The 144,179-nt window shown below is 35.1% G+C and overlaps 5 protein-coding genes and 1 long non-coding RNA gene across 16 annotated transcripts; 3 read left to right on the forward strand and 3 right to left on the reverse strand.

Moving 5' to 3' along the window:
- Window positions 1–9,052: 9,052 nt before the first annotated feature.
- Window positions 9,053–20,956, reverse strand: LOC127845216 (zinc finger protein 888-like). 8 transcript variants are annotated; one of them, XM_052376014.1, is made up of 2 exons: window positions 20,829–20,956; window positions 9,053–11,908 (listed from the first exon to the last, which is right to left on the reverse strand). In XM_052376014.1, the coding sequence occupies exon 2, from the start codon at window positions 11,703–11,705 to the stop codon at window positions 10,710–10,712; it is 996 nt and encodes a 331-aa protein (XP_052231974.1). In that variant the 5' UTR covers window positions 11,706–11,908; window positions 20,829–20,956; the 3' UTR covers window positions 9,053–10,709. The 8 variants fall into 8 exon arrangements, with proteins under 8 accessions (XP_052231974.1, XP_052231970.1, XP_052231975.1 ...); XM_052376010.1 differs by lacking the exon at window positions 20,829–20,956 and adding an exon at window positions 20,059–20,129; XM_052376015.1 differs by lacking the exon at window positions 20,829–20,956 and adding an exon at window positions 20,029–20,129.
- A 6,778-nt stretch (window positions 20,957–27,734) lies between these two features.
- On the forward strand, window positions 27,735–43,269 carry LOC127844057 (probable RNA polymerase II nuclear localization protein SLC7A6OS). Of its 4 annotated transcripts, none has more exons than XM_052374026.1 (7): window positions 27,735–27,944; window positions 34,946–35,071; window positions 35,757–36,191; window positions 36,679–37,009; window positions 38,652–38,729; window positions 41,146–41,227; window positions 41,503–41,625. In XM_052374026.1, exons 1-6 carry the CDS (start codon window positions 27,783–27,785, stop codon window positions 41,205–41,207), a joined length of 1,194 nt encoding a protein of 397 aa, XP_052229986.1. In that variant the 5' UTR covers window positions 27,735–27,782; the 3' UTR covers window positions 41,208–41,227; window positions 41,503–41,625. The 4 variants fall into 4 exon arrangements, with proteins under 4 accessions (XP_052229986.1, XP_052229987.1, XP_052229988.1 ...); XM_052374027.1 differs by lacking the exon at window positions 41,146–41,227 and adding an exon at window positions 41,054–41,090 and having other exon boundaries at window positions 27,736–27,944; window positions 41,503–41,584; XM_052374028.1 differs by lacking the exons at window positions 41,146–41,227; window positions 41,503–41,625 and adding an exon at window positions 39,044–41,047 and having other exon boundaries at window positions 27,736–27,944.
- LOC127844061 (uncharacterized) lies at window positions 29,355–31,158 on the forward strand. Its single transcript, XR_008032533.1, has 3 exons — window positions 29,355–29,905; window positions 30,125–30,290; window positions 31,063–31,158. It is a non-coding gene; the product is annotated as an uncharacterized LOC127844061 (long non-coding RNA).
- A 3,697-nt stretch (window positions 43,270–46,966) lies between the features above and the next one.
- Window positions 46,967–59,363, reverse strand: LOC127844060 (uncharacterized). The gene is made up of 7 exons (XM_052374030.1): window positions 59,344–59,363; window positions 53,412–53,546; window positions 52,972–53,098; window positions 51,818–52,031; window positions 51,078–51,191; window positions 48,934–49,047; window positions 46,967–47,518 (listed from the first exon to the last, which is right to left on the reverse strand). Exons 2-7 carry the CDS (start codon window positions 53,515–53,517, stop codon window positions 47,240–47,242), a joined length of 954 nt encoding a protein of 317 aa, XP_052229990.1. The 5' UTR covers window positions 53,518–53,546; window positions 59,344–59,363; the 3' UTR covers window positions 46,967–47,239.
- Window positions 59,364–63,417: 4,054 nt separating this feature from the next.
- LOC127844058 (probable 3-hydroxyisobutyrate dehydrogenase, mitochondrial) lies at window positions 63,418–79,267 on the forward strand. Its single transcript, XM_052374029.1, has 9 exons — window positions 63,418–63,527; window positions 66,633–66,646; window positions 67,242–67,371; window positions 68,434–68,551; window positions 70,494–70,615; window positions 71,728–71,861; window positions 75,321–75,397; window positions 76,939–77,095; window positions 78,262–79,267. The coding sequence occupies exons 1-9, from the start codon at window positions 63,443–63,445 to the stop codon at window positions 78,424–78,426; spliced, it is 1,002 nt and encodes a 333-aa protein (XP_052229989.1). The 5' UTR covers window positions 63,418–63,442; the 3' UTR covers window positions 78,427–79,267.
- A 2,491-nt stretch (window positions 79,268–81,758) lies between these two features.
- LOC127844056 (centrosomal protein of 72 kDa-like) lies at window positions 81,759–103,117 on the reverse strand. Its single transcript, XM_052374023.1, has 14 exons — window positions 102,982–103,117; window positions 101,440–101,567; window positions 99,983–100,020; window positions 99,177–99,331; window positions 98,320–98,478; window positions 97,815–97,940; window positions 94,080–94,126; window positions 92,901–93,120; window positions 91,016–91,191; window positions 90,098–90,314; window positions 88,778–88,992; window positions 88,106–88,220; window positions 86,366–86,480; window positions 81,759–84,837 (listed from the first exon to the last, which is right to left on the reverse strand). Exons 1-14 carry the CDS (start codon window positions 103,082–103,084, stop codon window positions 84,606–84,608), a joined length of 2,046 nt encoding a protein of 681 aa, XP_052229983.1. The 5' UTR covers window positions 103,085–103,117; the 3' UTR covers window positions 81,759–84,605.
- Between the last annotated feature and the right edge of the window lie 41,062 nt (window positions 103,118–144,179).

The following is a 144,179-nucleotide window of genomic DNA, read 5'->3' on the forward strand; positions in this document are numbered from 1 at the left end:
GCATGAGTCTTAATGCAACATGAGATCAACTAAATTATTTGAATGATAACAAAAAGGTATATCACATATATAATCCCTCATGTCTGTACCCATTTCCCTTTTCCTTCATATATACCATTCTGTTACATATCATATCAAATTTTTAGAAAAATAATGTGAGTTAATAAAATGTAAATCAGATAAAACACAGATACCAAGTTATACCCGGTATTGTCCATAAAGACCGGTATCCGGACAATCGCTCCTAGGGACAATCGCTCCTACAATAAATTTGACGGGGCGGACAGTCGCGCCTAGGATGTTTTGACAGGGCAGACAGTCGCTCCTACGTTGTTTTGACAGGGCGGACAGTCGCTCCTACATTATTTTGCCAACCTGGACAATTGCTCCTATATTATTTTGTCAACCCGGAAGTCGCTCCTACATTATTTTGACTCCACGGCAAATCATAGTATACGCCGATCAAAGGTTAACACCTTTAATTAACCGACAATTAAATTTGCCAACTTGTTAAGCCGATTCAACATGAGCCGATCAATGTGATTTTAATTAATTAATTTACTTATTAACAAACTATGTTACAGTTTGTCTATTCTTTAAATGTAATTTCGAAAACTGTGAAAACAATATGTATTTAGTGTCGATATGTATATAGTGTAACGTCCCACACCTTTAAATTCACTTCCAACATGGAACTTCTAAAAAACAAACGCGGTCAGTCTGTGCTATGCTTAGAGGGTCACTTGTGTTCAAAGAAGCACACGTCTTAGTCTACAATATGATGGATATGCAGTAAAAGTTGTTCCAATTCCTGCAAGGGCTCGCTGATAATAGATCTCGATGTAAGTCGACATATTAAAATAATTGTAATGTCAAAATAATGTAGGAGCGATTGTCCAGGTGGGCAAAATAATGTAGGAGCGACTGTCCGTCCTGTCAAAACATCGTAGGAGCGACTGTCCGCCCTGTCAGAACATCGTAGGAGCGACTGTCCGCCCTGTCAAATTTAGCGTAGGAGTGATTGTCCGTAAGAGCGATTGTCCGGGATTCATAAAGACCATTTAATTGAATTTCATTTATGTAAAAATAAGAAAGTATTATTAGGATTCCAAACTTTCCACATGATGTAGTTGGTTAAAATGTAACAAATAGTTTCTAATTATTAATAATTAATGGATATGTTTTTATAGAGACTAATAATTATATAAGTTATATAATAGTGTAATATCTTTATTTCCCAGTAAAGCCCATCCAAACCATCCAAAACAAACACAAAATGAATTGCACTTTTTTTGCAGAAAAAAGTAATTATTAATATGCATCCACATGAAGTAGAAGTAAACAGTGTAAATAATAGAATAGAATTGCTAAACTTAATAGTTATATTCTGTTATGTACTAAATCATTTTTTATCATTATGCAAGTTGTGCTGTTATATAATTGTGTAATATCTTCGATACCCAAGTAATGCCCATCCAAACAGACAAAGTAAAAGAATTTCCGTTTTCATTAAAATGAGAAGGAATTATGAATATGTTTTCACATGAATTAGATGTTGACAATATAACTAATAGTTAAAAATTGTTAATAGATATGTTCTTTTAATATGTACAAACTCATTATTATTGTATAAGTTATACAATATTGCAATATGTTTGTTACCCAGTATTGCCCACTATTGCCCAGTAAAACCCGGGTTTTCCCAGTATTACCCACCCGGGCTGGTCAATACTATAAAACCCGGGTTTTATGCCAACCCTGTTTTTTGTCCCATCGTATTCTTGTTATTTTGGAAAAAAGGTAGACATCCATAAACTTTGAGGTCAACAGTCACAAGGGCTTGTAACATTCCATGTTGTATGCATAGACCACGTGATATTTGACCTATGATTCCCATAAAAGTATGCTGGTTATTCGGGAGGCACTCTTTTGGGAAAACTAGGCATAATGCATGTGCTTCTAGCATCCTCCCATATTAGCATGTGCAGTCTGCAAGGGATTATCAGGGAAGACACTTTCCAGCTAAACTGGATTTTACCTTAGAAGATACTTACTTGACATTAAAAATTTCCATAAAATGGGAAAGTTTTGTCAATGAATAGGTTGTGTAGACTGCACAGGCTAATCTGTGATGACACTTTAGGCACATGCATTACGCTCATTTTTCCCAAACAAAGCTCTTTGTATTTTCAATAAGTTAGAGGTGAGAACCTTTAACATTTTAACCAAGGATCATATCTTTTAGTTATGGAAAGAATGGAGGTAGCAATCATGTTGAACATGTTTTGTTTTTACTTTTCCAACATTTACCAAATATGATAAGGTTCTATTTGTCTTAACACGTTTGTTGGCAACCAATAAATTAAAATTTCCTACTGGTAATTTCATCCTGCCAAGTTATGGAGACATGATTAGAGAGAAATCAAATTGATTTGCACATCATCTGTTGTTTTTTTTTATGCCCCGGATCGATAAATCGGGGGTATTTTTTTTTTCGTCTGTCTCTCTGTCATTCTGTCCAAAACTTTAACTTTTGTTAAAGTTTGATAACTTTTGCAATATTGAACATACCAACTTGATATTTACCATGCATGTGTGTGTATCTCATGGAGCTGCTCATTTCGAGTGGTGAAAAGTCAAGGTCAAGGTCATCTTTCAAGGTCAAAGGTTAAATATCATTGTATTTTCCTTTCCTAAAACTTAAACCTTCGTTTCGTTAAAGTTTTATCATAACTTTTTTAATATTGAACACAGCACTTCATATTTGGCATGCATGTGTATCTCGTAGAGCTGCACATTTTGAGTGGTGAAAGGTCAAGGTTATCCTTCAAGGTCAAAGGTCAAAAATTTAAAAAAAATCATTTCTCCATTCAAATTCTTACTTACTTCTCGTGGAGCTGCACATTTTGAGTGGTGAAAGGTCAAGGTCAACCTTCAAGGTCAAAGGTCAAAATATAAAAAACATAAATTTTCATAACTTTTGCAATATTGAACATACCAACTTGATATTTACCATGCATGTGTTTCTCATGGAGCTGCTCATTTTGAGTGGTGAAAAGTCAAGGTCAAGGTCATCCTTCAAGGTCAAATGTTTAATATCATTGTATTTTTCTTTCCTAAAACTTTAACCTTTGTTAAGGTTTTATCATAACTTTTTTAATATTGAACACAGTACTTCATATTTGGCATGCATGTGTATCTCGTGGAGCGGCACATTTTGAGTGGTGAAAGGTCAAGGTTATCCTTCAAGGTCAAAGGTCAAAAATAAAAAAATAAAAATTCATTTCTCCATTCAATCTCTTACTAACTTCTCGTGGAGCTGCACATTTTGAGTGGTGAAAGGTCAAGGTCAACCTTCAAGGTCAAAGGTCAAAATATAAAAAACATAAATTTGCATAACTTTTTAAATATTGAACATATCAACTTAATATTTGGCATGCATGTGTATCTCGTGGAGCTGCACATTTTGAGTGGTGAAAGGTCAAGGTCATTCTTCAAGGTCAAAAAAAATAATTTTCATTTCTCCATTCAATTTCTTACTTACTTCTCGTGGAGCTTCACATTTTGAGTGTTGAAATGTCAAGGTCAATCTTCAAGGTCAAAGGTCAAAAAATAAAAAACAAATTTTCATAACTTTTTATGCCCTTAAATCGAATGATCGGGGCATATTGTTTTTGGCAAGTCTGTCTGTCATTCTGTCCCAAAACTTTAACCTTACAGTAAAGTTTTGCAATAACTTTTGAACTATTGAACATAGCAACTTGATATTTGGCATGCATGTGTATCTCATGGAGCTGCACATTTTGAGTGGTGAAAGGTCAAGGTCATCCTTTTAGGTCAAAGGTAAAAAAAGCAGTGCATTAGGGGGCATTGTGTTTCTGACAAACACATCTCTTGTTATTTAAGGTTATATGCAAAGCTGAGTTATTACAAACAAGAGGGCCATTATGGCCCTGAATCGCTCAGCTGACGGAAGTTTTGCTATGACTTTGACCAGATGACCTACTTTATGACCTTTGATGACCCATATACAATCCCAAGCCAGATTTAATAAATTAATACATTCTGACAAAATTTCATTAAGACATAATAAAAACTGTGACCTCTTTCATCTTCACAAGGTTTTACTAGTATTGGCCTGGTTACCTCATTTATGACCCCAGATGACCCATATACGATCCAAACTTAGATATTATCAAGATAAACATTCTGACCATATTTCATTAATATCAGATGAAAGCTATGACCTCTATTGTCTACACAAGGTTTTTTCTATTATTTGACCTAGTGATCTAGTTTCTGACCCAAGATGACCCAAATACAATCCAAATCCAGATTTCATCAAGATAAACATTCTGACAAAATTTCATAAAGATCTGATGGAAACTGTGACCTCTATTGTCTACACAAGGTTTTTCTATGATTTGACCTCATGACCTCAATTTAGACCCCAGATGACCCAAATACAATCCCAACCCAGATTTTATCAAGATTAACATTCTGGCCAAATTTTATTAAGATTGGATGAAAACTGTTACCTCTATTGTCTTCACAAGTTTTTTTTAACTTTAACCTACTGACCTAGTTTTTGACCCAAGGTGATCCAAATTCGATCCCAACCTAGATTTTAACAAGACAAACATTTTGATCATATTTTATTAAGATCTGATGAAAACTGTGACCTCTATTGTCTACACAAGATTTTTCTATGATTTGACCTAGTGACCTAGTTTCTGACCCCAGATGACCCAAACACAATCCCAATCCAGATTTCATCAAGATAAACATTCTGACCAATTTTCATAAAGATTGGATGAAAACTGTGACCTTTATTGTCTACACAAGGTTTTTCTATTATTATACCTAGTGACCTAGTTTTTGACCCCAGATGACCCAAATACAATCCCAACCCAGATTTCATCTGGCCAAATTTTATTAAGATTGGCTGAAAACTGTGACTTCTATTGTCAACACAATTTTTTTTTAACTTTGACCTAGTGACCTAGTTTTTGACCCTATATGACCCAAATACGATCCCAACCGAGATTTTAACAAGACAAACATTCTGACCATATTTCATTAAGATCTGATGAAAACTGTGATCTCTATTGTCTACACAAGGTTTTTCTATGATTTGACCTAGTGACCTAGTTTGTGACCCCAGATGACCCAAAATACAATCCCAATCCAGATTTCATCAAGATAAACATTCTGACCAATTTTCATAAAGAATGGATGAAAACTGTGACCTCTATTGTCTACACAAGGTTTTTCTATTATTTGACCTAATTTGTTTTTATCCCAGATGACCCAAATACAATCCCAACTCAGATTTCATCAAAATAAACATTCAGACCAAATTTCATAAAGATTTGATGAAAACTGTGACCTCTAAAAACAAATTGTTGACGGACGCACACACGCACGAACGCAAAATGGACATAACACAATCGAGTAAAGTCGATATAAAGAACAAATATTAATACGAAATTAACGCTAGTAACTCTCTTGCTGGTATGGCTGGAAAGTGAGCGGCATTTTGGAAAAAAATAATACGAGTAATCAAGGGTATAAAATATTTGTGTTTTTTTGTCTAAGAATGTTTTTTTTTCACTAAAAATGGTCTAAGAGAAATTCATTAAACATGGTCTTCGAAAAAAATCACTAAAATGTGCTTGACAAATTCTCCGAAAAATCTTCGAAAAAAAACGTTACTTTGTTAAAAATCGTAAGAATTAGACAATTCAATGTTAATTATCTTACCTATTTCGTCTTGGTTAATTGCCTCTATTAATTAGTGTAAAGGGTTATATGTTTACATTCCCAAGCTCTCTCTTAATGTTTATCAGAGACAATGTATCTCCTTGAAATAATACAAACACTAGATTCTTTGGATTAAATAAAATAAAATATGTTTTAGAAAGTGTGAGTTTGTGACGTACTTTAGGGGGTAGGTGGTGGGGGTAAAAATTTATATAAACAAGAGGGCCTGAAAGGCCCAAAGTCGCTCACCTGAGATAACAAGATATTATTGGGACAAATCTTCTGACCATGTTTCATGAAGATCGGAAAATAAATGTGGCCTCTAGTGTGTTAACAAGGTGTTACTATAGCCATATGCGGACAAATGCCCCGCCCCCTGGCAGCCATGTTTTTCAATCAACCGGCATCATTTTTTAACTCGTCCAAGATATTATAAGAATAAATCTTCTGACCAAGTTTCATGAAGATCGGACAGTAAATGTGGCAACTTGAGTGTTAACAAGATTTTACTATAGCCATATAAGGAAAAATGACCCGCCCCTGGAAGCCATGTTTTTCTAGCAAAAATAATTATTTTCAAACTCATCCAAGATATCATTGAGACCAATCTTCTGACAAATTTCATGAAGATTGGACAATAAATGTGGCCTCTAGAGTGATAACAAGGTTTAACTATAGCCATATAAGGAAAAATGCCCCGCCCTTGGTGGCCATGTTTTTAAAGCAACCAAAACCATTTTAGAACTCATCCAAGATATCACTGGGACAAATCTTCTGACCAAGTTTCATGATGATTGGAAAATAAATGTGACCTCTAGAGTGTTAACAAGGTTTTACTCTAGCCATATAAGGAAAAATGCCCCGCCCTCTGGTGGCCATATTTTTCAACCAACCGGCATCATTTTTGAACTCATCCAAGATATTATTGGGATGAATCTTCTGACAGAGTTTCATGAAGATCGGACAATAAATGTGGCCTCTAGATTGTTAACAAGATTGTACTATATCCTTATATAGCCATATAAGGAAAAATGCCCCGCCCCTTGGCGGCCATATTTTTCTATCACACGTAACCATTTTCGAACTCATCCAAGATATCAATAAGACAAATCTTCTAACAATATTTCATCAAGATTGAACAATAAATGTAGCATCTATAGTGTTAACAAGGTTTTACTCTAGCCATATAAGGAAAAATGCCCCGCCCCCTGGCGGCCATTGTTTTCAACCAACCAGCATCATTTTCGAACTCGTCCAAGATATTATTGGGATGAATCTTCTGACCAAGTTTCATGAAGATTAGACAATAAATGTGGCCTCTAGAGTGTTAACAAGATTTTACTATAGCCATATAGCCATATAAGGAAAAATGCCCCGCCCTTTGGCAGCCATGGTTTTCAAGCAATTGTAACCATTTTCGAACTCTAGACTCTAGAGTTAAAAAGAAAAATGTTGACGCCGCACAATGCACAACGGACAAAAGGCAATCACAAAAGCTCACCATGAGCACGTTGAGCTCAGGTGAGCTAAAAAAGCCTAATATACTTTATGGACGGCCCCGAGGGAATATCGCCGGACTTATAATTAAAGTTCTCACACATTTTTTAAGGCTACATTTTTCATATACCCTTTACAATTATGATTATATATGAAAAAAATATACTAAAAAAAGAAAGATTATTATAGAAACAAGCAAATTCCTTTAATTGATATTCCCACCTAATACATTTTTATGGGTGCAAAATTTGGAAAGAAGGCTATTTGAAGGGTTGCACCTTTCCCCTCTAATTTGTACTCGTGATGCGTTTGCAGCACACAATAGCACGAATATAATATTTTATTGCGTCAATATATCATCATTTCTCCTATAGTAAGCTTGTTTTGTTTTTGGGAGTAAAAAAGAAAGCTCTACAACTTTTAGTTAAATTAGAGCTTTGTCACAGACGTGACGTATACCCCAACCTGCCGAAATGACACAGACTATTTTGCAAGCTGTCTTCACAAAACAAGAGAAGCTAATTTATGGCGATTTTTAAGAATTATGCTATTATCATTTGTGGCCATTTTTGACCTTTGAACTCAAAGTATGACCTTGGCCTTGGAGATATTGACAAAATTGTTTTGTGCGACACACCGTCCAATGATGGTGAACAAATGATTTTAAAATCTCACAATGAACGACATAGTTATGGCCCGGATAAGCTCATTTATGGCCTTTTTTGACCTTTGAACTCAAAGTGTGACCTTGTCCTGGGAGATATCAATGTAATTCTTTCGCGCGACACACCATCCTATGATGGTGAACAAATGTGCAAAATGATTTTAAAGCTCACAATGAACGACATAGTTATGGCCCAGTGGCTCTTTTTTGACCTTTGAACTCAAAGTGTGACCTTGACCTTGGAGATATTGACACAATTCTTTCACGCAACACATCGTCCAATTATGGTGAACAAATAAGCCAAATGATTTTGAAATCTCACCATAAATGACAAAGTTATGGCCCAGACAAGCTCATGTATGGCCATTTTTGATCTTTGAACTCAAAGTGTGACCTTGACCTTTGAGATATCGACGTAATTCTTTTGCTCGACATACCTTCCAATGAAGGTGAACAAATGTGCCAAATTATTTTTAAAATCTCACAATGAACAACATAGTTATGGCCCAGACAAGCTTTCGGGACAGACCCACAGACAAAGTGACTCCTATATAGCCCCCATTACCATTTGTAATGGGGGTATAAAAAGTAAACTTTGCAGGGGCTTGTGACACTTTTTTATGCATAGACGATTTTTTTACGTGATATTTTGACCCATGAATCCCATTAAAGTATGCTGGTTATTCAGAAGGAAAGAAAAAAGAAGATCAACTACTGCCTATGTTTCCTTCTCTGTGAAAACCGGACTTAATGCATGTGCGTAAAGTGTAGTGCCAGCTTAACTTGTGCAGTCCGCACTGTCAAACGCTTACCAGGGACGACACTTTCGGCCTTTACTGCATTTGCGCTTAGAAGACACTTCCTTCAAATAAACAATTCCATTTACCGGTAAGCGAAAAAAGGCATTCCTGGATAGCCTTTGTAAACTGCAAAGGCCAATTAGGGAGGACTATTAAAGCACGTGCATTAAGCACACTTTTCCCACAAATCAACAAGTTAGAGGTGAAGATGTTAAGCTGTTTTCTTAATTCAATGAGATATTAAAAGCTGAGTTATAAAAAACATGCAAGACAAGTGGCATAATAACTTGTTTTATTTTATAACAAAATATCATTTAAATAAATATTCTTATACATATTTTATATACAAAGACTAAAACAAACATAATTTTTCTTTGAATCAAACAATCGATATTTAACTATAAAATATGCATACTGAAACATAAAACATGGGTTTGTAAATACAGTTACGAACAAAAGAAAACATATCAGTTCAAATGAAATACATGGAAATAATTAAATTATTATTTTACAAACAATCTGTACAGTTAGAGAAAATGTTGACCAGTCTCACTGAACCAGATATAATTATAAATTCCATTTGAGCTTTTCTAAATAAAACTGTTTTTGTCCGGAAGGATTTGATAAGTGTTATTGTGAAGACACTCAAACGTACAATCTTCCAACAAAACATACTTTTTTATCACTGAAGTCTTGATTAATATTAAATCAAATAGTGTTAATAAAATACGGTAGAAGTTTAAAACTATAATAAGAATTATGATTTTATGATAATAAAATTGTGGGAAACAAAAAATTAAGCAAATACTGGATAAAGGATACCTCTTTAGAAGAATGCAGTGCAGGTACCCTGTACATAAAAGTATAAAATATAATTTAACAGCTATACAACTTGTAACAAGAGGTTCGTGGTCCGATATATATGCACCCTCTCCCAAACAGGGCTTTGAACTAGTGACCCCAATTTCAATAGAGGTCATTAAATGTCCAATGGCAGGCCAAAAGGGGTCATCTACTGTCCAAGGCCAATGCGTATGGGAAGTATCAAGCCAATTGGTAAATTGGATGACAAGTTATTAATTAGAATAGATTTTCATACTTATTGAGACAGTGACCTTGACACATTTGACACATATCTGTGATAAAAGGCCCTTTAAGATGATATGCATCATTAATTTTTGGCTTAACCAAGAGTTTAGACCTTAGTCCAACTCAAAAAGTGGGTCAATATCAGGTCAAAATGAGGTCAGCTGATGTTGGTGTGTTTATAATGTCAAAAGACATCAGCCATGCATGTCTGAAAGCTTTGTAATATTAATGTTAGAAGAAACACTTTATTTTGGTTTTATATCATAGGCACTAATGGCCCATTCACTGTATACCTTAATTCGGCATCAGTAGGCTTAAAAAGTATGACGGTACAAAAAAATAACATCTATGTTACTTAAGTTTCAAAACTGTGTAGCAAGCTAATTTTATGTAACCCGCCTTTTAATATTAATATTATTAGGAGAAATGCATATAATATTGGGTTAACCAACAATTTAGACCCTAGTCTTAGTCCAAAATTAGGTCAATATCAGGTCAAAATGAGGCCAGCTGATGCTGGTGTGTATATAATGTCAAAAGACATCAGCCATGCATTAATGAGAGCTTTGTTATATTAATGTTAGAAGAAACACTTCATTTTTGGGTTAACCTTGAACAGATAGACGGCCTGAAAAACAAACAAACGGAGAGGCCAATTACAATATGCCTTTCAGCATCTTATTGTGTTCGTTTGTTGTATATTCATTAATTAATAAATGAACATAAAAATGACTATGTAGGTTATGACTTAATATAATAATGTAGGTTCTAGATATTCCTTTACCATGCATTATTCATGAAATAATACACGAAAAAATGACTACAGGTATGTAGGTTATGACTCACTATAATAATGTAGGTTTAAGATTTTTCTTCACCATGCATAATTCATATATTTATGCATCAATACACATTGCAGCCTCATCTTCAGTATCTGAATTGAAATCATTACTGTCCCAGCTATCATATGAAACTGATTCATCCTCTTCAGGACTTGAATATTCAGAATCTTTAACTGTTGATAAAGTATCTGCAACATTCTTACATTCATTACTAAAGTCAAGCACTGCCTTAAAAGTAACCTTCATAGCAGTTTTGGCAGCTGAATCTTGCTGTTTGTCAGCTTTTCTACTTTTTGTATGTTCAGTGTCAACTATACATTCTATTTTGTTTGTTTGGAGATCATTGTCAGTGTCACATTCTTCCTTCACTGTCACAGTATCATTGTGGTCCTCCTGCATGTTTGCCAGTTCCTTTTTAAGACGACGCCTATTCTTGTTCTCTTTCAAATGGGTTTTGATATGTTTTTTCAAGTCTGACTTGCAACCTTTCAAAGTTTTATTGCAAATGTTACATTTATTTGTTTGACCAACTGATTGGTGGGAATATTTTTTGTGCCTATTGAATGTAGAGTCATGCCTAAATGTCTTGTCACAGATATTGCATTTGAACACATATTCATTGAAATGTGAGCGAAGATGTCTGTCAAATGAACCTTTAGCAGAAAATGCTTTAGGGCAGATCTCACATTTAAATTTAAGAACCTCAGGCTGCTTTCCTTTTTGCACAGGTTCACCTAAGTGCACACGCCTTTGGTGTTCTTTCAGAGCAGATGACTTTCGGTAAGCTTTTTCACAACAAGAACACTTATAAGGCCGTTCATCTGTATGTGACCGAATGTGCTGCCTCATATTATTTTTGTGCTTATCAACTCTGTCACAGAATGGGCAATAATATGAACGCTGCCTTTTAATTGAACTTTTTTTGTTCTTTCTTTTTAATGATTTAATTCTTGTACTGGGTAAATCGGAAGTGGTCATATCATAATTTGGCATAATTTGAGATGTTTCTATTTCCATAATATGTTTAACATCAGCTGTTTCCAACTCCATTTTGGTTGTTACAAATATATCATAAGCTGATGTTTCCACTTTATATTTGGCTGTATCCAGTTTTCAAGTCTATAGCATCAGATGTTTGCATGTCTCCATAGACCGCTTTAATGAATATCAGATGTCATCATTAATCTATCTGCAATATTATCCAGCTGAGCATCATGTGGTCATCACTACTTAACAATTCTTCTTTCGGTTAACTGAAAAAAACAATACAAAATGAATGTTAGGCATGCAAATATTTCAAACATAACTAATTTATGGTAAACAACTTAATTTAAACAGCGAAAAGTTCAAACATTCCCATATCTAGTAAGCATAAGTGATAAGAAGCATACACATGTGCAGTTAAGCTGCTTTATTTTGAACCAGGCATTAACTTCCAGGTAGTTCCAAGTAAATAAAATAACTTCACTGCAATAAACTTAGCTCTAGGAATATTCTAAAATGTCAGTTATAGTCACTAATGCCATGTGTCAAAGTCATTAAGGATTGTTCAGCATTTGCAAATTTTGCTGGCATTTCACTTGTAATCACTTCAAAGCAAGAGTATACTTTAGTTTTTTTCCACATTTGTGTGAATACAATGATACTGAAATACATGTATCCAGTAATTCCGAATACAATGTGTTTAGATATGTTTATTAACAATCATCAAATCAACGCTTTTTGTGGCTACCACCAACAAATTATTTATTAATCGTATTTTTTTTTTAAATTATCAACTCTTATACTAAAAGGTTATAAACAAAAAAAATTATAGTACTGACAAGAGCGACCATGCATGGTAAAACAAGATGCCAAAGTGATGTACTTGTAGCAAAGCAAGATGCCAAAGTGATGTACTTGTAGCAAAACAAGATGCCAAAGTGATGTACTTGTAGCAAAAGGTTAAATCATAATATGTATAGTTAAAAAAATGCTTTAGAGACTCAATGATTTATGTAGTGGAAGTGGTAGGCAATTTTTTTACACTTAATTTAACAAGTTTATGATTATTAAATTCAAGATCTGATGACTTATAAGAGAAGAATAGACCTACAATGTAACATGTGTAGCCAGTATAGGTAGAAAGTGTAGCCAGTAAAGGTAGAAAAAGTACAAATCATAAACTAGTCTAATAAAGGAGATGTTTGACGCGAACTAAGTGAAACTCTATATATGGCACTAAATTTGCTGAAACATCTCACATTAGAAAGACCACTTTGTTGTCAAAACGAGACAGTTTTAATTTTAGTAAATGTTCATTTCTTGTATAAGAGCATGACATATAAAATGCATTTAATACCAATTTAAACTTCTGCATAATCTATTACATTCACAAAGAGGAAGCTGTTATTCTGCCTTGCTAACAACAAAAGGTGAGTGATATATATACATAGTGCCAGTTACGCGGTCATGGTAGTTTTCAGACTATACTTACAGGGTCAAAATAAAAAACGGGGTCTGTATACAACCCCGCATTTGAGACACCTTTAATTACTTTGTAGGGGGGGGGAGGGGATTTAATGCAATCAAATTGCACAATGAGGTCTTATATCGAAAATCACAATGGGGGGGGGGGGTAGGGGAGGTAATGCAATCAAATTGCACAAAAAGGTCTTATATCGTATATCACAATCAGGTCTTAAATTAAAATAGTATATACCACGCAATTATTTTCGCTATATATTTCCTTGTATAAGGCGTTAAATAAATGACATGTTTATATATAATAATATATGAGGTACCCTTATATACATTAATTCATGTTTATATCGGATAAAAAAAGGGTATGGAGATACATGTACAGTGATATTTTTGTAAATTTTCTCATCTGAGTCCTAGGACTCGATAACTTGCAAATCTATGAGTCCCTGAATTGAAAGAATCAGTCCAAATATTTAATGATATTATTTTTTGAGAAATTTTAATGCAATTTTGAGACTCACATTATTCGAAACTTTGCATCCCAAGAGGTTTTTGTGAGTCCAAGACGCAGGACTCACAGGTAAAAAAATCACTGCATGTATTTAAAGTGCAAACCCCATGACCTATTTCTAAATCAGAGACCCCGTAACTGGCCATATGTGTGAATATAGACCAGTTGAATATTATTGTTTACATTCATGATTTTCCGCGCATGCGGACTGACTGGTTGGCAAAAAACACTGGTTACAGTAACGTAAAACATGTATACATGTCTTTTGTTTAATCAATAAAAGGATACATAAATCCGAAATAAACATTAAAACTCTTAAATAATAGTGCAAAAATATAATATTAAGTACCAATAAATGTATTTTCATAAATATATTTCCTCTGTATAAAAATACAAATTATTTATTAACATCAGAGTAAACGTGGTCGGAAGACTAAACTGGCAATCCAACACAACAAAACTATAAATATTCTTTCCTATTCTTTGTGATTGTAAGATTTTGATTTCAAAGATATAAACACATACATTAATTTGATTATAATTATAAGTGGTGCAGATATTGTTATTGTTCATAAGCAAGCGAAAGTGTAAGAGGGGCATTTAATCAATTATAAAACGAGTTGTACTTTTCATACTTATTGAGACAGTGACCTTGACACATTTGACACATATCTGTGATAAAAGGCCCTTTAAGATGATATGCATCATTAATTTTTGGCTTAACCAAGAGTTTAGACCTTAGTCCAACTCAAAAAGTGGGTCAATATCAGGTCAAAATGAGGTCAGCTGATGTTGGTGTGTTTATAATGTCAAAAGACATCAGCCATGCATGTCTGAAAGCTTTGTAATATTAATGTTAGAAGAAACACTTTATTTTGGTTTTATATCATAGGCACTAATGGCCCATTCACTGTATACCTTAATTCGGCATCAGTAGGCTTAAAAAGTATGACGGTACAAAAAAATAACATCTATGTTACTTAAGTTTCAAAACTGTGTAGCAAGCTAATTTTATGTAACCCGCCTTTTAATATTAATATTATTAGGAGAAATGCATATAATATTGGGTTAACCAACAATTTAGACCCTAGTCTTAGTCCAAAATTAGGTCAATATCAGGTCAAAATGAGGCCAGCTGATGCTGGTGTGTATATAATGTCAAAAGACATCAGCCATGCATTAATGAGAGCTTTGTTATATTAATGTTAGAAGAAACACTTCATTTTTGGGTTAACCTTGAACAGATAGACGGCCTGAAAAACAAACAAACGGAGAGGCCAATTACAATATGCCTTTCAGCATCTTATTGTGTTCGTTTGTTGTATATTCATTAATTAATAAATGAACATAAAAATGACTATGTAGGTTATGACTTAATATAATAATGTAGGTTCTAGATATTCCTTTACCATGCATTATTCATGAAATAATACACGAAAAAATGACTACAGGTATGTAGGTTATGACTCACTATAATAATGTAGGTTTAAGATTTTTCTTCACCATGCATAATTCATATATTTATGCATCAATACACATTGCAGCCTCATCTTCAGTATCTGAATTGAAATCATTACTGTCCCAGCTATCATATGAAACTGATTCATCCTCTTCAGGACTTGAATATTCAGAATCTTTAACTGTTGATAAAGTATCTGCAACATTCTTACATTCATTACTAAAGTCAAGCACTGCCTTAAAAGTAACCTTCATAGCAGTTTTGGCAGCTGAATCTTGCTGTTTGTCAGCTTTTCTACTTTTTGTATGTTCAGTGTCAACTATACATTCTATTTTGTTTGTTTGGAGATCATTGTCAGTGTCACATTCTTCCTTCACTGTCACAGTATCATTGTGGTCCTCCTGCATGTTTGCCAGTTCCTTTTTAAGACGACGCCTATTCTTGTTCTCTTTCAAATGGGTTTTGATATGTTTTTTCAAGTCTGACTTGCAACCTTTCAAAGTTTTATTGCAAATGTTACATTTATTTGTTTGACCAACTGATTGGTGGGAATATTTTTTGTGCCTATTGAATGTAGAGTCATGCCTAAATGTCTTGTCACAGATATTGCATTTGAACACATATTCATTGAAATGTGAGCGAAGATGTCTGTCAAATGAACCTTTAGCAGAAAATGCTTTAGGGCAGATCTCACATTTAAATTTAAGAACCTCAGGCTGCTTTCCTTTTTGCACAGGTTCACCTAAGTGCACACGCCTTTGGTGTTCTTTCAGAGCAGATGACTTTCGGTAAGCTTTTTCACAACAAGAACACTTATAAGGCCGTTCATCTGTATGTGACCGAATGTGCTGCCTCATATTATTTTTGTGCTTATCAACTCTGTCACAGAATGGGCAATAATATGAACGCTGCCTTTTAATTGAACTTTTTTTGTTCTTTCTTTTTAATGATTTAATTCTTGTACTGGGTAAATCGGAAGTGGTCATATCATAATTTGGCATAATTTGAGATGTTTCTATTTCCATAATATGTTTAACATCAGCTGTTTCCAACTCCATTTTGGTTGTTACAAATATATCATAAGCTGATGTTTCCACTTTATATTTGGCTGTATCCAGTTTTCAAGTCTATAGCATCAGATGTTTGCATGTCTCCATAGACCGCTTTAATGAATATCAGATGTCATCATTAATCTATCTGCAATATTATCCAGCTGAGCATCATGTGGTCATCACTACTTAACAATTCTTCTTTCGGTTAACTGAAAAAAACAATACAAAATGAATGTTAGGCATGCAAATATTTCAAACATAACTAATTTATGGTAAACAACTTAATTTAAACAGCGAAAAGTTCAAACATTCCCATATCTAGTAAGCATAAGTGATAAGAAGCATACACATGTGCAGTTAAGCTGCTTTATTTTGAACCAGGCATTAACTTCCAGGTAGTTCCAAGTAAATAAAATAACTTCACTGCAATAAACTTAGCTCTAGGAATATTCTAAAATGTCAGTTATAGTCACTAATGCCATGTGTCAAAGTCATTAAGGATTGTTCAGCATTTGCAAATTTTGCTGGCATTTCACTTGTAATCACTTCAAAGCAAGAGTATACTTTAGTTTTTTTCCACATTTGTGTGAATACAATGATACTGAAATACATGTATCCAGTAATTCCGAATACAATGTGTTTAGATATGTTTATTAACAATCATCAAATCAACGCTTTTTGTGGCTACCACCAACAAATTATTTATTAATCGTATTTTTTTTTTAAATTATCAACTCTTATACTAAAAGGTTATAAACAAAAAAAATTATAGTACTGACAAGAGCGACCATGCATGGTAAAACAAGATGCCAAAGTGATGTACTTGTAGCAAAGCAAGATGCCAAAGTGATGTACTTGTAGCAAAACAAGATGCCAAAGTGATGTACTTGTAGCAAAAGGTTAAATCATAATATGTATAGTTAAAAAAATGCTTTAGAGACTCAATGATTTATGTAGTGGAAGTGGTAGGCAATTTTTTTACACTTAATTTAACAAGTTTATGATTATTAAATTCAAGATCTGATGACTTATAAGAGAAGAATAGACCTACAATGTAACATGTGTAGCCAGTATAGGTAGAAAGTGTAGCCAGTAAAGGTAGAAAAAGTACAAATCATAAACTAGTCTAATAAAGGAGATGTTTGACGCGAACTAAGTGAAACTCTATATATGGCACTAAATTTGCTGAAACATCTCACATTAGAAAGACCACTTTGTTGTCAAAACGAGACAGTTTTAATTTTAGTAAATGTTCATTTCTTGTATAAGAGCATGACATATAAAATGCATTTAATACCAATTTAAACTTCTGCATAATCTATTACATTCACAAAGAGGAAGCTGTTATTCTGCCTTGCTAACAACAAAAGGTGAGTGATATATATACATAGTGCCAGTTACGCGGTCATGGTAGTTTTCAGACTATACTTACAGGGTCAAAATAAAAAACGGGGTCTGTATACAACCCCGCATTTGAGACACCTTTAATTACTTTGTAGGGGGGGAGGGGATTTAATGCAATCAAATTGCACAATGAGGTCTTATATCGAAAATCACAATGGGGGGGGGGTAGGGGAGGTAATGCAATCAAATTGCACAAAAAGGTCTTATATCGTATATCACAATCAGGTCTTAAATTAAAATAGTATATACCACGCAATTATTTTCGCTATATATTTCCTTGTATAAGGCGTTAAATAAATGACATGTTTATATATAATAATATATGAGGTACCCTTATATACATTAATTCATGTTTATATCGGATAAAAAAAGGGTATGGAGATACATGTACAGTGATATTTTTGTAAATTTTCTCATCTGAGTCCTAGGACTCGATAACTTGCAAATCTATGAGTCCCTGAATTGAAAGAATCAGTCCAAATATTTAATGATATTATTTTTTGAGAAATTTTAATGCAATTTTGAGACTCACATTATTCGAAACTTTGCATCCCAAGAGGTTTTTGTGAGTCCAAGACGCAGGACTCACAGGTAAAAAAATCACTGCATGTATTTAAAGTGCAAACCCCATGACCTATTTCTAAATCAGAGACCCCGTAACTGGCCATATGTGTGAATATAGACCAGTTGAATATTATTGTTTACATTCATGATTTTCCGCGCATGCGGACTGACTGGTTGGCAAAAAACACTGGTTACAGTAACGTAAAACATGTATACATGTCTTTTGTTTAATCAATAAAAGGATACATAAATCCGAAATAAACATTAAAACTCTTAAATAATAGTGCAAAAATATAATATTAAGTACCAATAAATGTATTTTCATAAATATATTTCCTCTGTATAAAAATACAAATTATTTATTAACATCAGAGTAAACGTGGTCGGAAGACTAAACTGGCAATCCAACACAACAAAACTTTAAATATTCTTTCCTATTCTTTGTGATTGTAAGATTTTGATTTCAAAGATATAAACACATACATTAATTTGATTATAATTATAAGTGGTGCAGATATTGTTATTGTTCATAAGCAAGCGAAAGTGTAAGAGGGGCATTTAATCAATTATAAAACGAAGCCCTTAAAGCGGAATACATTACAATTTATAAACTTTTTAGTAATTTTCTTTTCCATTGAATGAATTACCGTTTCATTTCCATCGAATGACAATATCATAAAGTTTAGCATACATATAAAAAAAGTTAGAATTGCATATTATGCAAATTGAACTGTCTTTGCGTGCAATCTCTTTACTGGTGATAAGGAGTTATATATATAACAATCTAGCATTTAATGATAAATAAATCTATATATTAATTTTTTTACACAGGTATTTTTTACCCTTTTGTTGTTTGCTTGTTTTCATGAGGTCGTTTCGTACACTACAGAAACGTACAATCTTAACACGTAATAGCCGAGTTTACATTTGCCGGTACTCGTTAAATACGTTAATTGTGTAGCAGTGATATTGCACCTTTTTTTTATTTATAGTTATTAAACACTGTATTATTATGATTAAACAGGCTAATATATATATATATATATATATAATATATATATATATATATATATATATATATATATATATATATATATATATATATATATATATATATATATATATATATATATATATGTACACTAGTTCCTGTTAATCCATTTCGGACAAATATCTTCATATGTTATTTAAAGCAACTGTTTCGTATTATGGCTTTACAATTTTGTATAGATGATCGCTCAATATGCCAAGAGATGACATGGAGGTATCATAAATGGTGTTTAATGACCAGACACTTGTATGCGACGTGTGCTTTATGCAGGGACCCAAGAATAGGTCCCTGGATTTATGACACCATGTGTTCTTTGTAATTGTTTGGACAGTATCCGATCATAACGAGATAATCGTTTTATGATGAACAAAGGTGCAATAAAACACCAGGTTAAAAACGCTGAAACAAAGAGTGTCAAAATTGGTGCGAATAATTAAATAAAAACAATTACATTTATTAAAAAATTTTATTTAATGTGTAACAAGGCAAGTTTTTACAGGCATAAATGTTCAATTAAGTTACAATATGTTGCGTACATAAAGTCGATCTATTTGCTGTTTCTTTTCATCCTTATTTGTGTTCGTTCATTAAATTTGATTTATTCTGACAGAATTTCAATATCTGAAATTTTTATATCTAAAAAATGGTCGCGAAGATGTGCCAAGTAGAGATTTTTATGGTTACCACATACCCAGCTCGTATATTGTGTCCCAATCCCGAGTTCGTTTATAGTAAAAACAAATAATAACAACAATATAATCGTTCCAAAAATGCATTTTCTTGCACGATTATGTTTTATTCAGACATAGTTAGTAAAATTATATTTGATATAGAGCATGATTATCAATACAAACGATGATTATTTCAACCTTCTCTATATGCGCTTATATGAATTTCACCTCTTTGCCAACCAGTGGGCGGATTCTAATATTTGCAGGTGCGCGTGACTTCACTCGTCAACTGGTCTATAGTATGGTTGTTACTGGTTGAGTCGTGGGTTCTGTTTGATTCGTGGGTATAGAAATCGCCTGAAATCTCGCGATAGAATGTTCGCACATGATGCAGTTCGTTACGGAAAAATGTTTTGACACGGTCACCATTTTTTTCCGATCAAAAATTCGTCAAAAACAAGTAAATAGTGTAATTCATCATAACTTGATAGGTCGGTATGAAATATTTCCTCATTTATGTATTGTTCATATAGCGTTTCAAAGGAACACAAAATCGTTTATTTAGAAGTATTTACCATGCTACATCGTCTGTTGACATTTTTTCACAAGAAATTAACCTGTCCTGCAAGGTCAGTTTAAAGGCTATTTATAGTATGCAAATCTTGAAATTCTGGCAGCCAATCAGAACCCACGAATTAACCGAAAGCTTATTTTCATGATGGTAGTTTGACACTATCAACACAGTCGATTATTTTGATGATAAAAGACGATAAACATTTGGAAAAAAGCAACAAATCTTAAAGAAGAAAGGTTAATTATTACTTTCATAATGATTCATGGTCATATATTTTTAAAATATTTGAGATGCAACATCTTTATTAAAATTACCCACGACTTAACCGGCATATAGCATATATGGAGCTGATTTGACCTCTAATCTAGACTTGGGAGGTGAATTGAAATAGCTTCTGGAACAGATAATGGAAACTTTTTCTTACCAACCAATCTTATTAAAGGATGATTTCAAAAAAACTTGTTAAAGGCAGGTGAATACGTATTAAGCATGAATAAATACATATACGAAATAGACTGTAAAATTTGTTTACATTTTATTTAGTGATCAATGGCAAATGTCAAACTAAGGGGGGTAATTGGGGCGATGTTCTTACGACAACGTCGAAACGGTCTCAAATTATTTTTTCTTTCCCTCTATGGCAAAATTGCATTGAATACCAATCTTAAAGTCTTATAAAATTCCATTTTTAAATAAGATGTTTCTTTTAAGTTCACTGCAATTTACTGACATACGTATTTCAATTTAAATTGTCATTTTATTACGTGCGCATTTTCAAATAAAACAAGAAACCGTCGGAGACGGGTAATGCTCCCAAAAGTTTTTTATGTCACAATATTGCACTATATATTCAGATAAAAGGAAACGTCTTGAGGCGCATTACTTTGGACAAAATAATACGATGGATGGTTTAGCAACTTTTAATTTTCAAAGGGCCATAACTCTCTAAATAAATCATCAAACCTGAACCCACAAATAACATGCGCAAGGTAGTTAAGCTTCCCATAAAGCTTCATTGAATTCCAGTCAGTAGTTGGGGAGAAATAGCCCGGACAAGAATTGCACTATATGTACAGTTTATAGAAAATTTCAAAGGGCCACAACTCTGTGAAAAATCATCCGACCATAACCGGCTGATAATATGCACATCTCCTGTTGGTAGTGAAGCTTCTAATAAAGTTTCATTGAATTCCCGTAATAAATTGCTGAGAAATAGCTCGGACAAGAATTGCACTATATGTACAATGGAAAATTTCAAAGGGCCATAACTCTTTGAAAAATCATCCGACGAGAACCGGCTGATAATATGCACATCTCCTCTTGGTAGTGAAGCTTCCAATAAAGGTTATTGAATTCCGGTCATTAGTTGCTGAGAAATAGCCCGGACAAGAATTTCCCTGTATGCACAGTTAATGGAAAATTTCAAAGGGCCATAACTCTGTGAAAAATCATCCGACCAGAACCGGCTGATAATATGCACATCTCCTTTTGGTAGTGAAGCTTCCCATAAAGTTTCATTGAATTCCGGTCATTAGTTGCTGAGAAATAGCCCGGACAAGAATCGCACTATATGGACAGTTAATGGAAAATTTCAAAGGGTCATAACTCTGCGAAAAATCATCCGACCACAACCGGCTGATAATATGCACATCTCCTTTTGGTAGTGAAGCTTCCCATAAAGTTTCATTGAATTCCGGTCATTAGTTGCTGAAAAATAGCCCGGACAAAAATTGTGCACGGACGGACAGACAACGATCAGCTTTAAAAATCAAAGACCTAGAATAAATCTAGGTCTTTGTAAAAATGCACAATAATTTAGGAGGAAATGCAAGATGTCATTTGTTTCACGAGGAAAGTAAGAGAATGTAAAATATCGTAGTGTATACTATTATTATTTAATGACTAACACAAAAACCTATATTAATCTTTAAATTATTTTGATAACTAGCATTCATTTGCATATAATGTACAGCTTTTTTTAAGTGTAAGAATTTATAAAACAACAATTCTTATTTAACATTGTTACACGTACCTTGGCTGTCTTGCAACAATTCCCTTTTGTTTTCTCTGTTTAAAAAAAAAGAAAGTTATTGCTTAAATACACTACGTACATACGCGGGTTAATATATGAGTCTGAATACACGTGTGTTTAGCGTAAGTAACAGTAATATTTTAAGATGTATGTTAAAATGCACTTCTAACAATTTCAAATTTCAAATTCAATCCATGTTTGACACACTTCTTGGTCAATCGATGCAATTGATTATGAATTTCCTCTCTGTTCAGTTTTGGGTAGATGAAATGATATTTATTAAATTCAAATAAATTTACGATAAGTCAGACAGAAATCTGCCCTGAGCGACATTTTAGTCTTGCATCGACTGCGAACAGCACGCAGTGAACTATTAACAAACTATTTACATGTAAAGTCACTCAGATCGATTGTGACGAAGTGAAGTTTTGGTAAAGTTTTCTTTTAAGAAAATCAACATAGGTTGCATCAGTTGATTGATACATACCCCATTATCCATAGCATATATAGTGGCTAATAGTATATTTATTGAACCAGGGGCGTATTTAGGTGGGGGCTAACCCCACAGCTGGCTGGCTAGATACGATTTACAAATGTGCACCTTAAAATTTCAAACATATCCACTTGTGTATTTCTTGTCATATGCCCATAATAAGCCATAAACAGCTGTCGATTAGTGTGATTTAGCCCCCAGGCATGTCTACAGACGATCCAACCTTCACCGGCTAAACTGCACGTTTCATTAATTGTAAGTGATAAACTGCGCAATTGATGCAAGAGATTTATGTCAGCACCATTACATACATGTAATATGGCTGTACTTGGCGATTGTGGAAGATATCCTGTATATATTTTTACATGTAAACGTGTCATTAAATTCTGGTTGCGTTTGTTAAACATGCCAAATACTAGAAATGTAAAAAAATGTTATGAAATGTTAAAAGTGTATGATGGTTTAGGTTATAAAAATTGGGTCTTGTCACTACGTGAACATTTATTTTCTGTAGGATTTGGGTATGTCTGGAATGAACAAGGTGTTGTAAATAAAAGCGTATTTTTGTTCTATTATTTTCAACGCTTGAAAGATATATTTAAACAGTCATGGTCACAATATTGCAATGATACTTCAAAATTGATAAGCTATGCCGGTTTTAAAATAGATTTTGAATGGGAAAAGTACCTTAACGTCCTTTTGATTCGAAAATTTAGAAATGCATATGTCCGTTTCAGAACTTCATCACATCAACTTATGATTGAACATGGGCGATACATAAATATAGAACGAAACGAAATGTTATGTCCCTTGTGCAAGACTTCTATCGAAAACGAATATCATTTCTTACTTGTATGTTCTTGCTATGAAGATCTCCGAGAAACGTATATTCCTTCCCGGTTTTACAATCAGCCAACAATCAACAAATTTAATAATGCTATGGCCTCGCGTGATGGTCGACAACATTATACGAAATATTGCCATGTATATTTACTATGCCTTCGAAAGACGTAAAATGATGTTGTTAGCTTAAACACTTGTTTTGCTGTACCACTGTTGAATTATATATGTGTTCACATTGATATTATATCTATATGCATTTTGTATGTGTTTATGTATATGCAAGGGCCGGTGGCCGTATGGCAAATAAACCTTACTACTTCTAGTTGTAAGAACATACATGTGCATAGATTTTCTTGTATTGTTTTTTTATTTAAAATATAATTTCATAATTATATGCGTTTAATAGCACAACATAAGATTTTTTTTTCTTTATTGATATTTCTTAAGGAAGATCAGTCTTACTCAAAGTAGAGTTGAACTTGTATCAATATTAAACTTTTATAGTACATGTTAAAGATGCATCTTTAGTTTTTTTTAAAGTTAAAACAATGATGAATGAATGCATTTTAAGTTTTAAATATGCACAAATGTATGTGTGAGTTTTTGAATCATTTAAAAGCTTATTTGGAAATAGTCACTAATAGGACATTACAATACGCTGTTGTAAATACTTTACAAGAGCGCCGCATAACGGGTGCTAACGCTCGGCTGCGGGTGCAATTTTGAATAAATTAAATTATTATTATTATGGGGTTGTTTACCCTCGGGACTTCGGTGAGAAACCATTGCCCGAGCACACTGCTTAACATAAAACTCTACGTTTAAGAAGCCGAAAACGGCTATACTATGGTGAGCCCGAATAAATGAAAGCTTGTCAGATTTTTTTTAGAGGTCACAGTGATCTTGACCTATGACCTAGTGACCAAAAAATGGGTGTGGCGCGTAGAACTCATCAAGGTGCATCGACATTTGAAGTTTCAAAGTTGTAGATGGAAGAACTATTTAGAGCAAAATGTCAAGGTTTTAGCACGACGCGGACGGCGAACGTCGGACGACACGACGAGCTGGCTGTGACAATACCTCGGATTTTCTCCGAAAACAGCCGAGCTAAAAATATGGGTATTCTTAATTTCATATTTTTTTCCCAGATTTGATGAGTGATTTATATGTAAATCACTAAAAGCAACTGTTTGATTTGTTGATGTCTTTGAAATGTGTTTTTAGTTTATTCATAGAACTTGAAATTCAGAGTGTTGCTTAAAATATTATTTTTATAATTTGTAAAAAGGTTTATCAATGACTTTGCCTTATTTGACAGTTTTTGAACCACAAGACTCAACAAGGTATACATTATATGATTTCAACCAATTTTGATAAAATCCACCCATCCAACAGGGTTAACTATTAGGATATCCAACAAGGTTAATTAGTAGGTCCACCCATCTAACACTGTTACAAAAATTCTGGTCATAAAGATTATGTCTCCCACCACTTTAGTGGTTTGAGAGACATTTGATTTACCCCTGTGTGTCTGTTTGTCTGTGTGTCTGTCACACTTGATGTCTGAACTCAAATTCTTGTGTGTTGTTTTACATGCACATTTATCATGCAAAATGCTGATTTGATAGCAGGAAATTGCACCATTTCAAGGTGCCATTTCAAAAAAATCGACCGCGGGTGGGGATTCCCCTCCCTCACCCTCCCCAGTTGAGCCCCCCTCTGAAAAACTTCTGGATACGCCCCTGCACCACTTTAGTGGTTTGAGAGATATTTTATTTACCCCTGTGTGTCACACTTGATGTCTGAACTCAAATTATTGTGTGTGTTTTTTTACAAGCACATTTATCATGCAAAATACTGATTAGATAGCAGGAAATTGCACCAATTCAAGGCGCCATTTAAAAAAAAACGACCGCGGGTGGGGATACCCCTCCCTCACCCTCCCCAGTTGAGCCCCCTCTGAAAAACTTCTGGATACGCCCATGTGAACTAACATTGATGTTGGCGCTATGTACCGGTACTTGTGATAAACGGAAAGATGGTTGTTCTGATGGTCAGGCTTTACTGTGCCTGCTTAAATTGTCATGTGATGATGAATGCATTATTTTACCTATTAACTTATTGATGATGATGTACATGTATAACCGACCGCTCGAGTTATATCGTTTAATTTGTTATTTATAGATAATTCTGCATAGCAGTATTTTCTTTATTCATTATATCGCCCGGCAGCCGTATGGTGTTTCAGTATATAAAGCAACACAACTCTGTGTAAAAAAATTATATATTTATTTATTTACGTATTGCTTTATTTAAAATGAACTAAAAACATCGTTTTAGAAACGTTTTCGCGACCAAGACCAGTTTCGAGCTACGCTACACGATAAATTATTTTCTCCAACAAGAGCTGTCAGAAGACAGCGTGCTCGACTTTTCGAGTGCTTGACAGTATAACGTAAGCAATCATGGGGAAATTGTTCATATTCAATAAGGTCAATGTAATATAGTCATATTCTAACTGGAAGAGGACCATAATTGAAACATAATGATCGCTTATGCTTTAAATAAGTGGTACATTATATACGACTCTAAGTTCAGGTATATTTCCACATTCTATTGAACATTTGTAAAGACATAAAACACACTAATAAGATTATATTTCAAGTTTGATAGCAATAGCTTGTGTGGAATGGTTGGACGGTTTTTCAAAAATATAATGATAATAATAAATATATGTATTTTTTTAATATGTTTAAAAAATCTTTTTGTGTGTGGGGTGGAAATGGGGAATAATGTGGGGGGGGGGGGGGTGGTCATTTGTTAGATGATATTTCAAAAATAAGAAAAAAGGAAAACAATATTTTTAATTATTTTTTTTGGTGGGGATTCTGGGGTGGGGCGTGGGGGATGGTTTGGTTGGGGTCCATTGAGGTAGGTCAGGTAAGTGTTGTTTTGTCAAAGTATGAATCAAATCTGATCCTAAAGAAAGAAGTTATGGCAATTTAAGCAAAATTTATTTAGTTGACTTTGAGATTCAAGGTCATTCAAAGTTCAAGATCAAGTTCAACTTGCCAGGTACAGTTCCCTCATGATAGTAAGAAAGTATTTAAAGTTTAAAAGCAAAAGCTTTGATACTTTAGAAGTAAAGTGCATCCAAACACAAAATTTAACAACATATTCAAAGTTAATAAGTCAAAAAAGGGCCATAATTCCATCAAAATGCCAACCAGAGTTATGCAACTTGTCCTGTACAGTCCCCTTATGATAGTTAGCGAGTGTTCAAAGTCTGAAAGCAAAAGCTATGATACTTTAGGAGTAAAATGGACCAAAAACACAAAACTTAACAAAATTTACAATTTTCTAAGTACAAAAGGGGCCATAATTCTGTCAAAATGCCAGTCAGAATTACATTAATTTGCCTGCACAGTCCCATTATGATAGTGTGTAAGTGATGCAAGCATGAAAGCAATAGCTTTGTCTTGTTGCCATAAAGAAGTATACAAAGCTTGAGTTAATTATCTTTGAAAGTGTTAAAGTTATTTGACTTTATTACAATCTTTAACCAACGGCGACGCCGACGCCGGGGTAAGTAGTATAGCTCTCATTTTTCTTCGAAAAGTCGAGCTAAAAAATGAACCGATGGCTTTACTTCGGAAAGTTTTCGACTACGTTTGGCATGTAAGCCATATGCAATATATAGTAATTATGAAACTAAAAAATATCTGTAGAAAAATTCTGGTGATCCTCTAGAATTATATTTAAGGCAACGTAGTTGTTGGTACACGCACTTCTCACGACTCGGGTTAAATCCACTGTTCCGACAGGATATGAGTTTGGTTGGTGGTCGCCGTAACGTAAGGGTAATATCTTCACGACACTCCTAGTGTTTCTGAACAATTTCGATTATGCTGCGTTTTAAAACAACCCGAGTATCTTCGTGTCTCTTCGACGGGAAATCGACCGGTACTTCACAGGCAAAACAGACTTCACAGGCCATACTGACTTACAAAATGGCTACCGTGATCAGGTTGAAACGAAAAAGGAACGAAGATCCATTACAAGTTCTGTATTTAGCCACCAAAAAGCGGAGAAAGAACAGCAATGAAGACTTCTCACAGTCTAGAAATAAGGACGAAAATGTTTTCAAGTATGCTGGGACTGTTGGATCAAAAGTAAATAAATACAGTCATTTGTAATAGGTTTTCGCGATATGTCAAACTATTTCGTAATAATATTGAATTTAAAACGAGACATAAAAACGTTACATTAAACACTAGAAATGGCGCGGCAGAGGCCGACGCGTATCCCCACGCCGAATGTTTGACCTAGGTGTGCCCCAGGGTTGGTAATGGGGCCATGCATAGCTGAGATTGACCGTATTGTCATAAGAGAAGTTCATCATCAATTAGAAGTGAATTGGTGTAGAAATGAAGAAGTTATAGTAAAAGGCAATTTTGGGTGGGTGTGACATATGTGGGCAGGGCGCCCCAGGGTTCGTAATGGGGCCATGCATAGTTGAGATTGACCGTATTGTCATAAGAGAGGTTCAGTATCAATTTGAAGTGAATCGGTGTAGAAATGAAGAAATTATAGTAAAAGGCAATTTTGGGTGGGTGTGGTCTATGTGGGCGGGGCGCCCCAGGGTTGGTAATGGGGCCATGCATAGTTGAGATTGACTGTATTGTCATAAGAGAAGTTCAATATCAATTTGAAGTGAATCGGTGTAGAAATGAAGAAATTATAGTAAAGGCAATTTTGGGTGGGTGTGGTCTATGTGGGCGGGGCCCCAGGGTTGGTTATGGGCCATGCATAGTTGAGATTGACCCTAATGTCATAAGAGAAGTTCAGTATCAATTTGAAGTGAATCCGTGTAGAAATGAAAAAATTATAGTAAATGGAATTTTTTGGTGGGTGTGGCCTATGTGGGCGGGCGCCCCAGGGTTGGGATTGGGGCCATGCATAGTTGAGATTGACCCTAATGTCATAACAAAAGTTCAGTATCAATTTGAAGTGAATCTGTGTAGAAATGAAAAAATTATAGTAAATGGAAATTTTTGGTGGGTGTGGCCTATGTGGGCGGGGCGCCCCAGGGTTGGGAATGGGGCCATGCATGGTTGAGATTGACCGTATTGTCATAGGTGAGGTCCAGTATCAATTTGAAGTGAATCGGTGTAGAAATAAAGAAGTAAATGTAAAATAACCTAAAAAAATGAGTGATAATTTCTGACGCGGCCCCACCCCAACCCCTATAACTTTTGACCCAGGGGTCAGATCAAAATTCCAAATAGTGCAGGGTCGCACATATGCTCATAGCTACCATGTGTGTAAATTTCAAGGTTCTAGTGCTTTTAGTGTAGGAGGAGATAGTGGCCAGGACGGACGGACAGACGGACGGACAGACGGACGGACGGACGGCGGAGATCACCACAATATCCCCACCTTTTTTTCAAAAAGCGTGGGGATAATTACCAATAACACTGACTATGATATTAAGTTACCAGGTAGAAGTTCTTTAAAAATAATACAAATGTCATGCACTGATCAACAACCTAAAGTCCATATAAACGTACTCCCTGTAGCGATGGGCACAAGGGAGGCAACTGCGTACGGCTCATTTATTACTGAAAAATTCCTGCGCGAAATCTCGTTCATAAAAAAAGTGCCGATAGGGGGTCGGAATTACGTCGTTTTTAAGGTGGTTTTCGATTGGATATGGTTAAAATAATCACTAATCATATAAGTTAATACATTTATGTTCGCGGTCAAAGCACTTTCGTTTCCACACAGTTGCGTAGAAGATTAAAAGAAAGCCTCAGAAAATTTCCGAGATCAAGAAAAATAGGTAAGATACATTGCCCAGTAGAAAAATTGCTTTTATTTTGTAGGTTAATCATTCTCCTTTCCATTCATGCCACTAATTGCTTTGCAAAATGCCGTGATTCTGCTGGTTGTTGCTAATGTATGGACTCACTATTGACGGGTTTCATGAATGGCAAGATGGCCGCCGTTGTTGACAATTCATACGACGTAAATATCAATTGTTCTTTTTTTCCTCTGTAAAGTTGCCATAAAATGTGTTGTACGTGCTAAACATCATTGAAGGATATATTTATGCCGACATTATATCGTAATGGTAGATTTCATTCGTATGTCTGTAAATAGACGTTTCGATAATGCAAAATACAGACTTGCACAATTCGGACAGCAAGTATTTCGCATATAGCATTAATGATACAAGATACAAGAATCTTTATTTAACGTCGGATGTGAACAACAATTCGATACAGTCACTGTATTTTAGTTATATTATGTAGATATATTATTTCTTTGATTTAAATTATTCTTTTTGCAGACATATGTCTGATACTAATAAGTCAGAGTCTCAGGATTGGGAAGAGTTTGACTCGGAGTCTGACAGTGAGCGTTCGGAGCCTGACAGTGAGCGTGTATCACCGCAGCCAGGTCAATTTACACAAGACCTGGCTGCAATAGCTGAAAAGTTGAAGCTTCCGCATCAGGTACTAGATAAAAATAATTTGCAATGTTAACCAATAAATATTTTTCTTAGTATATAAATGACATTTCAGCAGAATGACATTTTGAAACATTAACCCCATGTAATTTTATTTAATGGCAATGTATCGGTCTTTTAAAATACATTTATTATCAACATTAATTAATCATCATTATTGTAATTCACTAATGTTTATGCAATTGAAATATATACTGTTATACTTTTTAGAAGTCAGATATCACAAAATGTAGTTTAAGAAGACAGATATAACATAATTGAGTTTAAGAAGACTGATATCACAAGAAAAGGAAGAGCAGTCTTTTTTTTTTTAATTCTAAAGCTGTAGCCTAATCTAGTCTACAATCCCTCAGAAATTTTCATAAAAAGGTTACATCCTCTCAAAACTTTTCATTATATTCATGCACTTATCCCCAAAAAAACCACTTACAGCTGGAAATTTCATTCCCCTATGACTAACATTGCGTGAGTTGTATCCCCAAATTTTGGGTTTCACACACTTTTTCCTATATAATATGAAGGCTAAGGCCCCTTCCCCCAACAGCCTTAAAAAAGCCTTGAATGGAAAAAACAATAACCTTTAAGCTTTTTTCCGTTTAAGAAAGTCCCTTCTTAAAGAAAATCGAGTTGAAGCAGAAAGTGTTGTCCCTGATAAGCCTGTGTGGACTAAACAGGCTAATCTGGGATGACACTTTAGGCTCATGCATTAAGCCCCGTTTTCCCAGAGTGCGGCTTAAATGTTCATTTACATGTTACAGATTACCGCAAGAAGCTGCCGTTTGTGAATGCGGCCCCGATGGAGGAGATTGAGGCAAAGAAGCTGAAGGCAGCGGGAGGAAAAGAAAAGAAATCAGGAAGAATAAGGGGATAACTGAATATAAGATTTTTTAAACCATTGGATAGGTTTGTTAGTCACCTATCTTAGGAAAAATACTTACAGATACATTGAAGTTCAAATAACTAGTGTTAGGTCTTATTTAAATAAGAAGAATTTTGGTTTTTGAACCTATTTAATGAAGCAAATGATTTTACTTTTGTTAAACATGTGTGACAGTGAACTATTTTCTTCATGTTAACCTTATTTAAGTATTGGCTGTTGTTCTTGTGGTGTATTTATAATTTGAGAACTTATTTTACCTAATGGACAATTTTTTTTAATTGAGTGAACAACATATAAAACTTGTCAAAACTGTTGAAAGCCCCCATAAGAATTTCACAGTTTTGTAGTGACCACTATGTCTGCTCATGACACTGTCGGTCTGACATGTGAGAGTGCAGTTGAAGTAAATTGATTCATCAATCATCATTTATGAAAAATTACAATCTTTGGGATTAGTTTTTGCCTATATGCTACCTTTGACTGACAAAAAAAAACCACATCAACAATGTTGTTTTTTTTTTTATTTGAACAACTCGTCATCGTGATTGGGAGGCATGTGTCATTTTAATTCATCATTATGTAATGTCAGGTAATTGGACATTTCACAAGTATTTATATATTGTGTATGCACAACAAATATAAATTGTGTCAACAAATTATGTGTTAGTTCCACATTAGTTATCATTGAAAATAAAACCTTAAAAAAGCTGCAGGATTGTTGTTGATAGCAGTAAAGACAAAGGCTATTCACACACATAAATATATATTTGTATGCCCCCTTTTATTTTGCCATAAACTGTGCAGTAAAAAGTGCAAAACCAATAAAAAATATTTGTTATTAATATGTATTAATGTGTTTTATGTCTAAAAAGGCATTCACATAGATAAAAATAACTTATAAATGGCTAAAATAGCTGGTTAAAGGCAAATGTCAGTTGTTTGCTGGCAATGAACCAGATTTTTGGCAGAAAAAACAGCAGAAAAATTCACCTTTTTTTACGTGTTTTAAAAAAATCATAAAAAATCTATTTTTCATCCAAATAAAAAAAGAAAGACATCATTATGTTTGTTTTAAGTAGTATAACATCAATGCCAAATATCATTCAAATATTCCCATTTTAAAAAAATCATTGCCTCTTGCTACTCCCTGAGGCCAAAATAAAAAATAGCTCTGTTTCTGGTCTTTTTGGAAAAAAATACGTCTGGTAGGTAGGGATTTTATTATTATTTTTTTTGGGGGGGGGGACTAAAATAGAAAAAATTATAAAATACAAAATCAAAGACTTGCTGGAGTATTTTAAATACTCCCGCAAAAGTCTTTGATTTTGTATTTTACTTATCTGCTAAAAATGTCATTAGTGAAATACTCTTTATCTTAAACAATTATCTGAAGCTCTGATCATAATCTTAACAAATAAAACAAAGACGTCTTTGAATTAAACATGTCCAATATGTGGACCTCATTAGCAGGGTTCGACACTAAGGCACGTCCGACAGACATTGTCTAGTAAGATCAGTGGTCGGGCTAGTAAAACTGTGGGCTAGCTTGTCTGACTGGTCGTACATACAAAATCTATACTGATTCATATAACTATAATTAACCGAAAACCGTTTGCTCTTAATGTGTAATATAACTATTGTATCCATTATTTACATCAGAACATAACTAGCGTATATAAATAAACGCGGGGCATTCACATGATTCATCGCTATTTTTAGACGTGAAGGAGAGCTTCCGGCAGAAATAGCTTGTTTCCATTGGTAAAGATGTCATGAATATTAACCCTTTGCATGCTGGGAAATTTGTAGTCTGCTAAAATGTTGTCTGCTGAATTTCTCAAATTAGCATTTTTGTTCAATTTTTTTCAAAGAATACTATCAGAATAGCAAACAGTTTGGATCCAGATGAGACGCCACGTTTTGTGGCGTCTCATCTGGATCCAAACTGTTTTCAAAGACCTTCAAAATTCAGTTCCAGCACTGAAATAGTTAATGACTTTCTGCAGTGTCGTAGAACTTAACATCATGTTTGTACGACTTCTATCGAAAATCGGTATCGTCAATGTAAACATCTTGGCGTAGAAGACGAGAGAATGTAATTTAAAGAGTGACTTTGTTAAAGATTGTATTTTAGTCCGACAAATAAGTTAATAAAGAAGAATCCGACGGTAAAACTGACACAGATTATGATGGAAAAGGGCATTGGAGCTGTGGTAGCTTGGAGCACAGCGGTCAAAGAGGCCAGAATTTGATAACGTTTAATAAATGTCACCTGCTGTACAGACATCATTTGTTTAACTGGTGATAAACAGTGAAATTACAACAAACAATTTATGTTGTGAAATAGTGTTATTTTATTTTTTACTCTGTGCATCAAAATAACTTTCTTGTGTTCACTAATTATTTTCTGATAAAACCTGATTAAACAGTTACACGACACAATTCTGTTTATTTGCTATGTCATTTATGGTCTAGTATACATCAGATTCGGGCTAGTACACTTTAAGAGGAGCTGGTCCGATGGTCTGGCTGTAAAAAAAGTTAATGTCGAACCCTGTTACATCATGTTTGTAAGACTTCTATCGAAAATCGGTATCATCAATGTAAACATCTTGGCGTAGAAGACGAGAGAATGTAATTTAAAGAGTGACTTTGTTAAAGATTGGATTTTAGTCCAACAAATAAGTTAATAAAGAGGAATCCGACGGTAAAACTGACACAGATTATGATGGAAAAGGGCATTGGAGCTGTGGTAGCTTGGAGCACAGCGGTCAAGGAGGCCAGAATTTGATAACGTTTAATAAATGTCACCTGCTGTACAGACATCATTTGTTTAACTGGTGATAAACAGTAAAATTACAAAAAACACTTTATGTTGTTAAATAGTTTTATTTTATTTTTTACTCTGTGCATCAAAATAACTTTCTTGTGTTCACTAATTATTTTCTGATAAAACCTGATTAAACAGTTACACGACACAATTCTGTTTATTTGCTATGTCATTTATGGTCTAGTAGACATCAGATTCGGGCTAGTACATTTTAAGAGGAGCTGGTCCGATGGTCTGGCTGTAAAAAAGTTAATGTCGAACCCTGATTAGTTCCATCTTTACCGTTAAAGTCGTCTGAAATAACAAGTTACATGTAGAACGTGTTATGATTATCCTAGTTTGATACTTTTATTTCCGTCTAATTGTAAAAATAAAGAAACCAGTCTGTACACTGTCTAACAGTCTAATATTGAAAATATATACATTTCCATAAAGTAAATTCATTTCTGCGTTGGATAAGACCGAGATCATGAAAATCGCAGCACAATTGATGAAGTAATGGCTGTTCAAAGCGATGCACCCTGTTTTCGGGTGATTTCGAGTTGAATACCTTGTTATATATATATTTGATAGTGAACATTTTTTTCAGAAAAGTTGATTTTTCGTTATAATATGATTATTTATCATTAAAAATAATGTTTTCACTAATTAATATCATAGCCACACGCTTACCACTTGTGGAGTTATCTCGCAATATCCCGTTACAGCGCGCACAAAAAACATGTGGGGAAGATTTGATTATAGATTGCGAGCGATTTGGCTTATTTATGGTGTTTTTTTTACAATTCCAGTTATGTTGTTAAATATAATGGGTGAATTCAATTTCAAAGCTTATGCAATAGCACAGTTATAGCAATCTATTATTTAAAAGCATGTCTTAGCTAGTCCTTTCAACATGTTTTTTTCATGTTTGAATGATGTATCTTTGCAGGGAGAAGGAATTTCAAAGCATGTTCGAGATGCTATTCGAAAAGAGAAACTTGAAAAAGAATTTCGGAAAAATCAGATTGATATTGTTGGAAATGTAAGGAGTCAGGCGCGGCAAAATGCCACTCAGGTAACTGCTTTTTGTAATTCCTTGTATACTGTAGATGACTCAACAGTTTCAATATTTATGCCTTATATATCAAAGTTAAACTTTTGAATAGTTCGCTAGTTTGTCTTAGAAAAATAACGAAAAGTATAAATGGATGAAAATTGGTACTTCTCCAAAATCATTAACATTTAGATATGGATTTTTTTTTTTAAATAACTTGACAAAAATATATATAACTAGAGCTAAGTCAGTTCGCTGTCCGAGAGCAAACACATTCAATATCAAGGTCAATATCACATTAGCCATTGAAGATTATATTTGGCACATTGAGTGCAACATCTACATATTCAAGCAGTCTGTGTGTGTGTATGACCTTCTGTGATAATCCTTGTTTTATATTGAATTTGTACTGACTTTCATATTATGTTCCTCTCAGGGAAAACATGGCTTAATGCATATGCGTAGAGTGTTTGCCGGATTAGACTTTTGCAGTCCGCATTTATTGTATTTGTTGTTTAAAGGAAGTCTTTTCTTTGCGAAAACTTGTTTTAAGCAGATAGTGTTATCCCTGATTAGTCCGTGCAGATTGCACAGGCTTATCTGGGACAACACTTTACACACATGCATTAAACAATGTTTTCCCAGATGAAGACTTGTAAAGGAGTTTTTTTAAGCGAAGTGTAGTGAATGTGTAATTTGCTTTCAGGCATCACAGAAAAGTCGTTATAAAGTTGTGGCAAGGCAGCGGGCTCAAGCGCTTGATAAGCTGGATGATCTGTCTGAAAAAGCATTGACTGATGATACAACAGCATCATCTAACATTTCGGCAAATTCCTGTGAAAATGATAGAGTCACATCTCCAGTCTGTGATAAATATAAGCTGTCAAACAATAATGATAAAGAAAATAGTGACATTGGCAGCAGTTGTGCCCGTAAAAATGTTGGAAAACGTGAACAATGCTCAAAAATTGTCAGTGAAACTAAGAAAAACACTTGTGATAGTGCTATTCCTGAAAATGGGGCACATAGTAGAAATCAAGATAGTGGCATGTTAGAGTCCTTAGAAAATGGTGATCCGTGTGAAAAAGTTTATAATCTTGTTGATGTTGTAGCAGATGTTGCAGAAAACAGAATGTCGTCTGTAAGTATTTGTAACTATATAACAATTTAATTGATACCCTAAATGCTCGATAGACCTATATATTTTTTTTTTGAACATCGAGATGGTTGTGACCTGAAATACAATGATAATTTAAATTAACAACCGTAAGTAAAAAGTTAATAATGTTACATATGGACATATATAACATAATTGAATTCAAGCATGTCTTTTATTATATTATTTTTTCTTTAATAAATCCAAGTTATATGAAAAAGGATCTTATGACATATGCAGCCAGTGTAGCCCCAGACTGGTCAAGAGCAACCTTGTCCGATATTAAGTCATGCAGGGTTTTTCTGTGTCATTTTGTGATTCCGTAGCCCCTGTTCTGTGTGTGCAAATGCATAGGCTGGTCTGGAGATACCCAAACAAAATATTACATAAGACCCATTTTTGCGGGACATGGGTCACTTTGAAAAATATGTTGCAGACTATACAGTACTTACTTGATCACTTATTTTTTTAGGCAGCCAGTTCATCAGAACAGATAACTTGCAACTCAGAGCCACTGGTACGGGAAACTGTGGCAGTCTCCCATGAAGATGATGACTATGTATATGACATCTACTATACCAACAGTCGTGACTTTGACTTCAGGCAGTTTGAACGGGACCTGACTTTTGAAGCGTTCAACAATGACTTCATGAATGAGCGTGAAAGTGACGAGGTGGAAGATGAATTCGTGTATGGCGATGACGATGATGATGAAAATGAGGAAAGTAACTGGAGGAATGATTATCCGGAGGTTGACCCCAGATATATTGAGAATGAGGCTGCAAACTGTGATTATGGGGAAGGTAGGATTTTATACAATTAACACTTGAGGACCAAACTTACTGACTAGAATAATTATGTTTACTTTGGCCTGTTATGGGAAAACTGGGCTTAATGAATTGAAGTACGCCAAGAAGAGACTAATATAATAATAAAAAATACCATTAAAGAGGCTTATCTGGGACAACACTTTAAGCTCAGGCATTAATATCTGTTTTCCATGAGCCAGGATCATTTGCTTTAAAATTCAATTTTGAACAATTTTTTGTCCGAACATAAGATTTAGCCAGAGAAGATGTAGAGTTCCCAAAGTTACCCGTAATATGTAATTCAATCAAGTTTTATTGTCTGTCATTAACTCTGTTATTAACTCACCTGAGCTCAGCTTGGCCGGTGTTGACTTTGGTGTAACACTGTAACCGGACGGTTCATGGATTGTTTGTCAGCATAGAGCTCGTGAATTTTCTAGGTCTTATTCTTATGAAATATTGATTATTCTAGGTCAAAACTTGTGTCTATAATTATACATTTGTTGAGTTTCAAACTGTGTCTCAGCTGTTCTTAAATGCTCTTGAAGTCACAGTTATCAACCATTCTGCTTAAAGATCTGTGCTGGGCCATATGCCCAATCACAGCTTAAGTTCATGCTGCCTGGTTTATATGTACATACACATGTAGTCAGACACAAATGAAGACAAGGCTACTTAATGCTCTCAAGAGTTCACATTTATTGCTCAATCTTACTGAATTGTTCTCAGAGCATTTATCCCAAATATATCAATGCTGTTTGGAAATGAGTTATTTTATGGGCCTTCTCTCGGTTAAAAATCATATTCGAATTATTTGCAAATTCCTAGTTTCAAAAAATCTTAAGATGAGCGGTACAGATTTCTTTTGGTTATTTTGTTTGAATATATTAATTATTATTCTATGAACTTAAGTTGTGCATGGAAGCACGCATAGTCAAGCTTTAAATAGTCATGTTATTGTTGATAAATGATTATTTAGCTATTTCAGTTGGAAGAAAATTGTGGATGGAAAAAAGCACTATATGCTATCATTCTAGACTCAAGATACATGCTTATTGTTGTTAGACTCTAGAAATATGCTTATTGCACACCTGCAAATTGAATGATGTCCAACTGCTTGGTCACCTTCATTTCTTTCTCAGATGTCTGACTATAATCGGATAATACAAGGCAGGATGATGGGCATACAAATTAGCAGTTCCACCAAGCATTGTTGCAAGCAAAATTTTTATATAAACTGTGTCACGCTAAAATGGGTCTTATGTCATATTCGATGAGCATAGGTTCAGACCAGCTTGCTTATCCACAATGTCTGGTCTGGAGTTACCCTGTCAATTAGAGAACCACTTAACATTGTGTTACTTTACCTGACAGAGTAGCATCTGACCAGATTGAATGGGTGCGAATGCTGGTCTAAAGCCATCCCAGTCAGTTGTAGCATAATAACCATTGTCCGATGCTGTGGCTCTTATAATAACTTGAGATCAATAAGGAGATACAAGTCTACCAAAGTTTATATAAAGCCAAGAACCTGAGCCAGGTGATTACAAAATCACCAATTCTGGGCCGGTGGATTTTTGCAACTTTGATCTCTGTAATGAGCCTGCTGACCAGTAGATCTTTAATCTGTTTGCAGGTCTGGATGAGAATTTGGCATTCGAATCTGAAACAGGAGGTCAGCTTGCAGAGTGGATGTCATGGCGGTGTAACATAGGTAAGATATCTATCTTATAAATTATCTTGTAAGGTGTAAAATTGGTAAGATATCTTATAAATTATTGTGTACAGTGTAAAATTGGTAGGCATTATAATAAATTATCTTGTACGATGTAAAATTGGTAGGCAATCGAATACATTATCTTTTACTGTGAAATATTGGTAGGCATTCTAATAATTTATCTTGTATGGTGTAAAATTGGTAGGCAATCTTATAAATTATCTTGTATGATGTAACATCAGTAAGATATGTAATGAATTATCTTGTACAGTTGAAGATTGGTAGGCAATCTAATAAATTATCTTGCACAGTGTATTTGACATGACGCCTTATCAGTGATCGCTCCGCCCACTTCATCACGTGGCTCAGCGGGAAGAAAAATTTAGACAAGCTAACACCAAAATTGCTTCTTTGCCTATAGACTGCATATAGATTTATGCGATATTCCGGATGATTTTATGGACTTGTTTAACACCATATTACACTTGTAAAGGGGTTGATGCCATTTAGTTATTATAGCAAATGCAAAAAATATACGATTAAGACAACATCAGCTATTTATAACGGGTAAATCGGTACATTAAACACGCTCTCAAACGCTTGCGCGCTTACCGAAATCGAACCCGTTATTACTTTGATTAAGTTCGAAACTGGGTCATGCTGGGTCAAAAACTAGGTTACTAGGTCAAAGAAAAGAAAAACCTTGTAAACACTGTAGAAGTCACATTTCATGCCCAATCTTCATGCAACTTTGTCAAAATGTTTGTCTTAATGATATGTTGGTTGAGTTTTAAAGTAGTTCCGGTCCGTTAAAAAACATGGCCGCCAATGGGCGGGGCAGTATTGCTTATTTGGCTATAGAGAAACTTGTAAACACTCTAGAGGCTACATTTTTTTGTCAGATTTCATGAAACTTGGTCAGAAGATTTGTCACAATGATTTCTCGATTGAGTTTAAAACTGTTTCATGCTGGGTCAAAAACTATAGGTCTCTAGATAAAAAAAAAGAAAAACCTTGTAACGACTGTAGAAGTCACATTTTATGCCCAATCTTTATGTAACTTTGTCAAAATATTTGTCTTAATGATATGTTGGTTGAGTTCAAAAGTGGTTCCGGTCCGTTGAAAAACATGGTCGCCAGTAGGCGGGGGCAGTATTCCTTATTTGGCTATAGAGAAACCTTGTAAACACTCTAGAGGCCACATTTCTAGGTCCGAATCTTGCAAAAACCTTGTAAACACATGTAGAATGCGCATTACTTGCAAATGTTTGTACTGCTAAAAACCCATGCAAATGGACAGTACTCAATCAGAATTAATTATATGCTCACACTGCAAAATATAACAGAAGAGAACCGATCTAATATGCTCTATAGAGTACTGAATTTTCAACTACCGGTAAACAATGATCAAGGCCTTGTGAAAAAAGGTGAGCGAACAAGGGCCATCTTTGCCCTCTTGTCTTGAACTGTGTAAAATTTGTAAACAATCTAATACATTATCTTGTACAGTGTATTATTGGTAGGCAATCTAATACATTATCTTGTACAGTGTAAAATTGGTAGGCAATGTAATAAATTATCTTGTACGTTGTTACATTGGTAGACAATCTCATAAATTATCTTGTACATTGTATTATTGGTAGGCAATCTAATACATTATGTTGTACTGTGTAAAATTGGTAGGAATCTAATTAATTATCTTGTACAGTGTAATATTGGCAGGCAATCAAATAAATTATCTTGTATCAGTGTAATATTTTAAGCCTATCCAATACATGATCTTGTATAGTGTTTTTATCATATAGGGTATTACCTCCAGTATGTAGTTAAGGGGTGTATACTTGAATCACAATTGACATCTGTTTGTCTGTAAAACAAAACTTGCCTGGAGGCTTCTCCATACGATTTTTTGCATGCACTATTCAGGCTTTTTTCCCTATGATTTGCAGTTTAACATGTGGGTTTTTATCAGCCTTTAAATATTACAAAAACAGGCCAATTTTTTAAGTTAAATATTCGATAAAATTATGCCCTTTGTTTATTTTTAAATTAAAATTTAGCCTGAAGTGTACATACAAAATTACAGAAGATTTGCAGTTCACAAGAACTTGAACTCTTGCTTCCGTATTTTGCAGTTATTGCTTTTTGTGTATTTATGATATTTAGTATCTTAAAACCTAAAAGATGTATCAACTAGAGACCTAATAGCAAGGTTCACCAATTAAGAGAATGTGAAATGCAAAAGATCCATAACTCCATACATGCTTAAGAGTTATTATCCATTATAAGTGTTTATTCTGGAGCATATTTTAAAATTACAGGAGGTTTCAAACTTTTACCTCAATGAGCTGAAATGCTGTGAGTATATACCACATCTCCAGCTTTCATAATTTTACAGTACTTGCCCTTGTAGGGAAAGGGGGTATACAAGACCATTGTGGGGAAGAGGGTATACAAGACACTTGTACTTTATAACTGACAGATGAACAAATATGGTATTTCAAATTACATGACATTGAATGTTTGTAAAATAATAATTTCTTTGTTTCCCACCGCAAAATGAACAATTTCATTACATTTCCTATAATTTAAATAGTTCTATGACGTGGTACATTAAAAAAAAAGGTGATGCAAAAGGATGTGATTATCCATTACTGGGTAATTAAATAATATTGAGAAAAAACAAACTTGAAATTTGGGTTTATATTGTTTTGTGATTTTCTGTTAATATTATCAGAAGAAAAATAATATGTCTTGATTCTCTTTGAAGGTGGTCAGGAACTATCCAGTGATGAAGACAATGACCTTGACCTTTACAGTCATCATTCCAGGCCCAGATCATATGAGGAATACTACAGGAGCGTTCAGGAAGACCGTGCTGAGTCGGACCAGGAGACATAGCCATGCTTGTCTCAGTCCCTTATACTTCCATTGGCTTTGTGGAGAGAATCAAGACACTAATTGTTATACAGATTGCTAAGAAACATGAATGCAAAACTATTTTATTTATAGATTAGTTATTCAGGATCCTTTTAACATGTGAGTCGTGTTCTGAGAAAACTGGGCATAATGCATGTGCGTAAAGTGTCGTCCCAGATTAGCCTGTGCAGTCAGCACAGGCTAGTCAGTGACAACGCTTTCCGTCTAAATTGGATTTTTGCTAAGAAGAGACTTCATTTAAACCAAAAATGTCATAAAAGCGGAAAGTGTTGTCCCTGATTAGCCTGTGCAGACTGCACAGGCTAATCTGGGACGACACTTTACTCACATGAATTATGCACTGTTTTCTCAGAACCCAACTCATTTTTACCACAGTGATCCACATGTACTCAGTCAAATATGAAGATTTTTATGCCCCCCTTTGAAGAAGAGTGGGTATATTGTTTTGCTCATGTCGGTTGCGGTCGGTCCGTCCGTCCACCAGATGGTTTCCGGATGATAACTCAAGAACGCTTAGGCCTAGGATCATGAAACTTCATTAGTACATTGATCATGACAGGCAGATGAACCCTATTGATTTTCAGGTCACTAGGTCAAAGGTCAAGGTCACAGTGACTCAAAATAGTAAAATGGTTTATGGATGATTACTCAAGAACGCTTAGGCCTAGGATCATGAAACTTCATAGGAGCATCGATCATGACTGGCAGATGACCCCTATTGATTTTCAGGTCACTAGGTCAAAGGTCAAGGTCACAGTGACTCGAAATAGTCAAATGTTTTCCGGATGATAACTCAAGAATGCTTACGCCTAGGATCATGAAACTTCATAGGTACATCGATCAGGGGTTCCGCTGTCGATCGCCATTGGCGCCAAATGGTGCAAATTTCTTTTAAGTGGCTCCAAATTTTTAAAGTGGCGAATTAAAAAAAATCGGTAAAATCCTATCTGAAAATGTACTGCGAGTCGAAAAGCACGCGACGGAGCATAAGCGGCCAGCGTTTGTCAGTTGTAAATATTGATTTACGACGATGTAAGCGACCTACAGTGTAGAGTGCACTGAAATCACGGAAGAGTGAAAGTGTTTCAGTCGGTGTTTTTACTGCTATTGTCAAGTTTTATGGGGGTTATTATCGGATTAACGGTTCTTTTATGATAAAGAACACTCAATTATGTAACACTTAGGACAAACTGGCACAAAGATCAATGATTATAACGATATATAAGGCGGTGTTAATTTAAATTGAGATGTTTGTCGTTCAGATGTGTATCATTTTTTTCCCTTTCAGTTTATGTGCATCATATTAGCCAAATGACCAAATGTAACTGTTAAACAATTAAATTTAGATGTTTTATTTTCTGAAATGTAACTGTTTAACAATTAAATTGAAAGGCTTTATTTACTGATGTTTGAATTTTTTTTCCCTTCCAGATGATGTACATTTGTGTGATTGTATGTTTAAATAAATTTTTATAAAAAATGTATGCAGCATACTGTTCCATTGATGTTAACATTATTAGATAAGTTTGGTTATATGTGATTATTTATCATGTGCAAACAAATGTTTTTATGTATAAATAAAGCTTATTAAGACTTATGAAGTTACTTATTATTATTTATGTATTAACATACTTTTAAAAGTAATAATATAGTCAATGACATTGATGTTGTAAGGTTTCTTAGACGATTGTCATAATTAATAAGGTCGGAATAACTGACAGTTTCGCGCCGCGAAAAAGTGGCGACAACTTTTTTTGGGCCAGTGGAACCCCTGATTGATCATGACTGGCAGATGACCCCTATTGATTTTCAGGTCACTAGGTCGAAGGTCAAGGTCACAGCGACTCGAAACAGTAAAATGGTTTTCGGATGATAACTCAAGAATGCTTATGCCTAGGATCATGAAACTTCATAGGTACATTGATCATGACTGGCAGATGACTCTTTTGATTTTCAGGTCACTAGTTCAAAGGTCAAGGTCACAGTGACTTGAATCAGTAAAATATTTCCGGATGATAACTCAAGAATACTTACGCCTAGGATCATGAAACTTCATAGGTTCATTGATAATGACTGGCAGATGACCCCTATTGATTTATATGTCACTAGGCCAAAGGTCAAGGTCACAGTGACTCGAAATAGTAAAATGTTTTCCAGATGATAACTCAAGAATGCTTACACCTAGGATCATGAAACTTCCTAGGTACATTGATCATGACTGGCAGATGACCCCTTTTAATTTTCAGGTCACTAGGTCAAAGGCCAAGGTCACAGTGACTCAAAACAGTAAAATGGTTTCCTGATGATAACTCAAGAATAATCAGGCCTAGGATCATGAAACTTCATAGGTACATTGATCATCACTGGCAGATGACCCCTATTGATTTTCAGGCCACTAGGTCAAAGGTCAAGGTCACAGTGACAAAAACCATATTCACACAATGGCTGCCACTACAACTGACAGCCCATATGGGGGGCATGCATGTTTTACAAACAGCCCTTGTTCTTGTTCATGGTCCACCTCAAATGTTTGGGTCATAGCTAGCAGGCTTCTATTTTTTGATATCGTCAGAGTATCAGCATTTTGTACCTTTTTCCTGAAGTAGTCATGGGTGAAAACTTAATATAGTGTAAGTGCCAAAGTCTTTCCTTGTCAGTTGGGGAAATTATTCTGTTGGTTGAAAAAACATTCATGATTTTTGGAATTATTAATGAAATATTCAAGTGAGAGCTTAAGTCTAACCTTGTTACATGGAAGAAAAGATTCTGTTGGTCGAAAAAACTTTAATAAATTTTGGAATTATTAATGAAATATTCTAGTGAGTCTAACTTCAAGTTTAACTTTGATGTTAAATGGAGGTAAAGATTGTGTGAATAAAAAAAAAATGTCAAGAAAATAGACAGCATGTAAAAAATTTATTTCTAAATTTAATGTTAAATTATGAATTTGTCAAAAGTAATGTTCAACACGTAAATCACAATATGTTATCTTTTTCAAAGTAAGTAACAAGTGTTGTTGTCTTTCGGAATATTCAAAGACATGCAAGTTCATTTGATATTGGTTCTTATGCCATTTGGCAACTTCTCAGTCTTCAGTAGCTATGCTGTCTACAATAAGGTCACGCAAGGTTTCTTGGAGGCATAAGCTGACAAAGTAACTTCTGACTAGTCTGCGCAAATGTGCAGGCTGGACTGGAGCCTCTCGAGTGGCATATGTCATAAAAACATTTTTTTTAAATGTTCATCATCTTCATTAATGAGTACCTTTGTTTTAGACATATTTAGTGTATAATCATGTTACACTATGATATTCTGTGTATTGCAATACCACATTTTTCTCCACAGACCTTATTTATTGCTGATTTTGTCAGTGCTAATAAGATTGTACAGGACATGTTTATTGAAGCTTTTCTTTACTATCTTTTAAGTTTTAGTGATATAAAGTTATAATAATAGACCTGTGATTAAGAAAAGTACAGGAAATTCGTTCCTTACAGAGAATGAATACATAATTAGTTTTTTTTCCAACACATACATACATGATGTGCATAATATTTAATCATGGGCGATTGTTCTCTTGAAAATACTTAAAACTGTATAATATTCTTATTATGCCCCCCTTCGAAGAAGAGGGGTATATTGCTTTGCTCATGTTGGTCGGTCGGTCTGTCGGTCCGTCCACCAGGTGGTTGTCAGATGATAACTCAAGAACGCTTGGGCCTAGGATCATGAAACTTCATAGGTACATTGATCATGACTCGCAGATGACCCCTATTGATTTTGAGGTCACTAGGTCAAAGGTCAAGGTCACGGTGACTCGAAATAGTAAAATGGTTTTTGAATGATAACTCAAGAATGCATACGCGGCCAACAGGGCACACTCTGAACAATATTACTGAAGCAACTGGTCTGTAATCCTAAATCTATAATTATCAGTCCAATGAAACATCATCCTTTTAGTAAAATACAGTGGATTAGTAAAAAAATTATCAGAATATGAGATTTGTTGTATATTTTGTATATTAAATATTGTGTTAATGTTTAATTTTGTTGATTAATATAAATATAAGCAGGACAGGGGAGGTAATACACTATTATATCTTTCTTATATACAGGGGAAACAAATGCAATAAGTTTAAATTTATTGTTACAGCATTTGCCTCCCTTGTAATATATTAAAATTTTACCAAATGTAAGGCTAACTGCATTTTTGTAATGCATACTACTACTACTGCTGCTGCTGCTGCAGCTGCTACTATTACTACTACTTCTACTACTACTACTACTACTACTACTACTGCTGCTGCTGCTGCTGCCGCCGCCGCCACCACCACCACCACCACCACCACAACCGTTCACAGTGACAAAAAACGTATTCACACAATGGCTGCTGCTACAACTTATAGCCCATATAGGGGGGGGGGGGCATGCATGTTTTACAAACAGCCCTTGTTTGCATTTTGAGTTTACAAAAAACGGTTTTCTAAGGATGGCTACTGTATTTAATTGTTCAATAAATGATATTGAATCCTGCAATTGGCATTTTCTCATTTATGATATAATTATTTGCATTCCTTTCACATTTTGTATGTGGATGTGTATTAAATTTGAAATTAATTATTCAATATTCTGATATAAGTTTATGCCCCCAATGAAGGCATCTAGTTTCTTTGCAGTTTGTATCCTTCTTTCCAATTGTTTCATCCATTCCTATAGATTCACCCACTCCCTTTATTTGGTAATAATGACATATTTCTGATAACACTTTAGTTAGTTATGCTTATTTAAAAAAAATCTATAACATACATGTTGTATTAAGCTTAAAAACATGCGAATGTTAATTTTTTTAGGGAAAATTTAAATTTAGGTAAAAATTACCTGGCCTTATGCCCAGTTTTCTCAGAATGCGACACCATTGAGAAACTACTGGAGCATCATGTGCGCACAGAAACCTGACAACAACGGGGCATGTATTGAGCTGTGTTCTGAGAAAACTGGGCTTAATGCTTGTGTGTAAAGTGTCGTCCCAGATAAGCCTGTGCTGTATGCACAGGCTAATCAGGGACGACACTTTCCGCTGCTATGGTATTTTTAGTTTGAAGGAAGTCCTTCCTTACCGGAAATCAAGTTAAGGCGGAAAAATGTCATCCCTGATTAGCCAGTGCGGACTGCACATGCTTATCTGGGACGAAACTTTACGCACATGCATTAATCCCAGTTTTCTCAGAACAAGGCTCAATTGTATTCTAAATTCTAGTTCCTCTTGAATGCTTTAAGCTTTAATAATGAAACACTTAGAGATCAGAGGGTTATATATTTGACAGTTGATATTCGTAACTATTCCAAATTACACAGTGCCTGTCATTGCATTGCCCAAAACTATTCGTTGTTGTGGCCCTGTTAGACATACAAACTCTTTTGATCACTTTAATAAGTAGTTGCTGCAAATTTGTATGATATAATGTTCAAACCGGTTTGTCCACAATGTCCACTGAACCAGTTTTAAAAGATATCACACTTTATTCATAGCATAGGAGATATTCGAGTACAGATGTATAACCAAGCTTTCACATGGCCAGCACCTGTCCCTTGTGCAACAGCCGTCCAGTATTGTGCAAGAATACTGCCGGCCACACTGTCTGGTTCACAAAGTCCCCCTTCCGGAAGTAGAATTCAAAAAAGTCTGCGTTAATGCGCTCGGTCTGGGACTGCCAGTAAAGGCGCACCGGGGGGTCCAGAGTGGTCATCAGCCACACCAGCTCGATCACTTTGAGCAGGTACTTTTTGAACTCCCGTCGCATGTACTGCGGCTCGATTATTGCGCGTAATTTCGTTTCCATGAACAGCTGAAAGTGATATCAGAAATAAAATATGAAAAATACAAAGCCTTTAGACATAATAATTCGTAAAATAAAACTTAAATGACCATCACACACTACGTTTGGTCCTTCTTTTTCTAACTTAGATTTAGGAAAGTGTACACTTGAATGTCACCCTTGCCAAATACGGAAAGGTCCAATGCAGTTTTGTAAACCGTACTTCAATAACTATCACTGAATGTAAATAATACCACCCGCCAATCCCTTCCCCTGATGCACACTGCTTTGGCACGTGAGGAGGTTATATGATGGCTCCCGCGTAGTTTGCACACATTTGTGGTAAGTTATTTCATAATCCTTCAATGCATGCAACAAAAATATATATTTATAGAACGAGAGAAACAAACTTTTATCTAAAATCACCAATACAATATACTTGTTAAAGCAGTTTGATGGAAAAATGGCCGCCATTCGGACATCTGACTTTTCTTAATAGATCAAACAAGACAAATCCGTTCAAAAAGCAACATTTATATTCGAGCTGGTTGTCCATCGTCGAGCATTCTAAAATCTTTTTTTTTTTGTAAAGACGTCACGCACTTCAATAACTTTCGAATATGGAAATTGAAATATGTAGTGCCATTTTTTTAAACAATGCCACACAATCTTCATCATGCACATTATGTGCATACAATTTCAACAAAATCCGCTAAATAAAATAGAAGCAGATCGATTGACTTAAGGGCGACAAGTTGGCCATATACGATCCAAGATGATTGCAGGATGGCAAGTTTTGTATTTCATCGAAAACAATATATAAAATACGATCATGCAGTATGGTCATCAAGTGTACATATTAAGTTTCAGGGAAATCTGCCGATCTGTAGGATTTGTAATTTATATTAATATAATCCTATGTAGTAGTATACTAGTATTATGTAGTAGTATACTAGTATTACCTATGAATGTGGCCTTTATTAGTGAATATATCTTAGTATTAGGGACAGTTGTTGTAGGTGATGCTATATTAAGGATAGTAATTAATTACTTCCATCCTCATATACTTTACGGTCGTTACAAATTATACAAACAGTATCCAATGACAAGTTTACACCAAACATTTATATCTATAGCTTGTTCACGTTGCTTCTTTCATTTTGATAGAAAGAGCAGTATAAAACATCTGGAAACTGAGGCTTAATGCATATGCGGAAATTGTTGTCCCACATTAGCCTGTGCAGTTCGCATAAGGTAATCATGGAAAACACTTTCCGCCTAGACTAGATTTTCGTTTAGATAAAACGTTCTCTAAACGAAAATTTTGAGAAGAGCGGAAAGTGTCGTCCCTGACTAGCTTGTGCGGACTGAACAGGCTTATCTAGGACGACCCATTTTCTAAAATCCCGACTCGAGTCCGTTTCTTACACAGCTGCGACACTCACCTCTATCACCGCCGGCACGGACGCCTCCGCCCGCTCCTTCCGGTACTCCAGCGCGTACTTCTCCGCGACCTTCATTCCGTCCGAGTATACTTCGGAGTTCTGCTGCTCAAATAACTGGAAATGAACAAAAAATGATTCAGTTGTCATCAAAATAGACGTGACATTTCATATTGATACGCATATTATATGGACAGGATTTCCAATAGGAAGTATTTTAAAAGAACAATCAAAAATACTTTGCATACTTGCAAGGACAACACAATTTTAAGAACGAACAAGTGAACGTCACGTTTTGAGCAGATTAACACTATTTTTATGGACACTAAAAGACTATTGGTGGACATTCAGTCTGTCCCGACATACGTCATTAATAATGTTTCTCTCCTTATTATTATATAAAGTCTCTATATTGATTCCGTACTCTAGTTTCGCTCGATAACTTAACCTGTTTCAATCTGCCGCTTGCTCCGTTCAGTGAGTCAACTACTACTTACCTGTTTCAACCTTCCGCTGGTTCCGTTCAGTGGGGTCCATTACTTACAAGTTTTAATCTGCAAATGGTTCCGTTCAGTGGCTCCAGTACTTACCATTTTCAGTCTTCCGCTGGTTCCGTTCAGATGGTCCAGTACTTACCTGTTTCAATCTGCCAATGGTTCCATTCAGTTGGTTCAGTACTTACCATTTTCAGTCTGCCGCTGGTTCTGTTCTGAGGTTCCGGTACTTACCTGTTTCAATCGGCAAAATGCTCGGTTTCAATGGGTCCAGTACTTACCTGTTTCAATCTGCCAATGGTTCCATTCAGTGGGTCCAGTGCTTACCTTAGAGTCGCCCGCTAGTCCGTTCAAGGGTACTTAACCTGTTTAGTCTGCCGCTAGTGCCGTTCAGAGGGTACAGTACTTACCTGTTTTAGTCTGCCGCTAGTGCCGTTCAGAGGGTACAGTACTTACCTGTTTTAGTCTGCCGCTTAGTGCCGTTCAGAGGGTACAGTACTTACCTGTTTTAGTCTGCCGCTTAGTTGCCGTTCAGAGGGTCCGGTACTTACCTGTTTTAGTCTGCCGCTAGTTCCGTTCAGAGGGTACGGTACTTACCTGTTTTAGTCTGCCGCTAGTGCCGTTCAGAGGGTACAGTACTTACCTGTTTTAGTCTGCCGCTAGTGCCGTTCAGAGGGTACAGTACTTACCTGTTTTAGTCTGCCGCTAGTTCCGTTCAGAGGGTCGGTACTTACCTGTTTTTGTCTGCCGCTAGTGCCGTTCAGAGGGTCGGTACTTACCTGTTTTAGTCTGCCGCTAGTTTCGTTCAGAGGGTACAGTACTTACCTGTTTTAGTCTGCCGCTAGTGCCGTTCAGAGGGTACAGTACTTACCTGTTTTAGTCTGCCGCTAGTGCCGTTCAGAGGGTACAGTACTTACCTGTTTTAGTCTGCCGCTAGTGCCGTTCAGAGGGTACAGTACTTACCTGTTTTAGTCTGCCGCTAGTTTCGTTCAGAGGGTACAGTACTTACCTGTTTTAGTCTGCCGCTAGTTTCGTTCAGAGGGTACAGTACTTACCTGTTTTAGTCTGCCGCTAGTGCCGTTCAGAGGGTACAGTACTTACCTGTTTTAGTCTGCCGCTAGTGCCGTTCAGAGGGTACAGTACTTACCTGTTTTAGTCTGCCGCTAGTGCCGTTCAGAGGGTACAGTACTTACCTGTTTTAGTCTGCCGCTAGTTTCGTTCAGAGGGTCCAGTACTTACCTGTTTCAATCTGCCAATGGTTCCATTCAGTGGGTCCAGTGCTTACCTGTTTAAGTCTGCCGCTAGTGCCGTTCAGAGGGTACAGTACTTACCTGTTTTAGTCTGCCGCTAGTGCCGTTCAGAGCGTACAGTACTTACCTGTTTTAGTCGGCCGCTAGTTGCGTTCAGAGGGTCCAGTACTTACCTGTTTTAGTCTGCCGCTGGTTCCGTTCAGTGGGTCCAGTACTTACCTGTTTTAGTCTGCCGCTTGTTGCGTTCAGAGGGTCCAGTACTTACCTGTTTTAGTCTGCCGCTAGTTCCGTTCAGAGGGTCCAGTACTTACCTGTTTTAATCTGCCGCTGGTTCCGTTCTGTGGGTCCAGTGCTTACCTGTTTCAATCTACCGCTGGTTCCGTTCAGTGGGTCCAGTACTTACCTGTTTCAATCTACCGCCGGTTCCGTTCAGTGGATCTAGTACCGAGTCCTCCATGGACAGCAGCATTTTGTCCATCTGGTCCTCGGCTAGCTGCACACAGAGGTCACACGCGTTCTGAAAATATACGGGAAACGGGCCTTAGTGTTTGTGCGGAAAGTGTCCTTCCAGATTAGCATGTGAAGTCCGCACAGACTAATTAGGAACGACACTGTCCGCCTTAACCGGATTTTCGTTGAGAAGAGACTTCCTTTCAACGAAAAAATCAATTAAAGCGGAATGCGTCGTCCATAATGCACACTGAACAGGCTAATACAGGACGACACTTTCCGCACACGCATTACGCCTCTTTTCTATAAGTGAGGCGCATCTACATTTCGACATCACATTTCTCTTAAACAGTTGCAAAGAAAGTGGCCAGACAATGTAGTTATATATTGACATTTCTCCTCGCGTAATCTTACACAGGGAATTGATTTACTAGTAATTGCATATACAGGTATACCCAAACTGAATTGCATTTACTCGTATACTATGCAATGTATATTAATTTTCGGCATACCTTCCCGTTAAACCTTACCAAATCACGAGTTTAATTGTGATTGCAACCCCGGAATTTTGGAAACGACCTATGTATCAAGGACCGTCTGGCTACGAAAGAACTATAAATAATGGTTTGACAACTGTTTAAACCAGAATAAACATGAATAAACCGTATCTGTCTACTGAACGGTGCTCAATACCCGTATAACCCTCATGAGTGTGTAGATGCACTCAAGGTCACTCCAGTTCATGGTGGTCGCCAGTTCCGAGAACGACGCCTTCCACTCGACCTCATACACGGCATTGAAGCGCGACGCCAGTGACAGCCGGCGCTCCGTGTCCTGTCGCTCCTTGTCCGTCTGCAGCGAGAACTTCGGGGACGCGTCGCCGCCGTTAAGACCCAGGGAGTTCACTCTGTAAAACATTAGAGCCACATTATGGAAAACGGGAATTGATGAATGCGCAAAAAGTGTCGTCCCAAATCAGGGACGACACTTTCCGCTTTTATAGAAACTTTTCGTTTAAGGGTAGTTTCTCTTCTCATCTTATATCCAGTTTAAGCGGAGAGTGTCGTCCCTGATTAGAATGTGCGGACTGCACACGCATTAAACCCTTTTTTCCAAGGCGAGGCTCATTTGGTAACGAATTCATGCATTCAAATTGTATGCAACGTCAAGCTTGCGGGTATATGTTTGTTTGGTGGTTTCTAAAATCTCTTTACTACGTTGCAATTTTTTAATCTGATTTTATTGACTGTGTATGATTTTGTCACAAATGTATATGTTAATAATTGGTTCATTGGCTGTGTTTCCATTTTTTAACTGAAGTATAAAGTCCATTATCAAAGAAAAGTCTTGATCCAGTAAAATGACTCAAAACAATTCAATAAACAAAAATAATGAGGTTATTTATGAATGTGAAATATTGTGAACGATAAGCTGACGCACAATGTGGACATGCACTTATTATACCCACGCATCACAATGAGTATGTCACCTTAATTTTGACATTACCTTTCACAAAACCAAAAAAAGTATTTTTCATAATCAGAAAGCTTAAATTAGCCAAAAGGATAATTAATACGAATTCTGAAGCTAAATCAGTTTCATCAATCGTTTGACTTTGATAAAATGACATGTGTCAAGTCATTTATTGTTAAATGTAATAAAAACATTGAACATTACCGGTTATATGTTTTTAAGTATTGCCAATTAGTTCCATTTTAAAAGACGCAATTGTACAATATCGCATAAACAGGCTCACATACACAAAAATAATGGTAAAACACAACAAAACCGCATCATACAGCGCGTCACACGGCGCATCAAAGGGCGCGTGTATTTCCGCTGCCTACTTGTCGGTGATGCTCCTGATCTTCTCGTCCTGGTAGCGTATCACCTCCCGCATGTTGTCCACCTCGGAGCGCCGCATCGTCACAAGCTCCCAGCGCGGCGGCTGCTTGTACAGCTCGTCAAGGATACCTGCACACAAATGTAACATATACATAAAAATATTGGAACCGATAAAATTCATCACACTATTATTCGTTCAAAGCTTCACTTTGATAAATAAAAGACTTAATAGTATTGTACACGTGTAGAGAAATATTGTGGGTTCATAATGATCTGAACCAGCGCCATCGTGGAAACCCTCAATAAATATTCCGTTGTCACAACATAACATGAATGAAATAGCGAATTTGAACGATCTTGAGCTCCAAAGAACGCCGCGGGCTTGCCAAAGCAAAATCTATTTTCAAACACTGGCGGCTATTTACATTGATTACCATCCCACCTTGGAACTCCCTGATTGCGGCTGCGGCGACCCTCTTGTCGACGACGGAGCCCGCGAACGCCTTGTTGAGCACCTCCATCACGCGACTCTTTTCCCCGAAATCCATCTGCAGGTTGATCGGCAGCCGATCCGCCTCTGTGAATATAGCATGTGATACGAATATGAGCCTCGTTCTGGGAAAACTGGGTTTAAATCATGTGCGTTAAGTGTAATCCAATATAAGCATGTTCAGTCCATACAGGCTAATCTGAGATTACACTTCCCGCCTTTACTGGATTTTTGCTAAGAGAGGACATCCTATGGCAAAAAATACCATAAAGCGGAAAGTGTCATAACTAATAAGCCTTTGTTGACTGCACAGGCTTATCTGGGACACCACTATATGCACATGTATTGAGCACATTCTCTCCAGATCGCGGCTCATTACGATTGCCATCAAGTAGTAGCGTTAGCCCGACCAACGTTATGAGCAGACCTGCTATGTGAATCTCGCAAATAAATGGGGGTTAACGTGGCATACTGACGGCTAAAAGGATATAGATTTCAGATTATCATACCTTTTAATAATGTTTTATAAGTCTTAATGACATGGTTGCTAAACACTGAGGTCTCTTGTTTTTTAAACGCGCATGAAAAATATGTGTTTATTATCATTAAAAGTTGTCACGTTGAACTTTTCGCGACCGCGGGAAAACAAGTATATGTGTTTAAATCTGTATTAATTAAATGACACGCATTCACATTACTACTAGCGGTAGAGTAGACTCTAGTACGGAATCCGAATAGTGCAATCTATAATCTCGCCCTTCTTTCATCAAGGGCGACACACAAGATCGCATATAAAAGGGCGACGGTCACGTTCATAAAGGGCGACTGTCGCGTTCTTAAAGTGCGATGGTAGTGTTCAAAGGGCGAGATATCGCATATAAAAGGGCGACTGTCGCATTCTAATATTTTGAAAACGTGACAGTCGACAGGCGATATTATTACAGCGATATTTGAACAGTACAAATATCGCGTGTCGCCGCGACTGTCGCGCAAAATATCGAATATCGCTTCGTGTGTCGTGTGTCGCGGTTTGAAATTAGACCGCGATACACGATATTCGGATAATATGGGCGATATTTGAATGATAAAATATCGTGCGTCGCCGCGACTGTCGCGCAAAATATCTTGCGTCGTTTCGTGTTTCGTGCGTCAACCGTTGAACGCGAGACACGACACACGAAGCGATACACGATATTTTGCGCGACAGTCGCGGCGACGCACGATATTTTGCGCGACAGTAGCGGTGACGCACGATATTTTGCGCGACAGTCGCGGCGACACACGATATATTTAACACGATAGATCGCCTTTTGGGCTACCTACACAAGGGCACATGCACGCAAACAGGCACACACGCACTAGCAACGTGATCGTACGTTTAAATGTCCATTCGCACGTGTGTCTATTTGTATTCTTGCTAATCCATCCAATCCTTGGATTCTGCGTAATTTCTTATAAAACTGAGTATGCAGATCCACATCAATTAAGTTCAAATCAATACTTCACGTGTGTTTATCATTTATCGATTGTTTTGTAATACTTGTAAATAATATTAATTATTTGAGAAAAATTCTTAAGAAACTCCTGTGTGGAATGTACGTTCTACAAAACCTGCTCAGGTTCCAAAATCGATGCATTAAGCAGTCTACATCCCGGTAACTATGAACATTTATTAGTTTTCTCCATTCAATAGTTATTTGCGATAGAAAGTCAAATGTTCTGCCATACCCAGGTTTTGACCTTTCATAAAAGCGATTGGAAATCTGGGGAGAATTCCGGCCAGTAGATCCGAATGAATAGGTTCTGACATTGCGTTTGCTAATGCGAGAGATTTCATGCAAAACATTAGCTACAAATCTTTGTTGAAGATGAATAGAAAACGATTTGTGCATTTATTTCTTGATATATTTTGACTTAATTATATTCCTAAATATACATTTGAAGGTATTTTTTATGCATATTTTAATTTTATAAGCTTGACGAACGCAAAAGCTTGTTTTTTTTCAATTAATGGACTATGAACATGTTTTACTGCCGTTTCATGATTATTTTAAAGCCCGACTGATGTTTTTTCGGTGCGTTACTTACGAACAAATAAAATATGCAACAAAGTTGAAAAAGACGAGTTCATATTGGGGTTAATAATAAAGTGAATATTGTAATTGGGCCAATTCATCATGTTTTCATTATTTATTCATTATCTGTGACGTACATACTCTTTTAAATGATAACAAACAACGACAAGTATAACTATAACTGTACTTTTTAGAAGCATTACGTATACCAATTGGAATGTAAACGGTGTTTACTTGGTAGTCGCTTGATGCATATAACTTAATAAAATGTAGATTTACAATAGACCCATAGTTAAATTGACAGTTGCTTGCACGAAAAATAGTCAATTTAACTTATAATTATTATCCTGATGAACATAAAAGCGCATCCTATTAAATATATGCAGACGAACTAGGTTCCATTCTGGTGCATGTTAATTTTGTTGGTGGCCATCATATCGACCAGTTGAGTTTTCCACCGAGTACTCTTGTTTCCCCTATAACTCAAGACCACAACAGTAAAAATTAATAGATGATAAATGCAGCTTTAATACAAACTTCGTCAGGCGACTCTAGTTTAGTTAACCCATTTATGCCTAGCGTCTAGAAAAAAGGCCCAGGGTCTGCGCTGTTTGTTTAAAGGAATTTATGTAAGAAATATTCTAAATATAGAAATAAATATACTAGACACCCCTACTTTTAGAAATGAATTGATCCAATTTAGAAGGATGGGAGAGTCCACTAGGCATAAATGGGTTAATTAGGTAGGAGTGCTGTTACACAATACTGATCCTCTCACAATTCAGCATGAGGCGAATAAAAACCCGTTTACTTCGAAATTCACAATATTCGTTTAATGTACAATTGGTCGACAGCGATACTCACTTGTTCTTTATAATTGCAATCCGACGGCTTTAATACAAAGTCAAAACACAAAGCTCCACTAATCCAAAATCTTCTGTATTCAACATTATACCGACACTTACGTGATAAGCAATAATTTAATAAATAACGCCGTTAGATCAAATGTAAAAAGGCATTTGCATTTTAAACAGCTTTTGAATACATCAATTTAAACTGTTTCAACTTTTAAATTCCAAAGCCTGACAGAAGTTCAATATTGTATAATGATCTACGCCGTGAAGTTTCGATTTTTAAATAACCGGGCATTAACACGATCTGTAAATACCAGCTACCTGCCATTCCCCGCTTAAATAATTGATATATAGATACTTCATAACCAAAATGATAGATGTTCAATAATAGATTATTTGACACAAAACTGTTGATATTTGTTTCAAACAGGCTTTTTTGAGTTTGATTTCATTAATCATGTCAGCCATTAAAATCAGCACGTATTTTGTAATCGGTTTATATTAATAGCACACCGAATAACAATACAAAATGAAAATGCTCAAACATATATACTTGCACGCACGTTAGTTAAACCTGTTTATACCGTACATAACAGCACATGTCAGTCATATCTTACAGAAATATGTAAGCATTAAATGTATAGGCGCGCGCCGCGCTATAGCAAGCCTTGCTACTGTTGGCAGTGTAGTTTAATACCGAAGCGTATCTGGCAACACCATGTATTATAATCTTACCGAAACGAAGCCAAGAATATCGTACCTATGGGATCGTACTATACCATATACGACGTAAGAATACCATATACTTGGCCGTAATTTCTATATACCGGACTGTTCTGTACGTTACACTGGACCGCATTGTACCATTAAACAATGATACTAGCTACATCATGTACCGAATTGTACTGTACCGAACCATTTTAAACTATATACCAGACTGCATAAGCGGATCCAATGGGGGGGGGGGGGGGGCGGACGCAACGTACGCTACCCCAACCCCCCCCCCCCCCCTTAAGATCGCCAAAGTAAACGCTATATCCATCCGGCATTATAATTTGATGGAAGTACATAAGGCCTGACATGCTCGAGAATTGGTTGTCAAAGCCTTCAAAATCACTAAAATCGTATAGCCTCTAGCAGGCTTTGCCCTGCATCCGCCAGGGGCCCTAGCGGCCCCACGACCCCAACAAATCTTTCAATATCCCGCCCCCGCCCTAACCAGAAATCCTGAACTCGCCCCTGGATTGTATTATCATATTAAAGTGACCATACTGCACTATATACAAAACCATTCTGTACCATACACTGGATAATACTGTACCATATACAATGCCACTCCACAATATTCTTTACTAGATATGCCATGTTACCTCCTATAGCCCGAATGATCATACATTTTAAATGACATCGAAACGCATTTTATCCGGTAGAAGTAACGTGTTTGAAATCCCACAGCAGCGTCTTCAAATGTATATAATGTTTAGATGGTTAAATGTGCTTATCTATTCGAATCAAATTAAGGCATCCTGAAAGCCTTTGGATGTGGTATTCATTTAATGAGTTATTCATGCTCACTCAATCGTGAAGTTCGCTAATTGTATTGCCTATGATTTTGAAAGCTGATGCGGGCGATATAATTTCAACCAATAATATTTGGAATTAAACGGTCAGTGAACCTGAAATGATAATTAGGTTTATTAAGGGGTGTTGATGCAGTTTTGATGATTTTTTCCACCAAAAAGATGTTGTCCAAAATTTATATTTAAAATATACATACAAATACTATATAAAAATGAAATAAAAACATAGGGTCACCGGCCTTGTTTTGATTTTATTCACCATTATATAACATGTACTTTTTCAAAAAAACTGAAAAATCTCTTATTGCGTAAAAATAATTAATAACCTATGAAATTGTCAACTTGTAGATATTATTTAAGCTAAGATACATCATATACCATTTAATTAAACCACACACTACCAAAAAAATGGAGTACACAAGTTAAATTTAAAGATTTTTAATTTTTTAATTTTTATGTCACCCAAAAAATATCATATTTTTACTATTTTAACCACATTAATGGAATTAAAAAAAATCTACCAAATAGAATTCTGCGAAACTGCTTAAATATGTTCATCTACGTATTGTCATCATAAAACACAAATAAAAAAGGGGGTCACCGCACTTTTAACAGAGATTTTTTGTTTTAATTATTCCTACCGTCTAGACGTCAAATTTCATTTAAAAAAAACAGCAATAAGACAAAACCCAAGTACCGGTACATAGATTGTCAGAAATATGCATAAACATTAGAAATTGTTTTCAATATTAACTGGGATCACAACAGCTTACCAAAAGACATTAATAAAAAACAATATCAATATCCAGTATCAAACTCGACCTTAATCAATAACAACTTACATGTTCACAGATTTCGGCATGTTTTGAAGTTTGTGTTTAAATGCTTTAAATTGATAAATGTAAACAACAGGACTAAAGAGCTCCAGTATAAAACAAGTATGAAATTCAAGAAAGAAAAAAAAGTAATAACAAAAGTTAACCCCACCTGGGATCGAACCGCTGATAATTGTTTTATGAACCAACTCGGTCATTTCTGATGATACTGATAACAAAAATATTGAGTTGTGATAATAGAATTATCGGTATTGCTATAAATATATCCTCGGTTAAATAAGCTGCCGCAACACCCCTTAACTGGATACAAATTTAATTTCAACTACATGTATATCATTCCTCATCCAGCATAATCTTGTTGTAATATAAGAAGGGCGATTGCCTTTAGCTGTGCGTTTTTCTTCAGCGACCTATGTCGATTAAATTGTTTCTCCAGTTTCACAATATAAACCATGGACTATTACATAAACGAGTTAATACAGTTAGTTATTAAGACAATGTTAACATTGTTTTTCTGTTTAAAAAGTTCTATAACAAACCTGTAGAACCTGTGACTGTGTAAACTGAATGGCGTCCGGACCTTGCCTCATTTGTTTGGTTTTCAGGTTGCTAATGCATGTTACTTGCGCTCCATTGGTCATTGTCGGCTCGGGTACTACTTACGTGTACCCCGGGTACTCTTAAGTATACTTACATGTACCCCGGGTACGGTAAATATACTTAATCGTACCCGGTCGATATGAGACTGTACCCGAGTTGTAGTCCCGCCTAAAATCCTATGTCGTAAAACGCGCTACCGATTATCTTAAACAAACTTCTATTTAAAAAAAAATGCGTCAACATGCTTTGTGAGTATGAGTTTCGATAATATAGAGGCCATTTTACAGAATATTGACATAAATGTGAATCTATTTAATTAAAAAAAAGCAGACAACGACCGATTAAGCTTTACATTTCCCGGGTACGTTTTAGTATATTTACCGTACCCGGGGTACATGTAAGTATACTTAAGAGTACCCGGGGTACATGTAAGTAGTACCCGAGCCGACAATGACCAATCGAGCGGTGTTTAGCTAAAGCTGTACGAGCATTGTCGGCTCGGGTACTACTTACGTGTACCCCGGGTACTCTTAAGTATACTAACATGTATCCCGGGTACGGTAAATATACTTAATCGTACCCGGTCGATATTAGACTGTACCCGAGTTGTATTCCCGCCTAAAATCCTATGTAAAACGCGCTACCGATTATCTTAAACAAACTTCTCTTTTTTTAAAACTGCGTCAACATGCTTTGTGAGTATGAGTTTCGATAATATAGAGGCCATTTTACAGAAAATTGACATAAATGTGAATATATTTAATTAAAAAAAATAGCCGACAACGACTGATTAAGCTTTAAATTTCCCGGGTACGTTTTAGTATATTAACCGTACCCGGGGTACATGTAAGTATACTTAAGAGTACCCGGGGTACATGTAAGTAGTACCCGAGCCGACAATGACCAATCGAGCATAACTTGCATATACAAATTGCACCCAAATATCATCAATGTTACTTATGTTACTTGAACAATAATTAACTCACACTTTTCATAAGAATTAGTCATTATTAACATAGGAATGCAAGATGTGTTCACATTTTATACTATAATAACACGAAGAAAATGTTTTAATGTTAATATGTTCGGTACATAATTGAACAGTACTCTTCACAGGCAAAATTCTAGCCATGAAATTATTGAAATGTAACCAAACGTATTTTGGCCATACTTAGTCAATGAACATATTAAATTATGTGCCCAAATTCTTTACATATTTCTATGTTTATTGACTGTGCTTAAGACAAACAATATCATCCGATTCTGAGACAGCTCTATCAAGATCTAAACCTGTTTGTTTTAATTATACTTACCTGCAAAGCGAAGTTTAATTTTAAATATTTTTGAAAAAATTGCGTTGGCTCATAGGAATCATGTAAAACATTCCTTGCCATTATTCATAGATAAAATATTCAGCTTCAAGAAAAACTTAATAAATGATGTTTAACGCATACCTTGTTTTATGGCAGAGCCGCGACTTTCGATTGGTCTATCCATTTGCATACTTTTTTTTATTCGAAAATGTGTTTTGTTTGAAAACAGTTTGTTTGTAACAACCGGTATTTAAACTTAGTTTTGTTTCAGAAACACCTTAAAATATAATGTTATGGAAATGCCGTCGCTTGATGGCTAAATTAGTTACAATTTATTTTGTCATTTTAGAAACATGATATTTTCGAACAAAGCGCATGGTAACATATATCAACGTCAATAAAGCTTATTTGTCTTTGATCACGGTGTTTAGCTAAAGCTGTACAAACTGAAGCTTTATGATCAGATATTTCATTCACATCGTGTAGGTATCTCTTAACCCAATTATGCCTGGTGGACTCCCCCATCCTTTTAAATTTGATCAATTTATTTCCAAAATTAGGGATGTCTAGTATTTTTTTTTCTATATTTAGAATATTTTTTTTTACAGAAATTCCTTTAAGCAAACATCGCAGACCTAGATGAGACGCCGCATTATGCGGCGTCTCATCTGGGTCTGCGCTGTTTGCCATGGCCTTTTACTAGACGCTTGGCATAAATGGGTTAAACAAAAGACATGTTCTTATTTTATTTCATAAAGCTTAACATTTAAATGTGAACATATCTCACCTAATCATTTCGCGTCAATGAGATAATGGAGTCTACACATATCAACAATGAACAATAATATGCTGGTAGTTTTTTTTATCACGTTCATTGATCAACATCTGTTCAGAGAGGTAACCTCTTTTTATGGTAAACATGGGTGCAAAGTCTTCAATTCCTCGTTACTTACTACATAGCATATCACCATTGCCGGACAACATCACATCAAGTTAACAATACCCAGGCCTGTATTTGGATTGAGGCACGTTTTGGATCCTCTTATACCAAAAAGCACCAAATAAGCAATTGAAAATCTGGCGCGACTGCTGGCTCCTGGCAAAGAGGCGTGAACGACGCAAGGTAAAAATACGCCTACGCCACTAACAGCGCAAACAAATAGGCAGGGGTAGGTCGGCTAAACTTCTTGATGTTTTTGACCATTTAAAACTTGAATAAGAATATGTTGTGTCGTGCAAACATTTTCACAATGCATAATCGACATTCTTTTTCACTTATTTTTGTTTTCATTTAAAGTTAATTCAGCAATATGATCAAATCTAGCAAAATATAATTAAGCGAATGTAATCGACTGTAGGAACAATTTTCACAGACTCCGACTTGAAAGGCAAAAAAACAACAACACAACAGCAAATAATAACAAAACAAAATGATTATGTTCGGCACAAAAAGTGGGTCGGTCGGGTAAGTGAAATAAGTTAAACTTGACATTATTTAACGCATTCAATACATTTTGAGAAAACTAATTATCAAAACACTGCGATATGGTGATTCGTGGATGCAATAATCAGTAACAGTAGCTTTGACGAAACGATTTCTAACCCTATAGAGGTCCTTTACTCCGGAAAAACCAACGTCTGCACCTGGAGGACCAATCTACGGCATTTCGTAATGGTCATCACGTGCGCAACAACGGATGGGGCACGAATTATAAACATTCTTACTTGACAAGAAGTTTAAACAAATAAAAATTAAATGTCAACAAGTGGTTAGCGTGTGGATATGATATTAATTTGTGAAAAATGTTTGAACGAACAATAATCAAATTGTAACGAAATATCAACTTCTCTGAAAAAAAAATCACTATCAGATATATATATAACTAGGTATTCAACTCAAAATGATCCGAAAAGAGAGTGCATCGCTTTGAATAGCCACGACTTCATCAACTGTGCAGCGATTTCCACGAACTCGGTCTTATTCAACGCAAAAAAGAAATTCCTTTCTGGAAATGTAAATTTATTGTAATATGTTTACAAATGCTGTGACAAAATTAAAAAAATAACACGATACACAACTCGTGTTAACTACTCGTCATCGACCACACGCTAACCAACTAGCTGTGGTCAGAACCTTGGACCTATATTTATCTTCCGACTCCATGTTCGCATTTAATAATTTGCACTAAATCGACTCTCCCTCCCCCTCCAAAAAAGTAATTACATTTGCAATCGAATTGTCTATTTTATTGGTGTCTCAATTAAATTACTTTAAATTTACTTAAGTTTACTAAATTTTGCATGGTATAATGGTAATAATTTGGCACGCACCGGAAATGGTTACTGAAAGCGTGCATCATGTCGACTTTTTTAGATGTGATCAGTGCATAAGATTTTCAGAAAGTTGATCCACAGTCGCAGATAAAATATTACGAATGCTCAACAGTGGCAATTGATATCACAAGTAAAGCGGGTATACACAAGAACTGTATAGTAGCAGGGTGTAATAGATAATCACTATGTGGTTATGTTTTATACAAGTAATTATGGTGAATATGTAGAATTTAACCGATTGAATCATTATACGTACAGCCTTGCGCAAATGTTATAAATTATATCACTATTGTGAAATAAGTTGATATGATTCCAACATTCTGTTTATAAATCTAGTGTAGTGTAACCGTAAAACTGGTACTCGGCTTTAATCGCGAAAACAAGGGAAGCAATGGCTACCTTTGCGACAAATTGTTTTAAAATATCTTTCTCCTCAAAGTTATTGCTGACATGCAATGGATCGAGGCATTTTTCATGTAAGTTTTATTACCAAAACAGTTTAAGGCGTTTAATCCATTTGACATTGGATGTCACTAACTCTGAACTATTTATTTTACATTGTTTACACTTGCGTCCTTCAATTTAGCTCGGGTCAAAATGGTACTACACAACAGTTTGGTCGCCTGTAACGGATCTTCCCCAGTAGCGGATCATTTTTTCCAAAACGACCATTTTATTGCTCTTACCCCTATTAAAATTACTGATCAATCTTTATTTTCAACAAGCATCACCAGTTGTGTCTTGAAATATATATTTTCTTTCTCCAGTGATGACATTAAGGGAAAAAAACTAAATGTAGCCTCTAAGTTTGTGCACCTTAAACTTCAAAGGCATATATTTCATGAAAAATCATAAGACAATAACTGAGAGAAATAATGAGAGAAATATGTTGGTTTTCAGATAATAATAATGGATTTACATACCTTTAAACATTCATGTACATCGTAGTCTGCGTCACACAGAATAACCCTATAAGATCGTGCACCGATTTTGATGACGTCATAGCCAGGCCCTGGGATGTGTTTATTATTACCGATATATGTTTTTGTTAATGTGTGTTTATTTGTATTAAATATGTGTTGTTTTAGATGAATTTCATGAATAAACTGAATTGAACAGAATGGTTTAAACGAAACTGGTCTTCATAAAAACGAAATATCAACTGTGATAACTGTATTCAGAGGTCTAGATAAAGTGTATTTACTAAGAGAAAATGGCTGAATAAAATTCAATTCACAATGGGGGCATAAAAAGCTGTTGCCCCTTCTAATGACAGTTGTTTTGTGACAAAATCCCAAATGGACGAACATGGCCGCGTCCGTCTGGTGAAGAATTTTAAACATTGTTTAGGCTATTTCTATGGGAACGAGGTTAGAAAAACAGACAATTTATATCATAATTATTGTTTTTGTTGTCTTATTGGCTGTGGAAATTATTGCGTTACAAAAGTGAACAGTTTTCCGGCACGTGTGTTCGAATGTTGCTTAGAAGTTTACGTCATAAAAAAGTACACGATCTTATAGGGCTGCATGAAGTTATAACGAATAGTTGCCCAGACGGGCTACAAACTCTTGCAATTAGGTTGCCAAGCAAATAATCAATAAGCCCAGGACCCGTATTCACCAAACAATTCTTAGACTTAAGTCTAAGAATAAAGAAAATTCTTTAAATTAGAATATTCAAGAATTTCTTTAATTTTGAGTCGAACTCTGCAGTAAACATCTCTATCTATATTATTCTTTATACAGAACATTTTGGTAATGACATAATCACCAGTGGAGGCCTGCATATATTCAAACACTGAACACATTTTTCTTTGTTCTAAGTCTATTCTTTATTCTTAAGTCTAAGAATCGGTTGGTGAATACGGGCCCAGAGCATTTCTAATGATTTTATATACATTTTCTTTTTCAATAAATATACAATGATTATGTGAGTGCAGACAGGTACAGTGATTTTTTTTGCCCAATTGGGAAAAGTACCGGTATCAGTCAAATTGGGAAAATTGTGCGCAAAAATCCTGAAATTGGGAAAATTCCTGTCATGCAGACTTCATATTGTTAAACTGGTGTATTTGATTTTTTGCTCCCAAATACTTTAAAGTTAATAACGTTATGTTTTCAAGTTGTCAATATTGCATTTACTTAGTTTCAAGCCATGGAGTTGCATAGGGAAACTAGCTAAATGTTGCATTTTATTTATTCATTTTTTGTTTATCTGATTTTTGGGAAAGGGCCTGGCCTTTTTTGAGGAGAAAAAAATCACGCGAAACGCTGGAATGCTAGCTGGCAACATAGGTATAAAAGTAAAAAAAAAAGAAAAATTTTTTGAAGGGGGGAATTTTTAGCTGAAACAGCGGAAAAAAGTATACTTTTTTCATTGGGGAAGCCGCCAATATTTGGCGGTAAAAAGTGCAAATCAAGAGCCCTGCCCCAGGGTGACATGAATCCGCTTCTAGTCAACCGGATGACTTCAAGCCATTTCAGGTCGACAATGACCCAATGAGTTTTAGTAACTATAATATTAATATCACTTTTATTCTTAATTAAGAGTATTTATTGGCAAAAGATGAACATGACTTATTTTCCAAATTAAGTCAAAATGATGCGAATTTTCCCAATGCAAAGGGACCCGGCTCCATTCCTAAAATGGTGAAAAGAAACACTGGTGTTGAGATGGCATGTCACCCACAACAACTATCCAAAGCCAAAAGGCAAGTGTTACAGGTGCTGGCATCCGCATCAACTTTAATTTTCGTCAAGTTAAATTATTTTACAAATTGTCATAAAACTTGCTCAAAACATTTTGTGCTTTTGACATCTGAGCCGAGTTGGAAAATAGTTTTGGCTGTTGAAAAACATGGCTAAGAGGGGACTGGGCAGTTTTCCCTTCATGGTTATAGTGTTACCTTGTGATAACTGTAGAAGTCACATTTTTTGTTCAATAATCATGAAACATGTTTAAATAATTTGTTTCAGTTTTATCTTGACAGAGTATGAAAATGGTTCCTGTCTGTGGAAAAACATTGCTTCCAGGAGTTGGGGCAGTTTTTCTTTCATGGCTATATTGAAACCATGTGAACACTCTAAAAGTCACAGATTTTGCTCAATGTTTGTGAAACTTGCTCAAAAAGTTTCTTCTGTTGATATCTGCGCCCAGATTAAAAATGGATCTATTGGTAAAAAAAGAAGAGCATATTGGGGCGTGTTTGTAGTTTTCCGTACATTGCAATAGGGAGACATTATACCAGCTTGGAAGAGATAAGTTTATTTGTTTCATAGGTGAGCGTCCTAAGGCCTTAGGTTCTCTTGTTGAATTGGCATTTTGTTTATTCATGTTATCATAAGGCAAAGTAAACTAACCAACATATACATTATTTTTGCTTAAAATTATATGGTAAAAAAACAACATAAAAGGAAATAAGATGCAATCATGTGTGTCCAATTTGTGCTAGCAGAGCATTACTTAAATGAATTCTTAAATTGCCAAAATCTACTTCAATGTTCTATAGGATTTGATATCGTTAAACAAACTTTATTTGCATTTTTGTATTTTAATTGTAAGTCTGATCTAATTTTCAGCGTCAACGGCTTTGGTAAGTCATTTTTTTAGAGCAGGAGACAAAGCTTAGAAACATGTACTAAATACTATGAAAATTTGAAAACAGTATGGAACCCACTTATGAAATCATATCAAATGCTAAAGTTACTTATATGAAATTTAGTTCAAGTTTCCATGGTTTATTTATGCTAAGAAGTAAAATATTGAAAAATTCCTGATATAAAAAGATATAAAACTAGTATTTTACAGTCCTTTGTTTGTTGACATTTAAGTACATAAATGAAACCTCCTCAAAAGTGTTAAATGAGGTCATTATTTCAAGGTCATGACGTAATTATTTTGTCAACAAGAGTTTAATGATTTCTTTTATGTCATATATTAACCCATTTATGTCTAGCGTCTAGAAAAAAGGCCTTGGCAAACAGCGTAGACCCAGATGAGATGCCGCATAATGTGGCATATCATCAGAGTCTGTGCTGTTTGCTTAAAGGAATTTCTGTAAGAAATATTCTAAATATAGAAATAAATATACAAGAAATCCCTTATTTTGGACATAAAGTGATCCAATTTAGAAGGATGGGAGAGTCCACTAGGCATAAAAGGGTTAATATTGCCAAGCTGTTTCCCAGGCAGCCCGGATGGGCTTCATAGGGCTGGGTAACATGGGAGGTCACATGGCCCGCAATCTGATCAAGAAAGGACACCAGCTGGTTGTGTACGATGTCTCCGCTGATAATGTGAAGGCAATCAAGGAAGCTGGTAATAAATAATGATTTATCTTCTAAATAGATACAAACCAATTGACATCCCATTATATAAACTTTGTTTTTTATTCTTTTGCTATTTTATTATATGTTGATTTGATTTTAATTTTTAGAAACGTTTTCCTTTTCAATTCGACGTCTGATTTAAAGATTTTTCAAGTGTTTTTTATGCCTCTGGTTGGGTGGCATATAGCATTTAAACTGTGTGTCAGTGTGTCCGTCCGTCCGAAAACTTTAACATTTGCCATTACTTTTGCAATATTGAAGATAGCAACTTGATATTTGGTATGCATGTGTATCTCATGGGGCTGCACATTTTGATTGGTGAAAGGTCAAGGTCATCCTTCAAGGTCAAAGGTAAAAAATAATTCCAAGGGAAGTAACAAGCTTTAAAGGGAGATAATTTATATTTATCATTTGGCAGGTACAGATTATTTTTACAAGGGAAGTAATATTTTTAAAGGGATCTAATAAAAAACAAAAATAAATAAATCAAAGCGGCGCATTAGGGGGGCATTGTGTTTCTGACAAACACATCTCTTGTTTTTTTAAATAAAGCTTAACGGTGTAAGTACTTTCATTTCAAATTTATTGATAGTCAGTCATTAATTCACATTTTCCTATTTTATATATACAGAACTCTTTTTTAATCTCATAAGTAAATTCTTGAAGCCCAGCTCTGTGAATATAGCGCTAAATTCATGTGCATTAAGTGTCGTTATGTATTATCAGGGATGAGTTTTTTTGCTTTAATTTAATTTTTTATTAAATCAATGCTCTTTAAAACTAAACTAACTAAGGTAAGTGTTGCACCTGATAAGCCTGTGCTTATCTTTGACGACACTTTACACACATGCATTAAGCCTGGTTTTCCAGGCGGTTCTCTTGCATACCAACCTAGAGCAGATCTGGTTATAGATATGCTTACCAACCTAGAGCAGATCTGGTTATAGATATGCATACCAACCTAGAGCAGATCTGGTTATAGATATGCAGAATTCTGCTTCAAATCATCAGTCAATTAGTGCATACCTTGCTCATGCACGTCTGGTTGCAGGTGCAGAGGTTGCTGGTTCCCCCGCTGAGGTTGCCTCAAGGGTCACCAGCCTGGTCAGCATGCTTCCCGAGAGCTCCCATGTACAGCAGGTCTACACAGGGCCGAAAGGGATATTCAGGTATTCTAAGATGTAGGAGTGCATAGACAGTGTGGGCATAAGCCTTACTGGTATGAAAATCACTTATAAATAAAATTAAAGTTAAACTTGTGAAACGTGCGCTACAAAATCAATTTAACATTTAACATTTATTAATTTTTACTCAAGATATTTATGTGTTCATTAAACTGAGTTTGAGATCTGATGTTCGTAGTTCAATTAAGATGTGTTTCTCTGCTGCCTTCAGAATTGAGACATCAGTTCATTGTTTATGGTTTTTTCCAAATACGATCCTGTTGTTTGTATTGATACAGATCAGTTATAGTGGGTGTATGAGTATTCTCAGAACTTAAAAGATCAATGTTTCTGCTTCAAATTTAGTCTCATTCTGTGAAAACTGAGCTTAAAGTATGTGCGCAAAGTGTCATTACAAAGTATCCTGTGCAGTCCCCCTTGACTTATCAGGGATGACACTTTTTACTCTAGGGGATTTTTTATTTTTAGAGGAAGTATCTCCTTAGCAAAAATCCATTTAATTGGAAAGTGTTGTCCATCATTAGCCTATGCAGACTGCACAGGCTGATCTAGTACAACATTTTACGCACATGCATTTTACGCACATGGCAGAACCAGGGTCATTTTTAGCTCGGCGTTTTCGGAGAAAACCCGAGGTCTCTGAAAACACCGAGCTATTGTTTCCACCGACAACTTTGAAACTTCATATGTAGATGCACCTTGATGAGTTCTACACGCCACACCCATTTTTGGGTCACTAGGTCAAAGGTCAAGGTCACTGTGACCTTAAAAAAAATAAAAATCTGACAAGCTTTCATTTATTATGCCCCCCTTCGAAGAAGAGGGGGTATATTGCTTTGCTCATGTCGGTCGGTCGGTAGGTAGGTCGGTCGGTCCATCGGTCCGTCCACCAGGTGGTTGTCAGACGATAACTCAAGAACGCTTGGGCCTAGGATCATGAAACTTCATAGGTACATTGATCATGACTTGCAGATGACCCCTATTGAATTTGAGGTCACTAGGTCAAAGGTCAAGGTCACGGTGACCCGAAATAGTAAAATGGTTTCCGGATGATAACTCAAGAACGCATATGCCTAGGATAATGAAACTTCATGGGTAGATTGATCATGACTCGCAGATGACCCCTATTGATTTTGAGGTCACTAGGTCAAAGGCCAAGGTCACGTTGACCCGAAATAGTAAAATGGTTACCGTATGATAACTCAAGAACGCATACGCCTAGGATCATGAAACTTCATGGGTAGATTGATCATGAATCGCAGATGACCCCTATTGATTTTGAGGTCACAAGGTCAAAGGTCAAGGTCACAGTGACCCGAAATAGTAAAATGATTTTCGGATGATAATTCAAGAACGCATATGCCTAGGATCATGAAACTTTATAGGTAGATTGATCATGACTCGCAGATGACCCCTATTGATTTTCAGGTCACTAGGTCAAAGGTCAAGGTCACGGTGACCCGAAATAGTAAAATGATTTTTGGATGATAACTCAAGAACGCATATGCCTAGGATCATGAAACTTCATAGGTAGATTGATCATGACTCGCAGATGACCCCTATTGATTTTGAGGTCACAAGGTCCAAGGTCAAGGTCACGGTGACCCGAAATTGTAAAATGATTTTTGGATGATAACTCAAGAACGCTTTTGCCTAGGATCATGACACTTCATAGGTACATTGATCGTGACTTGCAGATGACCCCTATTGATTTTCAGGTCACTAGGTCAAAGGTCAAGGTCACAGTGTCAAAAGTCGTATTCACACAATGGCTGCCAGTACAACGGACAGCCCATATGGGGGGCATGCATGTTTTACAAACAGCCCTTGTTCAAAACTGCACCCGTAGCCGAGCGTGGCACCCGTTATGCCATGCTCTTGTTATGGTTGTTTCTGCTGCTTGTAAGGGTTGTTATGTTTGTTACAGTGCTGTTCAGAAAGGCTCCCTACTTATGGACTGCAGCACCATCGACCCCTATGTGTCCAGGACCATGGCAACCATTGCTAAGCAACATGGGGCTGAGTTTGTAGATGCCCCTGTCTCAGGAGGTAAACTGTGATCAGATTAAAAGAAATGCAAAAATGTAGTCATTATTCCAAATACTGAATCACCTAACTTGTTGAATGGTAATTATCCCCCGCCATTGGCGAAGGGATATTGTTTTGGCATTGTATGTCGGTCCGTCTGTCTTTCCGTCCATCCGGAGCCATATCTTGGAAGTGCTTTGGCGGATTTCATTGAAACTGGGTATGAGTATATATATGGATAAGGGGATGATGGACGTTAAATGGCATTGTACACCATCTGTTAATAACGGAGTTATGGCCCTTTGTATCTTGAAAAAATGCTTTTTTGAGTGTCAAATATAACACTTTTGTGTCCAGAAGCATATTTGGCGGATTTCATTGAAACTTGGTATGAGTATATATATGGATAAGGGGATGATGGACGCCAAATGGCATTGTACACCATCTGTTAATAACGGAGTTATGGCCCTTTGTATCTTGAAAAAATTTTTTTTTTTAGTGTCAAATATAACACTTTTGTGTCCAGAAGCATATTGGCGGGGGATATCAATTCAACGAATTTGCTTGTAATTTCACTGATTTAACTCTTGGATGAACTTGTGCAGAATTATTTCTTTAAATTCGTTTTTGTTTTCTTTCACTTGTTTCAATGACCGTATTTTTTCCACCTTTTTTCTCATTTGAAAATATGATATCATTATTAATTTCATAATCTGCCGTTTAAATTTGGTAAGCTTGGTTTTCTTATTTTATTTTCGATCATTGAATATCAATTGGTATTAGACTGTACATGGAACTTTTTTGCATTTCTATTGCTTTTAACAAAAACTGCAAAAAATAATAGAAAAGTACATTACAATTCATTAAATCTAAAAATAACTTTTTAATTGATTTTTCTATTTGTATTTATTATTTGGAGGTCATTTTTAGTTTGGAACTGGAACAGTATCAATCTCTTCTAGATTTTTATATATTTTGATAAGAAATTTTAGATTTTTTTTTTATTCAAATAAAAGAAATTTGGTATTAAAAAAAATGTAACTGTAATTGGTTTCTTTTTTGGTACCTGTGGTTTCATTCTTCAGTACCAAATGAAAAAAAATGTAAATGCTTTGTTCCTATGCCTTTGTCAGGTGTGAATGCTGCCCGCGATGCTGTGCTGACTTTCATGGTGGGAGGACCTGACAGTGCGTACAATGCAGCCAGCCTCTACCTCAGCTGTATGGGCAAGAATGTGGTGCACTGTGGACCTGTAGGCAATGGACAGGTATGTGTCTGACATATGCCATTTCGTTAAACTAATGGACATATGCCTTCCAGATGTACCGTAAATCTGTGAATATAATACACACTTTTTTACCTGCCGATTTTTTTTTCAAGTAGGGGATGCGTGTTATATACGAGTTTAGAGCAGAACAAAATTTTTCCTGTGAAAATTGTCTACTTAATCGTTGTTATTCGCTGCGTGGCAGCCATTTTGAACTACACCATCACATCAAAGAGGGGCAACAGGGCTCACGCTGTCGTTCATCATATGAGCCATTTGCGAAAATATTGAGAATTTGGCTCAATAAAAATCTTATTTGCGAAAATGTGAAAATCTAGTAAAATTTCGTTGAAAACATCCGCCATTTATATCGGACTGGTTTTCTATATTTGTCTGTTTGTTTCAATGAAAGTGTTCGCAATTCGAACATTAAACAAAACCCGGTCTGTACCTGATTATGAGACATTGCTTGACCTTATTGTTATTGAAGTGTACATGGTAACTGGCCAATCAACATTGAGCTGGCTTACACATAAAATGATGTTGTCGAATGAAACGTGAGAACGGGTGGAGCTATGGGATAATATTGGGTCATTCATGCGGAGACACTGTATACTTTGAATACACAGTTAATATCGTTGTCTGCCTACAAAAAAGCAACCGGAAGCTATGTTGTATTAAGAGATTAGCAAATGAAAAGAAAACGTGACAATACCCGTAAATAAATATTTCTAAGCTGACCTGTTTTTATCTTTCTTCTGAATATTTACCATATCTGACGTAAAGAGTGGTAATTAAATAATTAGTTCTATGACGCTAATATTACACCTTTCTGCCGATTGCCAAATTAAATTGAAAGGTAATAATTAATTATACCCCCCCAAACAAAGTTTAGGGGGGTATATGGGAGTGAACTTGTTGGTCGGTTGGTCGGTCTGTATGTCGGTATGTATTATGTGTCCGCTCTCTAATTCAAGTAGTTTTCATCCGATCTTCACCAAACTTGGTCAGAAGTTGTATCTACATGATGTCTAGGCCAAGTTCCAACATGGGCCTTGCTGGGTCAAAAACAAGGTCAAGGGGTTACTTAGTGCGTTTTTAACATTCAGCATGTTGTCCGCTCTCTAATTCAAGTAGTTTTCATCCGATCTTCACCAAACTTGCTCAGAAGTTGTATCTAGATGATCTTAAGGCCAAGTTCGAACATGGGCCTTGCCGGATCAAAAACTAGGTCACAGGGTCACTTAGTGCGTTTTTTAACATTCAGCATGGTGTCCTCTCTCTTATTCAAGTAGTTTACATCCGATCTTCACCAAACTTGGTCAGAAGTTTTATGGAGATGATCTTAAGGCCAAGTTAGAACATGGGCCTTTCTGGGTCAAAAACTAGGTCAAGGGGTTACTTAGTGCGTTTTAAAAATTGAGCTTGGTGTCCGCTGTTTTTTGTGAAGATGACATGCAAAATATTATGTGCCAATGCGGCAGTGGGGGTATTTGTCACGTCTGTGACAAAGGTCTAGTTTGTTTTTTAATCACAAACTATTCTTAATAACAGCTGCTTATTCAAATTAAAGGGATACGAGAAAAACACAAGCAGTTTAATTTTATTTTGAGTTAAATTAAAGTATCGAGTTTGTAACACTTCGGAAGAGTAATTCATCTAGACTACGATAAAAACGGAAGTAACCACTTTGTCTACTTATTATTTAATTATTATTATAATTATTATCGTCATGAATATTGTTTAATGGAATTAAATGTTAGAAAACCCCACAGCCTCTCTGTTTCTTTCTTTTGCAATTATGACTGCTTGACCCGGGTGTCAGCAGGTGGCCCGTTTGTTATCGGATACAATCAACGTTAATATAAACAATAGACAGAGATATTTATTATGCAACTGTCATGACAACAGCACGATAACACATCGTGATCAATATACAGGGTATTACTGTGAAACAGACTGTTGATAACCCAAAATTGATTTGCTAGTCTCACAACACAAAAATATTCTGACCCATTTTTTCGGAAATGGCCAATTTCGGACACTGATTTTTTTTAATGCATATTTTACTTGTAAGAGTTTCAATTTTTACCGATAAATTTTGACAAAACTCGGGGATGCGTATTATATACAAGGTCGTATTATATTCGCGAATATTCGAATGTGCTCTGGGAAAACAGGGCTTAATGCATGTTTGTTAAGAGTTTTCCCAGATAAGCCATTGCAGTCTGCGCAGATCAATCAGGGCCAGCACTTTCGGCACTATATTTTTTGTTTAAAGAAGTCTCTACTTATCCCAAAACTAGTGAAAGTGGAAAGTATCGTTCCTGTTTGGTCTGGAATGTCAAGTTTGGCACATGCAATAACCCCCGTTTTTCCATGAGGGGGTCTCATTTAAAGTGTAAACATGTGTTCCTTACAAGGTCATTAACTTATTTAAAATCTATTTAAATGCAAAAATCTACTTTCAATGTTCAATCTTACTTACTTGATGTTTAAATTTCGAATTTTTTAATGTCCAGTTAGATTCTTGTATAGACTTGTGTACATTTTACTCCATTTATGTTTTTTATTAAATAAGTTTAACATCATGTATTGTTTAGCAGTAAGTTATACTTTTATGAGGCATGGCCATTCTTCCTTTACTTTTGAATCAAGTAGGACAGTTGTCAGTAAATGGCTCAACTATATGAGATACGTTCTGAGAAAACTGGGCATAATGCATATGCGTAAAGTGTCGTCCCAGATTAGCCTTTGCTGTCCGCACAGGCTAATCAGGGACAACACTTTCTGCTTTTATGGTATTTTTAGCTTCAAGGAAGTCCCTCCTTACCAAAAATCAAGTCTAGGCGGAAAGTATCGTCCCTGTTTAGCCTGTGTGGACTGCACAGGCTTATCTGAGATGACACTTTACGCACATGCATTAAGTCCCGTTTTCTCAGAACACAACTCATATACACAGCTTATCCAGAAAAAGTATGTGTAAGTGAACTGACCACCATTCAAAACAAACAGACATTACTTGTGCAGATTTTATATCTCATCATATTTAAGGATACACTTAATATTCAAGAAAGTCCTCTGTTTTGTTTATATAATTTGATTGGGGTATAAACCTTTCTGAATGAAAAGTTCATGAATAATGTCTCATCTTGATGCTAAATAGCATCTGCATTGTCATGTAAAACAAATGAGCCGCACTGTGCGAAATCAAGGCTTAATACATGTGCTTAATACACGTCCCAGATTAGCCTGTGCAGCTGGAACAGGCTATTTATGGACAACTCTTTGGGCTTAAACTGGATTTTTGTTTAGAAGAGACTTCCATTAAACAAAAATTCCTTTAAAGCAAAAAGTGTTGTCCCTGGTGAGTCCTCACAAGCTTATCTTTGAGGACACTTCACGTACATGCATTGAGACACATTTTAACAAGACTCAGCTTATGTTCTTGTTCATCAGGCAGCCAAGATCTGCAACAACATGCTGTTGGGTATCTCCATGATAGGCACTTCCGAGACCATGAACCTTGGCATCAAGTGAGTATCTGCTAGAAGAGGCTGAGGAAAAGGGTTCTCAAATCATTGAAGCTTTGAATTATGTATAGTATTGTTATGCTGCCCTTTGAAAACTGCAGCATATAGCAGTCACAATGTCAGTGTGTCTGTCTTGCTGTCCCTCCAAAAGGTTTTGTCTCAGTCATAAGTTTACATCAGATTGATGGAAAAAACAAAGAAGATAACCTGTAACCCTTCTTTGAAAGTAAAAGTCACACTTGGAAGTCAAAGGTCAAATTGTCTCAGAGATAACTTTGTTGTATATTTATGGATTCGTAAGTAACCTTTCTGGAGTATTACCATCATAAGACGATGTGACACCTGTTTCCCTGTGTCGAATGCTAAGATCTCACTTAGAGGCCAAAGGGAAAATTTGGCCATAAAACACATTGTCTTATATGTAAATTTGTCATTAACCCTCCAGTTTTAAATAACTTTGAGATCAATAGCCATATTTGGCGATAAAACAGTTGTTTTTCGCATAAGAACAGTTTTGCGACATAATTGAAATGTGAGGGAATTAGGGACAAACGTTTGATTTAGAAGTGAATTTTCGTGTTAATTGATAAAATAATTATATGCTCTGTAAGTATGTCAACTCAAGTAAAGTGATGCAAAATTCCAATTGAAATAGAAGTTTATTGTAGTTAATAGTTTTGATCCAATCTGATAAATTTACCAGATTGTTTTTGTAATTGTATACAATTTTACCTTAGAGTCCCCAACATATCTTTGGTCAGGGCCTTACGCTTACAACACCTAGGTAGCATGGCACTTGAATTTTGACATGAACATACAGGGTGGGCCTTAAAAAAAGTTATGTGCTAATATAGCACTTAAAAACATTTCACAGTGCGCGCAAAGTATATAATTTAAGCTGATATGATGACCTTAGATGGTATACAATATTGCTGTGTAATATGTTACGTAAATATGACCATTTTAAAAGGAGAGAATATCAAATAACGCTATAAATGACCTATCAGAACAACAGTTACTCTATCATTTACACGTAATTTTACATGTGCTTGTTAATTCTAATTATTGGTCATTATAAGAAAGATGATTTATTCACCATATTAATAATTAAAGTCCTTATTACTTGTATAAATTGTAAACATACACCCTTTTTGACAATGTATTTCATGCAATAAGTTTTATGTCCTAACAATTAAATTCCAGCACATGTATATTAAACCTTGCCAACTTCTGGCATTGATAGACACCATTTACCATTAATCATATTACATGCTTAAAGCTACAATCCCCTTTGTACTAACCAACAGTGTATTACAACAATCATAGAACAGCAAGGGCAGTTTTTCATCTCAAGACCCATCACTGCCATTACCTGGATGTCCTAAAAAAATCCATGGGATGGCATTTGTATATTGTTTGCTTTAATGTATACTGTAAGTGTAATATTTTAGCTTTGTCCCTTGAACATTACCAAAAGACTTTAAAAAGATGAATTTGATGAGTGTGAATGCCATCAAACCCACATATCTGCTTTATTATTGCAGGTTAGGGCTGGACCCAAAGTTGCTTGCCAAGATTCTGAACATGAGTTCTGGGCGATGCTGGTCGTCTGAAGTTTACAACCCCTGTCCTGGGGTCCTTGAAGGGGTGCCATCCAGCAATGACTACAAGGGAGGATTTGGGACCGCGCTTATGACCAAGGTGATTGCTTATGAGTTGCACTCTGATAAAACAGGGTTAAATGCTTGTGTGTAAAGTGCAGTTCCTAACTAGCTTGTGAAGTCTGCAAAGGCTAATCAGGGACGACACTTTCTGCCTAAACTGAATTTTCATCAAGAAGAGTTTCTCTTTAAACAAATCATAATGGTAAAGAAGAAAGGACTGCACTTGCAAATCTTGGAAGAAATTTTACGCACATAAAATATCCCCGCTTTTTACACAGCGAGGCTGATGTCTTTTCTGTGTGTTTGTTTTAACAGTTTGTGAGTTTTTCTTATGACAAAGCTGCAATGTGTGAAGACCTATGGGAGCATTCAATGTATAGGGGCACATCCACATTCAGCTATTCTTGTGAGAACAATTATGTTCAAATGCATCCATAGCCTAGCCCTAATCATGTGGCAGTTAGAGCAATTCCTTTGCTATTACCCTAATTAGCTTTTGAATTCTCTAGTAGTTTGTAGTAAGTTTTTATTCCCTCAAATGGTTTTATTATGGTGAAGAATCAACAGATAATTCTGATTTTACCCCATTTCAAACAGATTTCAAATAATTGATACTAGCATGATGTGTTTGAAAGTCGGTCCCCCCAAAATATGCTTTTAGTAAAGATTAACTTCAAAAGCTTCATGGACAGAGACACACAATTAAAAAACCCGAGTCTTGTGATATTTGGGTATAAAAGGAACTACCGGTATGTTAGCAGTTTAGCTACCATATATGCATCTGCATCCATACACTCTGATTAGGAGGCTTAATGTCTGTTAATATATGTCAAAACCTTGCGTGACTCCATAGAGGACAGGATATCTCCAGACCAGACCAGCTAGCTGGCTTGTCTGGAGCTTTGCTTGACGCATATGGTAAAAGATCCATTTTGCACTATGCGGCTCATTAACCCATTTATGCCTAGGGTCTAGAAAAAAGGACTTTGCAAACAGCATAGACCCAGATGAGACGCCGCATGATGCGGCGTCTCATCTGGGTCTGCGCTGTTTACTTAAAGGATATTTCAGTAAGTAATATTCTAAATATAGAAATAAATATACTACACATCCCTAATTTTGGAAATAAATTGATACAATTTAGAAGGATGGGAGAGTCCACTAGGCATAAATGGGTTAAAACTGAATTTTGCAATATTGCAGGACCTGGGTCTAGCTCAAAATGCAGCGACTGCAGCGAAATCGCCCACACCACTGGGGTCTTTGGCTCACCAGATCTACCGAACCATGACCAATCATGGGTTTGGCGGAAAAGATTTCTCATCGGCTTTTAAATTCTTGCAGGATCAGAATGAGCAGAAGAAATAACATCATGATGTACATGTGTTAATTCCCCAGTGGAAATACTCAATATCATGTCAATTACTGAATATAAGTTTGTTAGAAAATTTTGAATTCATGTTCTTGGTTTAAGAAATTTGATACAAGAATTTAATATCCATATACAAATATTGATTATACATGCTTTTTTTCTACTGTATTGATAATTTTCTTAAAAAACTTTTCTTTAATGTTACTTATAAAAAGTGTTGTTAAAATTTACCTTGTGAAATATGTTTATTTAAAAATAACATGCATTTTGCGCAGGCTATGCAAAGCTAGAAATGTCTTGTGATTGAATAATATTGGATGTAATTGTCACATATTAGAAAGGGTGTTTTAGCAGCTAACCAGATATCAGACTTCATGTTACTGGTAGATACATCAGTATGTTTTGGTGTTTTTTGTTACCATGTATTTTAAGAATTCAAAGAAGTTATTTTCAATCTTGACCACTTAAACAGGAACGTTTGGGGAAAGAGCTTGACAGTGATAGGGACTGCAAAATTCCAAAGTCAAATTAGTTGTTTCCATGATAGGTTGTGTTTAGAAATTACATTTTCAAATACTTATACTTTGTGGAATATGCAAATGGCGATGTTGTTTATGCTAGGAATTGTTGAATGAAATGTGGAATTCTGTCAATGGAATAGCGACTACTGTACGTACGTGCAGTACAGCAGTTTAATTTATAATATAGTGTATAGCCTTTACATGAAATGCCATTTGGGTTGTTGTGTTGGAAACATGATTGAATTTTGTTGTTTATCAGGGATTTATCCTTTACTTTTAACAATTGAGACTGTCAATAAATTGTAAACAACTATAATTGCTGCTCTTCCTTGGATATATTCTTAAATTGGAGGGGAACTGCTCCGAGTACTGAGTCTCATTCTGGGAAGATAGGGCTTAATGCATATCCCAAATGAGCATCTGTAATCTGCACAAGGCTTATTGGGGATGACGCCATCATTCTGGACAGAATTTTGCGTTTAGAAGATACTAACTTTAAACAAAAATGTCCGTTTAAAGTGTGTATGCACAATTTTTATATCTGTAAAATTGTAATACATTGATAAAAATATAGTAAAATAACACAAAATAGGCAAGAAAAATTATATATTGAAGAACAATTTCATAAAATGCAGCAAAGACAAATTAGCGTCCCAAGCCGATTGTGACGAAGATATTTCGTACATATTTTCCTACAATAACCAAAGAAGTTGTATGAATAGATAAGGTTTCAGGAAATTAAAATGATCCGTAAAAAAAAATTGTGTCTTGGTGTCGTGTTTTATATAAATTCATAAATATTTTACAAAATAGTGCATACACACTTTAAGTAGAAAGTGTCATAACTGATTAGCCCGAGACACCTCTTTAACACAAGCATTAAGCCCCGATTTCCCAGTGCAAGGCTTGTTTATGTTGATTCTTGTAAAGCCTACACATGAAGTAGTCCATCATAGATACACATGAAGCAGTCCATCATAGATACACATGAAGCAGTCCATCATAGATACAAATGAAGCAGTCCATCATAGATACACATGAAGCAATCCATCATAGATACACATGAAACAGTTAATCATAGATACACATGAAAAAATCCATCATAGATACACATGAAACAGTCAATCATAGATACACATGAAACAGTCCATCATAGATACACACAAAGCAGTCCATCATAGATACACATGAAACAGTCCATCATAGATACACACAAAGCAGTCCATCATAGATACACACAAAGCAGTCCATCATAGATACACACAAAGCAGTCCATCATAGATACACACAAAGCAGTCCATCATAGATACCCATGAAACAGTCAATCATAGACACACATTAAGCAGTCCTCATAGATACACATGAAACAGTCCATCATAGATACACATGAAGCAGTCCTCATAGATACACATGAAACTGTCCATCATAGATACACATGAAGCAATCCATCATAGATACCCATGAAGCAGTCAATTATAGATACACATTAAGCAGTCCTCATAGATACACACAAAGCAGTCCATTATAGATACACACAAAGCAGTCCATCATATATACAAATGAAACAGTCCATCATAGATACACACAAAGCAGTCCATCATAGATACACACAAAACAGTCCATCATAGATACACACGAAGCAGTCCATCATAGATACACTCAAAGCAGTCCATCATAGATACACATGAAGCAGTCCATCATAGATAAACACAAAGCAGTCCATTATAGACACAAATGAAGCAGTCCATCATAGATACGCATGAAGCAGTCCATCATAAATACGCATGAAGCAGTCCATCATAAATACACACAAAGCAGTCCATCATAGATACACATGAAGCAGTCCATCATAGATACACACAAAGCAGTCCATCATAGATACACATGAAGCAGTCCATAATAGATACACATGAAGCGGTCCATCATAGATACACATGAAGCAGTCCATCATAGATACACATGAAGCAGTCCATAATAGATACACATGAAGCGGTCCATCATAGATACACATGAAACGGTCCATCATAGATACACATGAAGCAGTCCTCATAGATACACATGAAACAGTCCATCATAGATATACATGAAGCAATCCATCATAGATACCCATGAAGCAGTTCATCATAGATACACATGAAGCAGTCCATCATAGATACACACAAAGCAGTCCAGCATAGATACACATGAAGCAGTCCATAATAGATACACATGAAGCGGTCCATCATAGATACACATGAAGCAGTCCATTATAGATACACATGAAGCAGTCCATCATAGATACACACAAAGCAGTCCATCATAGATACACATGAAGCAGTCCATAATGGATACACATGAAGCGGTCCATCATAGATACACATGAAACAGTCCATCATAGATACACATGAAGCAGTCCATCATAGATACACACAAAGCAGTCCATCATAGATACACATGAAGCAGTCCATAATAGATACACATGAAGCGGTCCATCATAGATACACATGAAGCAGTCCATAATAGATACACATGAAGCAGTCCATAATAGATACCCATGAAGAGGTCCATCATAGATACACATGAAGCAGTCCATCATAGATACACATGAAGCAGTCCATAATAAATACACATGAAGTGGTCCATCATAGATACACATGAAGCAGTCCATCATAGATAAGCATGAAGCAGTCCATCATAGATACGCATGAAGCAGTCCATCATAGATACACACGAAGCAGTTCATCATAAATACACATGAAGCAGTCCATCATAGATACACATGAAGCAGTCCATCATAGAATAAGTGTACACATAATCTCAACACTGAATGACTTGTTTACAGTTTTATTTCCAAAATGTATGTATTACAAGACATACTGGTTAAATAGATGTTAAGAGTCAGAAAAACATCATATAAACATCGTGTGAATACAAATATGAACAAAATGATCGCTCTGGTCCATTTCTGAATGCATCCCACACATGTTTATGACTAGACATGTATATAAACAAAATGCATTATTCAGTTTGTATTTTGTTGTTTTTCCACCAGAATGACTTTTATCAATTTCCCCAAACTTAATTTGTTAAGTACTTATTGCTATAGCATGGTACGACTGGAGTGTTGTTTGTCATGGTTATCTGCCAGGCGACACCCTGTATAACTAACCAGCAGCCACAGATCAAACTTGAATAGTATACTCATCAAAAATGTATAATCAAAAGAGGACATTATATAGAACCATACACAAATACATTAAGGTGAATATATATTCTTAATATTTCCTGTCAAAGTGGTTTTCATATACTTTCATTACTTAAGTTTAATATTGCATCATATGAAAATATGCAGAGAAAATTTTAACAGAGTAAATGCAAATATCTGAAGTAAATGAAATTTTGTATTTTAACACAATTTTTTAAATACATAAAAATACTTTATAAATACAGTATGACTTCAACAATTTTGTATTAATACATTGGAATACTTAAAACATTTTAAGATTTAATAACTACATTGTTTGGCAAACCAAGGAGATCAAGGACAGTGAAGTAGTTGTTAAATATTAAAGAAATAAACAAATATTACACAGAATTACAAAAATATGAATATACATAATTTAAATTAATTAAGATGATAACAATTTCTATCAATGCACGTGTATTTATTAAACATACATAACTATAAAATTTACTTAATACCACGGTATATAGTATTCAGAAAATCTTTAAAAGCATGATCTGAAAACAACTATCAACAACATCTACCCTGGTATTAATAAAATGTAATTTATATAAGTAATTGCATATCATATTGACAAAAAAGAAACCCTTAAGACCATGCTTGAAATGTATTGTAACAGTAATTACTGACCCACGATGAAGAATGATATGAAGATGTTCTCAACAATCACAGGTGAATTATATGTTAGAAACCTACATATATTTGTGAGATTGCACTCCTGTCTGATTATATGTAAATGCCTCAATTCACAATAAATACAGTGATTTATATTTGTTATACAATATACTTAATCATGGTTAAATACTTCATGTAAAATAAATGCTATTAAAACACAAAGAAACTAATACATGTAACTTTTTTGCAAAACTTTTCGTTACACCTGTTTGTGTGTAGTAAAACGTCGCCCCAGAATAGCCTGTGCAATCGGCACTATCAGGGACAACACTTTCCACCTTCCACACTTTAACTAGATTTTCCCTAAGGAGAGACTTTCTATAAACTAAAAATACCATACAATCAGAATGTGCTGCAATATAAATTTGTCATATGATATTCAACAACACAGGCTCATGGTTGCATATTTTATGCAAATAGACTTGACTCAGTCTGATGAAGGGGAAAATATGAAATATGGTTATACATAATTTGTCTTTAATAATACCAAGTCTACTAAACCTAAGCTGTTCACTGCAAACACAAAAAATAACTTATGTATAAATGTCAGCACAACAAAATTGAATGGCAAGAAATGTTTGCATAAAAACTACATTATGAAAAAATCTAGTTTTAACACCTGATTAACATTTGAAAAGATGTGAGAACAAAATAATTGTATTATCAACACAAACATCAGATAATTCATGAAATAAATCAATGTCTCTAATATGATATCAAGTCAAATGCTAAAATGGCTAACAACAAATTGCTTCATGATTGCATAAACAATACAACATTTCTAACAAACAGAATATTTATTAAGATTGGCCTCAATTGTTTTACTCTTAAATGAATACCACTTCTGGTATTGGTTACTAAATAGCACAAATGCTAATCAATAAAACACACATAAGACTCTGTTATCAGTAACAGAACATCACAGATAATGCTTTGATTTAAGTTGTTAGAAAAAAATAGTCAAAACAAGCACCAGTTCCCATCAACAATTAAATTAGTCACATTGCCAAAAATTCCAAACATTATTTTTAATAACACATCTACACATCTTAAGTATTAACAATGTAAATATTCATAACATGGCATAAAAATAATAAAATATTTTTATAACAATGCACGACCTTACTTTAAACACTACTTATTTTCTTAAAATTGATATTGCCCAATTACATTTACCATGTTCATAACTATTAAAACAAATTTCAAACAGTATGAATACATTTTATCCTATGTTTGATTCATTACCTGGTTTCGAAGAATATCAAAGTGTTTACGATTTTAGCTCATCAGTTTCCTAACCCTCTTGTCCCTCCATTTAAAATTCCTGTCTGCTACTCCTATCCATTCCCCTCTGACTTCCCCATACCAATATCCCCTTCCATCACCTACATGTACCAATTTTTTCCTCTGTCCCTACCCTCCCCTACCTATTTCTGTTTGCACTTCTATATCACACTCCCCGTGAACTCCCATGCAAAGTTTCTATGGCGCCTGTCCCTCCCTAATACCCATGCCCTCCCATACAAAGTTTCTATGGCCCCTGTCCCCCCCAACTCCCAGTGCCCTCCCATACAAAGTTTCTATTGCCCCTGTCCCTCCCAACTCCCTGTGCCCACCCATTCAAAGTTTCTATCGCCCCTGTCCCTCCCAGACTAAATTTTGTTTTAAGCTTCTGTGAAAATTGTAAATGTTATTATTTGACATGTATATGTCAAATACAGTAAACCTAACTAACTAACTTCCCTCTCTCCTCCCCCTAGCAATCACTGTCGTACATCACCACGGAAGCATTTCCTTCTCCCTTGTTTGTGTTGCCAGGGTTGCCATGCTGATGAGAGGAGCTGGTACTTGGGGCATTGAGACTGGTTCCCCCAAGGGTTTTCTTCAGCTGCTGGTAGCTCCAGTTGAGCTGGTTCACCTCGTGCTGGTGTCTCTCCCGCGTCTCATCTAACTCCTTCAACAGGTGGTCGTTGGTCTGAACTAAAGACCTGCAGTTACAGAAGGATAGTAAATGCAACACATTTGTTTTGTTTAGGTTCAAATCTTTTTATATTCAGCTTGACTGATTAAATAGCCTGACCATTATGAAATAATAATGAGTATATGCAATTGTATAACTAATAACTAATACAAATTTGTGGCTTTGAATTTAAGGGCAAAAACTAAATTTAATTCTATAACTGATCCCAGCAGAGTTACCAGAATAGTCTTTGCAGTTTGGACCAAACTCAACTCAATAAACAAGTTTTGTTTTCTATAGAACTAATAGGCCCGAGATGTGAAATCTGGAAGCAGTATAATAAATTCATTTGCTGTATTCATACCATCTATTCTAAGTTATTGATCTTTCTCTGCTTGGCTGTACTTGTGACTCCCCTGACATGTTGGACTTACATCACTGATACCAACAGAGGTATTGCCCTTGTTTTTCTGTGGTTTTCTTCGCTATCAGAACTCAATTAAGATGCTACTACATGTGAATTTCCAGATATGTTTTACGTAGTGTAACTGATACCTGCAGAGTTATTAAGATCTAGGTAATGATGCACTACACCATTGTGACTTTGGTTAGGACTACTTGTGACTATCCTCACTATATTTTCTTTTCAAACAGCCACACACGTGCAAAACTGAAACATGCAGAGAGTTATTGCCTCTTTTCTGATAGGCTGCACCTTCTGGGGACCTTGGTTGCAATGCACTTACTTGTGAACTGGGTAACAATTCACCTTTTGACCTGGGTTTCACTGCACCTACTTGTGACTCTTCTGCAGTATATTTGAGGGTAACACCGCACCTACTTGTGACTCCCCTGTAGCATATTTGAGGGTAACACCGCACATACTTGTGACTCTACTTCACCATATTGGAGGTTACACAGCACCTACTTGTAACTCCTTCAGCATATTGGAGGTTACACTGCACCTACTTGTGACTCTCCTGCAGCTTATTGGAGGTTACACTGCACCTACTTGTGACTCTCCTTCAGCATATTGGAGGTTACACTGCACCTACTTGTGACTCTCCTGCAGCATATTGGAGGTTACACTGAACCTACTTGTTACTCTCCTTCATCATATTGGAGGTTACACTGCACCTACTTGTGACTCTACTGCATCATATTGGAGGTTACACTGCACCTATTGGTGACTCCAGCAGCATATTGGAGGTTACACTGCACCAACTTGTGACTCACCTTCAGCACATTGGAGGTTACACTGCGCCTACTTGTGACTCTATTTGAGGGTTATACCGCACCTACTTGTGACTCTCCTACAGCTTATTGGAGGTTACACTGCACCTACTTGTGACTCTACTGCATCAAATTGGAGGTTACGCTGCACCTATTGGTGACTCCTGCAGCATATTGGAGGTTACACTGCACCTACTTGTGACTACTGCACCATATTGGAGGTTACACTGCACCTACTTGTGACTCTCCTGCAGCATATTGGAGGTTACACTGCACCTACTTGTGACTCTTTTACCGCATATTGGAGGTTACACTGCACCTACTTGTGACTCTCCTGCAGCATATTGGAGAGTTCCTGGAGCTGCTTCATGTTCTTCAGCTGGATCTGCTGCCTCTCGATGTCACGCTTCAGCTGCTCATTCTGGGCCTGGATGCCCTCTGCAAGAAAAGACATCTTCAATGTACACCAAAACTCTACTAAACCCTTTACGGCTCACATACGCAATTTTACCTGCTTTTAGTCCCTTAGAACATATTTTTAAATAAAAGGCTTATGTCACTGGAATGAAGTTTTAAAGGCTACTACATTTCTAATCATTACATACTAATGTGCAGCAAACAGCATAAAACCTGAACTGCTAGTTACTCTTGTAAAAAAATGTATTTGTTATCAAAGTATTATAAAATGAATTTCATGATTTACTTTCTACAGATACGTGAGAATTAAACTTTCTTAGCAGTCCTTTCTCTAAAATATTACAAATGATATGATTGAAATCAAAATCTCAAATGTCAATAAAACTACCAGTTTAAAACAACATTTATATTAGACTCAGTAAATGAATCTATGACTTTATTCATATCCCTCACCAAAATTGAGTCAACATTATAATTTGCTATCTCTAAATCATTTATCATTTTTAATAAGACTTTGAACAATATGACCTTGAGGAGGTCTCCTGAGATCCTTATATTAAATTTGTATTTGCAACACAGAGATATTTTACACCATATGCATAATTTGAACAATCTTTATAGAGAACTATTCTATGTTGCATGTAAGTAGTATATATAAAAGCTGATATTTAAAAAAAAGGTATATTTTAACCATGTGACAACCAGATATGGTGAGTTTTTATCATATCATTGTTGTTTCGATCTTTTAGCTCCTGTCACCTGTATATGCATGCTTTGAACATTTTTGAAAGAGGATCATTCACACATCCTTCGTGTGAAGTATCATGAGAATCTGCCAAGGGAGAAGCCATTTGAATTTAAAGTTGACCCTCAATGGGTTTATCAGCAGGATTTTACTGTATATTTAATTGGGTTACAGAAATGTAAGTTAAATTGAATTATATTAAATTCTTAAAAAAACGCACACTGCAAATGTTTATATTGAAGCTGGAGACTGTGGGTGAAAACTAATGTATCTGGTATTGAAATGCTTCGTCTTAAAAATCACAATTCATGGGTGCTTAAAATGATAAATTACAACATATTATACAGTGATTATTTAACAAGCAAATTCGTTGAATTGATATCCCCCGCCAATATGCTTCTGGACACAAATGTGTTATATTTGACACTCAAAAAAGCATTTTTTCAAGATACAAAGGACCATAACTCCATTATTAACAGACGGTGAACAATGCCATTTGGCATGCATCATCCTCTTATCAATATGTATATGCATACCAAGTTTCAATTACATACACCAAAGCACTTCCAAGATATGGCTCAGGACACAAAATAAGCATTTTTTTCAAGATACAAAGGGCCATAACTCCGTTATTAACAGATGGTGTACAATGCCATTTGGCGTGCACTATCCTCTTATCCATATATATACTCATACCAAGTTTCAATGAAATCCGCCATAGCACTTCCAAGATATGGCTCCTGACACATAAGTGCCGGCCGGCCGGACAACACAAAAACAATATCCCTCCGCCTATGGCGGGGGATAACAAGCAAATGAATAGAGATGGACAACCAACCCTAACTGGTCATCCCGCTGTTGGTAAGCCATCCCTATCCTACATCCCTGTATGACTACCTACCCAGCTGTGAGTGACTGACAGTTGTGTTGGAGGTATAAGACTCCATTTGCTGCAGTTTCTGCTGCAACCTCTTGTTCTCTGAGGCATACGACTGCACCTTATCCTTCAGCATCTCCTAAAATTCAGAATGATGTTTCCAAATGAGTCTTATGCTGGGAAATGGGGCTAATCAGGGAGAACACTGCTTGCTTTGATGGAATTTTCGTTTAAAAAAAAGTCTCTGCCCAGCAAAAATCCAATTGAGGTGGAGACATTCGTCCCTGATTAGCACTGGAGGCTAATCTGGGATGCTGCTCAAAGTTTAATAAACTAATGTTCTATAACCACCAATGCAGCAAAAGATTTTAAGAAGGAATGATTTGACAAATATTGGCTTTATATTTCAGCAGTAAAAAATAAAACAAATGGATGCATTATCATATCAATTTATTTCACTTTAAATCCTTAAAAAACAGAAAGGCATAGCAATCTATGCTTATTCAATGGTAAACTGACCAATCACTATTTGATTTATAACGCTTAATCTCTGTCAAACACTGTTCACATTATGCCAATAATTTTGCATCCCAGCTCTATTGAATAATGTAGTACAGGGCTTCTGAACAGCTAAATAGAATATTAATCTAAACCTGTTGATTGGTCAACTCCCATATTTGTTCAATCACTACTCACAACGTCAGTAAATGCCTTCTGTAGTGAGGCCTTCAGATGGGCCTCGGTGGCTGCTGTGTCCTCAAGGCTGCTTTTTGCAAGCTCGTCGTTACGCCGCAGCTTCTCGTTGTCCTTTCTAGCCAGAGTCAGTTCTGCACGCAGCTGTTGAACCTGCTGTCTATGGGAGTCGTCTGCCAGGGTACGAAGGTAGTCCTCGATAGCCAAGTATGCCAGACCTGGGAGGAATATGAGCTTATATTTTAGCTGAATTCTGGAAAAACAGTGCTTAAAGCCTATGCAGGCTTATAAAGGACAACACTTTCCACTTTTATGGAATTTTCTGTTTAAAGGAGGTCTCTTCTAAACATAAATCCAGTGATGGCAGAATGTGTCTGATTAGTCAACTTTTGGACAACACTTAATGCATTTAAGGCAGTTTTCTATATATTTGGAGTCCTTAAAATGTAGAGAATAATAGGGATGCAATAGATAGCAATTTTGTATAATGTACGTTTAAATTGATTTGTGTTTGTTGGGTCTGGTGTTTGCAGGTGAGGTCAGGTACTGATATTAAAACAATTTAAAATCAACTTTCACTTCCAATTGCTAATCATAAAAACTTACATTAATAAAACACACACTATCAGTAATAATGAATAACTTTTAAGAAGTGCAAATATAGCAGTTTATGAATGACTACACATGTGCATCCGTCATTGAGTTTTGTATACAGGAAGTTTCATCCTGGTTTTTCTGTGTAAAACCTATAATGTGTGTTTCAAAATGTATGAGGTGTTTTCAGGCCTGAGGCTGCATGATGTGATAACCTGGAGTGTCCAACACACCTACCTAACTAAGTAGACTCAAGAAATTCGCACCAATTTTGAAGTAAAGCTTTAATTTCAAGTTTTCTTTCATAGCTGAGAAAATTGTGAAGTGCAAACCCAAACCTGCACACAATACAGGTTTATTTATTTAATCCTGACATGATCGTAAATATTCAGTTATATTAAGAATCTAAATTGCATTTTATTAAACTTGAATAATGTTTTCAATCACGTTTATACCAGATTCAATATCATAAATGTTTTGCCTACAAAAGTATAGTCAATTTGTGTTCTTGTTTTTTTCCCACTACTATGTTACATAAAATTACAGAAAGCTGACATGATTTTTTTGGGTTACAGATAGTGAAACACACAATCAAAACAGTATATTCTTTAAGTAAAAACTGATTCATTTATCCTGTCACTCAAATCTTTCTACTATCAAATGCACATCATTTTCCCACTTTGTACATTTATATTTATATAACTTTTATTTGAAAACTACAAACTATACCTTTGAATTTATTGTTCTTGTGTAGAGACTTCGACCCATTCCAGTATCGGTCCACCAAGTCCAGTAATTGGAACAGGAAAAGACGCGATTCTGGATTCTCTCCTTTGGTGGGTGGGGCAGATCTAGCATTTGATTGGTCGTCTTTTGACTGGGTCCGCGCACGATCAGGGGGCTTGTCTGAGTACTTCTCTGCTCTAGCCTCACCTTCGTTGCCATACTGGTAACACAACGAACATGCTGTATAATATGCATTGCACACCAACGTTTACCTCATACTTGTAAACTTTATTAGCAAAATTAACATGCTTAAATTGTCTCATATACTGAAACTCAGGTGTGCTCATGTATGTGTTTCTCTTATTTAATGACATCTAAACACTAATTTTGTGGGATATTTGTCGTTTTGTTTTACTCTTTTCTGTCGCAAAATTCTATTTACCGTAAATTTATATATTGTTGCATACTGGTCAAAATCATGTAAATGTTGGTAAGCTATACCCAAGGGATACATAAACAACACTTTGACCTCTATGTGAGACCTTGACCTTTAAGGGAGGGAGATGGGTTTTAGACTGGACATGTAGCATCATAAAGGTAAACATTAAAACTGCACAAATTAAGTTACATAAGAGACAATCCCAGATGCACACATACATGCAATTACATTACACAGATGTGACAGCTTTATCAAGCTTTCCACCATGGGCTCGACAAAAAACCTTGATTGTTACAATTTCAACAACTAGGACTGTCTTTGGAGTGAGTAATTTGTAAGGACTTAGCACAAAACTCACTGAATTTTCATCCTAGGTGCGAGTGCTGGTAAACACGGTCATTAAAAGTGTATCTGCAAGAAATAAACACATTTTTTCCACTGACATTCAATGGAATTTAAAGTGTACACAACACTGGACCTACATTGAGTTTCTCTGGTGGCACGCTGTAAGAGCGCCTGTGTGGGGCGGGGCTGTTGTCAAGGTCCTCGTCAGGGTCAGCTGGCCCCTGGGTCCTCTCCAGCTGTACCCGGGTGGGCGGGGCAGGGTACACACCCTCCCTCTCTGGCACTGTATAGCTAGACACCAGGTCCTCCCCTCCTGACACATGTATTCAATATGGGGTGGTTGTGATATTGATGCATCTGCTGCAAGCCTATGTGAACTTCAATCTATCTTAAGCATATGTTTCCAAATGTGTTGGTTAATTATAGTTTCTGCTATTGAATGCCATGAAAATTGTAAAATCATATGTATTGTAAGATAAAATGTTTGATTGTTGCTTGTATCTTTTTATGGGATTGCTTAAATGTTATTTATCAGTAGTTACAATTATTAATTTAATATCTATTTTGTATTGTTGTTGTTTCAAGGATTATTTTATCGGAATGCTTTAACGTTATTTAATAGTATTTATTATTATTAATTGTATATCTATTTTGTATTTTCTTTGTTTGTTTATTTTTTAATAAGAATGCTCAAATGTTATTTATCAGTAGTTATTTTAACTAACTTAATGTCTATTTTTTCAGTTAAAAGTTACATTCATATATTTATCACATCACATATGTTATAACATTTTCTTGACATGCTTTTTTATTGATGTCTGTGTCATGTTTATACTGACTGTATTTACAAATAAAATTGTCTGTCTGTCTGTCTGTTATGTTTATATGGCTATGTACTGACTGAATTTGCCAATAAAATTGTTTGTCTGTATGTCATGTTTATAGGGCTATGTACTGTCAGACTGAATTTGCCAATAAAATTGTCTGTCTGTCTGTCAAGTTTATATGGCTATGTACTGACTGTATTCGCCAACAAACTTGTCTGTCTGTCTGTCCTCTTTTCAGAAAATAATTATATCAATTTTAAAATGGAATCAGTAGTGAGTTCTATTGAAAGAAAATGAGGTCTATATCACTAGAGATTCTTATTTTGTTGGTAAACAATATATTTAAGCCTCTCTCTGCAAAAATGGGGCTTCATTCATACCGGTAAGTTTTGCACCAAATTAGCATTTGCAGTCCGTGTGTTCCCAGAGTGAAACTTGACTAAGTTTTAGTTCAAAAGCTTTTGGGGTGCATTAAACACATCTTTTAGCAATCTCTGTGAAACATAGTGTACTTCAGCAATTTATTCAAGAAGCACCTAAAGCTTTCTCGTGCATAGAAACAATACACTCAATATGGCAACATTCTGAGAAAACAGGGCTTAATGCATTTGCATAAAGTGTTGCACGAGACTTGCCACTTATACTAGATTTTCTCTACAAAGAGACTTCCTTTTAAGGAATAAAACATAAAAGCTGAAAGTGTCATCCCTGATAAGCCTTTGCAGACAGGCTTATCAAAGGCTGTATCGATTCTTTACTCAAATGCATTAAGCCCAGTTTTCACAGAACAAGGCCAATAAAATACCACATCGCTATTATTCTGAATAAGACACAATGACCTCAAGTTCAACTCTTAGTATGATGATTTTTTTAATATCTACACTTGTAATTTATAGAAAAATAAAAATCTTTGTTTAATTCTTTTTCCTAAAAAATATAACCAAACACCTGCAACAATTCTGTGCAACTCTTGCGCATATTCTTAAAGCTAACGCCTAAAAGAGGCACACTACAATTTTTAACACTATGAATATTCTTTCAATAATGAGCTATTTATATATAGATTTAAGAACTATTTCTAATTGTTACACAATTATTAGACCACATTATTATATGTTTATTCCAAAATATGCCAACTATAAAGAGGCAATTTAAATGAATTTACACACAAAGACAATTTTGACAAATTTCATACCAGCTGGATTGGGAGTAAAGAATCCATGGCTCCTAAATTTGTTGTAAGCCTCAGTCTCATCTTCAAACTCAAGATTAGGGTCCTGATGGCTGCCCCTCTGTCTGGGATCCTCAGAGACCCCTGCCGCTCGCTGGTCCGGAATGTTGGGGTACTTTCGCTTGTACACTGCCAAAACCTCATCTACCTCTTCAGTAGTAGGTTGGATCTTTTGGGGTGCTGGCTGTAATTTCCATTATAAAATGCTATGAGAAAATGGGGTTTAATGCATGTGCATTGTGTCGTCCCACTATACAGGCTAATCTTGGACACTTAACCAACATGCATTAAACCATTTTCTCCCTGCGCAAGGTGAAACTTAAGAACACAAGATTTTTTAATGGTTATAGTTCATGTTTACATTGCCAGACCAGTAAGCCCTTCTGTGCCTTGTTGTTAAAACCCAAGCATAAAGTACTTTAACATGTTAACAGGGCTCAACATTAACAGTTGTTCTTTTGCCCCTGGCAAGTGAAAGTTGGGTCTGGGCAAGTTATTTTATAATCTAATTGTCCGCCCAGGCAAGTGCAAAAAAGAACAAAGAGCATTTGATTGAGACTTACATAAGACTTTAATTGCTGTAATCATTTTGTTAAATGTGCAAAAATAAAAAAGGTTTTCTGGTGTATCATTTTGATCTTTATTTACAAATATGAGGTTTAAAGTTAATGTGATATTGCATGTTTGCTTATTTCATCTCAAAAACACATGTTTGATCACATGTTAGGCATTCATAAATGTAAGATCTCATTGTTAACATTATAAATCATGCAGGCCATTTTTACTATCAATGCCATATGCCATATAAGTTCATCCATTCCCAAGACTTTGTATGCAGACAATATATTAATTAAGTTTACCTGACATGGAAACCCATTTTGGACCTAATCCAGTTGTTTTTATTGCAACCTTTTGTAAATATCCATTTATATTTTTTCAGATTTTCAACAGTGTCTTATTCAAAGAGGATTCTCAAAATTTAGTGCTTTACAAAATTAACCATGATTATCATTTCCAATTAATTTTTTTTACTAACAGGGTCTATTTTGGTTTTTGTTTCCAGAAAATGAGCTCTGATGAATGTGCTTATGACCCCATTACCAGCAATAATTACATAATTTGTGAATCTCATTGCATACTCACCTTTCTTTCTGGGCCATCTTCAGGTTGTCTTGATAATTTCTTCAAGCCTGAATGTGAAAATTGTGTTTTCTTTACAATACAACTTCCAAATAATCATCACAAGATACTTCACAAGTCAACAGAGTGTTCCAGTTCACTCATAAAAGTGTGTAAATATATAATTTCAAGCATCAACAAGATGTGTTTGTGAAACACTATGTCCCCCCATAAATTTGACCTTTGACCTTGAAGGATGACCTTGACCTTTCACCACTCAAAATGTGCAGCTCCACGAGTAACACACATGCATGCCAAATATGAAGTTGTTATCTTCAATATTGCAAAAGTTATGGCAAATGTTTGTTTGACGATTTTGACCTATATACCTGACCATTGACCTTGAAGGATGACCTCGACCTTTCACCACTCAACATATTCAGCTCCATGAGATACACATGCATGCCAAATATGAAGTTGCTATCTTTTATTTTGCAAAAGTTATGGCAAATGTTCATGTTTGACGCAAACAAACCAACAAGCAAACCAACAGACAGGACAAAAAAACATGTTCCCCAGTATAGACTGGGGGACATAAAAAGTTGCTTCGTATGTATATGCACATATATAAAATAGTATTGAAGTTGTTAGTTGAAAATCAGGAAAATTCTCAGTTTCTAGACAATTTAGACTGGTAACATAATTTTGTAACGTTATATGCAATAAAAAAATCCCACATACAGTTTGCTTTATTTGTCTTGGAGAAGTACATGTACATAAGACAGTATTGGTGTGAAATTAACCCAATTCTTATCGTCAACTTCCCTTAAAGGCAAAGGCAAAGTAGTAAGTATTTAGCACTATCGCATTAAAAGTCGAATCACCAATCAGACAACAATATATCAATGAAATACACTAACAAAAATCATTAAACTAGACTGAAGGTAGAATTCAGCTGGCTTCACTGTTAGGGCAAAAGACATTTATTAAATCATTGACAAAATCATGCAAGATTCTTAACTTCCAATTTTTGGAAATTACATTTACAAATACCAATGATCACAATTGGTCAGATGGTAAAACATACTTGTAACTGTTCTTTTTGTTCACAATTTCTCTGACGATCAACTTCGTAGCCTTTATATTTCAGCATTAAAAACAGGTTTGTAAATATTGCAGGATTTCAACAATCATTAGGATTTCCCAAGCAAATCTTGGACGATACTCAAAACACATGCATAAACACGGTTTTCCAAGATACTGACTCATTCCCTATACAGCTTTGAAAATACAATTTAAAGTGTTGTCTTTCTCTTTTCAATTTCGATGTTGTGAATAAAAATATAAATCTGTCAAAATTTCAGGACTGGAACAAAACACAACACTGTGTTTGGCTTATCACCTGGTTGATGCAAGACAACCCAATTTAATTATGCTCTTCTTGAGAAGATAGTAAAAAAATTGATAGAGAAAAGAATCTTAAATGAATAGGAAAATTGATTGAAATTTTCAAGGAACAATTAGTTATATAGTATTGGAATGCTGTAGATAATAAAATATAAGGAAATGAAAAAAGGGAGGTAATTAAAAAAAGAGACTATAAACAGTTACTGTTCTTGATCACTGTATTTTTCCTTAAACTCATCTATTCATTTTACAGTGAATACCTCAGTGTTCAAATTAAAATATTGTAAAATTAGATAAAGGGATATATTAAAAATTGAAAAGCTAAAATATTAACTATGAAATTAAATAAAATATAATTAAAAAATATATATATATAAATAACATAACAAGAGGGCCATGATTGCCATATCGCTCACCTGACTAACCAAATACAATCCCAAACCAGATTTCATCAAGATAAACATTCTGACAAAAATTCATAAAGATTATATGGAAACTGTGACCTCTATTGTCTACACAAGGTTTTTATATTATTTGACCTAGTGACCTAGTTTTTGACCCCAGATGACCCAAATACAATCCCAACCCAGATTTCATCAAGATAAACATGCTGATAAAATTTTATAAAGATTGGATGAAAACTGTGACCTCTATTGTCTACACAAGGTTTTTCTATTATTTGACCTAGTGACCTAGTTTTTGACCCCAGATGACCCAAATACAATCCCAACCCAGATTTCATCAAGATAAACATTCTGACCAAATTTCATAAAGATTGGATGAAAACTGCGACCTCTATTGTCTACACAAGGTTTTTCTATTATTTGACCTATTATGTTACCTAGTTTTTAACCTAGTGACCTAGTTTTTGACCCCAGATGACCCAAATACAATCCCAACACAGATTTCATCAAACATTCTGACCAAATTTCATAAAGATTGGATGAAAACTGTGACCTCTACTGTCTACACAAACAAATTGTTGACGGACACACGCACACACATACGGACGCCGGACATCACACGGTCACATAAGCTCACCATGTCACTTTGTGACAGGTGAGATAAAAATTCAAACACAAAAATAAAGGGAAATAATTAATAAAACTATGGCCGAATGAGTTATGGTTCATGTTCACTGCACTTATCCTACTTGCCATCTGTTTATATGTCTAGTTTCAAGTAAATCCCTTCAGTAGATTTAGAGTTATGCTCTGAACAAAAATTTACTTTGAAATTTATTAAACGGGGATAATTCAAAAAGTAAGGTAGATAGAGTCATGGCTCTTAGTCACTGCACTTCTACTACTTACCATCTGTTTATATTTCGAGTTTCAAGTAGATTTAGAGTGATAGTCCGGACAAAAATTTAATTTGAAATTAAATAAAGGGAAATAATTCAAAAACTAAGGTAAATAGAGTTATGGTTCTTAGTCAATGCACTTCTCCTACTTGACATCTGTTTATAATTAAAGTTTTAAGTAAATCCCTTCAGTAGATTTAGAGTTAAGGTCCAGACAAAAATTTACTATGAAATTTAATAAAGGGAGATAATTTAAAAACTTGGGTAGATGGGGTTATGGTTCTTAGTCACTGCACTTTTCCTACTTGCCATCTCTTTATATTTCAAGTTTCAAGAATATCCCTTCATTAGATTAAGAGTTATGCTCCGGACAAAAATTTACTTTGAAATTATATAATAGGGGAGATTATTAAAAAACTAAGATAGATTGAGTTATGGTTCTTGATCACTGCACTTGTCCTAGTTTCCATCTGTTTATATTTCAAGTTTCAAGTAAATCCCTTCAGTAGATTTAGAGTAATGCTCCGGACAAAAATTTACTTTGAAATTATATAAAAGGGGAGAAAATCCAAAAACTAAGGTAGACAGAGATATGGGTCTTGGTCACTGCACTTCTCCTAGTTGCCATCTGTTTATATTCTAAGTTTAAAGTAAATCCATTGAATAGATTTGGAGTTATGCTCTGGACAAAGTTTCAGACGGACGCTCAGACGGACAACCAATTACTATATCCCCTCCGAATTTTTTTTCGGTGGGGATGAATATGGTTATGACATTCCCCATATAAGCCCCATTTTGGGAAGGGGGCTTCATGCATTTCTAGAAAGTTTCATTCTATATTAACATGTGCATTTTGCACAGGCTAATCAGGGACAACAGTTTCCTATTTTTTGTAATTGTTATTTAAAGAAAGTCACTTCTAAACACAAATCCAGTCTAGGCGTGAAGTGTCGACCCTGATTGATCTGTGCCGACTGCATAGGGTAATCTGGGATGACATTCACGCGAAACGTTAAGCCTACTTTTCTCAGTGCAAGGCTTACACATACCAATGATGGAGTAGTCCTCTGAGCTGGACTGGGTGGCAGCAGACCCAGTGAGAGGCCTAGCCTTGCTAAGGTCTCCACCCGTACGGGCTATTAGGTCTAGAATCTCCACATCATCATCATCCAAAACTGCAGATTAAAACATGGTGTATTTTTGAGACGTATTCTGAGAAATCTGGTTTTAATGCATGTTCACAAAGCTTCATCCCAGATTAACCAGTGCTGTCTGCACAGGCTTATCAGGGATTACACTTTCCCCTTTTTTACCAGTCAAGTCATATTCAAATGATGAAAGAAGAAAACATAATTCACAAGATCAATTAAAGTATTTTTCACTTTCCTTGTCAGAATGAATTAAACATTTATTCTATGTCTTGAAACAGGAACATTGCTCCAAAAAATGTATCAGGGATGAGAATGAAAATTTCCAAAAATAGTTTAATACATGTATTTGTTAGCCCAAAATATAGAGAACAATAATAACAATATAGAGTGATTGTTCCCCTACCCCTGCCACTGCCCATGTTCTTGACATGTTCCGCGCGTGGGTTGGGCGCACGGGTTTGGGGCTCCTCCCTCTGGGGGTGGGGCGTCATCTCACTGGCCTGGCTGGAGCTGAAGTGGATCAAGGCGCCCTGGCGCTCACGATCCCTCACACCTCTGTCATCTGCAGAAGGGGAAAGGTACATTCTCAATAGTTATTGAACAAATTTAGCTAAGAACTATTTTTGGAATATATTATTGCAAAATGTTTTTATATCTGATAGAGAGTGAATACAAAGTTATTAAACAAATTACATTAAATGTTACAACAAATGTGATTTATAACGGAAAACATACATGCATCTCTGACAAAGAGTGCTTCTCTTTAGTCATTAAATTAAAACAAGATGTGTTTGTGAAACACTATGTCCCCAAATATTTGAACTTTGACCTTGAAGGATGACCTTGACCTTTCACCACTCAAAATGTGCAGCTCCATGAGATACACAGGCATGCCAATTATGAAGTTGCTATCTTCAATATTGCAAAAGTTATGGCAAATGTTTAAGTTTGCGCAAACAAACAAAGCAAGAAACCAACAGACAGGGCAAACCAAAATGTCCCCCACTAAAGTGGTGGGGGACATAAAAATCAACAATTACAATTGTTTTTTATAACAGCAAAATTATGTTTATTTCTAATAACCATTCAACTTGATGGCAAGAGAGCTATTTTATAATAAGACCATCTCAGGTTCTAATATAAATATAAAATTTGATTGTATCACTAAACAATTCAGAACAAAACTATTTGTATCTAAGTTCTAAACTCATTTTTGTTCTTTCTTAAGTTTATCTGAGGCCACACCCTACTCTAGCGTACCCATCTTCTGGAGGTTAGGCAGCATGTGTATCAGGTAGAGGCGGTAGTCGGTCTCTGTGCGTGTGACGGGGTTCAGACGGAGGTCGAGCTCCTTCAGGTTAGGGTTGTGCTTGAGACGCTTCAGCTCTTCAAGGCTTTCAATGTTGTTGTAGTATCTTACATTATGGTCAAGGTCATTATGTTTTATTAGACAAGTGCATAATTATTAACCAGCTAATAAACTTAAATCGGTCCGCCTCTTTGCTTTTCCGAGGATTAAACGTTAAGTTATTTTATTTAAGCAACCATATGCTATTATATACCACTGAACTAAAGCATATGTAGTAAATTGATCCTTACCGAAAAAGTGTGAAAAGGTCAATTACTGGTACACAGATGGGATGTCTTCAAATTAATATCGAAAAGACCTTAAAGATATGAGCCGCACTTTGGAAAAACTGGGCCTAATATATGTGCGTAAAGTATAATCTGGGCTGAATGCATTTGCACACAGTATAATCCAAGATTAGCCTGTGTGGCCCACAAAGGCTAATCAAGGACAACACTTTCTGCTTTTATGAAATTTTACACTTAAAGGAAGTCTTGTCTTAGCAAAAATTTAGTCTAGGCAGAAAGTGATCTAAGATTAGCCATTGCAGACTAAACAGAATTCTGCGACAATACTTTATGCGATGTATCAAGCTCGCTTTTTATAGAGATAATAATACATTTTGCACTACCAAAAAATGCTGAATGACAAAGACAGAACTTACTGGTACATTCTACATGTTTTAAACATACCCGACTTTGTAAACTGGGAAGGATACAAGTTCAGCTTTTCTAACAGTTTAAGATGTTCCAAACCCTGAAAACATTTTGAATGCAAATAACTCTTCATTTCACCAAAACAATGAGTAAATAAAAAATATAATGAAGTACTAAATTTGGAACAAAACAAGAGATGTGTTCATCAGAAACACAATGCCCCCTATTGCGCCGCTTTGATTGTTTTTTTTTACCTTTGACCTTGAAGGATGACCTTGACCTTGAACTTCCACCACTCAAAATGTGAAGCTTTATGAGAATGCCACTTTGAATTATTCTTTTTTACCTTTAACCTTGAAGGATGACCTTGACCTTGAAGGATGACCTTGACGTTGAATTTCCACCACTCAAAATGTGCAGCTTCATGATAACGCCGCTTTGATATTTTTTTTTACCTTTGACCTTGAAGGATGACCTTGACCTTGAAGGAAGACCTTGACCTTGAACTTCCACCACTCAAAATGTGCTGCTTCATGAGAACGCTTCTTTGATTATATTTTTTTACCTCTGACCTTGAAGGATGACCTTGACCTTGAAACTTCCACCAATCAAAATGTGCAGCTTCATGAGAACGCCGCTTTGATTTTTTTTTGGACCTTTGACCTTGAAGGATGACCTTGACCTTGAACTTCCACCACTCAAAATGTGCAGCTTCATGAAATACACATGCATGCCAAATATCAAGTTGCTATCTTCAATATTAAAAAAGTTATGGCCAATGTAAAAGTCTTCAAACGGACAGACGCCATATATTTGACATTTGACCTTGAAGGATGACCTTGACTTTCACCTTTCACCACATAAAAATGTTCAGCTCCATGAGATACACATGCATGCCAAATATCAAGTTGCTATCTTCAATATTGAAAAAGTTATGGCCAATGATAAAGTTTTCGGACGGACAGACGCCATAAATTTGACATTTGACCTTGAAGGATGACCTTGACCTTTCACCACTCAAAATGTGCAGCTCCATGAGATACAGATGCATGCCAAATATCAAGTTGCTATCTTCAATAGTGAAAAAGTTATGGCCAATGTTAAAGTTTTTTTCGGACGGACGGACAGACTGACATACTGACGGACAGTTCAACTGCTATATGCCACCCTACCGGGGGCATAACAATAGAATCTCAATTTCTTTCATACACATCATCACTTTTGAGTGGGAATTTAAAATACATGGTCTGTTGGATTACCAGAAATAAACCTTTTTTGGTTCAGACCAGAATACCTCGTAATAGAAACGTGATGTTGCATGCTTTCTGAAATAAGCGCATTAGAAAGATGGAGAAGCAATGTCAACATTTGGGCAAGTAGTGAAGCTCAGACCTTTATGTAAATAGACATGCTAAAACATTTACAATTAAAGTTTAATTTTTTTTTCCGTTTATTTTTAAAAAGTCATTATCGATAGTGTGCACAACAAAAAAGTTAAAATCCTTGGTAAGCAGCTTACCTGCAAAGAAGTGAGGTTGTTCCTGGAGAGGTCAAGATGCTTGAGTCTGGAGAACTTTCTGAGTGATGTACCCAGACTGACAACCTTCTCATGGTACGTGCCCGGCAACGCCAGAGATTTGACATCCTCTGAGAGAGAGTTTTACTTTGTTAACAAGTTTAATACAAGTGCTTATTGATATTATGAAAATGCTAAATAACATTACAAATATGTTGAATTTTTAACCATAACATATTTTTTCACCAAACTTCTCAATTAAGAACAAAGACGAAAGAGCTGTCAAGTTTACATTTTCAATCATGTTTTTCAATTGAAAAAAAGCACTGGCTATGTCAGCAGCAATAGATTACTGAGCTAGACTGAAGACACCAATTGTTCACTTGCTGTGATGAGCAGAAATTGTACACACACTCTGCATTTGCCACTACCCCCCGTTCCGAAAACCATAAACCGTATTAAGTATGGTGGGCTACAATTCCCATTAAAAATTAATAGGGTACATAACATAGTATGTTATCACTATAAACAACTTCAAATAAAAATTTATACAAAATTAGAAAATTAATAAGTTTCAACTTTTAAACAGATAATTAATTTTTGTTGTCAATTGTGAGACAGTGAACATGTTCATTCACATTGTGGACACAGGAATTCAGCGTATCATAGTATAACTCTGACATTTGTGATTTGAACATATTAAATAAATTTCAAATGAGTCCAATGTGGACATTTGTCACACTTTCCCCATGACACCAATGTAATGTATAGGAACTTGTTCAATGTCTGCTGGCTCAAACCTATTGACACACAGCATGTTTCAGAGTCAGTCTCCTGAGGAGAAAACAATAGACACATGTTGTTTGCTGAGTCCTGAGGTCCCTTAATATGCCAGTGTTTTCAAATGGAAAACAACCATTTCTATTAAGTATTGAGTATATATAGCTTGTATAGCAAAATATAGCATTAATTATCGATTGCATAAGTCAAAACTCAAATAAATTAACATTTTGAAAGGGTTGCTTGATATTTATATGAATGTGTTAAATACAAATACTGTAGCAATACTATCATTATTGTTATTGTTATTGCTTTTGCAAGTCTCATATGACTTACTTGCAATATAATATTACTTACATGAATATTTAGTCTGTTTTATTATAAATGGCATGAGAAAGGAATATATGAATGCATAAAACAACAAGTTCTAACATGTCTATTCAGGAATGCATTATGCAGCTTATTGAGAATTTATTTATAACACGAATTCTTCAATAAAAACGGAGAACTCAGTTAAACAATTAAAACCAAAGCAAACTTTAAACCTAAAGCAAAGTTCATTAAATACTTTTATTTTAAATACAACATTAAATATTCAAAATGAACACAGCCTGAGCTGAGGCTGAGATTGACGGATTCATGTGAGGGCAATTTCTGAGGCGCACAAATCGAGTCATGATTTAACATTAAAATTGTATACATATATATATAAATGCACTTAAAAAGCGGAAAATCTTACAATTATCGCGGATTGCGTTATTTTACCTAAATTATCGTGCTCCAAACCGACACGATTTCTGATCAAGTCTTCTGTCAGCGTCAGCGCCATGTTTTCAAAACAACTTCGGAGTTCTTCGAATGTGGTCATCTATAGACCAATTCATTGTTATTGTTTTGATTCCGAATTTTCGCGCATGCGCAATGCGCTGGTAGGCAAAAGCACTGAGTACAGTTACGATAAACACTATGTCATATAGATAACGGCACGTGTTTAGTCAATATATCGAAAACATTAACAACAACATCATAACACCTAAATACTATTAAATATATTGCATTTTTAATGTCAATATTGTTTAATTAATACATGTATTCTTATCTATAAAAAATATATACTCGTTAGTCATTAGCATCAAGGTAAAGGTGGTCTGAAGACTAAACACCGACAATTTCACAAAACAAAGCTATGCATTAGCCGTTGTATTTCTTGCAGAAGGACTTCAAAAATTACAAAAAATAATAAAGCATCCCATTATATAATTATAATTATCAATTGTATGAGTATGAAAGTGTGGTAAAAAAAAATGAGTGAAAGAAAAGGGGTGCATTAAAATCTGGGGATCCAGACATAAGCCCCCCAGGACAAAACCCCCCCAATGAAAAAATGAACATTTGGACAATTGCCCCCCAGAAGAAATGACAGGTAGGATATAAGCCCCCCAGTGCTTATTTTGCATCTGGACATTTGCCCCCCAGTGCTTATTTTAGAAGTGGACATTTGCCCCCCAGTGTCTTATTTTAAAAGACATTACTCGATTGAGCAGATAATCATGTCCAATTATCACCACCTTTTAATCCTTTTGATTTATTATATACAGAAGCCTTTAATTTTCATTAACAAGTATATGATCAAAGCCACATGTAACACCTTTAACAAGCTAATAATCCTTTTGATTGATTAATTAAAAAACAATTCAAATTCTTTTAGATGTTTGTTTTACCTAAGATTAGGCAATTAAAGTGAGTTTCTGGACCTTTTTTATTTCGAATTATAATGATCCAAGTTTCTATGATTATATATTTATGTGATATGAAATAATACTGAATCTAAATACAGAGATATACTAGTCTAATGAAAACAACATATGATATTAGCACTGGGGGGCAAATGTCCACTCCTAAAATAAGCACTGGGGGCAAATATCCAGATGCAAAATAAGCACTGGGGTGCTTATATCCTACCTGTTATTACTACTGGGGGGCAATTGTCCAAATGTTCATTTTTTCATTGGGGGGGGTTTTGTCCTGGGGGGCTTATGTCCTACAATCTAAAATCTGACATACCGGTACAACAAAGCCCTATTAAAAGCGAAGTGCATGACAGTATTTAAATGTTATGATCATTTTCTTTTAAATTGGATGATTTGTTTTTAAGGTGAATAACACTATAGATGAATCGTAATATACAACTGAAAAACACAACTTCACATGATGCAAATTAACCTGTGAATTCATGTATATTGAAATTCCTTTACACGTGTATATGAGTGACAAATATCTTACATTTTATAATATATATCTACATTGTATTTTATTTTTCGTAAATATTATTTACCCCGGTAGTCATACGTAATTTCTTGTTTTCATGATGTCGTTTGTGCATGGCCGTAACATTCAATCTTCAAACGGAATGACGTAGTTTTCATTAACCGGTACCGCTAAATACGTTTAATGATTATATGTACATTTACCATTTATTAAATACGTTTTGTTATAAATTACCAGCAAACAGGCTAGTATCTTCAAAGCGTACATTTTCTGTTAATATATACTGGACAAATTATTATTTATTTTTTTTACGATATGTAGCATATCTAATTGAACAGTTGAACATTGGCGGTATATTACTCAACCCCAAATAACTGCTCAATACTACTAGAAAGAGAAGACATGGTGGTACCATCAATTGGGTTTAATGACCAGACTTTCATATACCACCTGTGGTCAGGGACCTATTGTTTGTATAGGTCCCTGCTGTAGTTTATGACACTTTGCTGTTAGTTAAGTAGGGACAATATCTGATTAAAACGAGATAATCGGCTTGTGCCGAACAAAGGGGGCAATTAAACACCGGAATACAAAGGCTAACACGATTTTAAGATTGATGCAAACAATCAAATCAAACCAATTAAATTAAATTAATGTGTCAAAGTGTTAGTTTTCCTAGACAGACAGACAATACTTTTTTTAGTAATTTCCTTTTTACTCCCATCGTCAACATAATATGTTTTGTATATAACAATAAAAATACATATATGTTGCTTTAAGGTAGGTGAAACTATGCCACAAATTATATTTACATTTTTTTTTTAGGGTAGGTGTACCCATTGAGCATAAAAAGCGCACAACGAATATACAATATATGTAATTTATTTTGTAAAGTCGCGATTAATTCCTTTTGTTAAATTATATTATTAAAGGGATCTTTTCACGCTTTGGTAAATTGACAAAATTGAAAAAAGTTGTTTCAGATTCGCAAATTTTCGTTTTAGTTATGATATTTGTGAGGAAACAGTAATACTGAACATTTACCATGGTCTAATATAGCCATTATATGCATCTTTTGACGATTTTAAAACCTAAAAATTATAAAGCGTTGCAACGCGAAACGATTGAATAATTTGGAGAGTACTGTTTTTGTCGTTGAATTTTGTGAAACTACGAAGATTGCTTATATAAGGTATAAAATACGCCATCTATGTGTATTCGGCGGAATAGCTCAGTAGGCTAAAGCGTTTTTACTTCAGGACTCTGGCAGGACTCCAGGGGTCACTGGTTCGAAACCTGCTCCGGGCAATGTTCTTTTCCTTTTTTAAATTTTATTCTTGATTTTTTACTGAAGCTTTTACGATCCAATGTTTACATTTATCAATATAAAGCATTTAATGAATAAGTTAAAAAATGCCAAAATCTGTGAAAAGGCCCCTTTAAAAGGACACAAGAAAATCTATTTATGGTGTTGTTTTTTTCCCGTTTGCCTGTTTGCATTTAAAAATAAAATATTTTGCCAATAATACTACCGAGTTTATAATGTGTGCATTGATGTAATCAGCTATGGTCAGATTACAGAATGATATAATTGTAAAATTTAGTTCAATGTTTTGGAAGACTTTTTTTAGTTGACTTGCACAATGTACCTCGTCAACATCACAGTCATGTGGTTGATATTGATACGCGCCAGAAAACATATTTCAACAAACACGAGTATGAATAAATCAATGTAAATTGGGGTACATAAGATGAACAATGGGTAAATTACGTTATACGATTTAACAAATTTGATCTGATACTCAAAGATTCCTTAACACATAAACAAAGTGTTATTAGTTCAGACCCTGTTCTTTAATTGCAGCAATTGTACATACTTAATTCAAGTTTCAAAGTTTATTGGCAATCCGGCATTCTGCCTTTGGCCAAGAACATATATACAATAGAAATATGGCCAAGACAGGGAATCATGCAATAATACAATTTAAACATGAGCAAATATGTCAATCAAAAACATATATGTTTGACTATTAAATACAGTTATGTCTTTTAACATGCAATTATACAACAGCTAGATGATTTAAAGTATCACATCTAAGTTTGAACGCTTCAACTAAATATTTCGCAATGCTTTTTAACTTAAGAACATTTTTGGAAGACATCATTAATATGTATTTACTTATGGAAGGCCATGGTGTCCTGACATTATATTTTACACGCAAATCATTATATAATGGACAAAATAATAAAAAGTGACTTAATAACAGATGGATTATGGATTATCATAGTGGTAGGTTAATATACGCTGTGTGCATGGAATCGATCTATTTATTGTTTGTTTTTATTCTTATTTGTTTGAGTACAGTACAACAACTTTTGGGATGTTTAAATCTAAAATCTAAAAATGATCGTATACATATCAAATTATATTAAATAGTGTATTTAATATAGATGTAGAGCGTGACAATAAATATCGTGCTCGATATCTCCCCTTTGATCGTGTCTTTCTTTTGCCTACCAGAGTAGCACGGATAAAGACACGCAGGTGCGCGTGACGTCACGCGTGAATTGGTCTATTAACATACGGCTACACTACACTAACATGGGTGTACACTAAGCCAGCTTAGTTTGAGTGTCCTGTGCCTGCTGTTTTTGTGCTATGCTCTTCTGTTATCATGCACTCCTTATTCACGTTGTTGTGCCGTGCCGGATAGCTCAATTGGTAGAGTGCTGGACTAAAAATCGAGAATCGCGAGTGAGAGCAAGGACCCCGATACATAGCTTGTGTGGTAACGAAATTCTTTCTTTTATGCCGTTTTCCCCTACCTCTGACTTAAGTAGAGCAGTTGTCACTTACTGGCATGAGTATAAATATACTAGAAAAACTGTTTATCAAGGATAGCCTTTAGTTGGTAAATTGGCCGCTATGATAGGATACAAAATATAAAATGAAATGTGTGATTAAGTATTGTTTACGATAAATAAAATTCGAATTTAAAAAAAGAACTGCCTTTACAAAACTTAACATATGCAGTATGATTTATCCCAAATATCATATGTAAAATGCATATAAAATATACAAATATTATGTTAATAACTGTATTCAATAATAAATGTGCTATTTAGTGTGTTTGTAAATAAATAATCTTATATTATAATGTACATTTAATTGTACAATTGAGTGTAAATAATAATGGCAAAATATATATTTTTTTAAATCACCATACATTCGGGTTAAATTTAAAATGTGTCAATTAGTATTTGCATAAATATATGTTTATTCAATATTTATATCATATTTACAATTGTTTGCACTTTTGCTTTAGTCAGATTCCGTGAAGTCTTTGTTTTACTCGTTTACTATGCATATATATTATTTCCATGCTTGAATGTTATAATACAAATTAAATGAAAGAACGAAATTTATTTTAATGCCTTTTGATGTTTTATTGTTTTTACAAAACAAACATTTTTTTTATTTATACAGTGTTCATAATTAAATATTTTCTTGAACCGACATCACGTGAAACTCTTGGTGTATGTTTCATATTGCTGTTTCAATGTTATTTATATTGATCAAAAATCGTTATATTACACAATTTATGTATAATGTTTATGCTGATCTTTCGATTAAAGTTTAATGTGCAGCCCTTGTATACATTAAGCTTAGCTGCTCAATTGTTTTTGGTTGTTGGTCATGTTTTTTATGTGTAATTGTTTAGTTAAAGTCGATTTCATGCCTTGTCACCTAATACATGCTCTTGTTTATTTTCCTTCCAAAAAGTCGAAGTGTAAAGTGCATACCCGTAGCCAGGGGGGGGGGGGGTGCGTTGATGCGTTCGCACCCAATGTTTTTTGACGAGCAAAAACAATATTTGAACTATAAGATGCACCAAACTTTATTCGACGCAAAAACGATTATTTATCTTTTCCCGGAACCCAGCGAGTCTTCGTATTTAAGCGTTACAATAATGTTGAATTCAATCTGCTACCGACATTAAAGAGAGAACATTTAAAATTATTATTAACGGAATGGTATGCCAGCTTCCGAAAATGACGGAAATTAAAAGACACCCGTCGACTATTGACGGAGACTAATCAGTCACTGGTTAATAATTTTGAATTGTACCACGATTTATAACAATTAACGATTGTACACAGCATTTTCGTTAGACTGTGTTGTCTTTTTGTTATATCCCCGTACAACAATTTTCGGATCACCTTAAGGTAGTGCACCTCTAATGATTTCCCGCGATTTCTTCGAAGGTTGAAGAGCCTACTATTAGGTGCCGTAGCCTAGTGGTTAAGGCGATAGACTAGAAATCTTTTGGGATATTCCCGCGCAGGTTCGAATCCTGCCGACGACGTATACTTTTTTTGCGACGCGTTTTACTTATTTTCTAACGTAATTTGATTTAATATGGCATATAAGCTATATTTATTGTTAAATATGTTGCAATTTTTATGCACATTCTTCAATTATTAAAATTAAAACAACGTTATGGCGAAATTGGGTGATTTACTGTTGAAAATACGAACCATGCATGTTGCATTTTTATTTATATTTCATAAAGTAAACGGTAAATCTGTCTAGTTCTTGGTATTTTTGCTGTATATAGTGTTTCTATAAAAACTAAGTTAAAAATATGATTTAAATGATACTATTTTGAATTTTATGACACTTTGTTTTTAACCGACCCAATTTTTACTTGGCTGAAATCACTTACATTTCATGGCGCTCTACCATAGATACAAATTTGTTAAAAATAAATGTCTGTAAAAGAATACTTATTTCATCTTGTTTAAACTTTAAACACCTTTACAGCATCTGTACACACCAACTGCATGCCCATATTTGGAAATTTGAATGAATTATGGAACTTTTATATACCCCAGGGGTGAAAATAAACTGGACAAAAGCCGAGCGTGTGGGTGGTTTTGAAAAAATCGGTATATCTTTTTAAAAAGCATGGAAAGCCTACCTACAAATTTGCATGTAGTTCAGTGAAATGATGCTGATTAAGAAAATAATTAATTAGATTATATTTGGATATGTGCCCATTAGAGGTGCGCTACCTTAAGGGTTTTCAGACAAAAAATATCAGCTATGCTCAAGACAGGATAATTTTTTGTTGTTGTATGGAAAGGAAACAAATCATTTCTACAAAGCAATGTAACTTTTTTGTAGTTTACCAACACCTTATGGCATCTGTTCTGCTCCACATACAGAACTGCCCACAATGTTTTAATTATGTCAAACTTGACACTATGAAATACGCCATACTCTAAACAGTTGTTATAATGAACTTAAAACGTTATAACATATATTATCAGGTGGACGTTAACGTTAAATGTTCATTAACTGTGACTGATCTTGAACATACGGGCAAATAAGTCCATATTTTTTCTTCAACGTCCTGTTATACATGTATGAGGGCTTTTAAACGATAGGACCAGTAGTTTGTGGTTAAAGGGTCTTTAGAAAGCCTTAATTGTTGTATTTTGAAATTCGTTTGGAAAATAATAACTCATTTGTTAAAAATAATTTTAAAAAATACAAGTAACCAGTTATAATGTTTTTATTTATGTTTAGTATTGATGCAGATTAGAGAAGACCCAGTTTTGTTTATCAGTGTTTGTTGTACAAAACACTATTAGCACGTTTAGAGCAATGCTATGCCTCGGGTACTATCCATAGTAGCAGACAAACATTTGTTTTGAAAAAGTCAAATTTTTCCTTTTAATTTGCTTGATTTAGGAATAGTAGAATTTTGGAATAGTAAAATACACCAATGTTATCAAGATTCCAATAAATAATGATATTGTATACCATTCTTATTGTTGATTTTATATCCTATCAATGTGTTGTTGCATATGTAAACAAAGTATGTGCGCGCATACTAGCTTCGGGTATAACATAATGTATTTCCGTGACTGATAAAAAAAGGGGGTTATTGAAAAACGGCAGTGGGGAATACATGTATGTTATATCATATTCATGTCGATCAGTCACTGGGTATAGTCAATGAATGTGAATTTTCATATAAAAATGCTCTATAACTTTAGTCTCTGAATTCAGATAAAAAGCCACCAAAATGCATTTTCAAAATTTTCTAGAGGGAGGACCTCCAAGCCCCCGATTGCAGGAAGGGGACAACCCCTCCCCACCTACCGCTCTGCCACTTCGTTGCTCAATAGCACTCGTTGATGGGAAAATTCGCACCCCCTTTTCAAAACTCTGGCTACGGGCCTGCTGTTTTTTTCGAACTTATTTATGAATAATGATTGTTATAAATCTTAAGATTAATATAGGTAAATGATTTTTTAAAAGCATAAACGGAATTAAACCCAATCATTAATTTTCCATGCATATTCTTTCTCAAATTGCGTCTCCTCTTTAATGAGTGCAAAATGCTGTTTTTAAATCACTCTCACGTCTTATAAATAATTCATTTTTATTTGTAATGAATTAATGTACAGGACCTTTTTCTCTCACAGTTTTTGACGTGATATAATATATAATAGACCAACATAATAATCTGATTATTAAAATAATAAATACAATTTACAGACTTTATTTAAACCGCCGCTTGGAAACAAGCAAATTTAAATATATCTACGAACATAATAGATTTTGCGAGTTTCCTTTATTGCGCACACGTACGTATACACACAACGTTATGATCGGCCTTTGAAAAATTTATGCTTTCTTAAGGTGGACAAAATGGAGATTGGTCGTCAGGAAGTAACTTCCACGAATAACACTGTGTGTTGTGTATCCCATAGCAACGCATCCACTGTTACACGCGGAACAACGACCTGGCTCATAGTTGGGCACGCTGTCACATGATTGGGACCGGAAATGGCATCTGCTGGAGATCGACTCAGTCAAAAGATCAATGGCTCTGATATGACTGCAAGAAAGGGTACTGCTGAAATCTATGAATAAATAAAAAAATAAATACAATACACATTAAGTGTTCAACAATAGAAACTGCACACTGAATTCAGTAACAGATATTTATTATACTACCGGTAACTGTAAGCGATTGCAGATAGACAATGCTGGAGTGAACAGAAAAAAAACAACACACAATATATAACTAAACTGGAAACTGTATTTCAGTGTTTAACGCGTTACACGATTGATTTTCAATCAACTTAATTGCATATACAAATGTATGCGCTTTATGAACTGACATGGAATATATAAAATACGATGCCTCAATACTACAACTACTTCTTCTACTACTTCTACTTCTACTACTACAACAACAACTACAACAACAGCAACAACAACAACAACTACTACTACTCGTACTACTACAACTACTACGACAGCAACAACAACGACAACTACTAATACTTCTACTACTACTACAACTACTACGACTACTACGACTACTACTGCTCCTACTACTACTTCTACTACTACTACTACTACTACTACTACTACAACTACTATTACTACTACTATTACTACTAATACTACTACTACAACTACTACTACTACTTCTACTACTACTACTACTACTTTTACCAAACAGTTGTTATATATATAAGATCTGACACTCGTTGTCATTTCATACCATATTTTATTAAACTTGTCCAGGAAATTCGTTAGTAAGCTCGCCAAAGGCTCGCTTGCTAACAACATTCCTGAACTCGTTTAATAAAATATGGTATGATATGACAACTCGTGCCAGATCCTATATATAAATATAACAACTGTTTGGTCGTTATGGTTAACAAATAATACGCGCGTTTTCCCTTAATGTTCATTAACTTAATATAGTCTTTAATATACCTGTATTAATTATACGTTGAATATAATTGACAACTGGCCAGTAGTCAAACAAGACACATAAATAACGGAATAAGAACGTCATGTAAGAAAACTTAGTGGTTGCAGGCAAAAACGTTACGAAATATGTACGTGGTCTGTATGATATACAACAGAAAATTAAAAAAAAACCTGTTAATTGTACGTCTATTGGCATTTAACCTTGGTTTATTGGGGAATCGCCATCCGTGTGGATAGCTGCTACGAACACAGCATCTGTAGGGTCAAGGCGGACGCTTTCTGCAGTGTTTTTAAACGCGGGTTCAGCAGGATCTAGACCCGTGTACATGACGGGAGGACTATTGCAAGAAAGCTTCAATAGCTTCGAGCATCTCGTCCAATACCCATGTAGTGTGATCTTAAAGGCGCCCGTCCTACTTTATGTCCTCTATGTTAAAACATATTAGAAAAAAAGAAAGTTCTCAATTGGTTATAAAATAATAATGTCACAATATTGTTTAAACACATTTTGTAAACAGTAACTGGATAAACTGATTCGATTTATAACGAATTCAAAATTGCACATACATGTACATATATTTGAAACAGTCGATGTTGGTACGGAGATGCACTGAAATATTATCTCTTACAGGTCATTGAAACGAACAACACAAGCCTCACGACTCGCCAATAAATTTACTTTAAAGGTGCTGAATCTGTATAACAATAGCATGGCTTTTCAATTGAACGCTTAAGTATCGAACTAAATATATATAAGAGAATTGAACAGTGTTTAAGAGATTGTTTGCGGATTCAGTGGCTTAGGTTTCTATAACATCGTTGACCTGCGGTATCGTTTTGTAGAGAGCGCATTGATGAAGCTTTCATAATGTACTGTGTACGTACGCATTCAATCTTCAAACGGAATGACGTAGTTTTCATTAACCGGTACCGCTAAATACGTTTAATGATTATATGTACATTTACCATTTATTAAATACGTTTTGTTATAAATTACCAGCAAACAGGCTAGTATCTTCAAAGCGTACATTTTCTGTTAATATATACTGGACAAATTATTATTTATTTTTTTTACGATATGTAGCATATCTAATTGAACAGTTGAACATTGGCGGTATATTACTCAACCCCAAATAACTGCTCAATACTACTAGAAAGAGAAGACATGGTGGTACCATCAATTGGGTTTAATGACCAGACTTTCATATACCACCTGTGGTCAGGGACCTATTGTTTGTATAGGTCCCTGCTGTAGTTTATGACACTTTGCTGTTAGTTAAGTAGGGACAATATCTGATTAAAACGAGATAATCGGCTTGTGCCGAACAAAGGGGGCAATTAAACACCGGAATACAAAGGCTAACACGATTTTAAGATTGATGCAAACAATCAAATCAAACCAATTAAATTAAATTAATGTGTCAAAGTGTTAGTTTTCCTAGACAGACAGACAATACTTTTTTTAGTAATTTCCTTTTTACTCCCATCGTCAACATAATATGTTTTGTATATAACAATAAAAATACATATATGTTGCTTTAAGGTAGGTGAAACTATGCCACAAATTATATTTACATTTTTTTTTTAGGGTAGGTGTACCCATTGAGCATAAAAAGCGCACAACGAATATACAATATATGTAATTTATTTTGTAAAGTCGCGATTAATTCCTTTTGTTAAATTATATTATTAAAGGGATCTTTTCACGCTTTGGTAAATTGACAAAATTGAAAAAAGTTGTTTCAGATTCGCAAATTTTCGTTTTAGTTATGATATTTGTGAGGAAACAGTAATACTGAACATTTACCATGGTCTAATATAGCCATTATATGCATCTTTTGACGATTTTAAAACCTAAAAATTATAAAGCGTTGCAACGCGAAACGATTGAATAATTTGGAGAGTACTGTTTTTGTCGTTGAATTTTGTGAAACTACGAAGATTGCTTATATAAGGTATAAAATACGCCATCTATGTGTATTCGGCGGAATAGCTCAGTAGGCTAAAGCGTTTTTACTTCAGGACTCTGGCAGGACTCCAGGGGTCACTGGTTCGAAACCTGCTCCGGGCAATGTTCTTTTCCTTTTTTAAATTTTATTCTTGATTTTTTACTGAAGCTTTTACGATCCAATGTTTACATTTATCAATATAAAGCATTTAATGAATAAGTTAAAAAATGCCAAAATCTGTGAAAAGGCCCCTTTAAAAGGACACAAGAAAATCTATTTATGGTGTTGTTTTTTTCCCGTTTGCCTGTTTGCATTTAAAAATAAAATATTTTGCCAATAATACTACCGAGTTTATAATGTGTGCATTGATGTAATCAGCTATGGTCAGATTACAGAATGATATAATTGTAAAATTTAGTTCAATGTTTTGGAAGACTTTTTTTAGTTGACTTGCACAATGTACCTCGTCAACATCACAGTCATGTGGTTGATATTGATACGCGCCAGAAAACATATTTCAACAAACACGAGTATGAATAAATCAATGTAAATTGGGGTACATAAGATGAACAATGGGTAAATTACGTTATACGATTTAACAAATTTGATCTGATACTCAAAGATTCCTTAACACATAAACAAAGTGTTATTAGTTCAGACCCTGTTCTTTAATTGCAGCAATTGTACATACTTAATTCAAGTTTCAAAGTTTATTGGCAATCCGGCATTCTGCCTTTGGCCAAGAACATATATACAATAGAAATATGGCCAAGACAGGGAATCATGCAATAATACAATTTAAACATGAGCAAATATGTCAATCAAAAACATATATGTTTGACTATTAAATACAGTTATGTCTTTTAACATGCAATTATACAACAGCTAGATGATTTAAAGTATCACATCTAAGTTTGAACGCTTCAACTAAATATTTCGCAATGCTTTTTAACTTAAGAACATTTTTGGAAGACATCATTAATATGTATTTACTTATGGAAGGCCATGGTGTCCTGACATTATATTTTACACGCAAATCATTATATAATGGACAAAATAATAAAAAGTGACTTAATAACAGATGGATTATGGATTATCATAGTGGTAGGTTAATATACGCTGTGTGCATGGAATCGATCTATTTATTGTTTGTTTTTATTCTTATTTGTTTGAGTACAGTACAACAACTTTTGGGATGTTTAAATCTAAAATCTAAAAATGATCGTATACATATCAAATTATATTAAATAGTGTATTTAATATAGATGTAGAGCGTGACAATAAATATCGTGCTCGATATCTCCCCTTTGATCGTGTCTTTCTTTTGCCTACCAGAGTAGCACGGATAAAGACACGCAGGTGCGCGTGACGTCACGCGTGAATTGGTCTATTAACATACGGCTACACTACACTAACATGGGTGTACACTAAGCCAGCTTAGTTTGAGTGTCCTGTGCCTGCTGTTTTTGTGCTATGCTCTTCTGTTATCATGCACTCCTTATTCACGTTGTTGTGCCGTGCCGGATAGCTCAATTGGTAGAGTGCTGGACTAAAAATCGAGAATCGCGAGTGAGAGCAAGGACCCCGATACATAGCTTGTGTGGTAACGAAATTCTTTCTTTTATGCCGTTTTCCCCTACCTCTGACTTAAGTAGAGCAGTTGTCACTTACTGGCATGAGTATAAATATACTAGAAAAACTGTTTATCAAGGATAGCCTTTAGTTGGTAAATTGGCCGCTATGATAGGATACAAAATATAAAATGAAATGTGTGATTAAGTATTGTTTACGATAAATAAAATTCGAATTTAAAAAAAGAACTGCCTTTACAAAACTTAACATATGCAGTATGATTTATCCCAAATATCATATGTAAAATGCATATAAAATATACAAATATTATGTTAATAACTGTATTCAATAATAAATGTGCTATTTAGTGTGTTTGTAAATAAATAATCTTATATTATAATGTACATTTAATTGTACAATTGAGTGTAAATAATAATGGCAAAATATATATTTTTTTAAATCACCATACATTCGGGTTAAATTTAAAATGTGTCAATTAGTATTTGCATAAATATATGTTTATTCAATATTTATATCATATTTACAATTGTTTGCACTTTTGCTTTAGTCAGATTCCGTGAAGTCTTTGTTTTACTCGTTTACTATGCATATATATTATTTCCATGCTTGAATGTTATAATACAAATTAAATGAAAGAACGAAATTTATTTTAATGCCTTTTGATGTTTTATTGTTTTTACAAAACAAACATTTTTTTTATTTATACAGTGTTCATAATTAAATATTTTCTTGAACCGACATCACGTGAAACTCTTGGTGTATGTTTCATATTGCTGTTTCAATGTTATTTATATTGATCAAAAATCGTTATATTACACAATTTATGTATAATGTTTATGCTGATCTTTCGATTAAAGTTTAATGTGCAGCCCTTGTATACATTAAGCTTAGCTGCTCAATTGTTTTTGGTTGTTGGTCATGTTTTTTATGTGTAATTGTTTAGTTAAAGTCGATTTCATGCCTTGTCACCTAATACATGCTCTTGTTTATTTTCCTTCCAAAAAGTCGAAGTGTAAAGTGCATACCCGTAGCCAGGGGGGGGGGGTGCGTTGATGCGTTCGCACCCAATGTTTTTTGACGAGCAAAAACAATATTTGAACTATAAGATGCACCAAACTTTATTCGACGCAAAAACGATTATTTATCTTTTCCCGGAACCCAGCGAGTCTTCGTATTTAAGCGTTACAATAATGTTGAATTCAATCTGCTACCGACATTAAAGAGAGAACATTTAAAATTATTATTAACGGAATGGTATGCCAGCTTCCGAAAATGACGGAAATTAAAAGACACCCGTCGACTATTGACGGAGACTAATCAGTCACTGGTTAATAATTTTGAATTGTACCACGATTTATAACAATTAACGATTGTACACAGCATTTTCGTTAGACTGTGTTGTCTTTTTGTTATATCCCCGTACAACAATTTTCGGATCACCTTAAGGTAGTGCACCTCTAATGATTTCCCGCGATTTCTTCGAAGGTTGAAGAGCCTACTATTAGGTGCCGTAGCCTAGTGGTTAAGGCGATAGACTAGAAATCTTTTGGGATATTCCCGCGCAGGTTCGAATCCTGCCGACGACGTATACTTTTTTTGCGACGCGTTTTACTTATTTTCTAACGTAATTTGATTTAATATGGCATATAAGCTATATTTATTGTTAAATATGTTGCAATTTTTATGCACATTCTTCAATTATTAAAATTAAAACAACGTTATGGCGAAATTGGGTGATTTACTGTTGAAAATACGAACCATGCATGTTGCATTTTTATTTATATTTCATAAAGTAAACGGTAAATCTGTCTAGTTCTTGGTATTTTTGCTGTATATAGTGTTTCTATAAAAACTAAGTTAAAAATATGATTTAAATGATACTATTTTGAATTTTATGACACTTTGTTTTTAACCGACCCAATTTTTACTTGGCTGAAATCACTTACATTTCATGGCGCTCTACCATAGATACAAATTTGTTAAAAATAAATGTCTGTAAAAGAATACTTATTTCATCTTGTTTAAACTTTAAACACCTTTACAGCATCTGTACACACCAACTGCATGCCCATATTTGGAAATTTGAATGAATTATGGAACTTTTATATACCCCAGGGGTGAAAATAAACTGGACAAAAGCCGAGCGTGTGGGTGGTTTTGAAAAAATCGGTATATCTTTTTAAAAAGCATGGAAAGCCTACCTACAAATTTGCATGTAGTTCAGTGAAATGATGCTGATTAAGAAAATAATTAATTAGATTATATTTGGATATGTGCCCATTAGAGGTGCGCTACCTTAAGGGTTTTCAGACAAAAAATATCAGCTATGCTCAAGACAGGATAATTTTTTGTTGTTGTATGGAAAGGAAACAAATCATTTCTACAAAGCAATGTAACTTTTTTGTAGTTTACCAACACCTTATGGCATCTGTTCTGCTCCACATACAGAACTGCCCACAATGTTTTAATTATGTCAAACTTGACACTATGAAATACGCCATACTCTAAACAGTTGTTATAATGAACTTAAAACGTTATAACATATATTATCAGGTGGACGTTAACGTTAAATGTTCATTAACTGTGACTGATCTTGAACATACGGGCAAATAAGTCCATATTTTTTCTTCAACGTCCTGTTATACATGTATGAGGGCTTTTAAACGATAGGACCAGTAGTTTGTGGTTAAAGGGTCTTTAGAAAGCCTTAATTGTTGTATTTTGAAATTCGTTTGGAAAATAATAACTCATTTGTTAAAAATAATTTTAAAAAATACAAGTAACCAGTTATAATGTTTTTATTTATGTTTAGTATTGATGCAGATTAGAGAAGACCCAGTTTTGTTTATCAGTGTTTGTTGTACAAAACACTATTAGCACGTTTAGAGCAATGCTATGCCTCGGGTACTATCCATAGTAGCAGACAAACATTTGTTTTGAAAAAGTCAAATTTTTCCTTTTAATTTGCTTGATTTAGGAATAGTAGAATTTTGGAATAGTAAAATACACCAATGTTATCAAGATTCCAATAAATAATGATATTGTATACCATTCTTATTGTTGATTTTATATCCTATCAATGTGTTGTTGCATATGTAAACAAAGTATGTGCGCGCATACTAGCTTCGGGTATAACATAATGTATTTCCGTGACTGATAAAAAAGGGGGTTATTGAAAAACGGCAGTGGGGAATACATGTATGTTATATCATATTCATGTCGATCAGTCACTGGGTATAGTCAATGAATGTGAATTTTCATATAAAAATGCTCTATAACTTTAGTCTCTGAATTCAGATAAAAAGCCACCAAAATGCATTTTCAAAATTTTCTAGAGGGAGGACCTCCAAGCCCCCGATTGCAGGAAGGGGACAACCCCTCCCCACCTACCGCTCTGCCACTTCGTTGCTCAATAGCACTCGTTGATGGGAAAATTCGCACCCCCTTTTCAAAACTCTGGCTACGGGCCTGCTGTTTTTTTCGAACTTATTTATGAATAATGATTGTTATAAATCTTAAGATTAATATAGGTAAATGATTTTTTAAAAGCATAAACGGAATTAAACCCAATCATTAATTTTCCATGCATATTCTTTCTCAAATTGCGTCTCCTCTTTAATGAGTGCAAAATGCTGTTTTTAAATCACTCTCACGTCTTATAAATAATTCATTTTTATTTGTAATGAATTAATGTACAGGACCTTTTTCTCTCACAGTTTTTGACGTGATATAATATATAATAGACCAACATAATAATCTGATTATTAAAATAATAAATACAATTTACAGACTTTATTTAAACCGCCGCTTGGAAACAAGCAAATTTAAATATATCTACGAACATAATAGATTTTGCGAGTTTCCTTTATTGCGCACACGTACGTATACACACAACGTTATGATCGGCCTTTGAAAAATTTATGCTTTCTTAAGGTGGACAAAATGGAGATTGGTCGTCAGGAAGTAACTTCCACGAATAACACTGTGTGTTGTGTATCCCATAGCAACGCATCCACTGTTACACGCGGAACAACGACCTGGCTCATAGTTGGGCACGCTGTCACATGATTGGGACCGGAAATGGCATCTGCTGGAGATCGACTCAGTCAAAAGATCAATGGCTCTGATATGACTGCAAGAAAGGGTACTGCTGAAATCTATGAATAAATAAAAAAATAAATACAATACACATTAAGTGTTCAACAATAGAAACTGCACACTGAATTCAGTAACAGATATTTATTATACTACCGGTAACTGTAAGCGATTGCAGATAGACAATGCTGGAGTGAACAGAAAAAAAACAACACACAATATATAACTAAACTGGAAACTGTATTTCAGTGTTTAACGCGTTACACGATTGATTTTCAATCAACTTAATTGCATATACAAATGTATGCGCTTTATGAACTGACATGGAATATATAAAATACGATGCCTCAATACTACAACTACTTCTTCTACTACTTCTACTTCTACTACTACAACAACAACTACAACAACAGCAACAACAACAACAACTACTACTACTCGTACTACTACAACTACTACGACAGCAACAACAACGACAACTACTAATACTTCTACTACTACTACAACTACTACGACTACTACGACTACTACTGCTCCTACTACTACTTCTACTACTACTACTACTACTACTACTACAACTACTATTACTACTACTATTACTACTAATACTACTACTACAACTACTACTACTACTTCTACTACTACTACTACTACTTTTACCAAACAGTTGTTATATATATAAGATCTGACACTCGTTGTCATTTCATACCATATTTTATTAAACTTGTCCAGGAAATTCGTTAGTAAGCTCGCCAAAGGCTCGCTTGCTAACAACATTCCTGAACTCGTTTAATAAAATATGGTATGATATGACAACTCGTGCCAGATCCTATATATAAATATAACAACTGTTTGGTCGTTATGGTTAACAAATAATACGCGCGTTTTCCCTTAATGTTCATTAACTTAATATAGTCTTTAATATACCTGTATTAATTATACGTTGAATATAATTGACAACTGGCCAGTAGTCAAACAAGACACATAAATAACGGAATAAGAACGTCATGTAAGAAAACTTAGTGGTTGCAGGCAAAAACGTTACGAAATATGTACGTGGTCTGTATGATATACAACAGAAAATTAAAAAAAAACCTGTTAATTGTACGTCTATTGGCATTTAACCTTGGTTTATTGGGGAATCGCCATCCGTGTGGATAGCTGCTACGAACACAGCATCTGTAGGGTCAAGGCGGACGCTTTCTGCAGTGTTTTTAAACGCGGGTTCAGCAGGATCTAGACCCGTGTACATGACGGGAGGACTATTGCAAGAAAGCTTCAATAGCTTCGAGCATCTCGTCCAATACCCATGTAGTGTGATCTTAAAGGCGCCCGTCCTACTTTATGTCCTCTATGTTAAAACATATTAGAAAAAAAGAAAGTTCTCAATTGGTTATAAAATAATAATGTCACAATATTGTTTAAACACATTTTGTAAACAGTAACTGGATAAACTGATTCGATTTATAACGAATTCAAAATTGCACATACATGTACATATATTTGAAACAGTCGATGTTGGTACGGAGATGCACTGAAATATTATCTCTTACAGGTCATTGAAACGAACAACACAAGCCTCACGACTCGCCAATAAATTTACTTTAAAGGTGCTGAATCTGTATAACAATAGCATGGCTTTTCAATTGAACGCTTAAGTATCGAACTAAATATATATAAGAGAATTGAACAGTGTTTAAGAGATTGTTTGCGGATTCAGTGGCTTAGGTTTCTATAACATCGTTGACCTGCGGTATCGTTTTGTAGAGAGCGCATTGATGAAGCTTTCATAATGTACTGTGTACGTATGCAAACATTTATAACGTTTTCGTGTACATCTGTCACGATCTTGATATGAGTAAAAGATGAATGAAGAAACTTTACCATACACTTTTAATTAACTATAATATTTTTCATAAAACTATTTTCACCACATCTAATTATATATACCTCGTAAAATATCTCTGAAAGTTCGAGCCAACCGAAATTCGAGACAAGCGAGTTCGAACCGTCGGGTTTCGACTGTAAAACTTTTTGAAGTGATCCGAACAAAATAAAGTCATTACAGGAATAACTGAATACGCTTGACAAGACAAAAAGGTTTTGAACATATTTAAATTAAGTCGTCGACATGACCTTCAATTAGGAATATTCGCATCACCAAAAAAAACGCGCAAAACATATACCAGGCAAATGACGAAGTGACAAGTTAAAGTTTCAACGGATATAGACATGTATTATGTTACAAGCGCAACATGAAGAATATACACAGGTTAGTATACTATATTATCACGCGATTTTTCGCGGTATGTTTTTGATCTTCAATGATCAATTCTTGTTTGAATTGTGTTGTATACGTTATGAAATGAACAGTCGACGGTTTCTTTTGTTTCACGTATAGCATGCTAAGCAATTCTTCTTTAAATTAAAAAGCTTTGCATGATGCTAATATACAATACTTTAATTATAACCCTGTTGCGGTTACTAGATTTACGGTACCGAAAGCGCATTGTCAGTACCGAAAGCGCATTGTCAGTACCGAAAGCGCACTGTGAAATGTAAATTATGGAAATAATCAGTTGACCAGTTAAATTTTCAAATAAAGAATAACCGAAAACATGTTTATATGTGCATTTTTCATGGAATATTTCGTAGAAATTCGATCTTAAGCGCGTTACATTATGTCAATTAACGCAGTATCGGTACCGAAAGAGCAATGTCAGTACTGAACCCGCATTGTATAATGTAAATTACGAAAAAAATCAATTCAAGAATAACCCAAAACTTGTTTATTAATGCATTTTTCATGGACTTGATCGTACAAATTCGATCTTAAGCGCTACATTGTGTCAATTAACGCTGTCGCCCACTAAAACAGCATGCCTCAATGATGGCGGAAATCAATTGCGTGACAATAAACACATTAATAAAGCAACGAACGAGTCTTTTTCTGATTATTTGATGTTTTGTTAACCAACCTACAACTGAATGCTCGTGTAAGTAAGTGCATAGAAATATAAATTGCATCAAGATTATTACTTTTGTTGAAATTAGGATCAGTTTACGTCGTATTAGCTCAATCAGAATTTAATATTATAAGTCGTATAGTCTGTGTAATTAACGCCATCAACAATGCCACCACAACCGTTTAAGCGATTCTAATTGAGAGCGAATTATTAAACAAATTTGATTAGAAACCAACACTCGTTAAGTCATTAAAATCATTATTTGTAGTATTTATCAAGTTATTTTACAATTGCGCACTACGGTATGTTTAAAAAAAGTAATAATAAGCGTTTGAGATCGCAATACTTGTTAGCATCCGTAAAGGATTAAGATGACATACATTATTTGTATCTCATTTCATTTTTTTTCTCAAAAATATTTTATATTAATTTGCATGTCTATGTGTTTCAGGTGAAAAGAAAAGTGCTTCCTGCTACCTATTCACTACCACCAACCGACTTCATAGCAGTACATCGAATAGGTAGTTGTTTTTTTTGCAGTCTTTCAGTTAACCGATTAATCAACGGATGACAAAAAAATATTTAACCGGTTAATTGTTTTAAAAACAGGTTGCATCCCTAAAAGTAGTGATTGTTTAGTTGTGCAAACGAGTATTGCTGTTATGAAATGAATAAAAACGTGTGTTATTTTATTTGTTGTCACTCTTGTGCGCCATTATTAAAAGTCAACCATTCACATGCATTGAATGAGATAATTAAAACCTTAAAAAAAACGAGCACACACTTTTTCCTGCACAATAAAAATTGACTCATACAGTTTGTAACGCGCTAAAGAAATTATAGTCCACCATCCACAATTAATTTGCGCCGTCTTTAATAATGGAGACCTATATTTAAAGAGCAGATTACTGAGAACTTACTAAGAAAAAGGCGAAGAATTAGAAGCATACGACAATTACACACTTATATTGTTGTTTCCAAAATATTCACAGTTTGAAGCGGCAATGTGCTTAATTTTGATGTGACATTAAATATCAAAGGAAACTCAAGTCGACACATATGTATAACAGGGGGGCACGCGTATACGGGAGCTTACCGCGTTTAAGTGAGAAAGTTGTTGCAAAACTTCAAAGATGGCGTCGTTTAAGTGTTTTTCGTGAAGGAGTAGCGGATATTTTTACCCGGTAATCCAGTTTATATTTATATTTCTTTTAAATGAATAAGCCCTTTCGGCTCTACGGTGTTTTGGCTCCCCTCGGTTTTTTGTTTCAAAACCGTAGACGTCGGAATAAAAAAGTTATTGAAGCAAAATCGTCGACAAATTTGTTGTTTAATTTCTTGACCTTCGAGATGTTGGATGTTCGAATATCATTTTCTCTCATAATAAACAGTATGTGTGCATGTGTACAGTAAAATATAACATAAATCACGAATATTTTATTATCTCGACGCGTTGTTATGTCTATTAATTCATTTAATGCCGAATTAAAACGGGTTAACCCCCATTTTTGGAACTAAACTTCCTTTTAAGCACATTTTGGGACCTGACTTCCAATTGATTAACAGCTCTTTCCTATGTTACAAGGTTTTAGGCGAAATAACTTTCGTGAATGAATTCCGCATTGATGCGAATGTCTTGGAAAACATTTTCACTTGAAGAAATCAAGAGTTTTCTTTTTTCTATTAATTGTTTTATTATTAATTTGTATTATTATATGTTTTATCGCGTACTTAACGCTAACATTTAGTGTGTGTAATATAAGACATTCGACGGTATTATAAACACAGTGTAATTCTTACAATGTTTATTTTAACACATATGGACATACTTATGTTTGAATATGCATCCAACGGAATACTATGCTTACTATTTCCAGATATCTAGACGCCAGTTATATATGTTGAGGATGCAAAGATTAATAAAGACGGCGTAACGAAGTGTGTACCGATCTAGAATGCGATAGGTACATGAAAACCCACCAATCAAACAAAAAAGATTACGTCGAAGTACCAAACAATCATATATACGTGCGATGAAAGTGTAATGAAAAACAGATCAGGGTAAAGCCGGCTTGGTACTAGTATGTCCGTTTTATTTAGAGGAAAGAACCAAATATATATCATCATACTTCTCAGTTAGACCAAGTATGCACAAATTTTTGACACTTCTGAATAGTAATAATAAAGGAACGCTTAGGAAGTTAGCTATTTACTGTTTAATATGCTTTAAAAAAAGAGATAATTTTATTTTTACCTGACTCAACGTCTATTTTCTCATTTGAGTATATTTCATAATGAACTGAATGCATATATTGTGTTGCCTGTTACCACTGTTTTCGGTACACATGTTGTTTATATGTCAAAATAAGAGCAGTGTTTATATTAACACAAAACACTCTCACACATACTTGTTTTCACCTATCGGATAATTAGTTAACATTTTAGTAAACTTGTATTGTATAATACAAATCTGTTATTAGTTATTTGTGCTTTGATTATTTATATATTGATTTCGAACAATTTTCACGCATGCATGTATTATTCTGAATCATCACGATGAGCTGTTATATGCTTAAGTGAAATAAAATATTTGTTCTGTTCTGTTAATGTAACCAAATACAGCCATTGTTGCGATTCGGAATACATGAAGTAATTTGGAATACCTGACATCTGCTTAGAAGATGCATATCGGTGGATGTTTTTTTATGATACTTAAATATGAATTGTTTATCTAATACAATGACATTTGACGCGTTTTACCATAACGATACTGATACATGTATGTGACTTTGATGTGACACATTTTGGACGACCTTCTTTTAAACCAGTTCTGAGTTGGTCACTATATTATAACCGCAAAAAGTGAATTTGTAGTGGATAGAAAGATTTGTGCAAATTCAATACACGATATGATTTCAGTAGAAGTGATCAATATAATTTTTATACATGTATGTTTTTTCTCTTTTATACCTATGTGAATACATATTATTTATGCCTGTTGTATTGAGGGAATAAAGTATTGATTCACTTAGAAAGATTATTTCGTTTGTTCCCAACATTGCCTTCTAATCGTTAGTAATGTTAATATGTCAAACGCATAACGAATTAAATCCGACCCAAATCTTTTTTTTATTATGTATGTAAGTGCTGAAAACAATTGAAAATTTATGCAGAGACATCGTAGGAAGAAATGACGTAACACAGATAATGGTTTATTTTCATAACAAAGTGAGAAACTAGCATCATGACATATACGGAATAAAACGTGTAAGTAAGTAACACTCATAGCAATTATATGTCAGACGTGTCTATGTAGACTTTATAAATAAAACAAAAACACTACAAACATCAGCTGTACATGTTTTGTTATGTTCGTGTTTTTTTTTGCTGTTTTAGTCCGGCTCTGTTGAAGGATTCTTTCTTGCATATTCTACATTTAAACTCATGTGGTCCATGAATGGGGCATGATATCTCAATCCTCCCCTGATTTAAAATTCCTGGTTACACATACTGCAACGAAAGATGCACTTATTTTCGCCCTTTAACCTGCATCATCTGAAAAGACAGTAAAAGAATGGTTAAAAAAAGTTCATAGCAGAATAAGGTCGACACGTCATAAAATACATGGAATTAATTATAATATTACTGAAAGATAAACGTTCTATTATCTCGTACATTAGCCACCACACAACCCATCTTCTTGAAAATAGGTGAATTGATTCAATTGGTCGGCAGGTTTTTCGAACAGCATTATTATTATTCTACAGTAAGTAACGTGATAAAGAAAACACTTATATTGCACCACGTAACATGCTATAAAACTATAATATTGAAGTACACATATGCACTTTATTTAAGATGGGTAGGTATATCATGTCAAGCTCTTTTACATATGAAAGAGCTGTTTGTCATTTGGAAGTCAGGTCCCAAAATGTGCTTAAAAGGAAGTCAGTTCCAAATAAGGGGGTTAAACCAATAATGTTTGCCAATAAATTAATTATCAGTGATAAAACGGCGTCGGTAAAATGAAATAATCATGATTTTATTTATATTTTACTGTTCACGTGTGTCAATACTATGTATTATAAGAGAAAATGATATTTGTACATCCAATTTTTCGAACGTCCCGTAAGTAGACAACAGATTTGTGGACGGTTTTCCTTCAATAACTTTTTTATCCCGACGTCTACTATCTTGAAACAAAAAACCGAGGGAAGCACACACACCGGAGAGCCGAAACGGCGTATTCATTTAAAATAATTATAAATACAAAGGGGCTTACCGGGTGAAAATATCCTCCCTTCCTTTAAGAAAATACAACAAACGACGCCATCTTTGAAGTTTTGCAACAACTTTCTCACTTAAACGCGGTAAGCTCCCGTATACGCGTGTCCCCCTGTATAAGCAGGTTGCGAATACACGTTGTACCATATGGATTACAATTGTCAAATACAAATTAAGTATACGGTTCGAAAATAGCGCCGTCCACGATTTAACTGAATACGACAATGAAGTGAAAAATACCTCGTTAACACAGTGATCATTGTTTTTCGACCATTTCCTTCACAGTTAATTTATGGAACGCTTGAAGGCGCTATTATTATTGCGGACGGATGACAAATTCAGTTACCATGTAGTTATCAACGGCATAAGACACACATTTGTAACGAAGTACCTGATATTATACAACAAGGCTTTTGTCAAGCAATATGGTCCCCTACCGGCTCCACTATTATCAGAAATTCCACCATTTTCAGAATTTTTGTTTGTTTTTTGGTTGCCATAGCAACCACACTTTTTGACGTAAGAACAAAATGAAATGATGTGCACAATGTCCATATTGCCATCTATCCATGTTGCAAGTTTCATGAAAAAATATTAAAAACTTTTAAAGTTATCGCAGGATCCAGAAAACCACCATTTTCAGCAGTATTTCTAGTCTATTTGTTGCCATAGCAACCATAATTTTTGACGTAGGAACAAAATGAAATGACGTGCATAATGTCCATATTGCCATCTATCCATGTTTTAAGTTTCATGAATTTTTTTTAAGAACTTTTAAAGTTATCGCAGGATCCAGAAAGGTGTGACAGACTGACGGATAGACAGACAGACGGACTGACGGACAGACGGACACACAGAGCGCAAACCATAAGTGGCCTCCGGTAAAGCAATATACCGGCTGTGGGTTATTTGCAATCGCATTTACAACTTCATTGTGCTTTCTTAAAGATATATGTTTATGACTCATACTCAAAACGACGAAAATATGCGTAAACAGTATCCCTTTTACTTTCGTGTTCGGTTTAAGCAACTAAACATAAATCAAATATATATTTTGTTACAAATATTGATATCGATTAAAACAAACAATTTTTCTATTCACTTATACAAAATGTAACGCAAATGTATAACAGCGTCAGTAACGTAAGAACAAATCAGATAATATTAATTATTATTTATTAACATTTAATAAAGCGGTTTTTAATGGTCATTATTGCGTTTTAGAAGTTTCAACGTTGAAATGTGAAACGTTTCGGAAAGCAAATCTAGCTTACATATTATGAAATGACGTTTTTATGTTGCCGTGTCTGTTTTAACAAATTTAATTTTACGATCATTGCTTGATAGCATTGTAATTATTTTAGTGCAGTCAGACGTAATAGCCGCCGAAATGTACATCTACGACGTTTGTTAAGTGAAATGTCTATGCGCCGTTATTTTGCTAGATTTCGTATAACGTCTTCCTTATGAACTGCATAATGCTACAACTTTGATAAAAATCTTTAACACTCAATTCACCATTATTGTTGAGTTTATCAGAACGCTAAAACGGACTAACTAATGTACATGGAGAAAGTAAATAAAAAACAATTTCTGGAGCAAGAAGTTGAAAATTTTGACTTCATTTGCAACCAAATTTAGGTTCGATGATGACATCAAGATATTTCTCTCTATTAATTGAATGTTTGAAAATTTCGTTAGATTTTGATCTCGAGGAGTTGTAAATAACCGAGTAAAAACTGCTATGACTGGTGCGGTATAAATTACTTATAAATTGTATAATGCATATATAATGAAGGCTATGAGCTTGTATAAGCTTTAATGCTGAATAAATGTTGTTGTTTTTGTTGTTGTTGGTATAAATCGCAACGTTTAGCTTTAATTTATGTCTTTTTTATTTTATATATGATTTGATTGAAGGTATTTTGCCTTAAAATGGATTATTATTTAAAAGGTAAATAATCTTGTTATTGAATCCTATGCAAATACTAATTTTAATCATGTTATAGATGTTTATAAATAGGCTAGTTTTGTTATGTAGTTATGTTGATGGTCGAAACAAATCTATTGCTGTTCCTGAATAAACATAATTCTGTTTAAGGTTGCTAATTATAAATGGACACAACAATATAGCAATAAATCAGTAATTTGGGCAGTAATTTTATTTTTTCAATACAATATTAGTTGCCCGTGTATTGAGCTGATAGGATAGAGATAATCACAGCCGGTTGCTAATACACAACGTAGACTCCCACTGTTTTATTCGGTAGGTGAGCAATATGAACTGATAAATGTCGGGCGATTTGATTCATGTAAAAAAATGTGCGGTGTATATATTCCTTTTTTGAACATCGTTACTTAAAATGACTTACTGCTAGAGATTGTCATTATTTTCTTTTATTATGGGAATGTAGCGTATTCGTGTGATTAAAACACCATGAAATCGGACTTTGTACGATGATCGATCTGTTTCTCAATCAGCAGATGACAAAACTGATCTTTGACGATGCTGGAACAGTATCGTCCAAGGTATGATAACCATCAAAAAAATTTTCACAATGGCGACCTATGTAAAAGATTGAGATAACTCGATTTTTCAGTTACTTCCCTTTTGCATTCGCCACTGCGTAGGAGATTGCTCGTCATTGATAACATTCTCCTAGCAGAGTTGTCGTTCGTGTTTCAACATTCAACAATGGCCGCCCCCATGAGAGTCTCGATTCAAAACTTTCTTACTGCATAAATTGGCTTGTTTCGCTATTTAGAAGCTGTCATTTAGGATATATGAATTATTTATTCACTAAATCTCCGCTTATGACAACAATAGTTGGAATTCGAAGGATATATACTCGATGTGAATGAAGGACTTTCTGGATCGTAACAGCTTGACACGGCAAAACTGGCATACTGGTTTTTTTAGTTATCAATATAAGTCACATTGTGCTTTATAAATTGTATTCGAGCATTTTGTGACTTATTGAATGACTATGATACCCGATATCAACATTTCATCGGGGATTTGCAGATCACCAAGCTGTCCCTAGTGTTAGTACTTTTTATCATTTTAAAGTTAAATGAACTGTGTCACAGTAAAAGAGACATTAAGGCGATTGTGGCCAGTTTGGATCTAGATCTGCCTGCAGTCGCTTGAAAGCTGTTTGCTTAAAAGCGTTTTTCTGACAATAACAAATAATTTAATTGGATACTGATTTGACTGCGCTTTTCCTGTGACCTGGCTCAAATAATAGAATTGTCATTAATCAAATTATTTATTTCGAACATTAATCAATTGTTTTTCTTGTCCCTCGGGATCAATGACTCCAGCACTTTCCTGTTGAGAATTGAATACTGCTAAAGGCGATGCTAAGGAGCGTGAGAGATGTTGCACCTTCCAGTATCGCTCGATTGTTCATTGTCGGCTCGGGTACTACGTACATGTACCCCGGGTACTCTTAAGTATACTTACATGTATCCCGGGTACGGTAAATATACTAAAATGTACCCGGGAAATTTAACCCTAAATCAGTACTATTTTTTTGTATTAATTATATATACACATTTATGTCAATTTTCTGTAGAATGGCCTCTATATTATCGGAACACATACTCAAAAAGCATGTTGATGCAGTGTTTTTTGAAGAGAAGTGTGTTAAAGATAATCGGTTGCACGTTTTACGACATCGGATTTTGGGCGTGAATACAACTCGGGTACAGTCTAATATGGACCGAGTACAATTACGTTTATTTACCGTACATGGGGTACATGTAAGTGTACTTAGAGTACCCAGGGTACATGTAAGTATACTTAAGAGTACCCGGGGTACATGTAAGTAGTACCAGAGCCGACAATGACCAATCAAGCTCCATTATCCCTCATGAACCGACTCAAAAAACCGAGTCGGCAATATTTGACTTAATTTTTGGTTTGGTTGCTCTCGAGGGATCGAAAATTTCAGAATCTTCCTAAAAGCCCTACGGGTTTGATCCCCAGAAGCGACATTGAAAACTAGCATACTTTGTTATCTAAAAGGCTGCTAAACCTGATATACAATGATAATGTGAATTTTCTCTCACATGATGTTCATCAGTCATATTATATAAAAACTTTCAGCAGTAGTAAACAACTGGACAATAATTAATGAACGCATCTTTCATTTGTCTTTGACACTTTGATTTTGACATGGCCTAGATTTAAATATGTGACTGGATTTTACAAGCACCCTTGTAACAGAGCTAAAGTTTAAATGTACCATTGAAGATCACCTAAATCCAGATTTGCTATTATAGACATGTGGAAAGTTTTAAGGGTGTGACAAGTAAGCAAAAATTGGTCATTACCCAGAGGCCACAACTGATCTATGACTGTATTAAAACAAGAAAAATCAGTGCCTGATTTAGATTTCCTTAGATAGTTCAATAAAAACTAATACTAATGTCATAAGCCTGGTAACAGTTTAACGGTAATGCTACCAATGTGTCACACCTGGGCCTTGAATTTGAAATCTAGGACGTGCATGGTCATTTCTTCATGAAATCAGGACACACAATTGTATTTTAAGTCCTTAATTGACCTGGCTATAGTTCTCAGATTATTATAAGCTCAATCAGTATATTTATATCATTATTTTTGCTTTGTGTATTGTTAACATATACACAATCATGCAGTTACATGATAGCAATAAATAATATCAAAGCTACCCATACTATAAAGGTCATTGACAAAGCCTATGGTCAAAATGTGAACACATTGAGTGTAATCGCCCTCTCGTGCCAGCAAAAACAACACGCTGACAGGTTGTCATTTTTGACAATTCTACTTTCACTTTCATTTTGTGATATCAAACTATTAACAATTATATGCTGAGAAAAATATCGCCATTGCTTTTTATGCCCCCGGTAGGGTAGCCTATATCAGTTGAACTGTCAGTCAGTCAGTCAGTCAGTCAGTCAGTCAGTCAGTCAGTCAGTCAGTCAGTCAGTCAGTCAGTCAGTCAGTCAGTCAGTCAGTCAGTCAGTCAGTCAGTCAGTCAGTCAGTCCGTCCGTCCGTCCGAAAACTTTAAGGGCCATAACTTTTTTAATATTGAACATAGCAACTTGATATTTGGCATACATGTGCATCTCATGGAGCTGCACATTTTCAGTTGTGAAAGGTGAAGGTCATCCTTCAAGGTCAAATGTCAAATATAAAGCGTCTGTCTGTCTGTCCGAAAACTTTAACATTGGCCATAACTTTTTCAATATTGGCGTGCATGCGTATCTCATAGAGCTGCACATATTGATTGGTGAAAGGTCAAGGTCATCCTTCAAGGTCAAGGTCAAAGGTCAAATTTTGCAATATTGAAGATAGCAACTCCATATTCGGCGTGCATGTGTATGTCATGTAGCTGCACATTTTGAGTGGTGAAAGGTCAAGGTCATCCTTCAAGGTCAAAGGTAAATATATATGGCTTCAAAGCTGCGCAGCAGGGGGCATTGTGTTTCACAAACACAGCTCTTGTTTAATATATTTTTGTCACATTTCTTCAAAAAACTTACATCAATACACGATTTTCTTCGTTAATTCACTCATTCCTGACAGACTTGTTTACATATTTCGCTTACATTTTGACGCGCGTAGGTAGGACCGCATTACCGCTTCCGAAATGTGTATTCATACTATTGCCTTCGAGGAACTTATCTGATGTTTGACGGAAAGGGCCGAAAATGTGCGAGTGTGGGTCAAGTTCCCCACAGGTACAACTTTCCCGTTCCCCCAATTTTTTTTCCGTACCTAAAATTTTTCGTACCCAATTTTTTTTCGTACCCAATTGTGGTGATGTAGATAAACTTAACTTGATGCTTTTATATCCATCCTCTCAAAAGCATCGTCACACCAGTATTGTCAGTACTTTGATTACATTCGTCGGGCATCTAATGATAATCGAACTAACGCTTTTGGCGACAGATTTCTGAAGTTATGCATAGCTCGTGATTTACGAATATGTAACGGTCGAATAGGGAGCGATGCGAGTGTTGGTAAATTCACATGTTTGATGAAATATGTTAGGGCGAGAGCGTGGTTGATTATTTGTTAGGCAGACTTTTGTCAAGATTTTACCGAATTTTCAAAGTACGCACCACTAACATTTGATTAAAAAACGAATACAAATAAATATGTTCATGTAATAAACGCTGAAAGCTATAACGTTAAATGAGATAATAATTATAGTGTATTTAACGGATACAGGAGTTCATCACTTATGCCAGGACCTATGCCAATGCAAAGACAATAATCAAGATACGGATGAAATGGTCGACCGATTTACATTATTTTAAAATAAATCTGAAATTAAATACTAACGCTCAAAAACAGCATAAATGCTCAAAAACGAAATCTATATATTGAGAAGTTAAACAAGTACATCTTGTATTAAGTTAGTTATAGTAGACATGCGATGCTTATAGCGAAAAAAGATTATTCGTAGATCTATCACTGCAGACAATCTAAGCGTAATTAAAAAAAAAATCAATTTCTTAAAATGAAATAAATGCGATTTAAAAACCAAAAGAATTTTGGAAACTTTTTTAAAAAGAAGTCATTTAATACCACGGGTGATAGATAAAATGGATATAGATGTCTCTTTGAACGTTATCTTCTACAAATATAAGTGACGAAGAAGAATACATGCACATGTATCATTTTCTTAATTCATGTATTACTATTTTGCACACGCACTGGCATATGCCGTAGATTGTACTGGCATAATGATGAACTGACTGTAGAATGATATGTTCTTTTTATTATTTCAATATCGTTGCCTTCAATTAATGCTTAACATATAGGCAGCGGTATTCTATGTCACTGACTCGCTGCAGAGTATCGATCTAGTGAAAAATACCGCATCACCGTTTATCGGTGAACTGAGCCTTCTGTTAGTTACCTTCACATGTATCCTTTACCTTCGTGAATATAAAAATATTTGGTGCATAAGTGTCAAAGATCATCCTTCGTGCACAGTAATTTTGTTATTTTACACTCCCGATCCTTCTGGAATTTGAACTCGTACTCGTCATGGGATTAAACCTTCAGGTAGAATTGCCATTCTTTTGCTTTGATCTTTATGTTTCATCTTGACCCTAGGAGCTTAAGGCACGGGTGTTTTGTTCGACACATGTGTCCACATGGTAATCATTTGTGTCAAGTTATTTTAAAATCGCAAATACATCATTAACGGAACAAATATCGAGTGATACGGGCATGCGTTTAGATGCATATACATACAGGAGCAGTGATAAATACTGTTAAATGTTCTACTAACTTAATTGAATTTTATGAATATTCGCATTTGCCAAAAGGCAATACAAAAATGTGTTTTCCTTCCCACAGTAATTTTACCTAAAGAACATATTGAAAATGCAAGAAAATACATACCTTACATTTTGATGACCTGAAGTATGGCTGACTTAAAAACTGATTAATTCAGACACGCATGAATTATTCCTATAAGGTTCCAATAAACTTGGTAAATTTGTGGTTACTATTGAGTTAATGATGTAAGCACAATTCAAGCTGACAGAATAGTATCAGTTTTAAATTGTGTGTAATTTAATTCGCACCTCTCGCTTAACTCAACGTTCAATGGCACGCGCATTTAACAAAATTATCGCAACTAATGCGAGCTAGAATTAATATGTGACTACTTGCTATACAACCAGTATCATGCGAAAATGGATCTTATTTAAGTGTGGTTCCCTCTTTGAACTTATATTGTCTGTCGACTTTTAGAATAATGTGTCAGTAATAAATGTATTGCTTCAGATTCACAAGCTTTTTAAGAAATGAAATATGCAAATGTATCTTATATATAGTTTTTCTGTTTCTTTAATGTATCTTATTTATTTGTGACTACGTGCTTATTTTTTTTAACAAATGAGAGATTCAAACGTGTCTTATTTATATTTTATCTATGTCACAGTCTTAAATGTGTATTATTTATATAAGACTACATGCTATACTGCCAGTGTCATGCGAAAATGGATCTTATTTCTTAATATCCACCATCACACTTTATTCTTTAATTAGGCTATCACTATTTAAAGAACAGATTACAGTGAAATGAATAAAAAATGTGCAACGGTGATATTGATCCACTCTCGTTGTTAATTTTAAATGTACACAACAATTTAGCAATAAATGAAATCAGTTATTTTGGCAGTAAATCCTTTTTTTCCAGTACAGTAGCCAGGTGCCTGTGTATTGAGCTGATAAGAAATGGATCACCACAGCAGGTTGCTAATACACCGTGTAGACTTACCTTGTTTTATTATTGTATTTGTTATTTACCTGATTGGAATAAATGAAGTGTATTCAATCGGGTCTGCCGGCGTTATGTTAAATGTCATTTCATGTGAAATACTGGGTTTCGGACATCATTTCAATCGTACTGCTTTTATACACAATTTATGAAACAATGAATATATTGGCGCGATGAAACATGATTTATAAATCAAGCTGACAGAATATTTTCAGTTCTTAATTATATGTACGGTAATTTAATTCCCATCTCTCGCATAACTCAACGTTCAATGGCACGCGCACTTAACAAAATTATAAAACATCACGTGTTTCATTAAATTTCTTTTTATAAATTATGCACAAATAGTATATGTTAATTTTGTTTTTGTTTTTTTACTCAACCAGAAAGAAATAATAAAACATTGTTATATATAAAGCGCTTTACTTTTGCAAAATGTTACATTAAATAAGGAAATATCGTATTTATTTTGTTAAGTGTACGTGCTTGACATATTTATAAAAAGCAGATTTTTTGTAATACAATCGGAATTTGACCTATAATTTGATGCAATCCACAAAAAAATTACCGGCCAAGCGCAGTATTCTGCGCTCGGCCGCTGATGGTGTATTGTTATTGGCGTCGCTCTGGAGAGCGGCGACTAGTATGTAATGCATTTTTTTCGCTTATGAGAGGAGAAGTTATTTTACGGATCAATGTATATTTTTTTTGTTTTAAGAATATCTTGCACAGTGTTGTTTTTTTGTGTAAATAAGTGTAAATAAGTACTGCATTTGTGCCTTTTACTCATATTAACAAATTATTGCCAATAATGCAAAGCTAATTGTTTTAATTAATAACTGATCCACAACTGATCACAGGGGAAAGATCACAGGGACTGGGCAAATACGCGAAACTTTCTGGTTTTGTATAAAAACAAAACATAATCAAAATATATTTATTTTGTGTTTTTTCTAAATTGCTTATTTAGTGGTGAATCGATGTAGTACGATATTTGACGACCTATCGCGCAAGCAAGTTAATTGGAAGGCGTAGTGGTACGAAAACGTCCAATGTATTAGTTTATTAATAGACATATAATAACGATCGCTATACACAACTTCACCAAATAGCAGTACATAAATGATGTCAGCCGGAATAGCTCAGTTGGGAAAGCGTTAGACTGAAGTTGTTTACGCAACAATCATATAAAGGCCCCCGGTTCAATCCCGGGTTCCGGCACGAACGGAACAGTTCGGCGGCTGGCAATTTTTTTCAGTCAGGCTAATAAATATAATAAAGCTTTATTTTATGTAGACATTTAAAAATCCATTTTACTACAATTGGACATTTTTATTAAAACAATGGATGACGCGTGGTGACAACGTTAATTAAAATTTCTTACATCACTTAAAAATCTTATAAAAAAATACACCTGTTTTTATATTAACAAATAAATGCAAACAACACATCTATTATCAATGTATTTTTATGGTTGTCTATCATAGGACCTAAGTACTATCCCTACCACATATAGAGCGCGAAGAGCGACACGTATTACTATCCAGGTGGTATGGGCCCTTTAGCATTATCCGACCATTATGTCCATAGTTATCTTCCTTAGAAGTTGAGAAATAATGAAATCGTTGTTCGAAGTCCAAAATTTTAATCCGATTGTTCCCAAACTTGAACAGATTTTTTTTATCAATGAGGACCCAACCCAAACTCTATATGAGCAATATCGGACCATAAGTCCAGAATTATGTCTCTTTGAATTTAAAAATAAAAGTGAAAAACTGCTTGGTTAGGTGATAATGTCAACATTTTTCATCAGATTCTTTCCAAACTTACAGTGTCTTCATATCAATGAGCATTTTTACCTCATTTAAAATGAGAATCATCGGGACAATAAGTCCAGAAATTTTTTCTATTAAATTTGACAAAATAAACAATTTCCACTTGTTTAAAAGATTTCACAACTTTCGTCTGAATCTTTCCAAACTTGTTAAGTGTTTTTATATCTGTATTACTCGAACCCTATTGAAAATGATGAATATCGGAGCAATAAATCCATAATGATCTTTTACTGAATTTCAAAGTATTGTGAAATGCAGCTTCTTTATGCAATTTACAGTTTTCATTCATTTTTATTTCAAACTTAACAGTGTTTTCATATCAATGAGTACTCAACCCCTATTGTAAATGAGCAACGTAAGAATAAGTTTTGAACTTGAGAAAAATATGAAATAACGCTTACAAGATGAAGCAGATTTTTTAAAACCTACACAGTTCTGTTCCATTAATGAAAACTGCACACGGATGCCAGTGAAAAAAGGAAACCAATGTAAATAAAATAAACTATGAAATATTTGGGGGTTACAACACAAAATCATAGATAATGGTTATTTGGGGGTTATAACACAACATCATAAATAATGGTTATTTGGGGGTTATAACACAACATTATAGATAATGGTTATACCAGTATCTTTTTCTATTTTGTTAAAAAAATCGGCCAATATATTAATATTTACAGTAGAAAAAAAAATCGTTCCATGTAACGTCATTAAGTGCCTTTTACACTGAAATTTCTGATGCCCTTTGATGCTTTGCATCAATACTTATCTTGTATATACAATTATGATAAGAAAAAGTAGCAGACAACAGGCATCTGGTTGATAAGAAGAACTGATGTATTTATTGGACATGAAAAACATCACCAACTAAAAATCTGTTTTACTGTATAGTAAGACCTTAATACCATCATTTTTAAACTGATAACGGAAATAAAGAAATATCGTTTTTTTTGTTATGTGTACGTGCTTGAATTAATTATTGTATTACATGTGCCGCATTTAAAGATACTATAAGATAATATTTCTTTAAATAGCCCATGGTAAACATTTTTACATTGAACATTGAATATATATATAAATATATATATATATATATATATATATATATATATATATATATATATTCACACATATGGCCAGTTACGGGGTCTCTGATTTAGAAATAGGTTATGGGGTTCCCACTTTAAATACATGTATCTCCATACCCTTTTTTATCCGATATAAACACGAATTAAGGTATATAGGGGTACCTACTATTATTATTGTATATAAATACGTCATTTATTTAACGTCTTATACAAGGAAATATATAGCGAACTTATTTGCGAGGTATATACAATTTCAATTTCAGACCTGATTGTGGTTTTCGATTTAAGACCTTATTGTGAGATTTGATTGCATTACCTCCCCTACACCCCCCTCATAGTAATTAAAGGAGCCTAGAATGCGGGGTTGTATATAGACCCCGTTTTTTATATTGACCTCGTAAGTACAGTCTGAAAACTACCGAGACCGCGTAACTGGCACTATATATTGGTATATATATATATATATATATATATATATATATATATATATATATATATATATATATATATATATATATATATATATATATATATATTTATATATATATAGCATAACATTGGGAGTAATTTTCTTTCTTTTATTTAGCAAAATATATTGTATAAAAGTTTTTATAAATATAAAAAAATCTGATCATCGTAAGCTTAATATTGCAACTAACTTGCTTCAGGGACCTATACAAACATGTTTGTATAGGTCCCTGCTTGCTTTGAAGATTTAATTAAACAAGACGTTCAAGAAGCACGTAACATGGCTTGGAGATGATGGCTTCCGGTGTAATCTCGCAGTGGTGGAATACGTCGGAAAGTTTCCTGGATTGACAATCCATGGGAATTAAAATTCGGCGACAGAATACATCCGCACATCAGATCAAGTGCTAGGGGACATCAAGACGATGATTGGAAAAAAAATAAGCCACATCAAATTTTAAATAAACTAATGAACAAGTTCGATGAATTATCGCAGCCTCGATGAGTTCGGCAGATCCACGACATGATATATCGACAGAAGCAAAAAGAACATTCTGTTGATGGACACAGACAATTATGCTGACCAAATACGTCACTTAGAAACGTTAGTAGCACAAAAGGATCTTGACGTTACCCAGACGGAAAACGATAGCCACCGAGTGCGACATATTTGGCGGTTCCAGTTGACATCGACGGATATATTTGACATAAGACCATATCACAGTGAGGCGTTATTAGAGACAGTAACGATAAGGGTTATAGGTGACATTGACGCACAGACTGAACAAAGTTCATGTTATGTCATGCACGAACGAAAGGCCGCACGAACGTACGGACCGACGGCTTCTAAACACCATCGTGATGCCTATACTACTCTATGGAGCAGAGTCCGAGATAACCACCGTAACCACCATGAAGAAAGTCCAGGTCTTCTTTAATACCTGCTTCAGGAAGATCCCCAAGATCCGCTGGCCGTACAATATAACAAACGAAGAATTATGACGAAGAACGAAACAGCAGTCCGTATAAGAAGATATGTTTGGATGACAATGAGATACCTCCGTGACAAAACTCAGATCATATGAATTTCTTTATTGACAAGAACTGATTTTAAGTTGCCAATTCAATACTGGTATACGACAAGGCAATTATCTTGCATCTGCAAACCCTCAAAACACCTGGCGCGGCGACCTGGATGATGCACATGCCAAGCAGGTGGGCAGCTGTAGAGGTTCGCCGAAAACCGAGACGACTGGATAATGCTGGTCGGTGGCCTTTGTACCTGGCGGGATCACATGCGGAGATGAGATGGCACGTTATAAAATCTTTATCATTCACAGAATTGTGTGGATCAGATTATTCAAACAATTATCAATAAAAAGAAGCTATTTTCCAGTGTTAAGCAAATTTAATCAATTCTAGTCAATAGTGTCACTAGTTTAATACCGTTACAGCATTATACGTGTACTTCAATATTTTATTGGTGAGTAGTCGCTTAATACAATGGCATGAGATATTACAGTGAACTAGGTTTGATTAAATTTAGGCAGAGGTCTTATGTTTTTTTTGAAAAAGTCGAAAGTCGATAGTGGCTTTCGCCATTTTGGGAAGAGTTCAATATACTTGGTTTATTTTCATAGGTTCAATTCCGCTTGTTCACGCGCTAAAATCCACTCCAATACCAACTTGTGGACAAGTCACCCAATACAATTCTGCACTCCAACTTCAACGCAACCAGAACAAAAAAAATGTCATCACTCACGGATATATCGATGCTGCTAATGCAACATGGGTAAAAGCAATGGTGCAAGCGATATTAAGACAGGTGAGAACAATGTCTGTTATATTTAACATAAGATATAAGACACTTTGTATTGAACCAGGGTCACATAATTATACAGATGCTTTGTGAGACAATGTTAAGATACCCTGTGTGTAACTTCTACTCGAATATCTGTCCGCATTATTAATACTTTTTTACTATATTTTATCTTGCGTGCACGCCAACATGGGGGGGGGGGGGGGGGGGCGGGTTACCCGGCAGATTTCCCGAAAGCGCGCGCTTTCGGTATCGGTACCGAAAGCGCAATAGAATTACCGAAAGCGCATTGGATATATGCGTTATGAATACAATATAAGGAGAATTAGATACATATTGTTAATACAAACGTTTCAAGCCACATATTAAAATGTGAATTGTTGATATTTTGAGATACATTTGCGACATTGTTGAAAGGGCTAGGTTCACAAAGGGTTGAAATATGCCCTGTTACAGAATTAAATGAATTTACTTTTATCTTATATGGCAAACTATTGAATATAGGAAAACAACAGTTTTATAATTAATATCGCTTTATTATGGTTGCTATGGCAACATGATATATACGTGGGAATATTTGTTATGGTATTACTATATAAAAATCAATTGCAAACGTATACATGTATATACATTATAAGTCATCATGAAAATGATAAAATTGTACATGAGTGTTTAAAACACACAGCATGTTGTTAAAAAGCAACAAATAGTGGTTGGTTGTCATGGTAACAGTAAGACATTGACGTTTTTTATACATTGTTTTGTCAAAGAAATCAAAGAATATTAAGTATAATGTAATATACACAGCATCCTTTGCCAAGGGCATACCAAATTGATCGGATTATATGCAGATAGGGTTTAATTAATAATTTCTGAAACTAGAATTGCCGTTTCCATGGAAACAATTTTAAATGTATATGATATGATATGTCATTTTTTAAAGTAAATATCGATCGGCAAACAACATAAACCTTACAACTTAAAAAATAGATCTTTATTATTCGTTCCTTCGTTCGTACGTCCGTGCATCCGTTCGTTCGTTAGTCCGTTCCTTTGTCTATCCGTCCCTTCTTTTGTTCGTCTGTCCGTTCGTTCGTTCCCCCGTTGGTCCGTCCGTTCCTTCGTTCTCACGTCTGTTCATCCGTTCGTTCGTTAGTCCGTTCCTTCGTTCGTCCGTACAGTAGTCATGGTAATACGTACCGTAAGTTCTTGCTGTTGGACATCACGACGAATACAACAAAGAATAAATAGTTGGGTAACTTGTAGAATGCTTTATTGGATAAACAGAATGACAGCGAGGACCAGAAAAAAATATAAAAAACAGTTGAAGAGTTTAAGTCAGAAGGGTAAACTTTCCAAGGGGGAAACTTTTTACGTCGATAGTTTGGACAGCACTAGCAGTACCGACTGTCCCAGTTTGTCCTCTCAGGCGTCCAAACTTTCCAAAGAGATTGCACTTTTAATGCAGTTGCTGATAACGAAAGGCAGTAACGACTTCGTTGTGAACACTCGGAGTAGGATACAGCCATCGGGCGTGCCACAGGCGCAAATTCTACCTAACATTGGAAACAATGTGCTAAAGGTGAAATTATTGGGCTTTATTGCAAGCACTTCGCACTCCAAGTCCAAACAACCTCGCATTGAGTCGACCTTAGAGTAGGTGTTGAAAAATGACAGCAGTTTTGTCGCGTCGTCCATTATGCCCTTTGACTCTCAACCTGACATTCATCAGAACTCAAGCCTGGCCCTTAGCAATAACAGCGAGGTTAGTATGAAGTCTCAGCTTCTTGAGCTTAAGGTAAGACCTGACAGTGTTATTTATTTCGGAACGTTGGGGCTGAAATTAAGCCCCATTCCTAATCTCAAAAAGTCTATAGTTTTCCATTATGACTGGCTAAAATTCCCCATGAAAGGTTTTCAAAAAACATAATTAGTTTTTAACCAGGTTTCCCGAAGGATTGGCGAATGTCGGCGGGTGGGCGGGCTGGCGGGCGGGTGGAACAAGCTTGTTTGGGCCATAACTTTGTCGTTGATTGTGAGATTTTAAAATCATTTGGCACATTTGTTCACCATCATTGGACGGTGTTTCGCGCAAAAGAACTACGTAGATATCTCCACGGTCAAGGTCACACTTTGATTTCAAAGGTAAAAAATGGCCATACATGAGCTTGTCCGGGTCATAACTATGTCGTTCATTGTGAGATTTTAAAATTATTTGGCACATTTGTTCACCATCTTTGGACAGTGTGTCGCGCGAAAGAATTACGTCGATATCTCAAAGGTCAAGGTCACCACGACTAAAAATAGATTGATTTTGAAACAAGGGGGGTAACTACATGTATGAACATGTAACAATACATATTTGGAGTTGTCTCTCTTCATCAGACTTTTTTTTTCAAATTCAAATCAAGGTTGCCATAGTAAAAATATATTGAATTTGAAAGAAGGCGGGTAACAATGTACATTTTGAATTGTCACCTTTTACCAGACTTTTTTTTGTTTAAATTGAAAACCTGGTTTGTGACAATTTTGTCCCTTGTTAATAGGTTGCAACATTTAGTTCATTTCTTCTTTCAGCTCTATAAGTTGAGCTGTAGTAAAATTATTAGTGATACCACTTATTCTCAGGTTTAAAGTATTTGTTAGCAAACAAATTAAGCCCCAATTTCCCAAATTTAGTCAAAACAGCCTGATTTGGCCCGATCCAATAGGCTTTTGCCCAATTCCAAAAATGCTAGCACATTTTAAAGTCTTTTTTCTCTCAAATAGCTGCTTGTGGCTGTAAATAGCTGCTTGTGGCTTTATAGCACATTAAGGGGCATTGTGTTTCACATCATGTTTAAAAAATTATTACACCTTGCTACATATTGTACTGTACCATGTATTCCTCACTGTTTAAAACCGCTAAATTTCAATTTAATAAGTTGTTGTGCGTAATACATGGATGCAACGCTATTATGAGTGCTAATTTTGAGTAACTCGAGGCAACGACATAGCTAACTTGTGGCACGAAATAATAAGTGGTGGCCACAAAATAAAATAAAGAGGAGTGCAATTTCATAAAAAGAGGAGTGAATGTCACCTCTATACCACCGTAGGAGTTGTCAACGTGAAATTTATTATGTTTTTACAATTTATCGGAATATCTTCGTCAAAATGAGAACCCTGTCTTTGAAGCTCATGAGATAAAAATATTAAAGACTCCGTTTTACGACACTTTTTTAACTGGATACGAAATGCGTTTAATAACGCATGTATTCATGAGCTATCCTAAATGTCAATAATATATATATACAATGCTTGGCATTAAACAGCAGGTGTGTAAAGTAAGCTATTGCAATAAACATGGTCAAGGCATATTCATTTGTCACTAAAAAAACTGTAGTTTTAGTTAACTTTCCATTTCTTTTCAGCAAACATTATTAGCCCACAAGACAAACATTTTTGGAATGAATGCAGACGACATTCCCAGCCCCTACTTGCACAAATACTACATGTC

This window comes from Dreissena polymorpha, chromosome 9 (assembly GCF_020536995.1).
Source record: "Dreissena polymorpha isolate Duluth1 chromosome 9, UMN_Dpol_1.0, whole genome shotgun sequence".
NCBI classification, from domain to species: Eukaryota; Metazoa; Mollusca; class Bivalvia; order Myida; family Dreissenidae; genus Dreissena; species Dreissena polymorpha.

Coding starts and splice junctions, on each gene's coding strand:
- LOC127844058 (XM_052374029.1), top strand. CDS start 63,443: ATGGCTACCTTTGCGACAAATTGTTTTAAAATATCTTTCTCCTCAAAG. Junction 67,372..68,433: donor GAAGGCAATCAAGGAAGCTG/GTAATAAATAAT, acceptor GTCTGGTTGCAG/GTGCAGAGGTTGCTGGTTCC. Junction 75,398..76,938: donor ACCATGAACCTTGGCATCAA/GTGAGTATCTGC, acceptor TTATTATTGCAG/GTTAGGGCTGGACCCAAAGT.
- LOC127844057 (XM_052374025.1), top strand. CDS start 27,783: ATGGCTACCGTGATCAGGTTGAAACGAAAAAGGAACGAAGATCCATTA. Junction 27,945..34,945: donor CTGGGACTGTTGGATCAAAA/GTAAATAAATAC, acceptor GTATCTTTGCAG/GGAGAAGGAATTTCAAAGCA. Junction 38,730..41,502: donor GTCATGGCGGTGTAACATAG/GTAAGATATCTA, acceptor TTCTCTTTGAAG/GTGGTCAGGAACTATCCAGT.
- LOC127845216 (XM_052376014.1), bottom strand. CDS start 11,705: ATGGAGTTGGAAACAGCTGATGTTAAACATATTATGGAAATAGAAACA.
- LOC127844056 (XM_052374023.1), bottom strand. CDS start 103,084: ATGACCACATTCGAAGAACTCCGAAGTTGTTTTGAAAACATGGCGCTG. Junction 101,568..102,981: donor TTTGGAGCACGATAATTTAG/GTAAAATAACGC, acceptor ACTCTCTCTCAG/AGGATGTCAAATCTCTGGCG. Junction 88,221..88,777: donor AGAAGGCATTTACTGACGTT/GTGAGTAGTGAT, acceptor TCTGAATTTTAG/GAGATGCTGAAGGATAAGGT.
- LOC127844060 (XM_052374030.1), bottom strand. CDS start 53,517: ATGGATTTCGGGGAAAAGAGTCGCGTGATGGAGGTGCTCAACAAGGCG. Junction 52,032..52,971: donor ATCAGGAGCATCACCGACAA/GTAGGCAGCGGA, acceptor AATGTTTTACAG/AGTGAACTCCCTGGGTCTTA. Junction 47,519..48,933: donor CCGTGCCGGCGGTGATAGAG/GTGAGTGTCGCA, acceptor TATCACTTTCAG/CTGTTCATGGAAACGAAATT.